This window comes from Papio anubis, chromosome 3 (assembly GCF_008728515.1).
Source record: "Papio anubis isolate 15944 chromosome 3, Panubis1.0, whole genome shotgun sequence".
NCBI lineage: Eukaryota > Metazoa > Chordata > Mammalia > Primates > Cercopithecidae > Papio > Papio anubis.
This window is the reverse complement of record NC_044978.1, coordinates 168,223,192-168,367,370: the sequence shown is the minus strand read 5'-3', so window position 1 is coordinate 168,367,370 and position 144,179 is coordinate 168,223,192.

Sequence of the window (144,179 nt, the reverse complement as noted above, 5' to 3'; positions counted from 1 at the left end):
ATAGCCACCAGTTCAATTTATTTGGAGAGCTATGCAGCAGTGTTTGGTGTATTTGAAATATGCCTTATCTTTGTCCAGGTTCCCTAGAAACTGATTCTGAAATGAGAATCTGTGCTTTATTAAGTGATCTCAGAGGAGGCTAGTAAAAGTGCAAGAAAGCAGGACAGGGAAGGGGACTAAGACAACTAACAGTGAAATCTCAGGCAAAGTCCTGCAGAGTTGTCTTCATGCTGATCCCAGATGGGAGCTCTGCAGTGAAAGTCACTCCTCAAAATTGTTCAGAATAGAAGCAGGGGAGTTGATCTTTCTTTCCTTCCACCTGCCCCCAAAGTTACCGGTCAAGAGCAGATGAAATGGATGAGCAAATGCTTCATATTTCAGGGGCTGCCTACAGGCAGAGAAAAGATTCAGATGCTCTGTATTAGATTTCATTTCTAACATGTGGTATTGAGGGATAACATCATAAATGGTGAAAAAGACTTGGGTAAAACATTAACAGTGTTAACAGTGTGACACATGTCTACACCACAGTCCAGCAATTCAACTTTCAGGTATATACACAATAAATCCTTGCTCATTGTACACCATACTGTTTTCTATAATCGCTGTACCAATTTACATTTTCATCAACAGTGTGCAAAGATTCCCTTTTCTCCTAAACCTTGGAATACTTATTTCTTGTCCTTCCAATAGCAGCTGTTCTAACAGGTGTGAGGTGATATCTTGTAATGGTTTTCATTTGCATTTCTCTGATGATTAGTGTTGTTGAGCACTGTTTCATATACATGTTGACCATTTGCATGTCTTCTTCGGAACAATGTCTATTCAGGTTCTTTGCACACTTTTAATTGTTATTGATTGATTGATTGATTGCTATTTAGTTGTGTGAGTTTCTTATATATTTTGGATATTAACCCCTTATAAAGTATATGACTTGCAAATATTTCCACCTATTCTATGGGTTGCCTTTTCATTTTGTTGATTGTTTCCTTTGCTGTGCAGAAGCTTTTTAGTCTGTTGTAATTGCATTTGTCTATTTTTGCTTTTATTGCCTGTGCTTTTGGGTTCATATCCAAAAAGTCATTGCCAAAATTAAATGTTAAGGTTTTTCCCTATGTTTTCTCCCACGAGTTTTGTTTTCAGATCTTACATTTAAATCTTTAATCCATTTTAATTTTTTTTTTTGTATATGGTATAAGAAAAACATCCACCTTCACTCCTTTGTACGTGGATATTCAATTTTCCCAACTAACTTCCTTATTGTAACACTTATTTCCCCATTGTGTATTCTTGGTGCCGTTGTCAAAGATTAGTTGATCAGATATGCATGGGTTTATTTCTGAGCTCTCTATTCTGTACCATTGGTTTATGTGTCTGTTGTTATGTCAGTACAATACTGCTTAGATTACCGTAATTGTAATATAGTTTGAAATCAGGTTATTTGATGTCTCTAACATTGTTTTAATTCTCAAAATTGCTTAGACTTTCCTGGATCTTTTTTTGTTTCATATGAATTTTAGGATGCTGTTGGAATTTTGACAGTGATGTCATTGAATCTGTAGATGTTTTGAGTAGTATGGATATATTAACAATATTAATTCCAATCCACGAACACAGGCATTTATTCTTCTAATTCATAAACATGGGATAGCTTTCCATTTATTTGCATCATCAATTTCTTTCATGAGTGTTTTGTAATTTTCAATGTACAAATCTTTTACCTCCTTTGTATTTTATTCTTTTTGATGCTATTGTAAATGGGATTATTTTTAACATTTCTTTTATGGATAGTTCACTGTCAGTATATAGAAATGCAACTAACTTTTGTATGTTTATTTTGTGTTCTGTAACTTTTCTGAATTTGTTTTCTCCTCATTTTGTTGATTGGATCCTTTGCTATGCAGTAACTTTTTAACTTGATGTGATTTGTCCATAGTTGGTTTAGTTGCTTGTGCATGTGGGGTATTGCTCAAGAAACTTATGCCCAGGTCGATGTACTGGAGATTTTCCCCAACGTTTTTTTCATAGTAGTTTTTGAGGTCTTAGATTTAAGTCTTTAATCAAATTTGATTTGATTTTTGTATATGGCAAGAGATGGTGGCCTAGTTTCATTTTTCTGCATGTGTATACCTAGTTTTCTGGGCACCATTTATGGAAAAGACTGTCTTTTCCCAGGGTATGTTCTTGGCACCTTCAACAAAAATGATTTTTCTACAGGTGTGTGGATTTGTTTCTGAGTTTTAAAATTCTGTTCTATTGGTCTATGTGTCTGTTTTTATGCCAGCATCATGCTGTTTGGGTTACTATAGCTTTATGCTAGCATCATGCTGTTTGGGTTACTATAGCTCTGTTGTATAATTTGAAGTCAGGTGATGTTATTCTTCCAGTTTTGTACTTTCTGCTTAAAATAGCTCTAGGTATTCTGTGCCTTTTGTGGTTCCATATAAATTTTAGGATTTTTTTTGTACCTTTGTGAATAATGTAATTGGTATTTTGATAGGAATTGCATTGAATCTGTGGATTGCTATGGGGAGTATGGACATTTTAACAATATTGATTCTTCCAATCTGCGAATGTAGAATATTTTTCCATTTTTTTTGTTGTCCTCTTCAATTTCTTTCATCGGTGTTTTATAGTGTCATTATAGAGATCTTTCACTTCCTTGATTAAGTTAATTTCTAGGTATTTAATTTTATATATAGCTATTGTAAATAGGATTCGTTTTGTATTTCTTTTTCATGTTTTTCACTGTTGGCATATAGAAATGAAATTGGTTTTTGTATGTTAACTTTGGTATCCTACAACTTTACATAATTTATTTGTCAATTCTAATAGTTTTCTTGTGGAGTCTTTAGGTTTTTCCAAATATAAGATCATATTGTCTGAACAAAAGGATAATTTGACTTCTTTCTTTCTAATTTGGATGCCCTTTATATCTTTCTCTTATCAGATTGCTCTAACTAGGACTTTCGGTACTATGTTGAATAACAGTGGTGACAGTGGGTATCCCTGTCATGTTCCAGATCTTAGAAAAAAGGCTTTCAGTTTTTTCTCCTTTAGTATGATACTAGCTATGTGTTGGTTGAATATGGCTTGTATTATGTTGAGATACATTCCTTCTATGTCCAGTTTTTTTGAGGGTTTTTAATCATGAAGTGATGTTGAATTTTATTAAATACTTTTCAGCATCAATTGAAATAATCATATAGTTTTTGTTTTTCATTCTCTTGATATGATATATCATATTGATTGATTTCCATACATTGAACCATCCTTGCATCCTAGGGATAAATCCCACTTGATCATGATGAATGATTTTTCTAATGTATTGTTGAATTTGGTTTGCTAGTATTCTGTTGAAGATTTTTGCATCCATATTCATCAAAGATATTGGCCTGTAGTTTTATTTTTTTGATGTGTCTTTGGTTTTGCTATCAGGCTGGTACTGGCCTCAGAGAATGAGTTTGAAAGTATTCCCTCCTCCTCTATTTTTCAGATTAGTTTGATTGAGATTGGTAGTTCTTCTTTAAATGTTTTGGTAGAATTCAGCAGTGAAGCCATCAGGTCCCAGGCTACTCTTTACTGGGAGACTTTTTATTATGGCTTCAATCCTGTTACCTGTTATTAGTCTAATCAGGTTTTGGATTTCGTTCTAGTTCAATCTTGGTAGGTTGTATGTGTCTAGGAATTTTTCCACTTCTAGATTTTCCAATTCATTGGCATGTAATTTTTCACAGTAGCTACTAATGATCTTTTGAATTTCTGTAGTTTCAGTTGTAATGTGTCTTTTTTTATTTCTGATTTTATTTATTTGTGTCTTCTCTCTTCTTTTTTAGCCTGGAATTTTCCAGCTCCAAGATTTTCACTTGATTCTTTTTTAATAATTTTAATCTCTCTGTGAAATTATCTAATATAATTCTGAATTCCTTCTCTGTGTTACTTGAATTTCTCTGAGTTTCTTCAACATGGCTATTTTGAATTCTGTGTCTGAAAGTTTACATATCTCTGTTTCTCCAAGATTGGTCCCTGGTACCTTGTGTATTTCATTTAGTAAGGCCATGTTTTCTTGGATGGTGTTGACACTAGCAGATGTTCTTCAGTGTCTAGGCATTGAAGTGTTCCGTATTTATTGTTCTGATTTAGGGAGCACCCTAAGCCCAGTAACATTGTGGACCTTGCAGACTTGTGGAGGTACCACCTTCATGGTCTTGGACATGATCCAGGAGAATTCTCTGGATTACTGGGCAGAGACTCTTGTTCTCTTCCCTTACTTTCTCTCAAACAAATAGTTCCTCTATGCTCTGAGATACCTAAAACTGGGGATTAAGTGACACAACAACCCCTGTGGCTGCCACCACTATGAGTGTGTTGGATCAGACCTGAAGCTAGTATGGCACTGGGTTTCACTCAAGGCCTACTGTAGCCACTCTCTGGCTACTGGCTATGTATAATCAAGACCCCAGAGCTCCACAATCAGCAGTTGGAAAAGCCACCCATACTTGTGTCCTTTTCTTCAGAGCAGAAAGGTCCCAGGTGCCTCAGGTGGGTCCAGAGGTGCCATCTGGGAGTTAGGAACTAGAATCAAAACCCTTAGAAATCTACCTGGTGTTCTATTGTATTGCAGTTGAGCTGACACTCAAACCACAAGAATCAGTCTCTCCTACTTTTCCCTCTATTTTCCAAAAGCAAAGAAGCTTCACTCTGTAGCCACCACCACCTCAGGCCATGAAGAGTACTACCAGACTAGCTCTGATGTCCTTTTAAGGCTCAAGGGCTCTGAAATCAGCTTGTGGTGAATGTTGCCTGGTCTGGAACTCAATCTTCAGGGAAATGGGCTCCCCTCCAGCCCAGGGCATGTCCAGAAATGCCATCCAAGAGTCAAGTCCTGGTATCAGGGGTCCCAAGAGCCCTCTTGTTACTCTACCCACCTGTTGCTGTGCTGGTACCTAAGGTGCAAGACAAAAGTATGTACCCTTTACTTTTCCTTCTTCTTTTTTCAAGCAGAAGGAGTTTTGCCCCATGGACACCACAGCTGATAAGTGCTGAATCTCACCTGAAGCCAGCAAGTCTCAGAAGCTCACTCAAAGCCCCCTACATAGTACCTGGGTATCACTGAAAGGGCTCTTCAGTTAACAGGTAATGAATACTGCCAGGACTGGGTTCTTTCCTTCAAGGCAACAGGTTCCCTTATGGCCCAGAGTGTGTCTGGAAATATTGTCTGTGAGCTAGAGCCTGGGACTGGGGCCTAATGACTCTGATTGGTGCCCTATTGTGCTGTGGCTGAGCTGGTATCCCAGATGCAAGACAAAGTCCTACCCACTTTTCCCTCTCCTCTCCTTAAGTGGAGGGAAGGGGTCTCTTTTGGAGCCACGAGCTTAACTGTGCATGCTGGGGTTAGGGCAGGTGTGATGCCAGTACTCCCTTAGCTTCCCCAGCTGGTGTCTCAGTATGTCGTGTGCCCCTCCTCCAGTCCACTGTCTCTGGGCCTAGTTCAGCACTAGGACTAGACTAAGACTTGAAGTCCTTATGGTCTAGACTGCCTTTCAAGTTTAGTTAGCAATTGAACACACTTTGGCCCTTGGTGGCAAGGTTTGCAGGAACTCAAATTTGGATCACTGGGATCAGTAAATCACCTCTGGTTAGGACTGGTTTAAGTGCTCCTTCCGTGAGTGAATGTCAGTTGAGTTTGGTCTGGTTTTCCTTTCTGCTCTAATGAACAGCACTGAGTTAAATGCCTCACAATTGCTGTGTCCTCCTTCCCCCAATGCCTAGAGAGGCTCTTTGCACCATGCTGCCACTGCTGGAGTGTGAGAGAAGGGTGGTGTTGGCAATTCAAGACTGTTTTTTCTATCTTTTTATTGCTTCTTTCAGTGATATGCAGTTAAAACCAGGTACTCTAAGTGCTCACTTGATTTTTGGTTTTTATGAAGGTGTTCTTTCTGTGTAGATAGTTGTTAAGTTGGTGTTCTTAAAAGGGGGACAATCAGTGGAGCCTTCTATTCCACCAACTTGCTCCATCTCCTAATTCTATAGTTGTATTTATTTATTTATTTATTTAATTTATTTTTTTTTTGAGACGGAGTCTTGCTCTGTCGCCCAGGCTGGAGTGCAGTGGCGGGATCTCGGCTCACTGCAAGCTCCACCTCCTGGGTTCACACCATTCTCCTGCCTCAGCCTCCTGAGTAGCTGGGACTACAGGCGCCCGCCACCTCGCCCGGCTAGTTTTTTTGTAGTTTTTTAGTAGAGACGGGGTTTCACCGCTTTAGCCAGGATGGTCTCGATCTCCTGACCTCGTGATCCGCCTGTCTCGGCCTCCCAAAGTGCTGGGATTACAGGCTTGAGCCACCATGCCCGGCCTAGTTGCATTTATTAAAGTCCACTCATATTTTCTTGGTTGTCTAGCTGTTTCTCAACTTTGTTTATCTTTTTAAAAGACCAACTCTCATTTTTATTGATATTTTCTATCATATTCCTAGTCTCTATTTCATTTATTTTTGCTCGATTTTTTATTGTTTTCTTGTTTCCACTACCTTTGGACTTAGTTTGCTCTTCTTCTTCTAGTTCCTTAAGATGTGAAGTTATATTGTTTATTTTGGATCTTTCTTTTTCTCTTAATGTAGGCATTTATTTCTATAAACTTCTTTCTTAGTGCTGCTTTTACTGCATCCTATAAGTTTTGGTATGTTGTGTTCCTAATTTCATTTGTCTCAAGATACTTTCTTATTTCTCTTTTGATTTCTTCTTTGCCCCGTTGGTGTTCAGGAGTGGGCTTTTAAATGTTCACATATTTGTGAATTTTCCAAGATTTATCCTGTTATCAATTTCTAGTTTTATATCACTGAGATCAGAAAAATTAACTGAGATGATTTCAGTCTTAAATTCATTAAGACTTGTTTTGTGTCCAAACATATGACCTATCCTGGAGAATGTTACACGTGCCCTTGAGAAGAAGAATATGTATTCCACTGCTGTGGACAAAATGTTCTGTGTATGCCTGTCAGGTATGTTTGGTCTATATTGTTATTTATGTCAGCTCTTTCTTTATTAATTTTCTGTTTAGATGATCTGTTGAAAGTGGGTTATTGAAGTTCTCTATTATTATTGTTTTGCTGTCTATTCCCTTCAGTTCTGTTAATATAGTTGTTCCTTGATATCTATGGGGGATTGGGTTCTAGACCCCCTGCAGACACCAAAATTTATGATACTAAAAATTTATGATATATAATTACTTTATATAAAACAGTGCAGTATTTGCATACAACCTGTGCACATCCACCTGTATACTTTAAATCATCTCTAGATTACTTATACTACCTAATACAATGCAAGTGCTATGTAAATTATTGCTAGACTGTCTTGTTTAGAAAATCTGTAAAGGAAAAAATATTTTTTTGGACACTACCTTTTATACTTGTGGGTTCCACATCCTTGGATTCAACCCGTCATGGGTTGTTGATCTGCGGTTTGCTGAATTCACAGATGTGGAACCCAGGGGTATAGGTGGTTAATTGTATCTGCTCTACATGTTTAGATTTTCTGATGTTGGGTGCATATGTAATTGTTATATCTTCTTGATGAACTGACCCCCTTATCATCATATAAATATAAATACTTATTTTTGTTACTATTTGCCTGGAATATCAAAGATAAATACTTTATCTTGTCTCTTATGACTGATTTGTCAATCCTTGTAGATTTATGGTAAGTCTTTAAGTGTCTTTAAAGTCTTTTTTTTTTTTTTGAAACGGAGTCTCGCTCTGTCACCCAGGCTGGAGTGCAGTGGCGCAATCTCGGCTCACTGCAAGCTCCGCCTCCCGGGTTCACGCCATTCTCCTGCCTCAGCCTCCCGAGTAGCTGGGACTACAGGCACCCGCCACCACGCCCGGCTAATTTTTTTTTTTATATATTTTTAGTAGAGACGGGGTTTCACTGTGTTAGCCAGGATGGTCTCGATCTCCTGACCTCGTGATCCGCCCGTCTCGGCCTCCCAAAGTGCTGGGATTACAGGCATGAGCCACTGTGCCCGGCCGAGACAAGTTTCTTTTCTCTTGTTCCTTTCAAAGTCCTCTTTCTTTGGCATTGATAATTTGATCTCAGTGTGTCTGAGTTTTCTTTTTTCATGGGTTCTGCTTTGAATCTTTTGAACTTATAAATCTGGGTGTCCATATTCCTTCAAGTTTGGGGTTTTCAACCAGTTTTCCTTTAAATAAACTTTTTCTTCATTGTCTCTCTTATTCTGGGACTTCTATAATTAATCTATTCATGTGCTTGATGGTTTCCCTTATGCTTTATTCACTTTTTTAAAGTTCCTTTTTAGTTTTGTTCCTACAATTGGCTAACTTCAAATAATCTGCTTTCAAGTTTGCCAATTCTATTTTCTGCATGATTAAGTGTGCTGTTAAATCTATTGAATCTTTCAGTTCTGTCATTGTATTCTTTAGCTCCTGGATTTCTAATTGGGTTTTGTAAAAATGATTTCTAGTTCTTTATTAAGTTTTGATTTTTTTCATGCAGTTTTCCTATTTTTGTTTAGTTGCATTTTTATCACATCTCATTTAACTCTTTTAAAATGATGTTTTGAATTCTTTTTCAGGCATTTTATCAATCTCCCTTTCCTTTGGTGTCCATTATTGGAACTTTATTAGTTTCCTTTGTTGGTGTCATGTTTGTCTGGTTCTTTTTCACTGATGTAGCCTTGAGTTGGTGTCTGTGCATTTGAAGGAGCAAACATCTCTTCCAGTCTTTAAAGACTGCTGTTGACTGGTAAAGGCCTTCCCCTCTTGAATCCCCAGGAGCATGAGATTGCCTCTGGGATTGTAGTCAAGTGGGGTTGGAGCTGGGTCACATGACTGCTGCTGGGTTCACAAGTGGCAGGCTTGTTACCACAAGTGGGCACAGAACCTGCCTGGTCCCTCTATGGACTGGGTTGACTCCAGGACGTTGGTCATTAGGGCTGGTGCTAATGTGATGGTCTACTTCAGGGTTTGCAGATGGTGAATCTACTATCAGGTGTGTGGTCTGTTGTGGTTTCCTCTGGGTTCCTGAGAGCTCTGGTTGTGTCACTGAGTGTGTCCTTGGGCAGGCTGTACTGAACCTAGACTTTGGCTAAGAGGGATTAGAACTGAGTCACAGGGCTGCTTCAGGGTCCACAGCTGAAACTAAGGCCTACAGGTCTGCTTCTAGGGGCATGACCTTTAATATATCCCTCAGGATCCCTCAGTGAGCAGAATTGTTCTCAGACTGCAGTGGAGAGGGTCTGGAGCCAAGTTTCAGGGCCGTTTTGTCCTCCATATCTGAGACTGAGATTGGTAAACCTGTCACTAAAGGCACGAGTGGGCATGACTCCTCCTAGGTCCTTTGGCAGACAGTTCTAAAAGCAGGATCAAGGCCAAATGGGACTCTGACTTAGTCCACAGGAGGTCATTTCTGTGTCTAGAGCTGGGATCACAGTTAATGAGCCTGCCATTTGAGTGCAGTTCTGCCTTCTCAGAATAGCTCTATTAGTTCTTAGGCTCCACTGGGTTTTTGCAGTCTCCAACAAGAATCCCAAAGTTCCCACAAAGGAGGGACAAACTTGTCCCTAGGTAGCTGTCAAACTATTGTTGCTGTGTGGGAATATAAGTGGAGGCCTCCTATTTCACCATTTTTCTCACAGGATATATTTAAATAATGCACTAAATTCTGGTTAGACCTCAACTAGTTAGTGTTTGACCTGGAGACACATAAAGCTATTATTCTCTGAAATGGCCTTTGTTTCCAATGCTTCTCATTTTGCGGTTATCAGTTGTAGTTAGTGCAATTCCAATGTTTAAAGCTAAATAGTTGCTGTTTCAACAGAGCCCTCAAATGCAAGCAAACTACTTCATCTTGTCTTCAAGTGAACAAAAGCCATCTTTTTCAACACTGGAGAAGAATCTGGCTCTGCTGGACTTAATTAAATACATAAACCAAAATCGCAGTTTTTAAGAGAAATTTTTAAAAATCGACATGACTTTTGTCTTATAGTCTGAGTAAAGTCTAACCATTCAGTGTGCCCCACTAATATTATTTTCCCTATTCCTAAAATGCAGAAACCAAAATCCATAAAGGAGAATCCACTTCCTCGAGGTCACACAATAGATAAGGGCTGAGTTGGGTTGAGTTGGAATTTAAATTTGCATCCCTGTCTTCAAAACTTTGCTCTTATATGCTTCCTCTTGGTGATTTTAGAACAAAGGTTGGCAAATGTCCTCTGAGTGCCAGAGAGAAGAGAAACAATGCATAGGTTTTCTTGGAGTCTAATTGCAGCAAGTTGATGAAATGACTTAAAAATATTAGATTCAAAGCCAATGCTGGATTCATTGCATGTAAACTCTAAACTTTAATTTCTGCAAAATGATCGCTTTCCTCAGATATTACTATTTTGTTGATAAAGTAGCTTCCTAAGGCATGTTTTTCTTTCCTTTAGGGAAGATAGTGAATTTCCTACAAACAAAATAGTCCTACCACTTGAAATGGCCCAGTGACTTAGAATAGCAGGCTTATTTCTGCAATTTGTCTTTCTCTTGTGTTCACTATGGTCATCGGAGTTCAATATCCCGCGTGGTGGGAAATGAAAGGCAGCATGTATTTTTCCTTGAGATTTTCAAATTTGAGTTTCCTGCTGTGAGCTCACTTGCTGCTCAGTTGAAATTAGAGCAGGATGAACTTCTTGAACTGTCACCAACTTGGCCACAGGCTGACTCCAAGACGTCCTGCAGGGAAAGTTCCCTGAGGGACATCATGAAATGTCTCTGCAGGAGAGATTAAATGGTTTAATAATGTTCAATTAAACCCACAGCTTTCAAACAAAACCCAGCCTTTCAATAACACTTGTCACCCCAAAGTTCCTATTTAAGTGATTTTAATCTCAGATAAGGATTTTATCATCAGGAAAGAGGGTACATGCTACATTATCACTTTTTAGCCTTTTTGGGGTGAGGTATGTTAAGCTTTTGCTAAATTCTCATAAAACATGTTAGAATGGTAGCTTATGTGGACAAGAGGAGAAACGAGTGTTTTATGAATAAACAGGAGTAAAGATAATGGAATACAATAGAAGGACAAATCGAGCATCAATGATAGCAATATATCATACGCTAAGAAGTTTGCTTCAATTCTCTGCATACAAATTTTTAAAAGGAACAAACAAGCAGAACAAAACAAGGAAACAAACCAGATCCCACCAGAACAGAACACACCCATGTTGTTTTCAATCCCATTAAACAGAGTTTCAAAGATAAGTGTGTAACCCCATCAGGGGAATCAGCAGAGAAACTCCAAGTCCAGTGTGTTTTCTTGTTTCAAAGCCTTTTGGATGATCCTTGCTCCTACTTTCTTAGAACTATTGGATTTCAGTTTTCTTTAAAATATTTTTCACACTCTTATTGTATTTAGATAATTTTTCAAAAATAAATATTTAATTTTAGAATGCTTTAGATTTACAGAACAGTTGTAAACATAGTACAGAGCATTTCCATATACCCTACCCAGGATCCTCTATTATTAGAAGCTTACATTGGTATGGTATATTTGTTATAATTAATAAACCAATATTGATGCACTGTTCTTAACTAAAGACCAGAATTTATTCAGATATCCTTAGGATTTGCCTAATGTCTTTTTCTATTTAGGATTCCATCTAAGATGCCACATTGCATTTAACTGTCATATGTGATTAGGCTCCTCTTGGCTTTGAGAATTTCTCAGCCTTTTCTTGTTTTTCATGACTGTGATAGTTTTGAATGGTGCTGGTTAGGTATTTTGTTGAATGTCCCTCAATTTGAACTTGCCTGATGTTTTTCTCATTGTTAGACTGGGTTTGTGTGTTTTGAGGAAGAATACCAGAGAGGTAAAGACATTTTTATCATATCAAGGGTACTTACTATCAATATGACTATTTTTGATGTTAACTTTTATCACCTGGCTGAGTATTTTTTGTCAGGTTTCTTCATTGTAAAGTGACTTTTCTTCCTTCTCTTTTTCATATTGTATTATTTGAAAATATATCAACATGTGGAGCCTACACTGAAGGAATGGGGAATTGTTGTGTTTCCTGAAGAAGAGTGTCTACATAAATTATTCAAAATTCCACATGGGAGATTTTGTCTTCTCCAAATTTATTCATTCAAATATTTATTTGTATTTGTATTGATTCATCAATATTTAATTAATTTATTTACTATTATTATTTTTTGAGACATAGTCTCACTCTGTCACCCAGGCTGCAGTGCAATGGAGCGATCTTGGCTTGCTGCAACCTCTGCCTCCTGGGTTCAAGTGATTCTCCTACCTCAGCCTCCTGAGTAGCTGGGATTACAGGTGTGCACCACCACACCCAACTACTTTTTGTATTTTTAGTAGAGATGGGGTTTCACCCTGTTGGTCAGGCTGATCTTAAACTCCTGACCTCATGATCCGCCGACTTCGGCCTCCCAAAGTGGTGGGATTACAGGCGTGAGCCACTGCATCTGGCCTATTAATACTTGTTTTATACTTTGGGTTATGTCTTAATTTCCTTTGTACTGCTATTATAGAATGCCCAAGACTGGGTAATTTATGATTAACAGAAATTTATTGACTCACAGTTCTGGAGGCTGGGAAGTCCAATATCAAGGTGCTGGCATCACAGTGAGGGCCTTCTCACTGTGTCATCACATGGTAGAACAGCAAGAAAGGGCAAGAGAGAGGGGGAAAAGGGGTGCAAACATGCTTTCATAACAACATCAATCCTATCCACAAGGGTAGTGCCCTCATTGGTTAATCACCTTTTAAAGATCCTACTTTTTAATACTGTTACAATGGCAATAAAATTTCATCATGACTTTTGGAAATGACAAACATTGAAGTCATGGCAGGTTTCATCTACTATTACTTAATTTACTTTGTTATACAAACTTTTCTAGTTTTGGCCATCGGGAACTCTTTCAAGTGGCTTTTGTGCCCTTTTGACATATCTCATTCTTAACTAATTAAAATTTGAGAATTTCCTTACTTTCTGGCACTATGGGATGCTCCAGTCTCATTTTCTGTATTTCCTTTCCTAGTCCTAGAATCAAGCATTTCTACAAAGGGAAGTGCTGAAGAATAATACTAACCCAAGATCTAGATACTAGGCTTGTTCATTGCTACTGGGGTGTTGTCACTTTAGGCCCTATCAGCTGACAGACTAAGGATATATTCATACGTAAGAACCAGTCTATACACTTATATCTATAAATATTTCTATGTGGAACTATTTGTGTTAAGCTAAACAGAGTTGTTACCAATGTCTCCAGCCCTAAAATATAAGCACACAGATTACTCTAGACTCTTTCTCTTACTAATTTGTAACCTCCAACTCCAACAGTATAAAGTGACTCCCACTATCTTCCATTCATCTACCTAATTGTTTAATTTCTGTTTACATTTGTAATTGTATAAGAATTGTAAGCCAATACCTCTGTGGTAAACAACCTTATTCATCATACTACAATACTTAGATATAATTTCTTTTGCCTTTTCTCTTACAGACTTCACACATTTCTAAAGTTATTTAGATGACCACCTTTATTGTTTCATTTCCTTCAGTGAAGTTGTTTTGTACACTTGTAGTACTGTCATAATGTTTTCCCACATTCCAAATTCCATTCTTGGCTTCCAAAATATTTAGTTAAAAATTAAAATTATTGATGTTCACTGTGTTTTAAAATTCAATGGATTTTTGACACGAGTATAATGTATTCATCAGCATAGTGTCATTCAGCATAGTTCCACTGCCCTAAAAAAGATCCCATCATTCATTCTTCACCTGTACAATGCTTACCTCTCCCATCTTCTCTCTGAAATCTGACTTTTTTCCACCTCTATAGCTTTGCTTTTTCCAGCATGTCATAGAATTGGAATCATACAGTATGTAGTCTTTCTCCATTGGCTTTTTTTACTTAGCGTTATACATGTAAGGTTCATCCTTGTCTTCTTGTGACTTGAAAGTTCATTTCTTTCTATCACTGAATACTATTCCATTGTATGGGTCTACTATAGTTCGTTTATTAATTCACCTTTAAAAGACATCTTGTGCAAATTTTTGTGCAGACATAGTCTTCAACTCATTTGGGTAAATATTTAGAAGCATGATTGCTGGATGGATTGTGATACGGTTTGGCTGTGTCCCCACCCAAATCTCATCTTGAATTGTAGCTCCTACGATTTCCATGTGTCGTGGGAGGGACCCAGTGGGAGGTAATTAAATCATGGAGGCAGGTCTTTCCTGTGCTGTTCTCATGACAGTGAATAAGTCTCATGAGATCTGCTGGTTTTATAAAGGGGAGTTTCCCAGCACAAGTTTTCTTCTCTTGTCTGCCACCATATGAGATGTGCTCTTCACATGATTGTGAGGTCTCCCCAGCCATGTGGAACTGTGAGTACTTTAAACCTCTTGTAAATTGCCCCGTCTCAAGTATGTCGTTACCAGCAGTGTGAAAACAGACTAATACAGATGATAAGACTTTGTAGAAAACTCAGTTTTGCAAGAAACTGCTAAACTGTCTTCCAAAGTGACTGTACTATTTTTCATTCCCACCAAAAATGAATGAAAGTTCCTGTTGTTCTACATCCTAATCAGTAATTAGCATTGTCAGTTCTATGAACTTTTGCCATTCTAATATGCATGCAATAGTATCTCATTATTGTTTAATTAACAATTCTTGGTGACATATAATTTGGAGCATATTTTCATAAGCTTACTTGCCATTTGTATATCTTTCATGAGACGTTTGTTAAGATCTGTGACCCATTATTTAATCAGGTTGCTTACTTAATGTTGAGTTTTAAGTACTTTGTGTATTTTGGATAGATGTCCTTTATCAGATATGTGTTTTCCAAATTTTTTCCCCAATCTGTTGCTTATCTTTTTATTCTCTTACAGTATATTTTGCATATCAGAAATGCTAAATTTTAATTAAGTCGAATTTTTTTTTCTTTCTTGAATTGTGATTTTGATGTTGTGTCTATAACATCATCACTAAACCTAAGGTCACCTAGATTTTCCTCTAGAAATTTTATAATTCTAATTTTACATTTAGGTTTATAATCTATTTTGAGTTAATTTTTCTGAAACATGTAAGGTCTGTGTCTAGTACTTTCTTTTTGCATCTGAATGTCCAACTTTTCAAGCACCATTTTTTGAAAGACTATCCTATACTTTTTATTTTTTTGTTTTTATTTATTTATTTATTTTTACCAAATTGCGTGTGTTCCTTTGTTAAAGATCCGTTGATTGTATTTGTTTATATTCTTTCCCAGGTTCTTTTCTAATGATGTATGTATTATCCTTTTACTCATGTCACATTGTCTTGATTATTGTAGTCTTATATTGAGTCTTGAAGTAGAGCAATGGGAATCCTCCAGATTTGTTCTTCTTTAGTATTGTGTTGCCTTTTTCAGATTTTTTCCCTTTCTCTATAAACTTTAGAATACACTTGTCAATATTTTTAAGAAGAGACTTTTGGATTTTTAATGGGATTATTATGAATCAATAGATCAGATTGGGAAGAATTAACATTTCAAATGCATTTATTCTTCCAATGCATGAGCATGGATTATCTCACCATTTATTTATTCTCAGATTTCTTTCATCATTGTTTTATAGATATCTGCATAAAATTTCTGTCCATATTTGGTTACATTTGCATGTAAATATTTCAGTTTTTGTGCCATTATAAATGGTATTGTTATTTTAATTTCAATTTTTTGGTGTTTATTACTGAAATATAGAAAAGCAAATATTAAAATAATAGCTTTGCATGCTGTGACATTGTTTCACTTGCATAGTTTTAGGTAATTTTTTGTCAATTATTTGGAAATTTCTACATAAACAATTATATTATTTGTGAATAATAAGATTTGTTTTTTTCTTTACAATACACATACCTTTTATTTCTTGTCCTTATTTTAGTGCAGTTGCTAGGATTTTCAGTGTGATGGTAAACAGATGTGGAAAGAGAGAACACATTTTGTCTTATTTCTGACTTTAACAGAAGTATCTAGTTTCTTATCATTAAATATAATATGAACTATTGATTTATTGTAGATAGTTGGAAGTTCCCTATGTTTTATCTTTCTGATAATTTTTATTATTAATGTATGTTGGATTTGTCAAATGCTTTTCTTGCATCAATTGACATGGTCATATGATTCTTCTGCTTTATCTTGTTGACATTGAACCACCCTTGCATACATGGATAAATTCACTTGGTTGTGGTATGTAACTCTTCTTATATTGTTGGATTCTATTTGCTAACATTTTGGTTAGAATTTTGCATAAATGTTTATTGTGACATTTTGAACTATAGTTTTTCTTTCTTGAAATGTCTTTAGTTTTAATGTTAGGGTAAAGTTGGCCTCATAGGATGAGTAAATACATGTTCCTTCTGCTTCTCTTTTCTGGAAGAGATTGTGGAGAACTGGTATCATTTCTTTCTCAAATATTTGTTAGACTTCACCAGTGAAACCATGTGGTGTTTGTATTTTATTTTTTGGAAGGTTACTAATTACTGATTTAATTTCTTTAATAAATACAGGCTTAGTCAGATTACCTGTTTCTATTTGTGTTTTATAGTTTGTATCTTCGAAGAAATTGGTCCATTTCTTTTACATTATCAAATTTGTGGACATAGAATTATTTATAGTATTCCCTTATTATCTATTTAATGTTCATAGGCTCAGCAGTGATGATCTTTCATTTCTGATATTGGTAATTTTCTTCTTCTTTTTTTCTTGTTTACCTTGACCAGATGCTTATCAATTTTATTGAATTTTTCAAAAAACCAGCTTTTAGTTTCATTGATTTTCTCTTCTGTGTTCCTAGTATTAATTTACTTAATTTATGCTTGAATTTTTATTACTTATTTCCTTCTTTTTTCTTTAGGCTTTAATTGCTCTTTTTTATCTAGCTTCCTAAGGTAGAAATTTATGGCATTGATTTTAAATCATTCTTCTTTTCTAATAGACACGTTTAATGTTATAAAGATTCCTTCCAGTATTGTTCTAGTGGTTTCTGATAAATTTTGATTTGTTATATTTTTATTTTTATTCAATTGAAGATGTCTTCTAGTTTCACTGTGATTTCTTCTTTGACCTTTGGGTTATTTAGAAGCATGTTGTTTAATTTCTAAATACTTGGGGATTTTTCAGCTTTCTTTCTATTGTAGGTTTCAAGTTTAATTTTTCTGTTGTCTAAAAACATATTTTTTTGCATAACTTCCATTCTTTTGAAGATGTTAAGGTGTAGTTTTGGACTAGGTTGTGGTCGTCTGGTGAATATTATATATGGGAAAATTATCCATTTTGTTGTTGTTGGATGAAACATTCTATAATTGCAAACGCCAGTTGGATCAAGTTGATTGATAGTGCCATTCTAACAAATTTCTTGCTGACTTACTGCCTGCTTGATCTATCAACTACTACAAGAGAGATGTTGAAATTTCTAACCGTAATATTAGATTTGTCTCTTTCTCTTTTCAGTTCTATCAATTTTTACCTCTTTTGTTTTGACACTTTGCTGCTGGGTGCAAACACCTTTAGAAATGTAATGTTGTTTTCAGATAATTGATTTCTTTATCATTATGTAAGACCTCTCTTTATCTCTGATAATATTCCTTGTTTTGATGTCTACTTTGTCTGAAGTTAATATAGCTACTCTAGCTTTCTTCTGATTTGTGTTAGCATAGTATGACTTTCTCTCTCTCTTTTTAAAATCGGAGTCTTGTTATTTAAAATGGTTTTCTTGTACGTCTCTTAGAGTGGATATTGTTTTTTAAAATCCATTTTGGCAATCTGTCTTTTAATTAATATATTTAAAACCTTTTATTTAAAAGGTTGATGGGTTAGGTGGACTTTTATATTCCATGTTTGGGTGTTCTTGTTTCTAAATGTTCCTTGAACACCATTTCTATTTCACCCACCATTTCTATTTCATCTTGTTTCAACTGAGTATTTTATATATTTCAATTGTATCTTCTTTCTCAGCAATTGATTATGCTTCTTTAAGATATTATTGTAGTGGTTACTCTAGAGTTTCCAATTTACATTTTCAGATGATCTGGAGGGTTCTTTCCCCAAGGTGGTGAATTAGAGGCTTTTCAGCATGCCTCAGCTGCTTGGAAATAGCAAGATAGTGCATAAAGATAAACTCTGTGAGCTTTAATTCAAGAAAGAAAACTTGAATCCACTGGAGTCATGAAGGGCACTCTAGATTCCAGGGAGAAGAATGTGGGCAAACAGGCTCCATGATGGTGTCTCACTGATAAAAGGATCCTGATACAGGGAGGCCCTCTCTCCCTCATGCCCAGTTAGATCTCCAGGCATTCAGATCATGCACACTTCTGTTTCAGCAGCCTGAGCCATCCCACCATTCCTGGACATAGCTCATGGCGCAGCGAGACCCTCTCCACCCCCAGGCAGATTTCCAGGCATTTGGAGCACCAGCTCACCTAGATAGGCAGCCTGAGCTGCCCTATCCTTCCTGTGCAGAGATTCTGATGCAGGAGGGTCCATTCTACTCTATACTCAGGCATCAGGAGGCCCCACTTTCTTGGATTAGGAGTTTAGGCCATCCCCATCCCCATGTACAGAACTTGGGGCCAAAGAGGTTCCCCAGTCTCATGCCAGAAAAAGAAAGAAAAAGAAAAAATTCTACCTGCATGAAACAGTTACAAGACTTAGAAGTGCCAAAATCTTCAGATGAGAATAAAACAGCACAACAATTCTGGCACAGAGTTAGTTTTCCAGCTCCATAGTTAGGCACATCTCTGGGTGCTTGGTGGCCATCCACTGGATTCTCCTTCAGCACTAGTGCTTGTGCCTGCCATCAGGGGACTAGTGGCAGTCCCCTGATCCTGTCTTGCTCATTGTGGCTCCCTCTCCAAGGCAAAGCAGGGAGTTTGGGCCATTGTGCCCTCTATGAATCAGCACATTGTCTGAAGCCACAGAGAGCTTCTTCCAGAAAACAAAGGTTATGTATATATAACCTTTATAGATATGGCTGCAGTCTGCTCTTACCTATAAGTGCCATCTACTGGCTTGTAGGTTAAACTGCACAGCCCAATATATAATAAAACCATCTGACAGAAGTGCTTAGGGCTAGGGAAGCAAAGCCAAAAGAGCATACTTAGCATTCTCTACAGTCGCAATCCCTAGAGAGGGGAGAAAAGGTAAAAAGAAATAAGAACGAAAAATAATATTATGGGGAAAGAAAGAAACAAAAATTCTGCCTGCATGAAAACCATGAAAACAATATAACAATTAGATGTGCCAGTGTCTCCACATGGGAAGGAACCAGCACAAGAATTCTGGCACCATGAAAAATCTGAATGTAGTTACAGCAACAAAGGATCACATTAGCTCTCCAGCAATAGTCCCTAACCATAATGGAAAACTCAGAAGTGACAGATAAATAATGCAAAGAATGGATTTCAAGGAAGCTCAGTGAGATCCAAGACAAGGTTGAAAATCAAGAAAAGGAAAACTTTAAAGCAATCCAGGAAATGCAGGAAGTGATGAACATCTTAGAAAGAAATCAATAATAGTTTCTAAAACTGAAAAACTCACTTGAGGAATTTCAAAATACAATTGAAAGCTTTATCCATAGACTGGACCAAGCAGAAGAAAGAATTTCAGAGCTTGAAGACCAGTGTTTTGCACTTACTGAGTCAGACAAAAATAGAGCAAAGAGAGTTTGAGAAAAAAGAAACAAGATCTTCGAGAAATATGGGGTTATGTAAAGTGACGAAACCTACAGGATATTGGCATTCCTGAGATATAAAAAGTAAACAATATGGAAAACATATTTGAGGAACGAATAAAAAAAACATTAATCTTCTAGAGAGGTAGATATCCAGATATGAGAAATCCAGACAACACCAGTGAGACACCATACAGAACGAATACCACCAGAGCAGACTCTCCAAGGTCATTGCTAAAGAAACATATCTTAAAGGCAGCTAGAGAAAAAGGTCAGATCACGTACAATGGAAAGTACATCAGGCTAACAGAAGAATTCTCAGCAGAAACCTTACAAGCCAGGAGAGGCTAGGGGCCTATTTTCAGCATTCATAAAGAAAAGAAATTCTAAGAATTTCATATCTCACCAAACTAAGCTTCATAAATGGAGGAGAAATAAAATGTTTTCCAGGAAAGCAAGCACTAAGGATATTCTTTACCACTAGACCAGCCTTACGAGAGATCCTTAAAGGTGTTCCAAACATGGAAATGAAAGAACTGTACCTGCTACCACAAAAACATACTTAAGCACTACATAGCCCACAGACCTTATAAAGCAACCACATAATAGAAACTGCAAAGCAAACAGCTATCAACTTCATGATATGATTAAAACCTCACATATCAATATTAATCTTGAATGCAAATGGTCTAAACACCTCACTTAAAAGGTACAGAGTGGCAAGTTGGATAAAAAACAAGTTATCCATCTGCTGTCTTTAAGAGACCCATCTCATATGTATCAGCATGTAACCACATCCATAGGCTCAAAGCAAAGTATCAGAGAAAGATCTAACATGCAAATAGAAAAGAATAAAGAGCAGGGGTCACTATTCTCATGTCAGATAAAACAGACTTTAAACAAACAACAGTAAAAAAAAAAGGACAAAGAAGGGCATTGCATAATGATAAAAGGTTCAATTCAACAAGAAGACTTAACTAATGTGTGTGTGTGTGTGTGTGTGTGTGTGTGTGTATGTATATATATACCCAATATTGGAGCAACCAGATTCATAAAACAAGTAGTTATCAATCTACAAAAGACTCAGACAACTACAGAATAATTGTTGGGGACTACAGCACACCACTGACAAATTAGATCATTCAGGCAGAAAACTAGCAAGTAAATTCTGGACTTAAATTTGACCCTTGACCAATTGGATCTCACAGACATCTACAGTACCCTCCGCCCATCAACCACAGATCATACTTCCTTTGCATCTGCATATGTAACATACTTCAAGATCAATCACATGCTTGGCCATAAAGCAAGTTTCAATAAATTAAAAAAACATTTGAAATCATACCAACCATACTCTTAAACCACAGTGAAATAAAAACAGAAATTAATACCAAGAAGATTTCTCAAAACCACACAATTACATGGAAATTAAGCAACTTGCTTCTCAATGACTTTGGGTAAATAATGAAATTAAAGAAGACATCAACAAATTCTTTGAAATAAAAGGCAACAGCGACAAAATATACCGAAGTCTCTGAGTTGCAGCAAAAGCAGTGTTAAGAGGAAAGTTTATATCACTAAATGCCTACCTAAAAAACTTAGAAAGATCTTGAATTAATGATCTAAAATCATACCTAGAGAAACTAAAAAGTAGTGAGCCAACCCCAAAGCTAGTAGAAGAAAAAATATTGCTAAAATTAGAGCAAAGCTGAACAAAATTGAGACCCCAAGTTGAATACAAAGGATCAAAGAAACCAAAACCTGCTTTTTTGAAAGGATAAACAAGATCAATAGACTGCTAGCTAGATTAACCATGAAAAAAAGAGAGAAGATTCAAATAAGCACAATTAGAAATGACAAAGGTGACATTACAACTGATCCTACAGAAATATAAAAATAATCCTAGAGACTATTACGAACATCTCTGTGCACACAAACTAGAAAATCTGAAAGAAATAGATAAATTTCTAGAAGCACATAATCTCCCAAGATTGAATTAGAAAGAAATCAAAACCCTCAAGAGACCAATATTGAGTTTTGAAATGGAAACAGTAATAAAAACCCTAACAACAAAAACAACAACAACAATGACAACAACAAAAAGCCACAGACCTGACAAATTCACAGCTGGATTCCACCAAATGTACAAAGAAGAGCTGGTACCAATTCTATTGAAACTATTCCAAAAAATTGAGGAGGAGGGCATCCTACCTAACTCATACTACGAAGCTGGTGTCATACTAATACCAAAACTTGGCAAAGGCACAATAAAGATAGAAAACTACAGGCCAATATCCCGGATGAACTAGATGCAAAAAATCTTCAACAAAGTAGTAGCAAACTGCACATGAAAAAGTTAATTCACCCATAGTAAAGTAGGCTTGATTTCTTGGATGCAAGGTTGGTTCAACATATGCAGATCAATAAATGTGACTCACCAAGTAAAGATAATTAAAAACATAAACCACAAGACTATCTCAACAGATGTGGAAAAAGCTTTCAATAAAATCCAACATCCCTTCAAGGTAAAACCCTCAAGAAACTAGCTATTGAAGGAACATACCTCAAAAGGATAAGAGCCATCTATGGCACTCACAGCTAACGTCATGCTGAATGGGCAAAACTGGAAGCCTTCCCCTTGAAAACTGGAATAAAACAGGGATGTCCACTCTCACCAATCCTACTCAACATAGCACTGGAAGGAAAAGCCAGATAAATCAGGCAAGAGGAAGAAATAAAAGGCATCCAAATAGAAAAAGAATTCAAACTACCTCTCTATGTGGACAATAAGATGCTATACCTAGAAAACCTTAAAGATTCTGCCAAAAGGCTCCTTGAACTGATAAATGACTGCAGTAATGTTTTAGGACACAAAATCAATGTACAAAATTCAGCAACATTTTTATACATGAATAATGTTCAAGAGTAGAACCAAATAAAAAATGCAATCCCATTTACAATAGCTATACCCCACTAAAAATACCTAGGAATACGTCTAACAAAGGAGGTAAAAAATTTATACAAGGAGAGCTATAAAACACTGCGAAGGAAATAATAGGTGAGAAAAACAAATGGAAAAAACATTCCATGCCCATGGATTGGAAGAATCAATATCATTAAAATTGCCATACTGCCCAAAGCAATCTACAGATTCAACACTGTTCCTATCAAACTACCGACATCATTTCTCACAGAACTAGAAAAAATATTCTAAAATTCATATGGAACCCCAAAAGAGCCTGAATAGTCAAAGCAATCCTAGGCAGAAAGAGCATAGCTGAAGGCATCACGTTACTCATCTTCAAGCTATATAATCAAGCTACAATAACCAAAACAGCATGATACTGTACAAAAACAGACATATAAACCAATGGAACAGAATAAAGAACCCAGAAATAAAGTTACAAACTTAGAGCCGTCTGATCTTCAACAAAGTCAACAAAAATAAGCAATGGAGAAAGTATTCATTATTCAATAAATAGTGCTGGGATAACTAGCTAGCCATATGCAGAAGAATGAAACAGGACCACTACATTTCACCATATACAAAAATTAACTCAATGTGGATTAAAGGTTTAAATGTAAGACCTCAAACTCTAAGAATTCTAGAAGAAAACCTAGGAAATACTCATATGAATATCAGCCTTGGGTAAGAATTTATGACTAAGTCCTCAAAAGCAATTGCAAAAAAAACCAAAAAAAGTTTGACAAGGGGGACCTAAAGAAACTAGAGTTTCTGCACAGAAAAAGAGACTGTCAACAGAGTAAAAAGACAATCTACAGAATGGGAGAAAATATTTGTAAACTATGCATCCAAGAAAGGTCTAACATTCAGAATTTATAAGGAACTTAAACAATTCAACAAGCAAAAAGCAAATACCCCTATTAAAAATGGGCAAAAGACATGAGCAAACACTCCTTAAAAGTAGACATATGAGCAGTCAATAAACATGTGAATATCTCATCACCAACCGTCAGAGAAATGCAAATCAAAACCACAATAAGATAGCATCTACCACCAGTCAGAATGGCTATTAATAAAAAGTCAGAAAACAATAGACACTTGTGAGGTTGCAGAGAAAAGGAAATGCTTACACACTGTTGATGGGAATGTAAATTAGTTCAGCCACTGTGGGAAGAAGTTTAGAGATTTCTCAATGAATTTAAAACAGAACTACCATTTAACTCAGCAATCCCATTACTGGGTATATATCTAAAAGAAAATAAATTATTCTACCAAAAGAGACATACACTCAGGCTCCTTGTAGCACTATTCACAATAGAAAATGACATGGAACCAACCTAGTTGCTCATCAGTGGTGAACAGGATAAAAAAAATGTGATACATATGTACCATGAAATACTATACAGCTATCTAAAAGAGGAAAATCATTTCCATTGCAGTAACATGGATGGAGCTGGGGCTATTACTCTAAGCAAATTAACACAGGAACAGAAAACAAAATACTGCATGTTCTCATTTGTGAGAGCTAAACTTTGGATACTTGGATACTCATGGATGTAAAGAAGATAGTAATAGACACTGTGGACTACCTGAAGGGCGAGAGTGGAAGTAGCATATATATATACACACTATATATATACACACACACATACACACTATATATATACTATATATACACATATATGGCATTTCAGTTTTGGATATGTTATGTCTTTTGAAACTTCCCCACAGTTCTTGGATACTCTCTTTTTTGTTTTTTTAAAATTTTTTGTTCTCTATGTGTTTTAGCATAAGAAGTTTCTGTTGATGAGTTCACTTATTTGTTTCCTTCGCTGTGTCTAGTCCATTATTGAGCTCATCAAAGACATTCTTCATTTCTGTTACAGTTTTGATGTTTTTACACTCTAATAACTTCAACCGTTCTAATCATTTATGTGTTTTTAGCAACAACTTTTTTGAAATAATCACAATTTTAAACATATGGAATCTGAGAAATCCTCATGTACAAAGGCTTCTCTTCAGTAATGAGGAAAGTGAGTTGCTCAAGGTCACAGAGAAGAGCAAAGACAAGACAAGGACCTGGTCTCCCACTCCTCTCTTCATGAACTTTCTCTCTATGTCACAATCATAGAAATATGGTTCTTTACATTACATAGCTCAATTATTCATTTTTGGTATACATTTCTTTCTGATTTTAGAAAGTGTTTTGGGCTGAATTGTCCATATATTTGGACACATTTATATGTTGAATTTAAATTTATATATTGAAGCCTTACTTCCAAATTTCTGTTGTATAAACCACCCAGTCTGTGGCATTTCTTTGTGTTAACTACTATGCCTTGAATATGTCACCCAAAAGGTCGTGCGTTGGAAACTTGGTCTCCAATGTAGGAGAGGTAGGACCTTTGAGAAGTGATTGGATCATGAAGGTTCTGTCCTCAGGAGGTCAATCCACTGATTGACTAATGGATTAATGGGTTATTGAGGGAGTGTGTTTGTTATCATGAAAGTGGGTCTGTTGTAAAAACCAATTGACTAGCCTTTTGTGAGCCCCCTTGGCATGTGATGCCCTGTGCCATCTCAGGACCCCGCAGAGTCCCTACCAGCAAGAATGCCCTCACCCTCACCATATGAGACTCCCAGACCTTTGACATTCCAGCCTTCAGAACTGTATGAAATAAATTTCTTTTCTTTATAAATTACCCAGTCTCAGATATTCAGTTAGAGCAACGGAAAATGGACTAAGACAACAACTCTAGCAAACTAATACAAAAACCATTTTCTTAATCACATTTTTAAAAATGAAAATTTGATTAAAGAAAAAACATTACCATAAAGTCATCACCATAGAATAATGTTTTTCTTTTTACAATTCCCTTCTAGTACTTCCTATGTATACGCGTTTTACACTGGTCACTCGCTTCTAAAACAACTTATTTGTGTTGGACTCTAATGTTCTTAAGCACCCCCTTAAAATATTTCTGTGCCTCTGGCTATTCTATTTTGTTGGTTTCTGCTTATGCTCTGTGTTCTGTTCATTTCTCTTCTGTAGATTCTAGGAGAGTATCGTTGTTGTCCCCTGACTGCTATTTGAGCTGAAGTCCAGCTCCTGATGTATGCTAAGTATGTATGTTAAGTTTCTGCAGTCTCATAGTCCTAGAAGGCATAGTAGTCTTGGACACTCCTAGTAGTTCCGAGACTCCCTGTCTATGAATCAGAATATGAGAACGTCCATAAAATTCTTGTGCAATTTGAATTTGTAATAAACTTTCTTCCACATATGATATACACAAATTGCAAAATGTGACAGAGAGAGGATTTACTCAGATTTGAAATACTGAAATGTTAACATTCAATAAGTCTACCATAATCTTAGATACCTTTGGATATAGCTGTTATTATGGATAGGGTGTATTCCCTGGAAAGTAGAATAAAGATATTAAAACAAACCATTAATATTAACAGTTTATTTAAATCTTGAATAATTACCTTTTTGTTGTATTTTGCAAATTGCTTTATATGTTACACAGACATGATTTATTTATGATTCAAACTGAACAAAAACTTTCCATATGCCTCATATTTCTAGGACGTGCATGTGCACACACAGACACCTGCAGACAACAGTAATTCTCAAACTTGGGTATGCGTCAAAATTACCTACATAGTTTGTTGAAGCACAGATGGCTGGGTTCCACTCAAGAGTTTCTGATTTAATTGACCTGGGTGAGACCCAAGAATTTGCCTTTCTAACAAGCTCCCAGATAATGCTTACATTGCTAGTAGGGAGAACCACTGATTAATAAAAATCCATTGGAAAAAAATGCACTGGGGTGATGGGAAAAATCAATAATTCTTTCTCCCTCCTTCCCTTCTTCCTTTCCCACACCAGCTCTTCCTTCTTCTCCTGTTTCTATGTTTTTCTTCTCTCCCTCTCTCTCCCCTATGGGTTTTTGTTGTTGTTTTGTTTGTTTGTTTGTTTTTGTACTTTAAGTTCTGGGATACATGTGCAGAACGTGCAGGTTTGTTGCATTGGTTTACACACACCATGATGGTTTGCTGCACCCATCAACCCGTCACCTACATTAGGTATTTCTCCTAATGCTATCCCTCCCCTATCCCACTCCCCAATAGGCCCTGGTATGTAATGTTTCCCTCCCTGTGTCCATGTGTTCTCATTGTTCAACTCCCACTTGTGAGTGAGAACATGCGGTGTTTGGTTTTCTGTTCTTGTGTTAGTTTGCTGAGAATGATGATTTCCAGCTTCATCCATGTCCCTGCAAAGGACATGAACTTATTTTTTTTTATGGCTGCATAGTATTCCATGATGTATATGTGCCATATTTCTTTATCCAGTGTATCATTGATGGGCATTTGGGTTGGTTCCAAATCTTTGCTATTGTGAATAGTGCTGCAATAAACATACATGTTCATGTGTCTTTATAGTATAATGATTTATAACCCTTTGGGTATATACCCAGTAATGGGGTTGCTGGATCAAATGGCATCTCTGGTTTTAGATCCTCGAGGAATCGCCACACTGTCTTCCACAATGGTTGAACTAATTTACAACTGCAACCTTCACCATGTGGAAATAATTTGGCATGGCGATTATTGCCAATTTTTGGTGGCTCTTGCTAACAAGAAAGAACAATATGCTTGATTATCGTACCTCAACCTGCCTTTTGCCAGGGTCTCTGCCTGTTTCTTTGTCTTCAGTCTGTTTCTCTGATCCTTTCCCTACACAGCTTCCAGTTACTGTCTGGAAACAGGTCATTTCTCAAAACTTCTAGCGACTTCCACTGGTACTCACAGTGGAGCAGGAATTCAGACTCAGCTTTGACTAGGTTTGAAGCAAGCTGCCCTTTTAACTACTACATTATCCTGTCTTCCTCACATGTATGAACAGAATGGATAACTAAAACATAAACCCCCTCTTCTTAGGAAATAATTTCAATCTTATTCCTCATTTTGCTCTTAAATTCTGACCAATAAAGATATTGTTTGGTTGAAGTCCATAAATATTTAATACACCTCTGTGATGGACCCAGCACTGTGTGCGTTGAGTTTTCTTTCCTACTCCCTGAACGTGCCTTTGGGTTTGAATAATGGCATGATCAAACAAAATATCAAAAATCCAAAACCAAAAAAACAAAAGCCCCCAAAGCAAAAAGCAAAGCACAAGAGCTGAAGAGCCAAGTTGAAGAAGTGGACAAATATGGGACAATCATTTACAGATGGGACAATCATTCATAGATGGGGGCTTTTTGCCCCCAGAGAAAAAGCAAAGCACAGAGGGCAAAGAGCTAACTAGAAGAAATGGACAAAGATGGAACAATTCTTCATAGATGGGGGCTTTTTGCCCCCAAAGCAAAAAGCAAAGCACGAGAGGGTAAAGAAGCTGAGGCAGGAGAATGGCATCAACCCGGAAGGTGGAGCTTGCAGTGAGCTGAGATCTGGCCACTGCACTCCAGCCTGGGCGACAGAGCAAGACTCCGTCTCAAAAAAAAAAAAAAAAAAAAGGGTTGAGTAGAAGAAATGGACAAAGATGGGACAATTATTCATAGATGGGACAATCATTCCCTGAGATTACAAGGAGTAAAAATGCTTTTTTTTTAAAAAAATAATTTCATTCATCATGTCTCTGAAAACCCAGGTACACCTACCCAAGGAGAAACTTAGGAAAACTAGAAATTGTATCATCATAGAAGTAACCCAAGTTCTAGGACCAGCTCTTCCAAAAATGGTCTGTGTGTCTTTGACCAATTCACTTTATTTCTCTGAGCCTTCATTTCCATAAAATGAAGGACTAGGGCCAAATGATTTCTAGAGTTTCTTCCAGTGCCAGTATCCCAGGGTTGCAAGATTCTGTGGAGAAACATACAAAGCAGTCTTTAATTATAAGTTTGCAAACTCATCTAGGTGGTCAGTTCCATATGCTCCCGGAGTCTTAAACCTTTACTAATTGTTTGTTTCCCAAGGCCAGCTCCATTAGTGGGAGGGGGAAGAGAGGCAGAGAAACCCCTTGGACCACAAGCCTTCCACTTCTGGTTTCTTACCACAAAATGGTCCCCAGGACTTGGGAGCCAGATGGCAACACTTTTGAAGACGCACTAAGGATCTGAATTCTGGTTCATATTAAATATCACATGTAAATTATTAATCTGTAGCAAATGTGAATGTATATTATTACACTCTATTAAATATTAATGTTGCAAAGACCATCCTGTGGAGCACATGGAGGTGTAGGGAAACCACCACTGGTCCTCCATTTTTAAATGCCAGATTTAGAATCCAGGTAGCTTAGTTGAAAGTCTTTAAAAGGAATCTTTCTTACTAGCGTTATATACAAAAATATAAGCCTTGCTCCAAAATAAATGATAATAATAACATTTAATACACTTTATTATGGGCCAAGTACTCTTCTAAGTGGTTTACACATACTGATAAATTTAATCTTCCTAACGACTCTATAAGGAAAGCATTACTACTTATAATTGTTTAGAAACAAACAACCTTCTTTAAGCACCAACTATGTACCAGAGATTGTTCTAGGCAGTGGGGATAAGGAAACAAGATAAAACATTGTCGTGATTTTTATGAAACCTACTTTCTATTGAAATGTGACAGACAATATGTTTAGATAATATGCCCCAAACAAATACATTCACAAAATAATCTGAGAGAGAGGTAAGGGCCATAAAGTAGATTCAACAGTTATGTGAATGAGGGACTGGAAAGGGGTTGTTAGAGAGTGGCCAATCTGGGGAATCTTCTTGGAGGAAGTCACTGGGCTAAGTGTTCTAGGTCAAGTTAAGTCACAGCAATTTCCTAAAAACAACTTGACAGATACCAGTTGTTTAAATGACCAGAGTACTGATACATCAATTTGTCAAAAACTTGTTTTAATCAACTATCTATAGTTTTATAGTATTTCGTGTTTATCCAAGATCACCTAATGTACAATATGTTTTTAGAATGACAATTTTCTGAATATTGTGACTCTTAGATGTTATGCATGCCACCAATGACATGAATATTATAAATAGTTGGGTGAGTTTCTGGTTTCCAAAGCATTTTCTATCCAGTCTACAGCTTCTCCACTCTTCTTTCAGTTTACATCTTTGTTTGCATTATTCAATTTTTCTATTTTGCTTCAGCTTGTCTATGGATGGTTTGAAATAATTTGTGGAGAGGCAAGTGAGAAAGCTCCAGTGTAAAATGAATGTAAATTAAGCAGAATAGACACTGTCTGGAAGTAGCTGCTGTCACTCTACCTTTTCTTCAAGTCCGTTCAACCCCTCTTCTCCCAGGCAGGCTGCAACCAGGAGAATGACCTTGTTAGTTTCTCCTGAATAGCACTATCTTTAATCTCTCTCTCTCTCTCCTCTTTTTGGGGACCCTTTCCTTGCATCCACTTCCACCTATTTTGGAAACCAATCAAGCCCCTATTCCAGGTATCCTAAATTTTTATCTCTCTTTATATGATAACTACTGAAGATCGAGGGCTATATGTTTGTTGCTTCAACACTCATTCCAATCCACATGGAATTTGCTTTCCTTTATTATAGAGACTGGAAAGCTAAAACTGACATTGCTCTAACTACTTTGTAGCTGGGGTACAGATACATGATCTAGGATCTGCCAATCAGAAGACTTTGGAGGTGAAGATAAACAAAGGAGTAGTATGACGTGGAGAGACAGACATTTCTAACAAGAGTAGTGGGGGTGGTGTCTAAGGCAGCCATGGTGGTATTGCTAGCATCTGGTCCAGGGTGTTACGCATGCAGTAGTAGCAATGATGGTTCCTCTAGGATGGTTCCATAGTAGACTTGAATGTATCTTCTGGGTACATTTTTTACCTAGCTCAATCTATCCTGGATTGTGTGCCATAAATCTGGTAATTTGGGCTTTACAGAGATTCTATGGGTCATACATATATTTTACTAAATTAATTTATGCTTAGGCTAACTGGAGGCCCAACTATTTGGGAGGCCGAGGTGGGAGGATTGCTTGAGCCTGGGAGATCAAGGCTGCAGTGAGCCATGTTTGTGCCACTGCACTCCAGCCTGGGATACAGAGTGAGACCCTGTCTCCAAACAAATAAATAAATAAATAAATAAATAAATAAATAAATAAATGTTGTGTAGCATTTGTTAGTGTCATGAGGGAAGAATTTTTGTCTAGGACAGCACTGGAGATGTTGATATCTTCAGTGTAGGAAAAAGGAACAGGGATAAGAAATGACATCTCCCAGAATCAGGTGTCAGGAAGACAAAAAGGGTTCTGTGAGGCTGGATTTCAGTTAGGTAGAGTGGGGACCAATGAAGGGGTACAGCTCGAATAACTGTGGGACTGGAGAGTAAGGTGGGGGCTGGGTCACAAAAAAATTATAAGCCCCCTTTATAATGAGGCAGCCTTGGTCTCACCTCCCTCATCCCAGCTGAGGTAAAAGGACTTGCCTTCCTCCTTCTCCAACTTACTTAGTCACCTTCAATTTTCTGTCACGTGCATAATACCCTGTTAGGTACTTGAGGGTAGGATACTGATCTAGTGATCTAATTCTTTTCTCCAAAACACTGATGAGATTGTGCTAAATGTGTGCTAAGCTTATGACAGAGATAGGAAGAATTATTTTAAAAACTCTTTGGAAAACGAAATTCTGGTTCACTTGACCCAAGAGATTGGGTCACTTGAGTTCCGTATGTATATACACTCAGTAGCTTTGTTCAAAAACAAAACTGAATCTTTCTCATGCTAGAGCCGGAAGAGCCAACATTCTACTCAATAATGCATTGATTTTTCATGTAATCGTTCTAAAATTTCTTCTCTGCTTCCACTTCCTTTTCCTTTGTTTTTTCTGTCTTTCTTCTTCCATTTTTGTCTTTTCATTAAATCCAAGTTGTCTCATGAGGTTTGGAATTCGAAATATCGATGTTTAATCCAGAATTACCCCCATTGGTTTCTGGAAATAGTCTTTATTTCAGCTGATTTACAAGGAACTGTTGACTTCATGGGTTTGTTCGAAACTGACACTTGCCTTGCCTTGTAGAGTCTGCCAACTCCTTGCAACTGCTCAAGCACTGTTAGCATAAAGAATGATTATTTTATGTAAAATAATCAGAATATCTTTAATAGTCATAGGCCAATGACAGGAAAAATGGTAATTTTGGGGAATGGGACTGGGGCAATCCAGCAATGATTTTTATTTTATTTTGTTTTAAAAAAAAGTGTTAAAACTGAAAACATATTTTGCCAACCACCTCCTCCCTTGCCTTTTTGAAAGTCCATATGTTCTTTAGGGGAAAATTGAATTCAGCTTCATTTGAGTCTTTGCAAAATTTCATAAGTGTTATTTGATGTGCAAAATTTCTAGGTCTTCAGAAATCAGACCTAAAGTCAACTGCTTGGATGAAGTTCAAACTGCATTTTCTGAACACTTTGAGAAAAATATTTGAGTAAGATTCAAAAGTTCAGTCCTTTTCTACTGCTAGTTGGCAGCAGATTCACACACTGGGAGAGTGTATTTACACATTGCTTATTTTCTGGTAGGTGTTAGGAGGTCATAAATTTTGTTCATAATCATTTTTATTCAGTATTTAATAAACAAGTTTTGCTTTGAACCAGCAATGGCATGTTGTAGCTTTTGTGATTCCTCTTTCTCACAGGTGGAGTGGGTTCATTTTCTTAGTAGGAGAATACATTGCTCTGTGTTTGTTAAGCAACTTTGAGAGAAAATAGCCAATTGAAGGTTGTCAAGAGGAAAAGAGCCTCGGAAAATTTATTTTTACTTATTTTGAATTCGGCAAGAACCTGATTATCTCAGTGGTTGAGTCCAAATTAGGATCCAGTTCAACAGAATAAGGCAAGTTTGCTGAACAGGGGGATGGGGTACCTTGGAATCTAATCCTTTCCCTTTTCACTATGTTACTGTGTGACCCTCATGAAGGCGTTTCTTTTTTCCTCCTTGGGCCAGAGTTCTCTCATTTGAAACAGAAGAAAATAGACCATAGCAGTGTTTTCAAGCTGCGTTCTTCAGAGCCCTGTGGTTCCAAAAATTGCTGTCTCCAGAGTTCCCCAGCTTTTATATATAAAAGATTTGCAAAAAAAAAAAAAAAGAAAAAAGAAAAAAAGTAAAACAGAGCAAAACGATTCTGTGGCTACAAAGAAAGATAGAACAACTTTTAATCAACTGTACTCGTTTAGATTTTTAAAAGTTTTTTTTTTTTTTTAAACTTAGTATGTAATTACTAATTCTCATCATGGGTTTTAAATGACCTATAGGAACTAATACCTGGACTTGAGCTTTGGAAATAGAAGTTTGATTTTACTTGTTGACACTGATCTGTTACATCCCAGGGATACTAGCCTTAAGTTGTTCCTCTGCTGTTTAAAACGTACTACTGGGTTTTAAAAGTGGCCTATGTAATAAGCATCTTGGTCAAATCAGGTGGCAGTATCTCCTACAGCTGAAAATGAATAACTTAGGACTAGCAATTCCACACTTAGATAAATGCCCGACAGAAATGCACATATATGTACATCAAAAGACATACACAAGAATGTTCATAGCAGCGCTATTTGTAATAACTCTCAACTGAATAATACCTAAGTTGCCACCAAGAGCAGAATGGATAAATAAATTTGTGTTGCATTCTCACAGTGGAAAATTATTCAGCAATGAGGATGTTGAATCTACAACTGCCCACAACAAAGATAAAATAATACATCCTTACGAATAATTTAGAAAATGCAAAATCAGGCAGAATTAATCTATATTATGGGAATTTCCGATTATAGATACTCCTGTGGGAGGAGATGAAAACGTGGGAAAGGTTAATGAGTAGGGGCTTTCGGGATGCACATAATGTACTGTTTCTCAACCTGGTGCTGGCAACATGTGTGGTCAGTTTTTGGAAATATATTAAGCTGTACAAATGTGATGTGCACCTTTCTGTATGCAGATTATATTTATTAAAATTTAAAAAATTCCTCTAGATTGTCTGCTAAAATCTGCATTCCAAAATTAGCTAATTCAAAAGAAAATACTGTTATCAGTGTTGGTACTATTTTATTTTTATATCATGGGAAAAGGGCATGAGTTAAATATTAAGGTATTAAGTTGAAATAATAGTGGGCTAAAGGGGTTTACCTAATCATGTAAATGATTACCTGCCACCTTTGGTCACAGTGTTTCAGCCATTTGTAAGCTTGGAAGGTGCTGGTTGACACTCTTACATCACTTGATACATTTTCCTTTCTTCTTATTGACTGTTTAAAACTCAACTCTTAGAGTTTTCTGTTTCTCCTCATGAAGGATAAATTGCTACAGAAATTTCCTTCATGCCATAAACAGATATAACTGAGAAAAGTATATGAACTAATAATTGCCAGGCATTGGACAACAGGCAATACAAGACTGTGATGCGTGGGAGAAGGGAAATAGACATGGTAAGCCCTATGATTGTCTCAGTTTACTCTTTAAAAGGAAAAATTGAAACAGGATCAGTGGCCTTACTGAGTTGAGGAGACAAAGGTTGTTGTTCAGTGTTAATGAGGTAGCTAGAATTTGAGGGGCAGAGTACTGGAGAGGAGGGAGATGGAGGGAGGGAGGGTAGGGCGTAGAGAGAAAGAGAGAAAGAGAGAGAGAGAGAACCTGAGACCTACAAAGTGGCTCCTCTAGTTTGAATGAGTACTAATATGTGTATGCGTGGGGAGAAAATGCCTGAGACAAAAAAAAAAAAAAAAAAAAATGAACCACTGGAAACTGATTGGCTGAAAAATTTCTGAAGGTCATATGGAGTTGAGAATAATTTGTATTTCCATAAGTCATAACTTGTTATTCTAGGGCTTGTGGTAGAGTCTTCAGAAAGGTCATACCTTAGTAGCCCCAGAATAAAGACTGGTCTGGACCTGACATAACAAAACTTAAAGGCAAGCATTGTATGATTAAATTTCCTCTTCAAGTTACTTAGATTGGGTGCTGTGGTAGGTTGAATAAAGGCTCCCAAATGTATCCATGTCCTAATCCTTGGAAACTGAATGTTACTTTGTGTTACAAAAAGAGACTTTGAAGATGTGATCATGTAAAAGAGTATGACATAGGAAGATTATTCTGGATTATTTGGGTGATGCCTGAGAGGAATATTTTACTACAGAAGAGGAGAAGGCAACATACTGATGAAGTAGAGATTGTAATGATGTGGCCACAAGCCAAGGAATTCTGGCAGCCATCAGAGGCTAGAAGAGGCAAGGAGTGAACTCTCATCTGGTTTCTCCGGAAGGAACCAGGCTTGCTGACATCTTGACTCTAGCCTTGTAAGAGTTATTTTGTACTTTGACCTCCAGGACCATAAAAGAATAACATTGTATTGTTTTAGCCATAAAGCTTGCGGTGATTTGACACAGCACCAATAAAAAACTAATACAGAGACCAAAAGAAAATTCAGCAGTGTTTAAAGAAACGATTAAAAAAAACCCAAAAAAACAAAAAAAACTAAAACAAAAACCAGAACTCAACAATGTAAGTCACAATGTCTAGCATCCAATTAAAAATTACTAGGTATAAAGAAACATAAATATATGACCAATAGCCAGGAAAAAGTAAATCAATCAATAGAACATATCCCCCAAATCAGAGGATGATGAAATTAGTAGACAAGATCCTTAAAACAGCCATAAATCTTCTAAATATGTTAAATAATATAAAATTTTTGAAAACTTGAATATGGTGAGGAGGAAAGAGAGAAAATAGACAGAAATGGAACTTTTAGAGATCAAAAATATATCTATAATGAAATACTCACTAGACGGGCCAAACAGCAGATTAGATATTACAGAAGAAAATATCAGTGAATTTGAAGACATGACAATAGAAACTACCTAAATTGAAGCAGAATGAGAAAAATGGGGAAAAATGCTGTCTCACAGTGAGCTGTGGAAAAATATCAGGTGAATTAACGTACATGTAATTGGAGTCTCAGAAGAAAAAGAGGTCAGAGAAAATGATTTGCAGAAATAGCAAAATGTTTTCCAAATTTGATTAAAACTATAAACTCATAGATCCAAGGAGCTCAAAAAACCCCAAGCAGAAAAAATATACTAAGAACCACACCAAGTTATATCAAAATGAAACTGCAGAAAATCATCAAGAAAGAGAGGAATCTTAAAGGCAGATAAGAGAAGATGACATATTACACCCAGAAGAACAAAGATAGGAATGACAGAACACTTGTCAGAAACCATGCAGTGCTGAAAGAAAAAACTGTCAACTAGAATTCTATGCTAGTGATAGCATCTTGAAAAATGAAGGCAAAATAATTACTATTTTCTGACCCTCAAAATCTGAGAAATAATTTATCACCAGCAAATCTGCACTATAAGAAATGTTAAAGAAATTCCTCAGGCAGAAGAAAAATGAATACAAATTGAAGTTTGGATCTACAGGAAGAAATAAAGAGTGCCAGAAATGGCAAATATGTGGTTAAATAGAAAATATCTTCTTTTGTTCTAGAATCTTTTAAAAAAATAATTAGCTATTTAAGAGAAACAACCAACCAACCAACTTCCAACTTGAGCCACTTGGACATACCTTATGAACACATTTCTGCAAAAGAAGGTGTTCCAGCTACCTTGGTTGAGAAGATGGATCCAGCTTGGTAAGTACTGTATAGAGCTGCTGTGTGAATTGCATGTGAGGAAAATTAGCTCCTGTGCTTCTCAGATCCTCTGGCTATTGGTGCCACACAATGGAGCCATCCGTGCCCAGAATATCTGGGCCAGGCTTCTCATTAAAAAGCTACTATCTATTACTGTTCAGTCGTGTTTCTGGACAAACAGTGTCCAGGGGGCATGGCTGGGACCCTATCTGTAGCAGGAATGGAGATATTCATCAGGTTGAGAGAAAATAATGAGAAGTGATGCCCCAGTGGAGACCAGGCCTTTGTAGCTTGTCTAAAATGAAGTCACCAAAGACCACACATGGCCAAGGCAGAGAGGAGCTGATAAGACAAAAGATTCAAAAAACTTGTTAAATATTGATAGGGCTTGGAATTACTTCTGTTTGGAAGAGTAGGTAGCTATGGTGACTTTTTATTTGGTTTCTGTGACTGCAACTTGCTGTCAGGAGAATTTAAAAGTATACCTTCTATTCTACAAAATGTAAATTAATTTATGGTGATGGAAAAAAATCAGTGGTTGCCTGGGGATGGTGGTAGGTGGGCAGGGAAGGATCAGAGGAAGTCACTTCAATGAGGTATGAGAAAACTAACTTTTGGGGGAATAGACATGTTCATTATTATCCTGATTGTGGTGATCATTTCTCAGATGTATACTGATATCAAAACTTATCAAGTTGTGTACTTTAAACATAGGCAGTTTGTTTTTGTTAATTATAGCCCAATAAAGCTGTTTGCTTTCTTATTCAGTTTACTTAAGTAATTAACATTCTATCCCAGAGTTGGCTGTTTATGCTTTCATTTCATCTTCATGCAGGGTCCACTGTTTTGGAATTACACTTGGTATCACACTGAAAGTTGCAAGCATTCCAGATGGTGTAACTGACATGAGAGACAAATCAGTCATTCGATTTAGGGATGTCAGCGAGTTCCAAAAGGTGAGGGGAAGTTTGTTTTTCAATGCTTACATGCGGAAAGGCAGCATCTCATGTCCAATTTTCTGGTCAGGTCTCTATCCAGAACTCTTCAGGTACTCACATCCTCATGTTCTCAGCATCCAGCTGGCTAGATCTCACCTCCTAGTCTCTACTCTTCATTGAAGTAGAATGAACATATGCAAATCACATGCAAATGAAGAACATTTACGCATTTAATTATTTTCCAGTTGAAGATGGAGCTATTTAATTTTTGTTTGTTTGTTTGGTTGGTTGGTTGGTTGGTTGAGGCCGGATCTGTCTCTGTTGCCCAGGCTGGAGTGTAGTGGTGCAATCTTGGCTGACTGTAACCTCTGCCTCCCAGGCTCAAGCTATCCTCCCACTCCAGCCTCCCTAGGACCTGGGACTACAGACATGCACCACCACACCAGGCTAATATATTTTTTTTTTTTGTATTTTTTTTGTAGAGACAGGGTTTTGCCATGTTTCCCAGGCTGATTTCAAACCCCTGAGCTCAATCAGTCCTCCCGCCTCTGCTTCCCAAAGTGCTGGGATTACAGGCATAAGCCACCATGCCTAGTCCTGTTTAATTTTGACAAGATATTGCAATAATAAAATATTTCATAGTTGAACTTAAAATTCATTTGCCAGAATAATATCTTTTTATTAAAGCATTCATTCTAACAAGGACAGAGTTTTTTTTTTTTTTTCTTTTTAATTCATATTGCTTACTTTCTGCAGAATGTGAAACATTGAAAAAAGGCGGGGACTTTTAAATCAGACAGGCTAAATTCAAATCTTTCACAGGCAAAATCTGTAATGGGGCATAAACTGTTGAAATTTTCTTCCCTGTAGTTTCCTTAAGTGTGAAATGAGATAATGATAGCTTTCTTACAGGTGTTTTTGTCTGTTTCTGGTGAAGATTAGAGATAATGTGTGTCAAGTGTCTCTAGCACAATGCCTGAATGGACACAATAAACAACAGTGGACTGTTTGTAAACACAAGCAGATTTCATGGCTTTTTGAAAATCAGTTTTTAAAGATAAAATTAGACTAGGAAATTTGATTCCTGTTTTTCCTCCTGCCCTCCACTCAGTCCTAAATTCATACCTATTACAATTTCCTTAATTCTTTGTCGCTTGATGAGTGAGACATTAATTTTAACTTTCCTGAAGTTAGATTGTTCAGAGGGCGTCAGAGGGCGAACTCTCCCTCTGTTTTCCTCCTCCACTCTAAAGGTCTCATTTTCCTTTCCTTTGTTTCCAAGCTAAGACAAAAATCTTAGCTATGGGAAGTATTTATTGGGTGCCATTTAGACAAATATAAGAATCCGATTGAATACTCTCCATGACTGTCGGTTGAAACTAAACACGGAGTTGCCATGGATACTGGTTGCTTGGCCTCTGCTCCAACACATGAGAGCCTTTTTAGTTCAACAATGTGCAAACCACAGATGTTGCCATGCATTGTATTCATAATCAGCTTGGCTCTCTTAGCAGAAGAATATCTTGGGTTTGTTTTAGCAGGGAGGATCCACATTCTCAGATGGAAAACAAAGTGCACTGTGCCCTGCATGGTCTCTCCAGGTGTAGGTGATAACTTCTACAGGCACAGTTTTCATCTCTCCCTCTGCTTCATTTAACCTAGATATTCTTGTTTTGATATTTATTTGGAAGGAGAATCTCTACTGCATATTTTCTAAAACACTACAAGGGCATCTGCTAGAAAAATTATACATAGCTTTGGGTACAGAATTTAAAACAAAGCATGATCAAAAAAGAAAGACTGCAAGAAAATCCCGGGTTCTGTGTGAGAGCTGGAGTGGAGTCACAGCAGAGAGATCCCAGGTTGACACAGAAAGTTCTGGCTTTGCCACTCATTAGCTGTGTGTCCTTGGGCAAATTAAACAGCATAAGTCATAGTTTCCTCATTCTACTGGCTCTTCTGCTTGTAAGGACCCTTGCAATTACATCCAGCCCATCTGGATAATACACAGTAATCTCTCTAAGGCCAGTTGATTAGCAACTTTAATTCCATCTACAATGGTAATTCCTCTTTGCCATATAACAAACTCAAATCTTCTGGGGATCTAAAGTTGTATATGGACATCTTTGGGAGGGAAGAATTACTTTACAGTGCAGTGATGCAAAAGTTGTTTTGCTTTTTCTTGCCACCACAAATGCCTATATCTTGTTCATTAATTCCTTTCCCACTGTTAGCAAACGGGCCAATTCTAACGACCTATTTTAGGTTTTCTCAGTCTCTTTTGATAAATGTTCAGTTGAATCACACCCAGGGCTTTTTTTCTTCCTTTGGAGATTTTTTCCTTTCTTTTCTTACTCTTGTTTAGTATCTGAGCATTTATAAGTTTGAGTGACTTCATGATGGTGTGGACAGGAGAATGGGTGTTTGCCTCTCAGGGAGACAGTGCTGAAGGATATCGGCGAGCCCTTTCCTCTACCCTTTCTCTGTACAAACACTCAACACTGCTATATTTATTCTGCCCAGGCTGCCTAGCCTTACTACAACTGTGAAGCGTTCTCCTCTCTTCTAATGCATATGATGTGTTAAAATAAATTTATACTATTGAGCATTAACCTGTAAAAAATGCTTCTAGAAATAATATGGTCTTATCAGGAAGACATTTAAGTGTTTTTTGCATAGAAATATTTTTTGCAAGAAATATTTTCCTTGCTCACTGCCATCCAGTTAGAGCTTGATGCCTAGGGTCCACAATTATAATCTTTTTTCCTTAAGCCTTCTCTAAAACACCGGATATTTCATGGCTAAAACAATGATAAGATTTTTTGCCTTGTTGCTGCAGTAGGAAATTATGCAAAACTGGACAGTATTTACAGGAAAAAATGCTTATTCTCCTAAATAAATATTTTGGTTATTATAAAGAGAAGGGATAGGCCGGGCGCGGTGGCTCAAGCCTGTAATCCCAGCACTTTGGGAGGCCGAGGCGGGTGGATCACGAGGTCAGGAGATCGAGACCATCCTGGCTAACATGGTGAAACCCCGTCTCTACTAAAAATACAAAAAAAAAACTAGCCGGGCGAGGTGGCGGGCGCCTGTAGTCCCAGCTACTCGGAGGCTGAGGCGGGAGAATGACATGAACCCAGGAGGCGGAGCTTGCAGTGAGCCGAGATCGCGCCACCGCACTCCAGCCTGGGCGACACAGCGAGACTCCGTCTCAAAAAAAAAAAAAAAAAAGAGAAGGGATATCTATTTCTTTCATTGAACTTAAGTGATCACAAACCTGCTGGAAACAATATAATCCAAACATCTCTTTCCACCCATTTTTGGTTGTCAAGAACAATTGTAAGTAAGGGAGTTGCCTCAGTAGTATTAATTGATTTTTATTCCCTGTTTAGCTGCTATGCTGTGAACACGGCATCATTTATTGCTATCTATAGGCATACCTCACTGTGGGAGGAGAGGTGAACATGAATATATTTCTAAGCCAGTCCTGGGTGAAATACGTGGTGAGCAAAGTTTTCTGATTAGTGACTCAGGTTCTTCTCCTCTAATCCCCACCTAGTGATGAGACAACGGTCAAATTTGAAGAAGAAAATGTTATTGTTGATTTCAGCACTGGGACAAAGAGGCAGTGATGGTGGTGGAGGTAGTGAGGGGAGGATGAAAACTAACCTTTCCTGAAAAATAATAGTATGATGTGTTAGACTCTCTCACAAGTAGGCTTAGTTTATCCTCCCTATAACTCAGTGATGGTAGTAGTGCTATTATGGACATGGTGATAGTGACTGGCTGTTTCTCTTTTTTATACTCCCAACATTCAATCCCTTGCAAGTTCTTATGATTTCTGTGCATTTCTAAATACACCCCTATAGTCAAAGTCACGATCAACTCTTACCTGGACCGCTGTAACAACTCTTCTGACAGCTCTCTCTGTCCCTCTGCTTCTATTCCTTACCCTTTCAATGTATTTACACATATTTAGAGACATTAGTTATATCATATCATGCCTTTAATTAAATTCCCCCAGTGTCTTTTTACAGAACTAAGTATAAAAATATAACTCATCAGTCAGGAGAAGTTAATTTCTTTAAAAAAGTTTATCTTTCTCTCTTGCTGCACATCAATTGTGGGTCTACTTGGGGGCTCTGGTCATCACTGACTCTCAGGAGCCTCGACTGATGGAGGCTCCATTTTGACCCGGACTGCTGTGATCTCTGAGGCAAAACAAATAGATGAGATGAATCCCATGCTGGCTATTGAAAGGCTTCTGCCTGGAAGTGACTTATTTCTTTAGAGTCTCAGTTTTGATTGGTCAAAGCAAGTAACATGACCTCACTTGCATTCAGTTGGGTACAGATAGCTATCATGTCACATTTCACTGAAAGAGAGAACTAAAAAATTGTGGACAGTCTCAATGACCACCACAGACATCCATTAGCATAATTGACAAGGTTTTGTTTTGCTTTGATGCTCTCCATATTTTGGATTTCAGCTTCTTTCATCATCCTTGCGATTATGGGTTGAGGTATTTTCACTAGCTGTTCCCTCTGCCTGGAATGCTCTTTCCTGCAGTTCTTGGCTTGACTAGCCAGACACAAAAGGCTGTGTATTGTAGGAGTCGATCCATGTGAAATGTCCTGAAAAGGCAAATTTGTAGCAACAGAAAATGTATGAATAGTTGCCAGGAATTGAGGTTAGGAGGAAATATGGAATGACTGCTAATGGGTACAAGGATTCATTTTGGTATAATGACAAGGTTCTGGGATTAGACAGTGGTGATGGTTGCACAATTCATGAAAATACTAAAAACCACGGAATTGTACATTTTTTAAGGGTGGGTTTTTTTAAGGTCCAGTGAATACTTTTATTGTATGCTTGGGATTTACAATGATCAAATCAAACAATGTGAAATTGTGTCCTCCTTTTGGTCTTTTCATTAAAAGGACTTGAAAAAATAATAATGCATCAGCATTTGTGTTATATATAATACAAATATAAAAAGTCCATTCAATGAGTTTGTAAATTAAAGCCAGAAGATGCTTACTTTACATTTTTAATAACCCCCACGCATCTAATACCTCAAACCAAGACTAATTTGAAACAATGAAAATAGAATGTTTTCCTATCTAAACATAAAGAGTAATAATCGTGCTATATTGGCATCCACGCAAGATTTTTCCCTTATAAGGTGTTTGAAATAAGTACTTTTCTTTTTTTCTTTTTTTTTGAGACAGAGTTTTGCTCCTGTTGCCCATGCTGGAGTGCGGTGTTGCGATCTTGGCTCACTGCAAACTCCACACCTCCAGGTTCAAGTGATTCTCCTGCCTCAGCCTTCCGAGTAGCTGGGATTCCAGGCACCCGCCACCGTGCCCAGCTAATTTTTTGTATTTTCAGTAGAGATGGGGTTTTTCCATGTTGGGCAGGCTGGTCTCAAACTCCTGACCTCAGGTGATCCACGTGCCTTGGCCTCCAAAGTGCTGGGATTACAGGCATGAGCCACCATAAGTACGTTTTATTATGAAACTCTTGGCAGTGTTTGAATGAGTCTGGTGGGTTTCTATGTTCATGATTTTTACTTTTCCAAATTGTCATGAGGCCTCCTTCTGCTTGTCTCTAACCTCAGCCCCTACCAAGTATCCCTTCCTGCTCTGTGCTTCTGCGACCCTAGACTGTCAGTCCCTCTGACCTCCCGGCAGGTCCCTTGGGCAAGGCTTTTCAGAAGACTTTGCCTCCAGGTCCCTCATGACATGCAATTTCTTGTCTTTCAAAATCCAGTCCCCGATGTCACCTCCTCACTGAGGTCTTCAAAACTATGCACAGTAATTATAGTCCTCCCCTACCTCTGCCTCCTTGTCTCATTTTTTTTCGTTCTTTGTACCGTGTATCACCATCTACAATGATCTCGCTCATTAGTTCATGGACTGATTTTCCATCTGCTCTCAACAGAATGTTTGAGAAGGCCAGAAGTTTTGCCTTTCTTACTCCTGTATCTCCGGAAGCTTGAACTCCACCCAGCACTTCAGAGGTCTCAATAGATATTTGTGGATAAAGTTATTGAATAAGTACACTTAACAGCATATACTTTGTTAAATAGTTAGATAGACATGGGTTGAATCTCCAACTCTACCACTTACTTGAGATGAGACCCTCACATTCAGCCAATAACTTTACTTCTTTGTGACTCTGTTTCCTATATTTAAAATGGGCACAAGAACAGTGCTATTGTGCAATTTAAAAGCAACAGTGACTATAAAGTAGTTGGTAGTGCACCTATCAAATAGTGAGCCTTCAATAAGTGTTATCTATATGGCAAATCATAGTATTAGTTTTCCATCATTTCCTTATAACTCTTAGCTCTGACTAATGGGACAACTTGCTCAGCTTTGTAAATAGCCCTGGATCATATATAATGTATAATTTTGCCACATGTCTATTTGGGGCTTAGAAATGTAATTAGAAAGTTACCTTTTTAAATATTCCCTGAAGCTAGAAACAGTTTTGCTTTAGTTCAAGTAGAGTTATTCAATTTGATTTCTATTTTGATTAAATCAAAAATGTATTAAGAATGCCAGATATACATGCTTACTAATTGGCTTCATCAAAGTTTTTTTTAACACCTAAAATTTTTCAGCTTGAAATAACTCTAAGTTCAGACCCATGCCAAGATAGTGATAAATACCTTTTAACATAAGGATGTCTAGTTGTACATATCTTTAATACTCAAAACATTCCTTGGAGGGAATTATGAGATGTGAGATATTTTGAAGGAAATAGAAATTAACATTAGCACTTGTATTAATCATTTCCCTCTAAATAAATAATAGAGAAGTGGTAATATATGCCCAAAGAAGAGCCAAGTCATTGTGAATCAATGGAAGAAAATGGAAGAGAGGAAAAGTGACACCTGAGTACTCAGGGGATATGTCTGGATAGAAACATTCAAGTACAGCATTACAAAGACCTAGAAGATGCTCAAAGAAGAATAGACAGGGAATCAGAGGACTTGAACCTAGCTCAACTTGGCCACTAGCTGGCTTGTGACCTTGAGCACCTCTAAATAACCTCGCTGCCATAGTTTTTCTATATATTAAGTAGGTTTAATTCTATCTACTTTGTCTTCTTCATAGGGTTGTGATGATAAAGTAAAATAACAATTGAAGAATTTAGAAAAAGGAAGTTCACTCTATGGACACAAAATGCATCTACTACAAGTTGTAATATGTATTTGGAATAAAAGTAACATTTATTGATTCAGTGTTGATTTATGCTAATTGAATCTCTATACAATCCTGAGAGAGGTATCCCCTTTTATGGATGGCAAAACTGAGGCTGAGGAAGGAAAAGCAATTGTAGCAGCTACTAAAAGGCTGAGTCAGGATTCAAGCCTTTAGGCCTGATATGGTTTGGCTGGGTCCCCACCCAAATCTCATCTTGAATTGTAGCTCTCATAATCCCCACGTGTCATAGGAGGGACTCTGTGGGAGGTCATTGAATTATGGGGATGGGTTTTCCCATGCTGTTCTCATGATACTGAATGAGTATCACAAGATCTGATAGTTTTATAAAGGGCAGTTCCCCAGGACATGCTCTCTTGCCTGCCACCATGTAAAACATGCCTTTGCTCCTCCCTCGCCTTCTGCCATGATTGTGAGGCCTCCCCAGTCCTGTGGAACTGTGAGTCCATTAAACCTCTTTTTCTTTGTAACTTACCCAGTCTCAGGTATTTCATAACAGTATGAAAATGGACTAATACAAGGTCTGTCTGATTTTAAGGTCCATGCAACTTTCCAAGACATCATCAGTCTCATAAAATAAAACAATAATGGAGTGGAGCTGTTACCATCTGTATCAGAGTGCCAGTACTTCCTGGGTGGGCACCCACTGCTGTATTCTGAGAGAGCGTTTTAAAGAAAATGTACATCTCATTATGAATTCATTTTTCATACATATTAAATTAGAACCAATAATTTAATACTTTTTTTAAACAATTTAGCAAAATCACCTTCTAGTTTTCTTAGGGCTCATACTGAGAAAGACTGCATTCTGGTGTGGTGTACAAAGGGTGGATATTATTTCACTCCATTTATTTCTAAACCCTTTCTAATGCTGCCTAGAATTTGCCAATCTTTTGGGGCTTTGTTAGTTATTGGATTTTTTTGGTTTTTACATGAAGACGTATATATCCTCAATTTCTTATGTGTTGTTTTTGTGTCTGTTCCTTGATCTTCCTTCCTTAAGTTACTTCATGAATCTGAGTTTTGGTTCTGCTTTGTACTTGGGTAAAGAATGCAGTAGTGAGTGACGGTACCCCTCAGGCAAGGAAGTCCTACTTCACCTTGCAGTGAGTGAATGTTAAGAATTCATTTACAAGGTCACACAAAAATGTGAATTTGGGAAATTCTAGAAAGCAGACATCGGGAAACATATTCTTAGCAGAACACTAGGGGAAAGGAAAGATGCTGGAGATGTACCCAGCCAAAGGGGGCTCACAATGGGAGATAACACTTAACATTCAGAGATTACAAACCTACTGGACCAAGAATAGAATTTATTTCCTCTTTCCTAATCATAATGAATGCAAAAATAAATATGAATCAGCAAGGTAGTATGTGTAAAGGCCAGTGAAAAGTTGGGCTAGGAAATATAAGGTATAGAGATATACTAGAAAACATCCTGTATTTGGAATGAAAAGGCAGGGTTTAAGTCTTTGTTGCTGCCTGTGATCCTGCCTGTGATTTTGGTGAAACTTAATTTCTCAAAGTTCTCCTCTATAAAATGGGGATAACAATAACTCTCCTTTATTTAATACTTACTAAATGCCAGGTACTGTGCAAAGTTCTCACAATAACCCTATGAATTCAATATTATCATCTCCACTTTACAGATGGAAAAACTGAGGTTCAGAGAAGTGAAGAAACTTACTTTGAAGTAATCAGTTAATAGCTAGCTGAGAAAAGATCCTAGTCCAGCTTTTATTTTGAAACTTTATACTTTACTGTTCTATCCTGCCCAGAAGGTTGAAGGAAAACAATATTTATAATTGTGTATGAAAAGTTTTCAGACATGAAATTCAAACTATTATTATTCACTCCACTGTCCAGTCTCATATGAATAAAAATGGTTAAACTATTAGGAAATAAAACACACAGCCAGTAATTTCCATTGTTGTTTTCAATGTCATCAGTTTACCAGGGAAGAAAAAATCTCTAGGGAGGAGACTGAGCTTTTTCTGATCGACATCATCTTTGGGTTAAGCCATTGGTGCTTGGAAAAATAGAAATCATAAATATTCATGGCTCAGGGAGCATCAGCATTTCCAGGGCAGCCAAGTTCATACAGCACAGCAATAACTACCTGATGAAAGGATGGGATCCAACTTCTGCTGCAGTGAGTGGTGAAGCCACCAGAGTGTGCAGGGCATGGTCAGTAGCATTGTTACCCACATTTTCCTGTGTGAGGTGTAGACCAGCAGACGAGACACCAGGCCTTGTATTCACAGAGGAAAAGGCAGACTGATTCTATTTCTCATCACTCTCCTCTCCTGTCATGTTGGTTCACAAGGTTCTTTTCTGAGTCCGAAGCTTAAAGCCATTTACATGCAAGTAAGCCAGCTGGATAGGACAGACCTGGCATCACATGCTAGATGCACAATTCTTGAAAATGCACGAATGTTACCTGAGCCCTGGTTTTTTCATCTGCACCAAGGGCATGATAGCATCTTCCCAGGTGCTTGGGAGGATTTGGTGAAACAAAATGTGAAAAGGATCCAGCATGTAGGCCACACCCAATAGTCAGTCACCAGTGACAGCTGCCATTTTTGGCTGCTTGGCATCTACCTTTCTATTTTGGGAAACATCCCACCTGCCCCATCTCCATTTTTTAAAAACTAGAGTCAAAACCATACATCCTTCCACTACCCGGTACCAAGAGTTTGCACAGATAACCTAGGCTGAGCCAATCTGATGCTTCCATTCAGGACTTCGAATTGGAAACAAGTTCTGCAAAGACCAGGAGAGTTTGGGAGACATGCAAAGTGGGATGGTGGTGTCTGTAACGGGTGAGTAGACAATTCTTGCTAACAAAATAGTCATCGTCATTTGTGTTCTTGGCCCTGCGCAGGCCCCTCCTTTCCTGCTACTTTTGAAGTCTGTTTTTTTTGTTGTTGTTGTTTGTTTGTTTGTTTTTAAAGTCTGTTAAGGATTCTGTGTTCCCTCGCTAAACTTCGAATAACTATTTTTGTTCTGAAGATAGCCAATTGTTTTCTGTTTCTTGCAGCCGAGAAGACTGATAAACACACTCTACTCTCAGTAGTGTTATGTACATACCAACTGCACCTCAAGTAATGGGGATATTTAATGAATCACAATTGCCTTTTCTCCACCCTGTAGTCTGTTTTATTCTGGAAAAATATTGACCAATGACACAAAGATTTTATTCCATTGTTTTATTTAATTATAACTATTCTTTTTTTTTTTTTTTTGAGACGGAGTCTTGCTCTTTCACCAGGCTGGATTGCAGTGGTACGATCGCTGCTCACTGCAGCCTCCACCTCCCAAGTTCAAGTGATTCTCCTGCCTCAGCCTCCAAAGTAGCTGGGACTACAGGTGAGTGCCACTATGCCCAGATAACTTTAAATGAGCTACCAACAGGAAAATCTTGGTTTGAGGTTCCATTCAGTTGAATTTCTCTTCTCTTGACAGTAATAACTGTGAGCATTTGCATTTTGCTTGGTATTTTCCAGCGCGTTTGGAAACACACTGCTAAGGCTGGTACTTACCTTAATTCTGTGAGATGAGTGTTCTCCTGATTATCCCAAGTTTAGAGATGGGGTTCCTGAGCTCCGGGAACTGGCACAGGGTCATGCAGTTTGTGGTGGAGCCGGGATTCAAGCCCAGGTTTCCTGATGACAAGCCCCAACTCTTCTAGTAATATTATATTTTTAATGACAGCTATGAGACTTTGCAAAACTAAAACCATAGCCTGAAATTTAATTGAATCAGGGGTGCCCATTCTGCTCAGCAAGCTGGTTTATACTCAAGGAAAACCATCTACCCAGGAGTGTGCGTCTAAGCACTGTGGAGATTGTGCCCAGACAACCTAAGATTGGAGTGTGGATGCCGTCCTTGTCCTACACTGCATGCCTCTTGTCAGCTTAGACAAAATGAATTAGACTGGTGAAATGCTCGCTAAAACTAATAGTTGACTGATGGCTGCCTCTCCCCTCCCCCAACCATTAACCCTGCCTAAGGGAATTTGCTCATGGAGCTACAAATGAGTGAGTGGCAGGCTGGGGAATAAAATGGAGACATCCACAGAACCAGGCATCACTAGGTAATTTTTCTCATCATGACATGGCTTGTGACAGGTGGAGGGTGGATGTGTTTTTAATCTCAATAATTTCCTGGTGACATTCTGCTCTGCAGAGAGAAACGCCTGATGTACACACTGCTGTGGCGTGCATACAGGGTTGCTGAACCAGGTTAACTGTTTCCTAAGATTTCCGTATCAGGGTAACAGCAGCTTGAGTTGATCTGGGAAGAAATCCCTAGCGATGCTCTCGTTAATTCCAGCTAATCATTCTTCAGCAGGAGCACCGAAGGCAGGCTTGTTCCCTTGGTGGGACTTAGATCTTTAAATGCTTGTGACTTCAAGTACTAATGAGCTAAAGGAAAGCTGCCCTACACAGTTTAACCTACTGCTTCTTAAATGACAATCCTCGGGGTCTCTCCTTCACATTCAATCTCTGATAAGCTATTTTATAATTTCCCGATGACAGTTAAATTGAGTCTCCTCATTGGCACAGTTATCCAATTTGCTTCTGACAATTCTGCCTTAAGAAACTTTTGATGAGGACATTGCAAGGTGGCACCTCCAGCAATCCCCATGGGGACATCATGAAAATGAAATATCTGGTTTTTAAAACAAAAAGGAAAGAAATAGGGGAAATTTTTTTTTTAAGCTTGTCTCTAAATGCAGGGATGGTTTCCCAGAATTCTATATGATTCATGAAAAGTCAGACAGCAGATGACATTTACCCTGCTAAATGTTGATGATTAAGAAGGAAAAGGTTATATCCTGCTTTTTTTTTTTTAACTTCTGGAGCTTTCTGCACAAGGGGGTCAACTGGAATGTCTGCGTAAAAGGAATTGCCTGTTTGCGAACAACCGGAGACCAACTCCAGTATTGTTACAATTGTTCTTGATGATGGTAATTACTTTGTGTTCCCCCCTGGGTATGCAGCCTCCCAGTCCCCAATAGCCAGCTCCCTTCTGGACACATGCCAGCAGCCCATAATTAAAGTGTTTTCTGAAGGGAGCGTCTCTGTGTACTACCCATTGTGAATGATGTCCTTGGAGTCTGGCTGTAGTAATTGAAAAGAAATGAGACCTTTCCAGTGTGTCCCTCTTTCTGCAGCCTCTGCCCCGCCCCTTTCCCAAGACAAAAACATTGTGAAATGCCACACAAGAAGGAAGGATTCATTTTTGTGAATTTGAAAGCTGAAGCACAATAGACTCCCATCCCCCATCCCCAGGAGCTGATGCTTCAAGTGTAACCTTCCTATTACAATTATTCTTGCATGATTAAATAGAGACTGTCCCCCTATTATGCTCTTTGTTGATGGATTAAATGTTCTAATGAGACATTAGACTGTATTATAATGAAGCATTTCTGGAGAGTCAAATTGTAAATTAGGTACGTCTCTGAGGATTACCTTCAATGAAATTTGATTATGTGACTGTTAATTCTAAATAAACATTATCACCCTTTTCATATATATAATCTCATTCGATGCTGACAATAATTTTGTAGGGTAGTTAGCACTGGAATTGTAAATCCAGTATTTTAATTGTGAGAAAACTTCAACTCAGAGAAGTTAAATAGCTTTGTCTAAATCCTCCAACTTACTAAATCCTAGTAAGTGGAACTGAACCATGAATACAGATTTCTTGATTTCCAAAGTGGGATTCTTTTCATGGCATCATCAGATTATTTATAAAGACAATGTACAGAATGTATATTTTGATTTTCACAAAATTCTGCAAATGTATCTCCAAATGCTAAGGCAATAATATTGAAAAATTATAATGGTTTTCAGAAGCAAGAGGTTTGATTGAGTTGTACTGTCTTCTACCAAGTGGCCCAAATGCACGGAGGGAGAACAATTATATTACCAAACTCCATTCTCAACAATGTAATTCATATACAAAACTTGGAAGGAAATTAAAGAGGCTTGTTGGCTTCTGTTCCACAACAAACATGGGAAAAGAGATCCGTGTTTGCTTAATGGAAACCTTAATTCAAATTTCTAATTGGGTATAATGAACAAAGGAGAATGTCCCAAATGCTTGAAAACTGTAAACACTACAGTGTTCTCTTAATGATCAAATACTGATTATCTTAGTGAATCTAAATGACATGGGTCTGAGTGCTGCTGGGGAATGCATAATTCCTTTTTTTGTGTTTCCAGTAAACTCTGAGTTGTCTTGGTCAACTGGGGTGGGGCATGGCAGGGTGAGTTCTTCCTAGGAGGACAACCACTTTTCAAAGATTTATAATAAAGAAAAACCTGAAATATGACTTTGATTTAAGGATGTTGACTTTTAAAACTTATATAGAGAAAAAATTATAGTTTATGCTTAATGGTCTTCAGAGACTAAGCCACGAATTTTACAGATGCTGAAGATTAGTTTTGGAACCTATATGAGGGGCTGACCTTAGAGTTTGTATTGATTACTTTTAACTTCTTCGGCAGTTGCAAATTTGTCCAGCTTGATTTTGGAAAAAAAATTAATACTGTTTCAAATCATATCAGGTCTGATATGAAATAAGGGAGTGATTGAGCAGGGCAAGCCCACTTGAGGTCAAGATGAAGTATAACAATGTATGAAGAATCATTTTCTTGTGTGCTTTGTTTACTACTCCTGAGGGAAATTCTAGAGGAGACATTGGAAGTACTTTTGGTGGTGGAAGCATCATTGAAATAATGCCACTCAGCAGATTTTTTTAAAAATAATTTTTTTTCGGTCAAGCACAGTGGCTCATGCCTGTAATCCCAGCACTTTGGGAGGCCAAGGCAGGTGGATCACCTGAGGTCAGGAGTTCGAGACCAGCCTGGCCAACATGGTGAAACCCTGTCTCTACTTAAAATACAAAAAATTAGCTGGGTGTGGTGGCATGCACCTGTAATCCCAGCTACTCAGGAGGCTGAGGCAGGAGAATCTCTTGAACCCAGGAGGCAGAGGTTGCAGAGAGCCGAGATGGCGCCATTGCACTCCTGACTGGGGGACAAAAGTGAGACTTCGTCTCAAAAAAAAAATAGTCTTTTTCTCATTATAAAATTTATATATCTACTCATACATATATATATATATGCATACCTATATATGTATATATGCATATGTGCATTTTGGGGTAGAATATTTAGAAAGCGTAGGTATGTAGAAAGAAGAAAACAATCACCAGGATTGTCAAGTAGCCACTACTCGCCTAGTGTGTTCTGATTATTTTCACAGATACACATATACGTGTTAGAGAAGAAGTAGAATATCATGTTTGTGAGTTTAGGTGGGAGAGTCAGGGGACTTAAGTTCAAATCCCAGCTTTACAACTTCCTAGCTTTGTGATTCTAGCCAAATTACTTAAACTCTCTAAACTTCCCTTTTCTCATCTGTAAAATGGAGTTAAGAGTTGTACTAAACTTGCTGGGTTGATCATTAATTATTTATGTATTTATTCATGCATTCAGCAAATGTTTATCAAGCACCCACTCTGTACCTGGCTCTGTTTTAATCCTGGGACCAAAACAGGAATAAAAACAGTAGGAGTCCTGAACTCAGTGGATGTACTAGAAGGGGGATGTGGACAAAAACCTTATAAATCAATTGAAACATGTTATTACAGTGCTTGCACCAATCCTTGATTACCACTGGCAATGCCAGTAAGGACGGAAAGTGCCTGCACATGCAGTGGCTTGCATTACAGGAGAGGAATCATGAGTTTAGGCAATTCTAATCTTTCATAATGAACAGGAAGCCCGCCTGACCTTTGTTCTAGGCAGAGACATTATTATCTTTATTGTATAGAACAGCAAATACACCTACCTTTTACTATCTTCTGAGTAGTAAATATATACTTGTATTGAAGTATAAATACGTCCTTGAAAAGTGGTACACAAAAAAAGGAAGATAGTGCCTCTGCTTGCAAGATATACAGAAGTACAAGAGACTCATAGAAAATTGTCCCAAAACACTTGTTTGAAATGAAAAGTTTTCGGCCCCATCTAGACCTATGGGAACTGAAACTCTGTGGGTGTGAAACTCTGAACAATTTGTGTTTTATCAGGCATTGAAGTGATTTTAATGCAGCTAAAGTTGGAGATCCACTACCTGGGGAATGGACTGAGGTCTCACTAAAGAAGTTGGGTAGAAGTGGATGGCAGCTCAGTAGGGCTGTCTCCTGGGGCAGAGTTAGCAGTAGACAGACCAGCATGTGCCTGGGCTCCTGGTCATGGTAATACCACAAGGCGCAGAGGGTGTGGGTAGGACTTCGAGAGGCAGTATCAATTTATAAACATGAACTAACCTAGAAATCAAGATACCAGGTTTTAGCCATTACCTTGGCCTTGTGAACTTGAACAAATAATCCCATTTTAAAGACTTACAATTTATTTTTTTAAAAGTTTGAACAGTCATCTAGTCCTGGGATTCCAAATAGGGATTTTTCTCTTTGACAACTCCAATCCCCTGATATGCAGGGTTTTGAGGGATTTGCAGGTGTCTGCCATGGAAGAGGGATAGATGTGACGATATTCTTATAGTTGACATATTTAATCCATCCAAATGCCTTATGTTTCTTTAGGACAAGAAAGGACAAGCTATCTATCATTTGCTAGTTGTTAGTTTTCTGTTCTCCATCTTTTTATCAGGGACCACTTCAGCACCAACCTTCTTTCATAAGCCTAATTTCTGTTATAACTTTGAACTGTTTGGTGCGTCATCATTAGACTACAAAAAAAGTATAGGACATTTGGACTTTTAGGCTATGATTTTGTATTATAATTCAGCCCAGATCAACAAATTTTGAGGCAAAAGTCTTTGTCAGGTTACTTTCTCTGAAGTCTTGCTTGTTCCCAAACCAAATGGATTTCTTAGTGCATTTGCAATCAGCAATAACTAGAGAGAGGAAAAAAATGCATTTTGAAATAGTTTCCCTAATATCAGTTCAAAGGTTTTGGCAAGTTGGATATATTATTAATTGCCACGCGAAGCCTTAAAACAGCTTTGGAACTCTTAGGATCTTATCTATTTTTACATTTTTAAATTAAACATTTTTAGTCAGTCAAGCACATCGGACAAAGTACAATTTTGATTCAAATTGCAGAAATTTCTTTAAGGTGAATCTTTAATTTTAAGTGGGGCTAACACTTCAAATGAAATTAAACATTAGTAGATAATGATTTTGATCTGTTTCCAAGAAAAAATAATTTATAGCAACAGATTTGTTAGGGTACTAATTAGTCATTGCACCAGTAATTGCAATATTCAGAAAGATGAGAAAAAAATACCAAATAGTGGTAACAGTAGCACAGAGAACGAGAGAGAGGAGTAGACAGGAGAGAGGAAGAAGTATGGAGAGAAAAAGGAAAGAGAGAGAGAGAATATTTGAAAAGCCGTTGTCAGCCTCTTCTCCCTTCACTCCACCCTTGCTAAAACAGTGTAATTTCCAAGGGGCGAGAAGCTGCTTTTCAGTTTTAAGCTAATGCTTTCCCAGAAAATGTTTTCTTTGTTCCCTAAATTATTGATTGGGCTATTAAGGGTCTAAAATGAAACTTTAACTCATTGTTTTAGTCTTCCCAGAGTAGCCTCCTGGAACGTACTGACTGAGCTGCTACACTGCCACCTGCCTAGTTGAGAAGTGCCTGAGAGCAGAAAGTAAACGCCCATAAACAGCAGTGGCCTGACCTCTGGGCACCTCCTCTTGCACGCCTCGCTTCATGGGGGTAGGGAGGTTGCGAATTTTTCTACAGTATCTTTTCTGGTAAGGGGTACAGAGTCCTTGCCATTACAACTTTAGCAGGGTTGGAAATTGTTGCTGGCCTCTGCTTAGGGGTCGAGAGCACCTAGTTCAATTCATCGTCAGGTCTAGTCACTAAGAAACTGGTGTCCTAGAGGCAGAGGGTACTGAGTTATGAACCTATCAGCCATGGAAAAGTTCTGAAAGTATGGGAGGTGGGCGACTTCTGTAGCTGTAAAAGAGATAGTCTTTGATACCAGACTCTAAAATTCCAGATTTAAATCCTTTATCTCACTCTTAATGGCAGTAGTCTTGGAAAAGGTAATTAATGTCTCTGCTTCTCAGTGTTATTGTTTGTAAAATGGAGACGATGATAAAACAGCGGAGCTACCATGTAGAGAAGATATAATGTAAATAAAGTGCTTAGTCACTTGCCGGGTAAGCACTTCAACCGATTTGTCATTATTTTAAAACATGATTTACATTGTCATCATTGTCAGAGACAAGATTGTAAGATCCAGCTATTAGTTCACCATATCAGGAACAAGTCAAAGGATCTGGGAAGAAGGATATGTAGAAGGGGATCAATGAACCAAGTCTTGGGGAAAAGATAGGCAGAGTATAGAGACCAGAACATTAAGCTGACATTTAATTATCACCAATACCAGTATGGGTCATTTTTTGCTAATTTTTCAGGTGCTACTCTCTTCTATTTTGCTATTGTTTCCAATCCTCATGTCCACTGTATAAAAAAGAAATATCATTTTCCTGTTTTAACTGGTAAGATAAAAGTGCTCAGAACATTTATGTATCAATTGAGGACCCAAATTCTCATTCTAAGGACTGTGACTTTCCAGTGCACCCCCACTTCAGGTGAATGCTCTCTGGGTCACTAGAAATATCTGTGGGTCTGGGTGTCTTTTCTACTTTTTTCCTTCTGTATTTGTCATTATTAGGATTTTTAGCCTCAGAGAGAAAAATTCAGAGGCGTGTTCCTCACCCATAATCTTCTTATCTTTTTCTTCTCATTTCCCTTTCATTTCCTGGCTCTGGTTTTATTTCGCGGTGTTGGTGGATCTTATGGTACCTCTGATTTTATTGTGTAGAAAAAATATTGAAGTGTGTTAGTTAGATATTGAGTGTAGCAAGTCAACCTCAAACAACCATTTCCTGTTGTTCATAATCTGTGGGTTGGCTGGGGATTGGTTTGTCTAGGCTGGGTAGTGGCTGCTGGTGGCTCTGCTCCTTGTCTCTTACGCTAGAACGATCAGGCCAGCCTAGACATGGTGCAAAAGAGCAAGGGAAGGCACACAGGACTTCTTTAGGCCTAAATTCAGCACAGGCACACCTCACTTTCATCTCATTCTGTTGGTTAAAGCAAATCACATGGCTGGGTCAAAAGTAAATGAGCAGAGAGTGCCCTCACTTATACCGAATGGCACTACAAAAGTACAGTATGTGGCAAAGGACATGGAAATAGGGAGGGGTGGGGAATTAGAGCCACTGATGCAATTTATCACAAAGATGTGTCAACCAAGACATCATTTTGAGAATTACTGTTGCCTAGTGGTTTCTCTTCCTCTATGTGACACTGACTTGTGGGTTAGCTCTCTTTTGAGTCCTGACAATCATGGGAAGCAGATGTCTCCCTCAGGCATAGTTGACACTGAGTGTTGCTTTTTCCAGTATCTCACTCTGCACTGTCTCCTGGTGAAACTATAAGCCTTAGGGAAGAACAGTATCTTCAAACTGTTACATCATAAAGTAGGACATATTTGTGAAGTAACTGTGATTTTTTTCTTTGATTCTCCAAACAATTCCCTTAAAGCACTCTATTTCCTGAAGTAAGTTTAGGGAGAATAAGTTTATCAGTGGGTACATTCATAACATAACCTGGTGTTCTTATATTTTAACTGGTATTATAACTCTGTAATCCTTTCCTTGGTGTTATTGTTCTTACTGAAACTTGGCAAGACACAATGTCTTTTGTTAATGGAAGAATCTTAGGCAAAGAATATTCTGATTGGGTAATAGCAGGGCTCTGAAACTGAAATTGGGTAATAACGGGGCTCTGAAATTGAAATTACCTCCTGTCCTTGAGCATGAGTCTTGATCATTACACAGAGCGGGTGCTCATATATGATGACACTGATTGACTTAATGAATAAAAGTCACTCTTATTTGTGCTCTGCAAGATTCTATCTTTCCAAGGCAGGAATCTGAAACAACTTTGTCTTGAGTGTAAATCATAGGGAATTTCTCTCAAGTTGCTTGCAATCAAATATTGACAGGTTTATGTGAACTGAGATTCTAAGATCAAGGTTCTAAGGCCAACAAATCACAGACACTGAAGGTAGAAGGAGGAGAACAGACTTTTACAGAATACCCACTATGTGCTGCGTACAATGTGCTGGGCTCTCTAGGAATACTTTCTTATAAATTTACATCAAAAGAGATGGATAGCATCACTTTAATTTGAAGAGAAAGAAATTGAGGCTAAGTAACTGTCCATAGGCACATAGCTCATGAGTTTAAGATTTAGGCTCAGGTCTTTCAGATTCCAAAGTCTGTATTTTTTTCCTAGGCCAAACTGCCTACAAAAATGAGATTGTGATATTGTCCAAAGTCGGCTAAATTGAGTAGATCTTTGACTCTTTTCATTCTCTTTATGAGTTATAGCACTACCTTCGTAATCTCTCTTATAAATCACCTTATGTGAAACCTGCTTTTCACAGTCAATAAATAACTGGGTAGTTTTAGACTTAGGTTCTTTGTTAGTTATTATAGTTATGTTTAAATCCAAATAAAGCTTCATGATAAGATAAAGAGGCCAACTGAATGTGGGTTGACCATTAAAGCTGGAAGCATTGATTTCTGACATAATTATGGGGGAAATAAATTCTTATCAGAAACTGAGTTAGCAGTTGACAGGGCTGTCCCGGTACTAAACTTGTAGCCTTTCTTCTCGAGGAAGCTGACCCTCTGGGAGCATGTTAGACCCATTCACAGAGATTTCATTTCAGAGTCGATCATTGTCTTTTCCATTTCAGAGGCTCATCCAGCAGTTTACTAAATGGTATCCCCACCGTGGCCTCAAAGAGCTCTGTCTCCTTCTGTGCGCCTTCTTCTCCTTCCCAGGAAATTGCTTCAGTCCTGGTGGAATACTGCAGACTGTAAAAGCTCCTCAACTTCCTGTGTTCTAAAAGGTATTCAGTAACAATTCAAAATTAAGGGGCAGCACAGTGGAATGGTAGAAAAACACGGAGCGAGGCAGACCTAGGTTTGAATTTTGGGTCCTCTTCTTAGTAGCTATGTGGACATGGGTTAGTTAGTTAACCTCTCTGGTAGTCAGTTTCCAGATTTGGATAGATCTCTAGAAAAGAGGGTGACAAATTCTACCTCAGAGGTTTGCTGCGGATATTGAATGAGGTAAAGTATGTAGAAAATCTTCAGTGCAATAATGCAATTATAATCTATTGATGTAGGCCTGCCATGAATGACTACAGGCTGCACACTGCTTGACTCTAGGGGGTGACATTCACACTGTGCTCAGTGCCATGCAGTGAATAATCTTTATAACCATAGTCATCCTACTGAAGAATTTACCATACTGCCCAGTGCAAAGAAAGCATATATATAAAAAAGCAGTCATTATCATTATTATTAGCCCTCCAGTGAGATTTTCATACTGGTTACTCACTCTTGTTTTTTCTTTTTAGATTATTTACTATATTAGGTAATCTACCTAACTAGAGTTCATTTTCATCCAAACTGAACAGTTTCTGCAATAGCCTACCACCATTTTGGACACAGCAACCTATAGGAAAGTTCTGATCTGGACTCCTGGATATTGTCCCCAATCCTGGAACTAGAGATTAGCCTTTTCATTTGCCTAGGAAATGGAATCAAAGGTCATGGAGGAAATGCATGAACAGAGTTTAGGAGATGGAGAACCTGCTTTTTGGGGTGAGGATGAAAGTTGCAGACTATCAAACTTGAAGTTGAAAATTGTGGTGATCTTCAAACAGATAAACAGATGTTCATCTGTTTCCTAATCACAGAAGAAGAAAAAAGTATTTAAAAGTGATGGCAAAAAGACTTCAAGGATCAATAGAACTTCTCGCTAGAGAATTTGGCACTTCTTTGGAGATCTCTGATAGCTCCAATCTATAATTTGATTGTCAAGCATTAATATGAATTTATGAATGCTGAACTTTAGGTGCAACCAAATCCCATTTTTAACTGCAAGACAATCATTTTGTGGACCTTAAACTGCATTGATTTTAAATAACTTGAAACCACACCTACATTTTTAATGTACTGCTTTGCTCTCACTTTATAAGGCGATTCTTACCCAAACTAGTAGATGCGCTATTTGCTCCATCCCTTTAGAAGTACATCGGGGGAAGAAAAGGGAAGAGAAAACTGGGAAATTACACCCATTCAGAAATCATGAAGAGGCTGGGCTTTTGCCCTTCATATGTGATTTTTTTTTTGAAACATGATTTTTGAAATGATTTAAAACATAAGTTGTTGTAGGTTTGAATTATACAGCTCAAGTGAAGGGGTGTAGGATGTATGTGGAGGGTAAGGGATGAAGGTTGGAACAATTACTGTTTGTGAGGTCCAAGCTGTTCATGTATTTGTTTTTTTTTTTTTTTTGGTTTTTTGTTTTTTGTTTTTTGTTTTTGAGGCGGAGTCTGGCTCTGTCGCCCAGACTGGAGCGCAGTGGCCGGATCTCGGCTCACTGCAAGCTCCGCCTCCCGGGTTTACGCCATTCTCCTGCCTCAGCCTCCCGAGTAGCTGGGACTACAGGCGCCCGCCACCGCGCCCGGCTAGTTTTTTGTATTTTTAGTAGACACAGGGTTTCACCGTGTTAGCCAGGATGGTCTCGATCTCCTGACCTCGTGATCTGCCCGCCTCGGCCTCCCAAAGTGCAGGGATTACAGGCGTGAGCCACCACTCCCGGCCCATGTATTTGTTTAATTCTCATAACACTTCTGTAAAACTAGGGTTATTGTTTCCATTTAACAAGGAGAAAAGCCAGGCTCTAAGAAGAAAATTAATCTGCCCAAAGTCATAGCTTTGTTCTCTTCAGAATAAAACCTTTACTTAAAAGGTAAAACTATAATGTTATTTTCTTTACTGAAGATATGACAAATGGTATATTTCTAAAAGGACAATTTCTTTGCCATTTGTTTATTTACTTATTTTTACCTGCTATACAGAGGCAGAGAGACTGGGAAACCTCAAATAGCATGCTAATTAAAAAGGTGGAGGTTAGGTCCAACAGCTTAATATTCTGGTTCAGAAATCTTACTGCAGTGGTTCAGGCTAGAGATAATGAAAGTCCAAATTGAAGCAGTAACTGTTAACAGTGGCAGGAAAGGGATGAATATGAGAGATTTTTGGATATAGAATTGGCAAAAAGTGGTATACTAGTTAAAGGTCGTTGTAGATGATGATAATAATGACTTTTTGTGTGTGTGGAAGATAACAGAAACTGACTGGTGGAATTAAGAAGGCAAGATTTATCAGAAGGATTCTAGGGTAGCTCATCCAATTAAAGAAAGAACTGAATATTCAAATTTTGGAAATGCAGAAATCAAGGGCTCTCTAGGGAACTCAGCAGTGAGCCTCCACATATCTTTTTTCTAGAGTATTGCCATTAGGGTTATTGACTTCGAATCTATGGTTAGTTACTTTTATTAATGGTCTCACTTAAAGACTTCATTGTATCTATGCCCTTTGCTCTGTAACTCTGTAGCCCCCTCTCATGGTGACTCTGAAATTGGTCATGGAACAGTAGTGAATATGGTGTCAGCAAAAACTTGAATAACGCTTGCAGAAATAGTTTGGCTCTGTGTCCCCACTCAAATCTCATCTCGAATTGTAATCACATGTTGAGAGAGGGATCTGGTGGGAGGTGACTGGATCATGGGGGCGGTTTTCCCCCATGCTGTTCTCATGGTAGTGAGTGAGTGCTCATGAGATCTGATGGTTTAAAAGTGTTTGGCAATTCGCCTCGTTCTCTCTGTCTCTCCTGCCGCCATGTAAGATGTACCTTGCTTCCTGTTCACCTTCTGCCATGATTGTGAGGTTCTTGAAACCTCCCCAGCCATACAGAACTGTAGGTCAACCAAACCTCTTTTCTTTTTAAGTTACCCAGTCTCAGGTAGTTCTTTATAACACTGTGAGAGTAGACTAATACACTTTCAGATTTCCACTTTCTTGGTTGCTCCCTGTCTTTGCCATGATAATATGCCTGGGCTAGCCTAATGGATGATGTGGCACAAGAAATGGAGCTATGACATCCCAGATTTCTGAGCTGAACCCCCAGCTATGAGAGAAAACCCATATGAAAACTGCATATCCAACCCGCAGCTGGCTGCCGACACATGGGTGAGCCCCACCAGACCTAGTTCAGATCAGCAGAACTGTCCAGCTACCCACAGGCTCATGAGAAAAAACAAATTGTTGCTCTAAGTAAATTTTGTGGGTGTTTGTTACACAGCAACGGCCGACTGATATATCACCTCTGTGTCTCTGAATTCAAATTTCAATTTCTTGAATAAAAGAATTTGTTTGATTCAGCTTGGTTCTTATGTCATAGGTCTGGATAATTTAGCTGTGACCAGAGGGCAGTTGGCATGGCTAAAAGGAGAAAAATTTGTGAGTTGGAAAAACACCCCACCTGGTAATTTATTACATACGAGAAGGGTTGAGATAAAATGGAGACTCCAAACTCCTGGAATATTTGTAATTACTCCCAAAGATTCACCAAACTCATGAGAAGAAAGGGAAATTGAGAATCAGCATTGGGGAAATTGCTTGTTCATAAGGAGCCAAAAGTGACTGGTCCAGAACTATGAAGGATTTGATTGAATGGAGATCATAGAAAGGACACTGTTTTTTCACTTCTGCATCTTCAGTGCCTAGCAAAGTATAGTACACACTCTCCTTCCTCTACAGGAGGAGAAGGGCATCAAAAGACGTGCTCAAAATAAAGTATCAGCTGTTGCTATTGAAAAGAGAGGGGCCAAATGTTGCTGGTTACAAATATATCGATGCATGGTAATGGGAGGTCTACATTGTATTAAACATTATTAACAGTAGGAATCTGTGCCAGAAACAAAAACATTTGTATTATCACATAATACACTAACATTTTTTTAGGCAACCAACTGATGAACCACCTCCATGTGGTGTGTATCTCACTGTGCTTACATCTTGCTTGCCATAATCATAGAATTTTAGACCTGGAGGGCACTTAAACCCTCTGGCTAGAGATGTTATGGCACAATCCCAGATATACTCAATCAGCACCTAATTACTGAGCTCAAGCCATGTACCTTGCACACACAGAAGGTGCGAGCAGTATCCAGTTGAGTCCAGGTAACTTACTATGCCTGGTTAAGTTAGTGATTAATGTGATCTTAATCACGTTAGTCAATTTCTTCATTTTCATTTCTCATATTTCACCAGGCTCTGCTTGCAAATCTGGGCTCAGTCTCTATACTCTCACTGCAAGCCTGAGAGGAATGCATTGAGAGGATGGCATGGGGAAGCACTTTATCCTATTTGAGGTCTTGAGGTTAGTTGCATTTAAACTCTCATTTAATCCATACAGCAACTTTACAAAATAGATATTATTATCCTGATTAGTAGATAATAGAAATAAGGCTCAGAAGAGTAGGTAATTTCCTCAAGGTCACATAACCGAGATGTGACACAACTGGGATTTGAGTGCTTGTTCTGAGAGTTATGACTACAAAACTTGTGCTCATTTTTCTGCACATGGCAACAGATCCATCACCCCTTAGTCAAATTCCCACTCATAAAATGAGACATAGTTTCTGTGTTATTTAGCTATTGCTATAATAGAGCTGCATGACAAGCAACCCCAAAACTCATTGGCTCGTAGCAGTAAACATTTATTTTTCTCGCACATGAATCTGTAAGTTGATTGGTATTTGACTTATTTCAGCTGGACCTGGATGGATTCAAGTAGGTTTGGCTCTGCCATGCAGGTTGGATGCAGGTCTATTCCAAACGTCTTCTCAATTTCCTTCTACCAGAATCCTAGACATCTTCTCATAGTGAATGATAGGAGTGCAAGAGAGCCATCCAAGTCATGGGAACCCTCTAAAGCCACTGCCCACAGTAAAATGTTGATTAACATTTTATTGGTCAAAGCAAGTCACATGGCCAGCTGAGCTCAGAGAGTCAGGGAAGTGTAGTCCACCCATGTGGTGAAGAACTATAAACTATAAAGTTATATGGTAACATGTGTAATTCTATAACCGAGAGGGAGTGAAAAGCTGGGAGCAGTAATTCCATCTACCATAGTCCCAGACCCTCAAGACGGCCAAGTAAGTGTGTGAGTTGGGGATCTATTAGCTTTGCCACTTCCTGTCCATGAAGCATTTTACCTAACATGCATCTTTTCTGAGCCTTCATCTGTGATGGAATGGTCACAGTAATCCCTGTTCAGTATTCCTCACAAACTTACTGTATGGGGCCAGGTGTAGTGGCTCACGCTTGTAATCCCAGCACTTTGGGAGGCCGAGGTGGGCAGATCACGAGGTCAGGAGATCGAGACCATCCTGGCCAATATGATGAAACCTCATTTCTACTGAAAAAAAAAAAAAAAAAAATGAGCCAGGCATGGTGGTGTGCGCCTATAGTCTCAGCTACTCAGGAGGCTGAGGCAGGAGAATCACTTGAACCTGGGAGGCGGAGGCTGCAGTGAGCCAAGAAGGCACCACTGCACTCCAGCCTGGGAGACAGAGTCTTACTCTGTCTCAAGAAAACAAACAAACAACAAACAAACAAACAAAAACCAAACTTATGTGTAGCTCTGAGAGATCAAATTGAACTTCTTTATGAACTTTATTTCAGACTCAAAGTTATATTGCCATGTATGTATGTATTATTATTGTTATTATTACCATTATTATTATTAAGGGTAAAAATACCCTTAATTAGGATATTTTTGAAGTTTTGTTGGGTGCCACCTGGTAGTCTACAGTTGGAGAACCCAGTGGTCTGTAGGCTGTGGCATTAACGCTCATAGATTGTGTGATAGCATTGATGGTTTGGTTTCAGGTATTATTAAGTTATTTGTTTATGATATTTAATAAAAGCAGGCACTGTTTGCAGCCCATCAGAGGCAGTACCAGCATTCCATTTCTTTGGGTGTGGTTTTCATTTGGGGCAGCCCCGAGTGGGAATGAGGGCCTTTGTTGGTTCCTGGTCTTCGTCTGTTTCACTTAAGTGGTCTGCAGTCTGCCAGAGCTTGAGAGCCCTACTTCCCGTGAGTGCACGACTCCCAGGCTGAAAGCATTCACACAATTTCTATTGCTTCATAATGAGCTGAATTCTCTCTCCATCAGACAAACACAAATAGTGCTTGAGGTGAGGCAGAAAGTGCAATAGGTATCCTCTGCCAGAGCCAACTAGCTGCAAGTGTGGATGAAAAATAATATCTCCGCAAAGAAAGAAACCACAACAATGACAGGGGGAAGAGGGAGGCAGAAATTGCTATTATAAACTGAAAAGAAAATCCACAAGATAAACCTAAACATATTTTTACAAGGTTTGCATATTTTTTCAGTTCACCTCAAATCTATGAAATTCAATTCTCTGCAACTCAGTCCAATCAATATTTGTTGAGACTAGTAGAAGAAACACAGGGATGAGCTTTAACTCAAAAATGAATAATACATGAACTCTGTCCTTAAGAAACTCTAGGCTAGGTGCGGTAGCCCATGCTTGTAATCCTAGCACTTTGGGAGGCCGAGGCGGGTGGATCATGAGGTCGGGAGTTCGAGACCAGCCTGGCCAACATAGTGAAACCCTGTCTCTACTAAAAATGCAAAAATTATCTGGGCACAGTGGCAGATGCCTGTAATCCCAGCTACTCAGGAGACTGAGGCAGGAGAATCGCTTGAACCCGGGAGGTGGAAGTTGCAGTGAACTGAGATCTAGCCACTGCACTCCAACCTGGGTGACAGAACTAGACTCTGCCTCAAAAAAAAAAAAAAAAAAAAAAAAAGAAACTTCAGCCAGTGGTGAGCACCACCCACCCCCCACATCCCAGACACACACACATGAGAAGTCAGCAGGTAGGAGTGAGGCAGACTGTTGTTGAGTTCCTAGAACAAAGTCTCGACCTCACTGAGTTTGTTTCCTCATCTGTAAAATGGGGACAATATTGTGCATCTCACAGACTTCATCTGATGCCATTAATTTATTTTAAAAATATTAACTAAGCCCCTGTTTTGAGTCAGGAGATGTGGCAGCCTTTCAGGATCCCACAGACTTACACAGGAGGCATATATTAAACAAATAAGCACAAAGCAATGATTCCTAATTTTAAAAGTTCTGCCCTGACTATATTCAGGATTTGTGGGATAGAAGGGTATGGCGTACAGGGTGTTTAAAGGACTTATTGTAGGCTAGACGGTCATACATTGCTTCCCTTTTAACACACATAGGAAGCATGCTTGTAACTTTGCAAGGTGTACACACAGCGTGGGTGTTGGCTGGGTTGAGGATGTGGGAATGTTTCAGGAAGAGGGAATAACAAGCAAAGAGGCTCTGGTGAGAGGGAGGATTGCACCGCGGGAAGTAAGAGAAGTCAGCATGGCGGGAATGTAGCGAGAGGGCTGAAGGGATAGACATGGGCTACAAATTGTAATGCGGGTTTGGATTTTGTCCTAAGACCACAGTGAAGCTATCATAGGGATTTAAATGGGGTGGTGAGGCTAGGATTTGATGGGCTACAGTATGGGCAGTGACTGGGAAGAAGGCAAAGCAGCTGTGGGGAGGCCAGTAGTTAAATCTACTGCGATCTTCCGGGAGAGAGGTGATACTGGCCCCTCCATAGTAGGAGTAGGGGTCGAGAAAAAGACAGTCTAGAAACAATCTTAGGAGGTCACCAATGTCAAGGACACTACTGATCTACAAGTTGTTGCAAAATTCACTGGTCAATTTTTTGCCCTCCTGTTGCTCTACGTTCGACACAAGCTGATTATATTGATTATGTCCTTCTTGAAGCATTTATTTCCCTGTGTTTCTGGGATACCACCATTTCTTGGAGTTTCCCTAATGCACTGGCCACTTCTTTGTCTGCTTTGCTGCATCTCTTGAATATTCAAGACTTACAAATTATTTTCCTTTCTTTGAGTCACTCCCTACCAAATTATTATTTCCATTCTAACTTCCTCCTGACTTGTATACCCAGTTGCAAACTCCATTCAGATATTTAAATCTAAAATGAAGCGTTAATTCTACTCCTTGTCTTCTAGGTCTTAGCGCTCCATTCCTCCAGTTGCTTAGAGCAAAAGCACTTCGATATCACCCTCGACCCCCTTTTTTTTTTTCTCGTAATTCACATTCAGTCCCTCGACACACTCTGGAAGCTTATTTTAGGCTGAGTGCCTTCATGACTTCAAGTAATGATGTCCCTGTGTCCACATTCTTTGCAATGTGGCTTTTCAGTTCCTCCCATCAGCTGTGGAGTCTATTTCCCCACCTTTGAATAGGGGTTAATTTTGTGACTCACTCTGCCAAGAGAGTGAAAGTCTTCATATATAAACGAACAATATCCAGACTGTATATAAAAATAGACCCATAGCCAGCAGCACCCCGCCCAGGAAAAGAAACAATAACTTTCATAACTATTGGCCACAAATAGTCAGGACTTGATTAATAACTGACGACTTTCCTAATTTTTGCTCCTGCTTCCAAATTAGAACCAACTGGGTGAAGCTAAATATGCACCCCCAACCAATCACATAAGATGCCCCACTCCCAGTTAGCTCACCTATAGTTTCTCCATGCAACAACCTACAATTGCAGCTCACCTGAGGCCTTCTCTTTTTTTCCACTAGAAAGCTTCCCACACCTCTTCCTGTCTTTGAATCTCTATCATATGCAAATGACAGTGGCTGACTTCCCTGCTCTATCAAGCTCTGAATAAAAAGCCTTTGCTTGTTCTCATTTGGGTGGTCTTCCTTTATTCCCAGAAGACTACAGTAGTAACAATGTGCCCATTGTATGTTTGTGTCTCAAGAAGCCTTTCGGGCAGTTAGCAGTTCTGCTCTTCTCTCTTGCTTTTCTACTATTACCATGAGAACAAGCCAGGCCAACATCCTGGGAATTCAAGGGCTTGCTGGAGTTCAAAAGACTATATGGAACAGGGTCAGACGTACTTTTGTAATAGACTACACTTTGCAATAGAGCCGCCTGAAAGTAAGAAGCCAAAATAAGGAAGCAGAGAAATTTAGAAGGTTCATTCTGCAGTTATTTGGGTGATAGGAAGATATGCAAAGTATTTAGCTTCCCAGTTAACAACTGAGCTGGCTGGGGTTAGTGATAACTTGGTTTTCTCTTTTGGTGACTACAGGAAGTGGAGGAGGCAGGCTCACTCCAGGAGTCTAGGCTGTGATGCTGCTTGTAGGAGCTACTGCTAAAGCCCCAAGCCAATCAGCTTCTATTTCATGTTGATCTTTTGAGGGTGGAAACCTATTGGAGAGGAGCATGAGCAAAGCCATTATATTTGCTGGGGCGTTTTAAATATTGCTGAGATAGGAAATACTGTGTTTTACAGAGCCATGAATGAATTCTTTGTGTGTTTATAAATGCTTAAAAAGCACAGTCATGCATGGATTAACAACGGGGATACATTGAGAAATGGATCCTTAGATGATTTGGTTGATGTGTGAATATCATAGACTATACTTACACAAACCTAGGAATTATAGCCTACTACACACCTAGGCTACACGGTGTGGCCTATTGCTTCTAGGCTACAAACATGGACAGCATGTACTGAGTACCGTAGGCAACTATAATGCAATGGCGAATGTTTTGTAGCTAAACCTATCTAAACATAGAAAAGGTACAGTACAAATATGGTATAAAAGATTTAAAAATGGTATACCTGCATAGGGGACATATCATAAATGGACTGAAAGTTGCCCTGGGCGAGTGAGTGCCTGAGGGGTGAGTGAATGTGAAGTCCGAGGACATTACTGTACACTATGGTAGCTTTTATAAATTGTAAACTTAGGCTACACAAAATTGATAAAGAAATTTTCTTTCTTCATTAATAATGAACCTTAGCTTATCATAACTTTCTTACTTTATAAACCTTTGAATTTTTGGAACATTTTGACTCTGGTAATAACAACACAAACGCATTGTATAGTGGTAAAAAATATTTTCTTTCTTTATATTCTTAGTCTATAAACTCTCCTAAAATTTTATTTATTTATTTATTTATTTTACTTTTTAAACTTTTTGTTAAAGGCTAAAGCACAAATACGTTAGTGTAGGCCTACCTGAGGTCTGGATCACCAATATCACTGTCTTCTACCTCCACATCTTGTCCAAATGGAAGGTCTGCAGGGGCAGTAACACACGTGGAGCTGTCATCTCCTATGATCACAATGCCTTCTCCTGGAAGACCTCCTGAAGGACCTACTTGAGGCTGGTTTACAGTTAACATCTTTGTTGTTATAAACAGAGAATTACACTATGAAATAATGAACAAGTCACTGCAGTAGGTTTGTTTACACCAGCCTTCCAACCAACATGTGAATTATATACTGTGCTGTGACTTGTAACAGCTATGCTGTCACTAGGTGATAGAAACTTTTCAGCTTCATTATAATCTTATGGGACCACTGTCAAATATGTAGTTGGCAGAAACATCCTTATGTGGAACATGACTGTTCTGAAAAGGACTGTTCTGAAAAGGAAAAACAAATATACATTTAGCCTGGGAAGCCTTCTAGGTATGATGAGCATAACAACATCCCTGAGTTGAGATTTCTGTTGTAGAAAGCAGCTTCAAATAAGCCTTCATGAGAACTCAAAGGTTTGCAACGATGACTAGCAAAAAGCCACAATTTGCATTGCCCAGACCAAAGCTTACTGAAAACGTAAACGTGAAACTCAATAAGAACCATGTGGCCTAGATTTTTAGCTATCAACATTTTTTTCTTTCTCTTTCCCCCACCTTGTACAAAGAATACTTTGATTTCTTCCATTCCATTTATTTTTCTTTGCAACTTGCATCAAACACAGGCACCATGCACATGTACTTTGTTTGGGATCCAGTGTTCCTGTCTTCACAAGTCAATCCCTGATGATAGATAGGGAGCAGCCAGTTACTGAATGCAAGAGCTTTCTTTTTCCCTGTGAAGTTCACTAAGAAGTACCCAAGCGGCTGTCTGCAGTTCATTATTACCTGATAGGGCCTGGCTGGTGACCTTTCACTTCTGATCTGCAGCTCTAACTCTAGCATTGTTTTTAGTGAGCGTGCAACAACTTGGGGATCATCTGTATTATTGGATATCCTCAGAAGATTTTGTTTGCTCTCTTTCTGTCGAACAAGCAAAGTGATAATGTTGATGTCTCGTGAAAGTCTTTGTACCATTGTTTATCATTAAAATAGCTATGTCTAAAATCCTGTGGGCTTACATAGAAAATAACTAAGTGTAGCCAAACACATATCAGGCATTCCAGGTTCAAAGCCTAGCTAGGTGAGTTGGGGCAAGTTGTTCACTGGGCTACAGTTTCTTTGGCTACAAAGAGATGCGGTTGCCAAAGTCTCTCCATCTCTAATGTTGGATAACATCAACTATGTGCAAATTATAAATTTAGAATTCTGCAGAAATCCTAAATTCCATGTTTTGAGTGCTTATTATATAGTTAAGGGATTTTAAAACAGTCATTTAACAAACACCAACTGCCCTCATCCCGTGCACTGGGCATGCTTCTAGGTGCTGGAATAGGACAGGGAGCGAGACAGACATGATTCTTACAATCCCTGGGCAAATGTGCTGGTGGTAAAACTGGCCTAAGGTCCCACCCTGATTAATTAATAAAGCTAGTTTTGAACCCAGGTCTATATGATTACAACATGCTTGTTCTTATTCCCTAAGCTTTATTGTCTCCTGACATTGAAAGACCTAGACTTTAGGTCCCTGGCTTTGTCTTACAGGGACACAAATGTGGTAGTGATGGTTAGGAGGGCCTTTTCATTCTTGAAGTTTAGCCCAGTAGGAATTCAATATATTCATTGAAAAAGCATCTGTTGACTGTCACCATAATTCTGGGAATATGGGAAATTGTAGCATGACACTGTATTTCTATTTATACCTTCCTCATATCAGTGCAGAGTTAATATTGAGTCCTATTTTCCCAACATTTATGCTACTTCCGCTGTACTTTACCTCCGTAATAGGTCTGCTATTAAGATAAGTGAGGACATTACGAATTCTCCTGAAAGAATAGACTCTATAAAATTAAATATTTCTTCCACTTAGTGTCAGACCAGTGTGGTCTTCAGCAAAGACGTCACGCTCAGAATAAAAACCAGCAACAAAAACAACAAATGAACAGAACTCAGCATTAAAATTTACCAGCCTTTTGACTTTGGCTCACACAACTTATCTGATTCCCTATCACAGAATTTTGTCTGTTTGTACCTAAAATAAGACATAATCTGTTAAGTGCTTAGCATAGTGTCTAAAGCTATTAAAGGTATTCAGTAAATACTCGTTCCCTTCTCTCTCTAGAAGGAAAGGGCACACTGCATTGCCAGCCTGCCCTCAGCCACCTGGAGGCTTACCACAAAAAGAGCCGAGCTGAAGCTTTCAGCATTAGACAACAGCTAGGTAAGTTAAAGATAGTTTCACTTCAGGATGTGATTTCTATACATTTATTCACATTTTTATACCATACCCATTTTATAGATGAAGAAAACTAAGGATCAAAGAAACATTGTTTACCCAGCATCATCCTGGTTAGGGCTAGAACTATTAAGCCCTACAGTAATGAATTGGATGAAAGGTGTTTGAAGCCACCCTTGTTCTCTTCATCATAGGCAGATACCTACCAAAGGGAAAATGTGTTTATTGTGAGCTTTCCGTCCCTTTCTCTGATGTCACTGTAGAATATATCCAGGAGGATGTGGATAGTTCCTCGGAATGTGGTACTAACCGAGCAGGGACAACTATCTCTTTCTTTGATCAGAGGTCAAAGGGCTGATGTGCTATCTATGATCCAGACACCAAAGAAAGGACCAAGGTAAATGTACTATGTAGAGGCTGGGGGACTTTTGATTCCTCTCCACACTATCGGCAGGAATGGCTTACATTGTAAAAACAGGACATTTGTTGAAAAGTGGCTTGATACATCCAAATTAAGACATAGTAGAACTGGAGTAAGAACATTTGTTTCTCCATTAATGATCCTAGATTATCTTAAAACCAAAATATTATAGGTTTAACAAATTTCAGTGTACCAGACACTTGCCTTTAAATTACTTCCTTTATTCATCTGAACAGTCTTGTAAAGTAAGACAGGCATTAGCACATTTTACTGATGAGAAAACAGAGGCTTTGAAGCTCAGTTAATTTGCCCCAAGTTGCTCAGTTGGTTAAGAGGTGAGCTGGATATTATGAACCTTCTCTTAGCCATGAGTTACCTAATTTCAGGTAACTTTAGCAACATGTCCATGAAGCTTGTCCTTAGGATCACAAGTCCAGTGCCTTTGTGGCAGTGGACGAGGGTTAAACTCTCAAGGGTTTCCAGAATTAACCTGTGGCCATGTGTTGAAGTCTGGTGGGATGAGCCGAGTCGGTGCTCTATCGGGTTTACTCTATGCCCTTGTTCCTTAAGGCCAAGAGAGGATGTCCCCTCCAGTCTGTGCCTTTCAGTGTCTCATTCTGGTGGCTTCCCTGCAGTTGCAGTGACAACTGTGGTTGCACGATCACTCCCTTCACCCTCAGGCACCCGTTAACTTCTGACCTTCCCTGAAGATTTGCTCCATGGATAACCTGCTGTCCAGACAGCCTGTTTATAGGAGGACAACCCCACATTGTTTGTATCATGAACTGCCAGCCATTGTCCATCTTCCCCCACATCTCATCTGTCATTTGGGCTTGTGTCAAAAGCAGGGTCAATTAACTTCCTACAGAGATGTTAACATGGCAGACACAAATTGATTTATTTGTTTTAGCCAGGCCAGTTTTTGCCATGAGCATCCCAGGTAGAAGGGATAGTTGCTTCTGGAGACTACATGTCAAGATTGATTGCTCTTTTATTTTGGAAGAAATACAACGTAAATAGTAGATGTGGGCAGATGGAAATTTGTCTGATAGATTGGTGCCGTCCAAAACCTGAATGGATTGCTTCCTCCTTATGGTATTTCTACTTTACAGCATCAACCTCCACTTCTCCATGCCATAATATTTCTTTGTAAGAGAGCACCTGCTCAATCTTGGTTACTGTTATCCTTGCTATTTATCTAATGGCTCTATCCAGAAACAAATTATCATCCTTATCAACCTTCTTTTATAAACTATCCTTTTATCAACCTACTTACTTAATCTAAATGGTCATTACATAATGTTGGTTCTACCTCTGAAATTGTCTCTCCTCTATACCTTCTGCTACCTCCTTTTCCACTTAGCCATACTTCAGGCTGCCATCTCTTCTACAGTGATCATCGCTATCACCTTCTACCAGGCCCTGCAGTTTGAACTTCTCCAATCAATTCTCCAGTCTAGTCTTGATTGGAGGGCAGAGTTAATTATATTACTTCTCTGCTTAAAAGCCTCAATGAATCTGCTGCCTACAGAATGAAATCCCAAGCAGGCCAGATGTGACAGCTCATGACCATAATCCCAGCACTTCGGGAGGCAAAGCTGAGTGAATGACGAGCCCAGGAGTTCAAGACCAGCCTGGACAACAAAGTGATATCCTGTCTGTATAAAAAACAAACAAACAGTATGAAGTCCCAACATTTATGCATTTCTTATAAGGCTCTTTATTGTGGGGAAAGGACTCCCTATTCAACAAATGGTGTTGGGATAACTGGCTAGCCATTTACAGAAGAACAAAGCTGGGCTTCTACTTTCACCATACACAAAAATTAACTCAAGGTAGATTAAAGATTTAAATGCAAGACTTCGAACTGTAAGAATCCTAGAAGGAAATCTACGAAACCCTATTCTGGACCTTGGCCTTGGGAAGGAATTTACGATTTAGTCCTCAAAAGCAATTACAACAAAAACAGAATATGACAAATAGGACCTAATTGAACTAAAGAGCTTTGCACAGAGAGAAAAGACACTATCAACAAAGTAAACAGACAACCTACAGAATGAGCACAAATATTTGTAAACTAGGCATTGGACAAAAATCTATAAGGAACTTAAATATCTGAACCAGCAAAAAATAAATACGCCCATTAAAAATGAACAAAAGATATGAACAGGCAGTTCTCAAAAGAAAACATACATGTGGCCGAGCATATGAAAAATTGCTCCACATCACTAATCATCAGGGAAATGCAAATCAAAACCACAGTGAGATACCATCTCACATCAGAGTGGCTATTACTAAAAAGTTGAAAAACAACAGATGCTGGTGAGGCTGCATAGAAAAAGAATCACTTATGTGCTGTGTGTAGGAATGTAAATTAGTTCAGCCACTGTGGGAAGCAGTTTGGAGATATCTCAAAGAACTTCAAGCAGACTACCATTTGACACAGCAATCCCATTACTGAATATATACCCATAAGAAAATAACTAGTTCTACCAAAAAGACACATACACTAGTATATTCGTTGCAGCACTATTCATAATAGCAAAGACATGGATTTAACCTACACACTCATAAATGGTGGACTGGATAAAGAAACTGTGGTACACATACACCATGGAATACTACTTAATTACCAAAAAAAAAAAAAAAAAAAATGGAATCATGTCCTTTGTAGGAACATGGATGCAGCTGGAGGCCATTATCTGAAGCAATTTAATGCAGGAACAGAAAACCAAATACTGCATGTTCTGTTTTAACTGAAAGCTAACCAATGAGCACTAATGGACATGAAGATGGCAACAATGGACGCTGGGGACTACTTAGGGCTGCAGGGGCAAGGGTTGAAAAAATAACTATTAGATACTATGCTTAGTATTTGGGTGACGAGATCAATTGCACCCTAAACCTTAGCATCATGCAGTATACTCAGGTAACAAACCTGCCCGTATACTCCTCTGAATCTAAAATGAAAGTTGAAATTTTTAAAGAAAAATAAAACTGTCCATTATACAAGCTCTGTGTACCTATGCAATCTTTTTCATAGTCATTCTGTTCTTTGAAGCAATGCCAAACTCTTACTTTTCCAGAAATATGCTATAATATTTTGTGTAATTGTATCTTTGCACATGTTCCCTTTGTCTGAAAGAATATTTTCTTTTTTTGTCACTTGGAAAACTCTTATTCATCCTTCAAGATCCAATTCAAATATCACACCTTTAGACCAGTCTTTTATCCCTAACTTGAATTTACTAACATCATTTTCCTTACACTCTTCCTCTATTATAGCAAGTGTCCCACTGAATTACATTTAGTTACTTAAATGATTGTTCTGCTACTAGCTTTGAATCTTCAAGAAGAGGAATCATGTCTTATATATCATTATATACCTATCACTTTGCAAGGTGGTGATGCATAATAAATTCTCAGTAAATGTTTTAGAATTATATGAAGTGATTACCTCCCAGATCTCATTGCCAACAAAGAGTTAGAGCTGTTTCAAATGCAAAGAAATTACTTACTCCTCCTATGATGCTTTATATCTTTGATTCTTCGCACACATTTCCTCTGCTTGTGACCACGGCACTTGTCCCTTAAAGAAGTCTTATGTACTCTTCTTAGCACAAATGTCATTGCCTCCTTGAAGCCTTTCTTTACTTTCCTAGGTAAAATTAATCATTCTTTCCTTGGGTTTCTCACTGTACAATGTATATGCTTATTTCATTCTTTTATTGTAGTTAGCTCAATGTTTTTCTAAATAATACTTTAAAAAATCATGAAGTGTAAATTAGTTCAATCATTATGGAAGACAATGTGGTGATTCCTCAAGGATCTAGAACCAGAAATACCATTTGACCCAGCAATCCCATTACTGGGTATATACCCAAAGGATTATAAATCATTCTGCTATAAAGACACATGCACATGTATGTCTATTGCAGCACTGTTCACAATAGCAAAGACTTGGAACCAACCCAAATGCCCAACAACGAGAGACTGGATTAAGAAAATGTGGCACATGTACATCATGGGATACTATGCAGCCATGAAAAAGGATGAGTTCATGTTCTTTTCAGGGACATGGATGAAACTGGAAACCATCATTCTCAGCAAACTAACACAGGAACAGAAAACCAAACACTGAATGCTCTCACTCATAAGTGGGAGTTGAACAATGAGAACACAGGGACACAGGGAGGGGGAACATCACACACTGGAGCCTGTTGGTGGGTGGGAGGCTAGGGGATGGATAGCATTAGGGATAGCATCTACCTAATGTAGATGATGGGTTGATGGGCACCGCAAACCACCATGGCACTTGTATACTTATGAAACAAACCTGCACGTTCTGCACATGTATCCCAGAACTTAAAGTATAATAATAATAAAAGTAAGTAAAATAAAATAAAAATCATTATTAAGCAAAAAAATGCACATTTCCTTCATTCTACCAGAATTAGTTGTAGCTTCTTTTGTAGGTTCATAGCATGTATTTCTAAGCCTTCCATATAACTTGTCTTAGAGTATAATAGTTATTTGCTTATGTGTTTGTAAGATGTTAAGCTCCTTGAGGGAAGATTTGTGCTTTATTCATCTTACTTTTCTTATTGCCTACCAGGACACCTGGCACGTAGGTGCTAAGCAATTACATATTAAATTGAATTGAAATGAACAAACGAACAAAATGAAAAAATGAACAAAACTATAAGATGTTTGAGAATAGTGATTTTACCTTACTCCTTGATTTTACCAAAGTAACCATAGGAGGGAGATTAAAAAAAAAAAAAAGAAAGAATAGCCTTTGGTTGTGCCTATTTGACAACTGGAAACATTTCTGAAATAAAACAAGAGCTGTATTATTGTTGACTTGTCACTAGAATGTCCCTAACGTTTAAAAATAAAGCTCCGGCCAGGTATGGTGGTTCACGCCTGTAATCCCAGAACTTTGGGAGGCTGAGGTGGGTGAATCACAAGGTCAGAAGATCAAGACCATCCTGGCTAACATGGCGAAACCCCGTCTCTACTAAAAATACAAAAAATTAGCCGGGCGTGGTGGCAGGCGCCTGTAGTCCCAGCTACTTGGGAGGCTGAGGCAGGAAAATGGTGTGAAGCTGGCAGGCAGAGCTTGCAGTGAGCCGAGATGGCGCCACTGCACTCCAGCCTGGGTGACAGAGTGAGACTCCATCTCAAATAAATAAATAAACAAATAAATACATAAATAAAGTTCCCTCTATTATGGCTCCTGTGCTGGAGCTACATGTACTCTGCAGTGGGAACTTACAGACAGACCTTGTTAATGCGCTTCTAGTAAAGTGAGTTAACGCCTATGAAAAAACAATGTTGAATTCAAATATTCCAAACTTCTGCTCTAGACCAAGCACTCAGGAGATGATCTTAGGATGTAAAATGAGTCTTCTAGTAAAATGTTCATTTGTCTCTTAAGGTGGCTCATTAGAATTAATCTGTTTCTTTTTACTGCAGGTAACCCATCTACCTGCAGTAGTTGGTTCTTTTTTTTTTTTTTTTTTTTTTTTTGAAACAGAGTCTTGCTCTGTCACCCAGGCTGGAGTGCAGTGGTGTGATCTCGCCTCACTGCAACCTCTGTTTCGAGTTCAAGTGATTCTCCTGCCTCAGCCACCCGAGTAGCTGGGACTACAGGCACATACCTCCACACTTGGCTAATTTTTGCATTTTTAGTAAAGTCGGGGTTTTGCCATGTTGGCCAGGCTGGTCTTGAGCCCACCATCAAGAACCAACATAATTTAAGGTTAAGGTGTAATTGTAACATTTAATTGCCACAGAGGCAGCAAAGAATAGTATTTAAGAAGATGGGCCCTGGAAGTAGAGGTTCTATGTTCAACTCTCAGGGATGTTGCTTTCTAACAGAGTATGAATTCCAAGTCTCCTAACTACTTTTCCTCATCTGCAAAAATGGGTCTACCTTAGTGGGCTGTGCATAAAATATACATGAGTTGCTGTTTGAAAAATCCTTAGAACCGTGCCTTGTACACAGTAAGAAATGCTATGTAACTATTTATGAAATCACTTCCTTCCCTTGAGTCTTTTGGGGCGTAGTTTTCCACCTAAAATTTTCTTATTCATGCTCTTTTTCTACTTAAGGGTTTATTTCTAGTTGCATTCTATTTCAACCTTGAAGACTTTGATGATCAATCCTGCCTCAGTCACATTTCCTAAATTTGAATTATACCCCAAACACATGGTAAAATCCTTGACACTCTTTACTCCATTACTGTCTATTGGGTGTCAAACAGTGACTCAAGGGACAACTATTGGGGGCTTAGCTATGTGTCAAGCCAAATCCATGGAATTTTCTAATTAAAAATCTGTGTGCAGAGAAGTTCTGCAGGCAGATGGTCTAAGAACAAGGAAGAACTTAAAAAATTCCTCAAGAGAGGCTCAAATCAATTACTGTGTATGCAGATGTGTGCCTAATCCCCCCAGATAGCGGGAACTCTCTAAGACCACAGGGAATCCTCATTACGTTGGACAAAAAAAATTCAAAACGTTTTAAAATTTAAATCTTTAAAAATTTTACTAGTAAAATTAAAAATTTTAAGATTAAAAAATTAAAGTATTTGTTCAGTAGTCCTATGTGGACTTTGTCTAAGGCAGTGAAGAGCTAAAGTAATCCTGACTCTCAGAGGATTGTGAGAAGGCCCCAATGACCTAGAGTGGAAAGTAGAGGCATTGTTTGAATGTAGGAGAGAGATTTGATTAGATTGAGAGTGTGTGTTGTCTACTTGGATGGTTTGAGTCGACCTGCACAGAGTGGATGAAATTCCCTGTTAGTTTTATGTTTACAGTTTATATTCCTTCAATTTGTAATGTCCAGTAGAGTAGACTAGTCATATGTGGTTTCTTCTGAGCACTTGAAATGTGGTCATTCTGAGTTGAGATGTGTTGTAAGTATAAAAGACATATTGGGTTTCAAAGACTTAGTATGAAAGAAAGAAGATAGAATATCTCATGAATGTTTTTATATTGATTACATGTTAAAATGATAATATTGCAGATGTATTAAGTTAAATAAAACATATTTTAATAATTAATTTTTTTCTAAGGTGGCTACTAAAACATTTAAAATTATACATGTGGCCCACATTATATTTCCCTTGGACAACTTTCCTTTAAAGTATGATTTTGAAAGGCTATAAGAACATATTGAGAACATATAATGTGCTAGGCCTTGTGCAAGTTGTTTGCGATTAAAAGATAAATCAGATGAATCTCACAGTTTGAGATGGAAACAGATGTGTAAGCACCTATCTACGATGCAAGGTAATGAATATGCACTTGGGCAGCAGTATTGTGTGGAAAAAAGGTATGAGGTTGGGTCATATGGGGCTGAATTTGAATTCTAATTCTTCTACCTGCTGGTGGCATAAAGGAGACATTCATTTGTCTCTCTGATTTTCAGTCTTTTTATCTGTATAATGGTAATGATTATATCAGCTTATTTTATTTGTGGTTAGTATTTGCATAGCTCTTAACAGGTGTTCAATAAATGAGTTAGTGTCATTTGGTTATATGATCAAAGTTCTTTGGTGCTATGGGAAAAGAGAAAATGAAGTGCCTAATGACTAATGTTGAGAAAGTGGAATAGGTGAGGCTTACAGAAAAATGTCATTCATCTGGAGTATTAGATGATCATTAGGAATTTAGAGAATGGATGGCAAAATCAGGGACAATAGTAAAAAGGAAATTTACATGCTCATATATTTCTCACTGTTCTAAGTATTGTACCTGTGATAGCTCATTTGAACCTTTCAGAAGTGCTATGTGGTAGGCACTTTAATTATGTTCCTATTTTGCAGGTGAGAAGAATGGGCACAAAGAAGTAACTTCTCCAAGGTCACACAGCTAAGAAGAAGCACAAAGGAGGTTGGATCTAGGCACTTAGGCTCCAGAGTCCATGCTCCTAAGCACTCTACTCTGCTACCTGAAGAGGAACCATCCAGAGCAGGGCAGTGGGAGAACCTAGCAGACTGTCCATCATGGTTGGAATACCTGAGGAGGGTACCATGGTGGCATATATGAGGGAAGAGACCTGATGAGTGAGGATGGAGATTGCCTAGAGGTAAGACTGAAGAGGGTAATAAGGGTTTACTAGTGAGGGACTTTGGTTGCCATACTAAGGAATATGGACTTTATTCTATAAACCGTGAAGAACCATGGAGGATTTCCAAATCGGGTAGTGGTATGAACAGGGTTTTATTTTAGAAAGAGAATTCTAGTAGCAGGATGGAGATTAGGAAGGAGCAGATAGAGGATAGAAGCAAGGAGACTGCTTAGAAGAACACTAGAGTATTGAAGTAGTCCAGGCGAGACATGTTGACGGCTTGAGTTAGGGCAGCAGCCACAGGCATGGATCCAAGAGGTAGAGTCCACAGGACTTGCTTGTAGGAATCACATTTTACAGATGATGATAGCTTGTTATTATTTGCTTTTCCTCCATTGCCTGTGCTTCTTTTTGTTGGCATATGTTCCCTAGTTAGTCCAGATTGAGTTTTTCTTTTTTTTTTTTTTTTCTGTTTTTCTTTCTCAAATTGTCTTTACACTGTTATTTATATTCTGGACATTGTAGCACATGATGATTGTTATGTTTCAGGTTAAAGCTCCATGAAAAATACAGTGTGATTATTATTCATCTGTATTTTTTCTTAATGCTTAATGGTATATTTTTACTGGGCACAAATAATCACCTAATTGTATGTGGTTATTGAAGTCACATACAATGCTCTCTTAAAGATTACCCTAATTATGAGGCAAGGTTATTAGATTCTTTGTTTTCCTAGTTTTAGGCCTGTAGAATTTTCAAAAAGCAAAAGGTTGAATAGGCATTGAAATCTTAATACTATCCCATTCAGCACCCCTCTCATTTGGCTGTTGGGGCAACCTATGTACACAAATGGGTTGACTCCAGTCACACTCCCTGCTTTGATGAGACCAGGCAGCATGAGCCCTGAGCATGCTGGGGAAACCATTGTTGTCTAAAATGAGGACTGTCTGATAGGATATGAAACTCTTGTGCTTTTGTTTCTAGTTAGATTTTCTAACCATGAATATATTTTTCCTCTTGTATTAGCTATTTCTATGTTCTTGTTCAAATGTATACCTTATAGATACCTTATTTTTTAAAAAAATTTTATTTAATTAGATTTTTGATAATGTTTCTGGCATTCAAAATGATAGGAGCAGTTGGACCTTCCATTTATTTAGTGAAAATTTGAATGTAATTGCATTAGTGGAAAATGTAACTGTCCAGAAGAATGAATTTGAAAATAGGCAAATGATTACAACACACTTTTTTTTCTTTTTTGAGATGGAGTTTTGTTCTTGTTGCTGAGGCTGGAGTGCAATGGCATGGTCTTGGCTTACTGCAACCTCTGCCTCCTGGGTTCAAGTGATTCTCCCACCTCAGCTTCCAAAGTAGTTGGGATTACAGGTGCCTGCCACCACACCCAGCAATTTTTTTTTTGTATTTTTAGTAGAGACGGAGTTTTACTATGTTGGCCAAGCTGGTCTTGAACTCCTGACTTCAGGTAATCTGCCAGCCTTGGCCTCCCAAAGTGCTGGGATTACAGGTGTGGGCCACTGGGCCCAGCCACAACACGCTTTCTATGGATGGAATAAGCTATATCCTGAACTAGTGTTAAATTGTGCTTGTTACCCATGCCCATTCACTCACAAGGTCATTATCACATAGAAGGCATCCATTGTAAAGTTGCAGATCACACATTGCTGGAATTAGAAGGAAATAGTTGGGCTATCAGATTAAGAATCCCAAAAGACCTTGACATGCTGAGGCAATGGATTCAAGCTAAAATACCATCTTAAGATGGTTTTATTTGGTTCCAAGAAATCAATCACACAAGTATACATTTGGAGATAAGAGCCTGGGATGCCATGTATAAAGGAAAGATACAAATCCAAACCATAGAGTTTTAGAGAAGGTGGCTACTTTAGTATTTTAGGAAAGTGGTAGGTAAGGGAAGAGAAGAATGGGGATGGTAGTTCAAGAATGCATGTTCTTTCGCCTTCTATGAAAGCACAGAGCTGTAGCTATATGCTGAGAAGAGGGAGAGGTTGGATAGTGTGGGATTGCAGATGCCAGAACAAGGAGATCTGATTATCTTGAGGGTGGGGAGTGAGACTCAGTGAGGAAGAATGAATGCGGTATTAAGGGCATAGTTGGAAAGATTAGCCTGGGAAGAAATGAAGGTTGTATCTCTTCCTAGACAAGAGGGGTGGAGGTAAGCCTATGGAAAAACAAGGCCACTTTAAAGTTACAAGCGTCGTGATGAGATGGAGAGAAGAGATGGAAATAATGAAACTGGGAAGCTTCACCCTTCTCAGAAATGATAGATGAAGTTACCTGCTAGATGTGGAAAGGTGACATTCTCAGAGATGGAGAACTGTGAGACAAGGAACTGCAGATGTGGTCAATGCCAATGCAGAGTGGTTCACTCAAAGCTTAAAGAAGTGAGGACTTGGTGTGATATCATACCCTTGATGTGATATATTGTATCATATCTTGTCGCTCCCTTGATTTAAATGCTATGATGGCCACTCACTGCTTTTGGGGATAAAGATAAAAATTCTTAGCTGTTGTGCAGTCCCCCCATAATCTGGGCTGCCCTCCTTAGTGGCCTCACCTTGTTCCGGTTGTCAGTCACTGTGTTAAACGTCCTTTGTTAGTGCTGCCAGCCCACCCTGTGCTTTAAGCTCGAGGGCTCAGCCTGCAATACAGTCTCCCGACTCTTGGCCTAGTTAGCACCTGCTCCTTCTTCAGAGCGCAGAGGAAATCTGACTTTCTCAGGAATGCTTCCCTAATCTATCTGAGTAGTTTTGTTCCCCTCTCTTCCTTTATATTTTATCCCAAATGTAATAAAATAAATCATTGTAAAGATAAATCAAGAGAAGTTAGGAAGAGAAATAAGAATAAGTCTATGTGAGTTCAGGATTGGCAGTATAATTTGTATGTCCCGGTGCAAAATAAAAATATGTGTCTTGTTAAAAAATTATTAAGAAATTCAAGACAATGACAACAGAGCATGAAACCAATCACAGGGATGTCTGAGCGTGAAGGTTTATGTGACCACCTGGGTCATCTACCCATGAAGCAGCCCTGTGTGAGCTTCTCCTGCCACACACAGGGACTATGAACTCTCTGAATTTAACCCATGAATTGGCTGATTGACTTAATGGGAGTTTAAGAGTTAAGGCACTCTGCGATGCTAGTTATGACAATGTTGAAATGATGAACCACTGTGCTTAGAACAGAATGGGTTACAACAAGAAAGTACAATGAGGCTGACGGACTGGCTGAGTAGGAAACAGCAGAATGTCAATGCAATAGAATTTTGGAGTGAAGGACACAATAGAATAGACTGTCTATGCATTATTTATTAGTGCATCAAATTGGCATTTAATTTGTTAGTTCCTACTTTGTGCTGGGGGGAGAAGTCATTGACTTTTTTAGCATATGACATAAAGGAGGACCTTGAGAAATTTTAGAGAGAGTCAGGCACAGAATTTGAACTTCAGCGATATGGTTTGGCTGTGTCCTCACTCAAATCTCATCTTGAATTGTAACTCCCATATGGGAGGAACCTGGTAGGAGGTGATTGAATTATGGAGGACGGGTCTTTACTGTGCTGTTCTCATGACAGTGAATGAGTGCATGAGATTTGATGGTTTCACAAAGGGGAGTTTCCTTGCACAAGCTCTCTTCTCTTGTCTGCTGCCATCTGAGACGTGCCTTTCACCTTCTGCCACGATTGTGAGGCCTCCCCAGCCACGTGGAACTGTAAGTCCAATAAACCTCTTTTTTTTTTTTTTTTTCCGAATAAATTCCCCAGTTTCAGCTATGTCTTTATCAGCAGTGTGAGAATGGAGTAATACACTCGGGTTTACTATTTATCGGCTCTGTGACTTTGATAAGTTTCTAACTTCTCTGTGTTTTAGATTTTTTTTTTTTTTTTTTTTTGTGGGGATGTAAAATTGGGATGATGTTAACATGTCCTATGGTTGTTTGAAGGACTGAATGAGTGAACGAAAGGTGCTGGGTTTATAGTAAGTTCTTACAATTTTGCATTTGTACACAATTAATTTTCTCTTCAATGCCATTTTCTTTAAGCAAGTTAGTTGAATTCAGTCACAGTATCACCATATATTATAAATAGTTAAAATTCATGATTAGACTTAGGTGGATGCAGAGAATGTATTCGTGTGCTTTGTGAAACTTGTAATGGCAACTTTTGAGCAAAAGGAGTAAAATGTATAAGCGAGCTCATCTGCATTATAGTAAGTGCCAAACATATCTGGAAGTGAACTCCAGCATTTTATATCTGTGTTTCTACAGTCAGAGGGGTTTCTCTTGGGTACCTCGAGGTAATTACCAAGTGCTAGAAATTGTGGGAAACAAAGGTTAATGATCTATGGTTCTGTCTTCAGTTTTAGTAATTCATATAAGTAAGTATCTTTTATTTATGAAGCATAAAGTATGTAGTTTTTTATTTTACAATTAGGGTGCCATTTATTTTAGGTTGCTCTGCTCTGAAGAATATTCTGAAAAATTTTATAATCACTATGCCTAGCATTTTCATAGTACAAAGGGTCATCAACAAAATCATCTATGAGTGAACTATATCATTACTAATGGCTTCCCAATTTATATTACTAGCTTGCCTGAGTTCCAGATGTGTATCTACGATTGCCCACTAAACATTGTTACCTGCATATCCCTCAACACTTCAAACTCTATTGTCCCAAGTAAAATTCTCTGTCTTTTCTACAAACCCAGATGCTTCTCTTAAAACAACTCATTTTTTGGCTCATTCCTATAGAACAATTGCCTGGTGTTGTAGAATCCACCTTCTTTATAATTCTTGAATCCATACCCATCTTTCATTGCTTTTGCTATTGACCCAGTTCAGATTCTCATCATCTTTGACCCTAGCATGTCAATCACCTCTCACTTTCTAGTCTCCCTTTCTTTGAATTCACTCTACTCACAGATTAATCAGAACACTTTTTTTTCTGAACTACAAATCTGATCATACTTTCAGTTATATTCTTGTTCCCTAGATAAATTTCAAATGTTCTAGCATGTAATGTAAAAATTTGCACAATCTATTCCTAACACTTTTCCCCACCCATATCTTCTGACAATTCACTGCTCTTAGAGACACACACTGCATATCCTAGAGCACAGCAAAAGGCACCCTACCCCCGTGGAGAGAGCCAGGAAAGTCTTCTTGAAGGAGATGACATTTGTGTCCAAGAAAGGATTCAAAGAAAAATTCCAGGCAAAATGGGAGGGGAGGACCTCTGTTATGAGATGTATACAACAAATTACAATTCCTCATTTACATAGGCAAATAACATTAATACTAGGAAGCCTCATTTTTCTAATAGGGTCTATCTTTCACAAATATTCATTTTTGTTGCTTTTTCTCTCTGTCTACATTTGATTTCCCTTGGAGATTCTCTCTAGTCTAATGGAATTCTCCTTATGGGACACAGGTCTTTGGTGGAAAAGCCTACACTAAGTTACCTATTCATTCAACACATAGTTGCTGAGTATTTAAAAGTGCCAAACACTCTGCTACTTGTTAAGAATATAATGGAGAATAAAACTGACCACTGTCCCTGCCACCATGGAACTTTACATTCTATTTGAGGAGGCTATCAGTGAAAAGGTAACCTGACAAAAATTAAATTATAACAAAGTACAAAGCAATAATCCAGGGCCCAAGAAGATGGATAGGATATAATCAACTTAACGTGGTAGACACTGGAGGCTTCTCCGAAGGTGACACTGAGCCTGAGATCTGAAGAATGAGAATAGTATGTGGGGAAGAGCATCCTAACTGGAAGGGTTAATGCATATAAAAATCTGGGGAAGGGACGGCATGATGATGAAGGTGGGGTGGAAGAGGGAGATGCAGTGGGGAAGTGCTGGTGGCATAATCTTCCGTTTCAGAAGCTCTGTCTGGCTGCTACATTCAGCATAGCTGAGCAGAGGGCAAGCACAGCCACAGGGAAGTCTGTTATTATTGGTTGTAATTGTCAAGACCAGAATTGATAGCAGACAGGACTAGTCAGTCATTAATAAAACACTCAGCACCCACTGTGCACAGATCTTTTGCTAGGATTGAAATATGATAAGGCATCATCGCAACACATAAAGAACAAATCCTTCAGTGGAAGGGAAATATTCAAAAACATCTCTTAAATGATTGACACATAGTTTATTAGCAGCATGAAAAATGAGCCAAGGCAACTCAGGGAAGGGAGTGATCATTCCTGGTGTAGCTGTAGCCAGGAGGCTTCACAGAGGAGACAATAATTAGCTGGATCATGGTCTCCAAAGTTGAGAAAAGTGGACAGATGGCCAAGAGTATAAGGAGTATAATTCCCTGCTGTTGTTCTTTGTGGTGGGTGGCTGGGATTGAGGGTACGTTCTCAGATCTTGGGTCGGGGCTGAAGAACTAGAAACAGAGCAAAAGTGTGCAAAATGCAGCCAGTTGTGTGTCTTTCACAGTCTAGTTCTTAGCAGCTTCAAAAGTAACCTTTTTTTGGCCTGCTTTCTGATCTTCTTTTCCATTTCCCTTATTCGGGGTAGTCATTGGCAAAGAGACTATTCCTAATGAAGTCGGGCTGACTTCATAACCCCTGATGATCTGCGTGCTGTTCTATGGCTGACGTTTCCACTTTGATTGGATGGATGAGACACAAAACAAAGAGTTGACTACTTCTGGTGATTAAAAGCTCCCTTGATGATTTTTAAAAGGGATTGTTCAAAGCTTTTAGTGTGTCTGAGTAGCGAATTACACTTTACTTCCCTAAAACTACTCGGGCAATTGTGCATGGACATAGCAGACTTTCTTTTCTGCTGCACAACACTACAGAGAATAGTTTTTTAAGAGTAGCAGCCTTTTAGTAGGAGATTAAGTGATTTCTGCATATATAATTTATAAAGCACTTGAAGCTTTTTGTATAAGAGCACGTTGGAAAGGTAAAATTATTATTATTTATGTTATTATTAGCTTATTTTATCCCGTCCTCATGTGAGATGTTAGTTTTTGAACTAATAATTCAAAGCAGAACTGTTGATCACAAAGAGAAAAAGAAATAGATTGGACAACCGTAAAAATTAGGGCAGATCAGTCAAAATAGATAAGGTTGAGTAGTGTATGATGTTTGTTTTTCTTTATAATATTATATTCCTTATACATTGTAAGGAAAATAATACATGATTATATTCCTTATATTATGTGTATATATAAATATACACACACATATATATGTATAAATTTGTTTTTCCTTGAATTTACACACACACACACACACACACACACACACACACACACACACACACAGAAAGAGAGAGAGAGAGAGAAGCTCTCACTCTGTCATCCAGGCTGGAGTTCAGTGATGTGATCATAGCTCACTGCAACTTTGAACTCCTGGGCTCAAGGGATCCTCCTGCCTCAGCCCCCCAAGTAGCTGGGACTATAGGCATGTGTCACCATGCCTGGGTATTTTTAAAAAATTGTTTTTTTTTTTTTTTTTTTTTTTTTTAAGAGATGAGGCTTCACTATGTTGCTCAGGCTGGTCTCAAACTCCTAGCTTTCAGTGATCCTCCTGCCTTGGTCTCCCAAAGTGCTGGGGTTACAAATGTGAGCCACCATATCTGGGCAGAAATTATTTCTTGATTATTGTTGTGCAGACTTTTTTTTTCTTAGGTTCCTTTACAAATCAGATCCTGAAAGCAGTGATTTACTGGTGTGTGAGTGTGCACAAACACACACACACACACAAATTACTTAAAACTACAGATTATTTGAAACATCTGTTTTACTTTGGCCTCCATGCATCTGATAAAGAACCAAATGACATAATTATGATTGTAATGCTTTTAATTGAAGATGCAGAAAAAAATGAGCTTTTACCTGTCTGCCTTCCATCAAAGAGCTTGCCCTGGATACTGATAACTTGTGGGCTTTCGACATTTGTTATGCCCAAGGGTTAGGAATGGGAATGGAGGCATGATATAAAGTTTGATTAATGCTTTGATCCCTTTAGGCTAAAAAAAAAATCACAGGTTAAATTAATCTTTTTTCTATTATTCAGGTACATTAATTAAATTATTCTAAAATCTTTTAGATGATATACTTTGAGTAGATTTATACTACTTAGTTAGGATTAAACTTGACTGCATACAACAGGAAAACACCAAAAACCAGGAGCTTAAATAAAAATTATTTCTCAATTTAAAAGAATTGGATGTAGGTAGGGCTAGGGTGGGGCCTCTCCGGTTATTAGGGACCCAGGCTCCTTCTTTTTTTTTTCTTTTTTTTTTTTTTTTTTGAGATGGACTTTTGCTCTTTTTGCCCAGGTTGGAGTGCAATGGCACGGTCTCGGCTCACTGCAACCTCCACCTCCCAGGTTCAAGCAATTCTCCTGCATCAGCCTTCTAAGTAGCTGGGATTACAGGTGCCTGTAACCACTCCTGGCTAATTTTTTGTGTTTTTAATAGAGACGGGGTTTCACCATGTTGGCCAGGCTTGTCTCGAACTCCTGGCCTCAGGCGATCTGCCTGCCTGGGCCTCCCAAAGTGCTAGGATTACAGGCGTGAGCCACCATGCCTAGCCCCAGGCTCCTTCCGTCTTGTTGCTCTGCTATCTGGAGCAGGTTGCCTCTTGATCCAAAATGGCTCATAGGATTCCAACCAACATATTAACACTCCTGTGTAGGAAGGAGCAAGGGAAGAAGATAGGTATATATTCCACTTTTGAGGAGACTTCTTAGAAATCTCACTAGCCCTTTCTGTTTATGTTGCATTGACAGAGATTAGTCATACAACATGTAGCCAGCTGAAGGGAGACTGGGAAAAATAATTTTTGTGACAATGCATCTAACTAAAAAAATTACCTTTCTGTGACTGAGGAAGACAGGGAGAATGAGTACCAGAAGTCATTTGCAACTTCTGCCATAGTATTTACTTCAGGTTGACTTGAAATAATTCTTTCAGAAGATGGAGAAGTTGATTTGTTTTAAATTCAGTTGGTTTTACCAAGTGTAATGGTGTGGCGTGGTGTGGTCGAATGAGTTCTAGGGTACTGGATTCTAATTCCAACTTAACGTGATGTTTGGCTTTGGTGTCCTCATCTCTAAATAAGGAGTTTGTATTATAGGTCCTCTAGGGTTCCTTTCAATTCTTATTTCCTAATCTGGTTTCTGAGGTTTTATAGCAAAGCTGTCTATATACACTCATATGTAATTACATGGTATATCATTAAAACACTTGTTTCCATAGAAATAAAAGATAAACATTACAGCCGTAGTATACGGCTTGTTTCATATTTTTCCATTTTCACCCTCCTTGCTGTTAATGAAAAGGATGGTATCTTGCACACGAATTAAATGCTGAGAGACTGAGTGTGGGGTATAATTGTCCTCGTTCAAATTAGAAGCAAACTTTTCATCCTAAAGAACAGGCCCTTCTCCCATTTTTCTTGGTTGCATTACTGTTGTGTTTTGCCCATCAGCTTCTGTAGGAACCCGTGACTTGGAGGAACTGGAATTTGTATTCTTATGTGATGCAACAGAGTCCATTGCATTTTGGAATACCTGGACATACTAATGCTGGTGTTCCTGGGAAATGTGATATGGGTATTGCATTTTCTCTGTCTCTTATTTCCCACGGTTTCAACTGGTTGTTGTTCTTTGTCCTGGGACAGCTGTTATACAGCACTTGGTAAACTCTTCCTAGGACTTGCTTTGTGCTGCTTGGTGACTGCTCCACAGGCCACACAAGATGCCGTCATTCAGGGCACTGGGTAGTGAACACTTTATAAACCATCCTAGTATGTTTTATCAGATGGAATGATTCTGAAGACACTTGCATGAAAACTACTAGAAAAAGGCAAAGCACAGCAATCACAACAAAAGAATATTGGTTGCTGGCCGGGCGCGGTGGCTCAAGCCTGTAATCCCAGCACTTTGGGAGGCCGAGGCGGGTGGATCACAAGGTCAGGAGATCGAGACTATCCTGGCTAACATGGTGAAACCCCGTCTCTACTAAAAATACAAAAAACTAGCCGGGCGCGGTAGCGGGCGCCTGTAGTCCCAGCTACTTGGGAGGCTGAGGCGGGAGAATGGCGTGAACCCGGGGGGCGGAGCTTGCAGTGAGCTGAGATCGCGCCACTGCACTCCAGCCTGGGCGACAGAGCCAAACAAAGTCAAAAAAAAAAAAAAAAAAAAAAAAAAAAAAAGAATATTGGTTGCTTTTCCTTCCTACTGTTGCAATTTTTAATCCTAAGGGGAAGAAAAGCAATTATAAAATGGCATTATCCCTCTTTAGTCCTACATGGAATACAGCAAAGTTACAAACAAACAAATAAACTAAATACTGCCTTTCTATGTTGTTGAAGCTAAGAGGTTATTGACAGGTTAGGTGCTTTAGGTTGAACCATATGAAATTGCTGCTTTTCAGGTCAAAAAAGGTCAAATATAGATATTTTTTAATGGTACAACCTAATACCAGAAGTTTTTAGTCTGGTTACAAAATAGGAATCTTTGGTTTTAAAGCTTATGTCATTTGGAGTTTCTCCTCAGCCACATGTTTTCCCTGGAAAAACATTCGGCTATTAGATGATATTTTAAAATTCAAGCAAATACATATATATATATATGTATTAAAGCAATGTAATTTTAAATAAATCAATTTCTTCCAAGGTGAAAAATTAAAAAGTTTAAGTTACATATACATATATATATATATATTTTTTTTTTTTTTTAAAGAAAAGACTACATAGATTTAAAATAAATATCCCAATAAGGCTTTCTTGGTCCTTGACTTTTGAATCCATAAATAACAATGAAATGGAGTGGAAACAAAGCCTTTGCAAAATGAAATCTATGAGGAACTTTACTGTGAAAAATGACACCCTCTAATAGCCCCCAGAGCTCTCCAAAGGCAAAAATATACTCCACAAATTATTTTAATGAGCTGAGGGACATACGTTTCCATCAGGAATGATTTAGCATCCACATAGGCAATTTAGGAGGAAACCAGATTCCTTCCCCTGTCCTAGCTTGGAGCTGGCTCCCTCCAGCACCCTGATCCATGGTCTAAAAGTCCCCAGGCAATTCTTCAGGGTGGGTCTGTTCTCTCCAGGGTCAAGGAAGATGAGTCTCCGTACAAAAAAAAAAAGACAGGCAGGGTGGGGATAGAGTTAATTGTGGAGTTCACTGTGACTTGTTATTTTTGGACACTCCAGGGAATATGGCTGTGTCTGTTTTGGATGGCCCTGATTTCTTTTGGCTGTGGAAATACTGAAAGCACCAGCTAGCTACCTGCTGTCTCCAGAAGGCTGAAACCTTGTAAGGTAAATGCTAAGTGCCCCAAGTAGCCAAAGCATGACCTGTCTGGTTACTAAGGAACAATTTGCTCAGCTGGTTACTAAGTAAGACAGGGAGGAGGAAAGACAGGAAGAAAAACCAGCACAAGCTATAGAATCCCCATCCCACCTTCAACCTGGATTCACGGTGCTTTCAAATTTTAGAATCCGATTATTAACCTGAGAAGGGAAGCAATCCTCTAAAATCTAGGAATCCTGTGGATATAAATAAAAGGTCCTGAATGGCATTTTAGTTTCTTTCTCTGAATTGATATGCAAATTCCTAATTTACTTAAAGCACACTGTCGTGCATTATAATAAAGCCTAATACATGCTTCCATGTAATTATGTGTAATAACCAGTGATCAGAGGGAGGAGGGAAGGCGAGAAGGGAATTGTGTTTCCAGCTGGCCCTCCACACCTGCAAATAACAGACAGCTCCTTTCAGTGTAGAGGAAACAAGATAATGACAGTATGATATTAAATATAAACATTAATTCTTGGGAACAAAACATAAGGAAGAGGCCTATCAATTAAAATGTGTGATAGTGAGCAACTTAAATTATATTCCACATCATCTTAAGGAGAAATAAGGCCAAGCAGAATGAAAACCTTAATTTGCTATTTACTGCTATACTCTGATGATATTCATCTTATTATTGTTTTAAAGAAATATTTGTCTGGACCACGTAAACTCTGTGGCAAGATCCCACTTTTCATACTCATTTGGTTTGGTTTAAGAACTAAATTGCAATAACGTGGTCTCTCACTCTGAAAGGACAAATCAGACCCTAGAGGGAAAAATCTCAGGATCCCAGGGGGTCCTCAAGTTTTGAGGAAACAAAAACAATATAAGGAAATGCTTTGTGAGCTGGAAAGTGTAATCCTAATATAGGAACTGTTATTGTCCCGGCTACTGTCACTGCAACTTTTGTTATGAGAGGTATCTTCTTGAAAAATCATCTACAGAAAGAATTTCTTGACATTTAAACATACATCTCTGTGTGCAAGGTAGTTTAATGCAGTCGTTAGGACTTTTGAAGTTTTTCTGACCTGATTTTGCTTCCTAGTTTCATTCATTAATTATTAGCTGTGTGATCTTGGACAAGTTACTTAAGCTTCTTGAAGCCTCAGTTTCTTCATCTGAAAAATGGGAATAAAAATGGCTGCAATAACTGCAGCCACGCGAAAGCATATTTGTGAGAATGAAATAAAATAACATGCCTATTGTATACCAGGCCTAGGGTATCTTAGGGTCTGTAGATGGTGCTTGTACACAAAAAATGATCTTACAGTGGTAGGTAATCAATTATATCAGGATACAACTTCTCTGCAATAGTTTATATGCATTAAAAGAAACTATAGACTACAAATGAATCCATGGATGCAAAAAGTTCTAATGAATGTTTTACATTTATCATAGTGTAGAGTAGTCCAGATTGGGTGCCCATGGAGGGCAGGAGGAGAGTCAGACAATCAAGGGTTGAATTCCGGCTTTTCCACTTTTAATTCTATGGCCTTGGCCAACTTGATTAACTTCTCTGGGTTACTCAAAGAAGAATGTCCCTTTGGAATATGTATCTGATATATATACCAGATAAATAATATCTACAAAAGACCTTTTACTTATATCAAATTATGTGAAAATGAAAACATAGCCACCTTCCAGTTACTGACATCATAGGCAGATTTTTTTTTTCCAGATTCCAGTCCCTTTTCCGTTTTATAGAGAACATGAGCATATTTTCTATAAAAGCTCCTTTAGGGGAGAAAAGTGAGCCTTTTGGTATTAAAGGGTCCGTAAGACAGAGGGCAGTCATGAAAGGATAGGAATGTAAAGAGAGGTGTGGAGATTTAGAAGCTTGAACTCCATAAAGCCAAGTCCGCTAAACTGCTGATGCCAGTGACCAAGAATAGTGATGTTGTGAGAATTTCCAGGAGAAGCGGCTGGATTTCTGAATGCATCCCAGCACCGTAGCCCAGAGAATAAGTTAGGGCAAGCTACTTCACTTCAGGGGCAGAATAATTGCTTTCTTTGCGTTAAGGAGTTTATTATTCATGCCTAAAGCTCTGTATAAATTTAAGTTGTTCTGTGGTTGGGCTTCAAGACCTATTCCAAGCCTTTGATGATGAAATGAAGAAATATCCCAGGACATTGGACAGCTCCTAGATATTTGAATATCAAAAGAGATGGGGAAGATTAACTACAGTTTATAAGTGCACTCCACCAAGGGAGTGGGCACCCTGTTGTAATAATAAAGTGATGGACTCTTGGTGTGGGTTCAAGTACATTTCTTAAAGCTTATTTTCAAGAAGACTTTTCAGTACAGGCCACAAAATTTCTGTTGGGTGCCCATTTATGTTCCTAATATGATTATGTCACTATCCCTACGAAAAGGATCTCAACATTTCAAGAAGATTGGGATGTAAATAGACGGTTTTAATTTAATGTGGTGAGTGTTAGGACAGCAGCAGGTATTGATGGGAGCCCTCAGTTCATCTTGGAAGACCAGAGAAGGCTGGTAGAGGGAGATGCATAGAGAGGCATGAAAAAGGAGCAAAGTCAGCTAGGTAAATAATTGGAAAGAGTTTTCCATACTTGGAGAAATACATAAACCAAAGTATGGATTTCAAACATTGACGTAATCACAGTGAGGAGGCTGTTCATAGAGGTGGTTGGAAAATTAGGTGGAGCTGTTGCCTTAGTCCACACTAGGGATGGCCAACTTTGGTTTTTTTTTTTTTGCAAATGGTCAAGTAGTGAGTATCTTTAGTACTGGAAGGCATATGCTTTCTATCTCACCTACTCAGCTCTGATGTTGTAGTGTGAAACCTGCCATATGTAAATATGTCATATGGCAGATGATATATAAACAAATGACAAGTGCTCACTTTCTGGTTGCATTAATTATTAGCTGTGTGGTCTTAAACAAGTTACCTAAGCTGCTGAGAGCCTCAGTTTCTTCATACATAAAGTGGGAATAAAAGTAACTACAACTATAGCCAACTGAGAGCATATTCACGAAAATGAAAGAAAATAACATGCCTACTGTATACCAGGCCTACTTCTTTTGGTCTGTAGAAGGTTTTGGCCTGGATTTGGTCTATGGGCTGTAGTTTGTCAATTGTTGCCTACCTTATAGCCTCATCATGATAAATCCACCAAATTCATTAAATTACTATACATAAACTATAAAATGTCCTTTGATCTCATCTTAAAATTTTATCTTATTGCTTTTATTTTCCTTCTATTTTAGTAATTTCCTGCATCAAAATGTAACATAGAATGAAGAATAAGATAGATGGACTCCCCTTGGGCTTTCATTGCATTTATACTTATAGCTATGAATGGGATTGTCTACTTTACTTGAGAAAAAGCAGATGACTATTAGATCACTAAATCTGTAGTCAGTACTTGGACCTTAGAATCAAATGGTATTAAACTAACATTTGTTGAATGAAGACTTTATGGTAGGCATATGCTAGATACTTTTATACGCATTATCTTATTTCTTAAGGTCTCTGACGTAAATTACTACCACTGTGTTTTATTCCTACATTTTTTCTTTTTAAATTTTGTAGACTACATTTATTTCTTTATCTTCTATTCAAAACCCATTTAGTGACTTCTGCTTTCAAGCAAGATGAAGTAAAGAGAAAAAATTTACTCTCTCAACTTAACCAATTAAAACACTGTCAAAAATGCACAAATCAACTATTTTTAGACATTGGAGAGAGGGCAGTTCATGACAACGATACTTGAGAGAGAAGAAATAAACAATGTGAGTTCTAAAATAGCCCAAGCTTACTGGGGAGAAATTAATGACTAGAGCATAGAAAGAGGAAACCAAGGAGAAGTTGAATTGAGGAGACAAAGTGCAGAGTTCAAAGATAAAATGGTGGCTAATAACAAGGAAGATTTATGGGTAGGAAAGGACTGAAGAGAGAAAGAGAGAGCTGAAGAGATCTGCAGAAGGTCCCCTGCCCAAGTGTTCATGCTAGTACTAATCCATACATACATGTATGCCTGTGAGAAAACTACCCAAAACTAGAACTACTGGAAAGGAGTAGAAGGACCAATCCTGGAGGTCACACAAGGCCAGGAATAGTTTGACCATCAGCGAGAGTGGAAACAGCTCAGCACTGTGCTCAGTTGTAAGAAAGATTTCACAACTGTAGTGGGGCAAAGTTTGCCCTTGATTAAAGGCTGGACTGGTGCTGCTAAGATTTCAAGCAAGGCTTGAAAGGAACAAATAAATTCAGTATAAGTTAGCTGTGTCTCAGAACAAACCTCAAGAATTTTAAAAGAAGAGAAAAGAATGCCTATTATTTAATTCAAAATGCACGTATTCTGACATCCAATGAAAAATTACAAGGCATCTAAAGGAGTAGGAAATACCATAATAAGGAAAAAGATCAGTAAATCAAAACTTAACCAAAAATTATATGAATGATAAGATTAGTAAACAAGAACATTAAGACAGCTTATAAGTATATTAAGGAGAGGCATGGAATACATTAAAAAGACCCAAATCAAACATCTAGAGATGATAACGTAATCTCTGAGATGAAAAATACACTGGATAGAATTAGTAGAACACTGGAAACAACAAAGTAAATGTTTAGTGAACTTAAATTCACAGTAATAGAAACTATCCAAAATAAAATACAAAGAGGAAAAACCTGAATAAAAATTAACAGAGTATCAGTGACCTGAGAGAAAATTTCAAGCAGACTAATATGCATAAATGTAAGTCCCCAAAGGAGAAAGAAGGATAAAGGAAAAAGAAGAAAACATCTATTTTTGGAAGCTTGAAATGTTTATAAATATGATGAAAAATATAAATCCACAGATCTAAGAATCTTAATGAACCTCAAGCAAAGCCACACTAAGACAGGCTACAATCAAATTAAAACTGATGACAAAAAGAAAAGTCTTAAAGCAGCTCTAGAAAAAAAGACAGTACATACAGAAGAACAGCAATAAGAGTGACAGCAGACTTCACAATGGAAACAACAGATATGAAGGCAGTGGGATAACATCTTTAAGTACTGAGAGAAAACAATTGTCTTAGAATTCTTGCCGAGTGAAAGTATTTTTCAAAAGAGAGGAAAATAAAAGACTTTTTCAGGCATACAATAAATGAAAGAATTAATCATTAGTGGTTGTGTATTGCAATAGTATTACAATAAATATTAAGAAAAATCTTTCATACAGAAGAGAACAATATCAATGGTGTTCTGGATTTACACAATATAATGAAGAGCAGCAGAAATGATAAATACGTGGGTAAATAGAAAATATTTTCTTCTTACATTTAAAATTACTCTAAAATATAATTGATCACTTGAGGAGAAATCATTACAATATATTGTATGTGTTATACCAACTGAGAAAGTAAAATGTATAACATGTTCACAAAACCAAAAAAAGCTGAAGGAAAATAGAAGTATAGTATCATAATGTTATAATACCATATGTAAAATGATATAATGTTATTTGAAGGTACATTGTGATAAGGTAAATTTGTATAATGGAAATACTAAACTAACCACTATAATGTGTAACTCATATACCAAAGAGAAAAAAAATGGAATTATAAAAAAACACAATCAACAGATTGAAGAAAAACAGAAAAAAGGAAACAGAGAATAGATGAGATAAATAGAAAACAAATACAACCATTGTATATTTAAATACAACAAAACCAATAATCACATTAAATTTAAATAAACATGACAAATCAAAGACAAATATTTCAGATTACTTAAAAAATAAGACCCAACTATATACTGCCTATAAGATATGCACTTTAAATATAAAGACAAAAATAGTCTAAAATGGGAAATGGTGGAAGCAAGTATATTATGTTGGTGCAAAAGTGATTGCGGCTTTTCCCATTACTTTCAAAGCAAAAACTGCAATTGTGTTTGCACCAACCTAATATCATGCAAACTAATTTAAAAAAAGCTGGAGTGCTGATATTTTAAGAGGATTTCAAAGCAAATAAAATGACCAGGGATAAAGAGCATAGTTTTATTTATACACATAAGGTGATCAATTCATCAAGAGAACATATGTATGTTAAACATATTGTACCAATCAACAGAGCTTCAAAATACATGAAGTGAAAACTGATAGAATAAGAAATCATGAGATTTACAAATATACTGGGAAATTTCAGTATCTGTCTCTCAATAATTGATAGATGTCTGAAAATCAGTAAGCATATAGAAAAGTTTATCAATACTATCAACAAAATAACTATTTTATTTATAAAATATTACACCCAACAAGAGCAGAATATATATTAATTTCAAATCTAGGTGGAACAGTTATCAAGATATAAACATATTATGGGCTATAAACCAAATCTCAAAATTTGAAACTATTCAAGACATAAAAAGCATGACCACATGGAATTTAGAAATCAATAATATAAACATATTCAGAAAATTCTCATGTATTTTAAAACTAAACAACATTCTTTAAGTAACCCAAAAACAAACTTTAAAGTATTTTAAACTGAATGGAAATAAGCCTCTCCAAATTTCAAAATTTGTGAAATACAGATAAAGAATTTAAATCAATGATCTAAGCTTCCTCATTAAGACACCACAAAATTAAGAGCAAATGAAACACCATATAAGTAGAAGAAAAGAAATGACAAGTCTAAGAGCTGAAATTAACAAAATAGAATTAAAAATAGAGAAAAATCAATGAAGCCAACAAGTGATTCTTTGAGATGAACAACATGGATAAACTGTAGCTAAACTGATCAGGAGAAAAATATAGAAGACACAAATCATCAATATCAAAAATGAGAGAGGGATATCACTCTAGATATTATGAACATTAAATAAATATTTAGGGATTATATAAACTTCATTTCAACCAATTCAACAACTTACGTAAAATGACAAAATTCCTTGAAAGACACAAACTTCCAAAGGTCATTCAAGAAGAATTAAAAACCTGAAATCTCTATATCTAGTAAACAATTAGTATTTGCTGTTTAAACCTTTCCAGAAACAGAACTCAGGCTCACATGGCTTCACAGGTAGATTTGACTAAATATTTAAGTAAGACATAATAAAAAGTCTATATAAAGTCCAGAAGTCTATACAATAAAAGAGAATGTTATAAAAAATAAGTCTATTTAAAGTCCAGAAAAATTTAGAGGAAGGAACACTTCCCACCACATTCTATGAGGCCATCATTACCATGATACAAAATCCAGGCAAACATATTTTAAGAAAAGAAAACCAATCTCTTTCATAAACACAGGAACATGCAAAAATTCTTAACAAAACAAACCTGGCAATATACAGAAAGACTAACGTATCATGACTAAGTGAAGTTCATCCCAGAGATGTAATAATACTGATTCAATATTCCAAAATCAATCAATATAATTTATATTAATAGATAAAGAACAAAAACATCCATAGGATAGTCTAAGAGAAACTCAGGAAACTACTAATAGAAGGGAAATAACTTCCTTAACCTGACTTAGAACAATTACAAAAAGCCTACAGGTAATAATATATTTAATGTAGAAAGACTGAATGCTTTTTCCCTATCGTATTAGTCTGTTCTCATGCTGCTAATAAAGACATACCTGAGACTACATAATTTATAAAGGAAAGAGGTTTAACTGACTCACAATTCCACATGGCTGGGGAAGCCTCACAATTATGGTGGAAGTCAAAGGATGGGCAAAGTCACGTCTTACATGGCAGCAGGAAAGAGGGCATGTGCAGAGGAACTCCCTTTTATCAAACCATCAGATCTCATGAGATGTATTCACTATCACAAGAACAACACGGGAAAAACCCATCCCTGTGATTCAATTACCTCCCACCAGGTCCCTTCCAGGACAAATGGAGATTATTATAATTCATGGTGAGATTTGGGTACAGACAGAAAGCCAAACCATATCACCTATGATCAAGAATAATCAAAGATTTATGTTCTCACTACTTCTATTCCATGTAGTACTGGAGGTCTTAGTGTAATAAACTAAGAGAAAGAAATATAATGCATAGAACTTGCACAAGATTAAGACAGTCCCTACTTGAAGATGATGTGATTTGAACACACACTGTTTTACAAACCAAATGTTTGCGTTCCCACAAAATTCATATGATAAATCCTAATGTTGAATGGGATAGTATTTGGAGGTGGAGGCTTTGTGAGGTGATTAGGTTCTGAGGTAGAGCCCTCATGAATGGGATTAGTGCCCTTCTAACAGACCACATAGGCTTCTATGCCCCTTCTGCCATGTGAAGTGACAGTGAGAAGATGGTCATCTATGAACCAGGAAGCAGGCCCTTACCAAACATTGCATCCGTCAATTCCTTAATCTTGGGCTTGCCAGCCTCCAGAAGTGTGAGAAATAATTTTCTGTTTATAACCCACTCAGTCTATGGTATTTCGTTATAGCAACCTGAACAGACTAAGGACTACTACAAAAGACATATATAAAATAATTGCATAAAAAACTTCTCAACATCAGTCATTAGGAAAATGCAAATTAAAACTATGAGATACCACTATACAGCTATTAGAATGGATATAATTTCAAAAAGAAAAGTAAAAATGCAAAGTGCTGGTGAGAATTCATTGTTGGTAGGATTGCAAAGAGGTACAGCTACTTTAGAAAACAGTTTTGAAAATTTCTTATAAAGTTAAACTTTATACATATTATACAATCCAGTGATCGCATTCTTAGTTATTTACCCAAGTGGAATGAAAACCTATGTTCATACAAAAATCTCTTTATTTGGAATTAATCCAAATGTTTCTCAGCAGGATAATGGATAAACGCAGGTACATGCAAAAATTTCCATCAAATGAAATACTACCCAGCAATAAGATGAGTGAACTACACACAACGACATGGATAAATCTCAAATGTATTATGCTCAGTGAAAGAAGTCAAGCTCAACAGGCTACATGTTGTACGATTCCATTGATGTTTTTTAAAAAGCAAAAACATAGTGACAGAAAACATCAGTCTTTGCCAGAAAAGGTGGTTGCAGGGATTGATTGCAAAGGGACATGGGGAAATTTTTTGGCGTGATGAACCTGTTCTGTATCTTGCTTGCACTGGTGGCTACATGGTTGTATAGGTTGGTCAAAGCTTGCAGAAGTATAGTACTGAAAGCATGAGTTTTGCTGTGTATAAAATTGCACCTTAATTTTTTTTTAAGTTGAAAAGTTACTCAGCCTCAAAATGGAGGTTGTACAAATTATTAGGACAATTATCTCTTTATTAAGAGGGGGAAACAAAGACTGTAATTAAAATAAATGTATTTAACAAGTAGGGGTATGATGATGACACAGAAAATGGGCATCCAACCCTCCTGACAAAAGTACAAGTGGGTATCCTGAAGGGCTTCCTGGAGAAAAAGAAAGTGACTAACAAGACTTGCATTATTAGAAATCTGTCCATATCTTCCAGTTCTTCAAAATGCTATGACTTATTTTTTACCATTAGCCTAAGGGGACATACACTTTACCCTACTATTTCATATGTAAAGGAAATGGACTTCCTCTGTGTCCTTTTCTAAAGGTTTCTTTTTATCTTCCATCCAGTCTATTTCAGTATTTTCAAAAAGGAAGCTGCCAGAAACATCTGAAGGGTCTGAAGGATCATGAAACAGTATGTTGAAACTGGTAAAGACTGATCTTGACATATTCCTGTGACAACCTTTTGATTAATTTTCTGCTTCATTAAAACCCTTAATTAAATTAACACAGGGTGTAGCCATATCCTTGACATATTTTGTGCATTAGCAAACAAATCCTCAGATTTCAAAGACTGTGGCAGTGAAAAGAAGGAAAGGGCTCCTGAAGCCAGGTCAGTAGTGCGTGGGAGATGGTGGTAATGAAGAGGATGAGGTTGGAGCTTGTTCAAAAGCCCTGTGGGATTTGACCATTGGTGCTCAATGAGAACACACAGGAGGAGGCCTTGTGTGGATTTACTTCACCTTGGTCAGACTCTGGCCTCCCACTATTGCCTGTCCTCCTCTCCCTATCCCTTCCCCTAATCTGTTCCACCTCAGACAAGACATCACAACTCAAATGGTTAAACTCCTGAACAGATCATTCACCCTACCATGTTCAATACTTGATTTGTCCCTTTAACACTTACAGATATAGCTTTGTAGGCGTGCTTTTCATGAGTGATGAAAAATGAGGTGTCAGTACTCATATCTTGAAAAATTCTAAAAACGATAAATTGATCATTTTTAAAGTTCCTCTTTCACCTCTCCCCATATGTTGGATTTAGCAGCACATATGCTACTGTTGGCATGATGTCTATGCCTGCATTGTGCAGAACTTAAAACATGGGGAAGGGGAGGTAATAAAAATCAAAGGTCTATAATAATATAAAAATTATTAATACATATAATTCATAAATGTATTCCTTCAAGTCAAATTATTTTAAGTGGAATTACTGCCATTCCTATTTCATAGAAAAAATTAATTTCCACCAGGTTCTTTTCTAATATAACATTGACAAAGACAGTTTGCAGGTTGCTCACACATCTCATATATTAATGCATGAATGGGACTTACACCTTTTCTACAGTTACAATCACTGACTTGTGCCAGATGCAGGCTTATAGATGTTTTAGTAAACAACACAAGTTTACCACTTTTCTTCATTTGTTAGCATAAAAATACAGACTTATGCTTATTTCTTGGTGGAGGGTCATATGGGTTAGTTTACAAATTTCTGTGTAAACTTATCTGTTACAAATGAGTTTAGTTGATATTCGTTCATTCAGCACAGATTAATTTAATCCCTACTAATGTGTCAAGCCATGCCTGGAAATATAGACACGAAAACCACAGTTTCTGTTCTCAAAGATGCCATAGGTCAATATATCAGGAGTAGTGACCCAGATTAGCACTTGCGGATATAGGCTTATATAGAAAAGCAAATTCAATAAGATTAGGGAGGTGGTCAACAAAGTCTTCTAGGAGTCACCATTGCTGATGTTAAGGTTTGGTAGATGAAAAAAATGTTGTTTAATGGCCCTGGTGAAGGGTTGGGAAAGCATCAGGGAAGAAAAGCCTCACTAAAAGACATAGCTGTATGTGCCAATCACAAACATGCAAAGCAGTAAGTGTGGTGGGGATGGGGAGGCAGTACACCTAACAAAACAGTGTGGTCAAAGGCCTGGAGATTAGGAGAATGGTTCAAGATGAGACTTGAGAGGAAAGCGTGAAACCGTTCATAAAAGGAAACAAAGAAATATAAGCATATCCTGGGAACTGTGAGGAGCTACTGGAATATTTTAAGGATGGATAGGATCCAGTTGGATTTCTCCTGCCATAGAGGTATCACTGGCAGCAATGTAGAAGGGTGAGATGGATTTTGGAATGAAGATTTAGTGGCAGGAGGTAGTGGAACAAGGTAGGAGGAGGTGAAAAAATCCAAGTTGGAAACAATTAGAACTTGAACTTGGAGGAAAAGAGGAGAAGGCAGTGCATGATAAACGCTGTTGCATTTCATTGAATGAACAAAGGGAGAGCTACCGTTGGCACTAGTCAAGGATACAGACCTCATGGGAAGGCTTTTAAAAAACTGTGTCTCTTAAAGATAAAATATGAAACTATCTCCATGGTTACAGCATATAGCCTTGTATTGGGTGATCCATATCGCTGCACACATTGTTTTACCTGGAATACTTTATTTTTACACACACTAGAGTTGTTTAGTAGGAGAGATAGCAGCAGCAGCTCCAAAAGGATGTAAAGAAAGAAAGTTTGGCTCCTGTGGGCGGTGCGGGGGATGTTAGGTGTCACGCTAAGTGCAGGGCACTCTGCATTAACTCTTTTCATCCTGACAACAATCCATTGAAATAGTGCTCTGGTAAATACCACATAATATTGAGAAGACTTGGAGACGAAGAGATTAAGTGACTGGACTGAGATCACACAGCTGGTGAGGGGAAGGATCAGAATTCCATCACGAATCCTCATCTCCTCTTCTTTACATCTTTATATCACAAAACTTCACTGTCTTTTTCTAACGTTCTTCTATTGGTCTCCTGATTTCACCATTCTGTATTTACAGCCTGAATAATAAGAGGTATACAATCTACAAGAAGGTCTTTTGAGAATCAGCATGGCAGGGTGGTAGTGAGCAAGGGCCTTGGAGTGCAAATGCTTGAGTTCCTATTCTGCCTCCATCATTTACTAGCTGTGTAACTTCGGCCTCTCTGCTTCGGTTGACCTATCTGTAAAACAGAAATAAGATCATCTTCAATTTAGGGTTTTAGGAGGATTAAATGATTTGATAGATGTGAAGCACATATAAAAATGCCTGATGCATAGTAGGCACTTACTAAATATTAGTTATTGTTTATTGCACCTGATGAAATAAATGATTTCTGTGTTGATATCAAGAAAGACAACTACATCCTTACATAGGTGCCTCAAAGGCGATGAAGCCCAGAATCATGCTGTAAGGCGACCGGAACCTTGGAGTCAGTGCTGTACGGCTATTCCATCCAGGGACTGCGCTGCTTTGTATACCAAAAACTGTCTCTTTAAACCTAGATTGCCTTACCCTTAAAATGATATCTCAGTATATCTTCAGCAGAAAACGTAAACTTTAAAAAATAAATAATATTGTCATAGACATTCCAGAGCCACAGGAGATTCCAGATATGTCCAGATGCTATGATGTTTTTTCTCTTTTCTTTTTTCTTTCTTTTTTTCTTTTCTTTTCTTTTTTTTCTCTCCTTCTCCTTCTTCTTCTTCTTTTTTTGAGACAGAGTTTTGCTCTTGTTGCCCAGGCTGGAGTGCAATGGCACTATCTTGGCTCACTGCAGCCTCTGCCTCCCAGGTTCAAGTGATTCTTCTGCCTCAGCCTCCTGAGTAGCTGGGATTACCGGCACCCACCACCACGCCCAGATAATTTTTGTATTTTTAGTAGAGATGGGGTTTCGCCATGTTGACCAGGCTGGTCTCGAACTCCTGACCTCAGGTGATCCACCGTCCTCGGCCTCCCAAAGTGTTGGGATTACAGGCATTAGCCACTGTGCCCGGCTTTGCAATGATATTTTCATCAGGGTTCAGGGAAGAAAATTTTAAAATGATTTGAGAGGTTTTACAAAGCTCTGAATTTTTTTTTCCTCCTTCTCTTTGGGTTTCCTTTACCCTCCCAAAAGGATTGCTCTCATAATGTGGTAGGATTGCTCTTCGTTTCTGATAAGGTATGTTGTAGATCACAGGTATGCAAGACTGGAATAAAGGTTTTAAAAAAACCCACCGTTTTAGCCCCGTATCTTCATTTTGCAGATGAGAAAAAAGACCCAGTGAGTTTAAATACACTGCACAAGGTCACACAGCAGGTAAGCGACAGAACTGGGGCTGATTCTTTTAAACCTGCCTTATGGCTTATTGCATCATTTTGCTTCTCTTTTAAGGATCAATCCTTCTAAAATTTTAAAGTGCTTTAAAGAGATAAGGTCTTTACCTGATGCTGGGCTTCATTGCCTTTGCAGCACCTTCGCTAGGATACAGTGGTCTTTCTTGATATCAACACAGAAACCATTTGTTTCATTAGGTGCAATAAACAATAGCTAACATTTAGTAAGTGCCTACTATGCATCAGGCATTGTTATATGTGCTTCACATCTATAAACTTTAAAGAGGTGTAGATACATCATTCTTTGACTGAGACATTTAATTGGGGACAAAAGATTAGAGCCAAATTAAAACTCTTAGACGATCCAAACTCTACACAGATTGTACTGCCACCTCTTCCTCATAGATAATTCACAAAAAATATCAACATCAAACCATAAGATAAACGTAAAGAAGTCCAACAAAGTTATGATTTCCAGTAATGATGTCCTCACTGCCTTATTTGAAATATCCATTTCTAATCTTCACAGAATTCTTTAAAAATATCAGGATGCCCCACATAGGCTGTTCCTCCAAGTATGTTCATGTCTTGAGATCAGGTTTGTCATAAAAATGAGGTAAAGATGGCCAATGTGTATTGGCCCCCAGGTTGTCCATTTCTTCACTGCAGGCTGAAACCTGTTAGCTCAAAAGCCACTGGCTCCAAACTCAAACTTTTGTGCATCCAATTGTTTAGAAAATAGCCCAAACAAGCACATTTCTAACCACGTAGAACCTGCCTGTTTTATATACCCTATAAAACCTCACCTGATGGATGTTCCTACTGATAAGATAAAGTCTAGAGGTTATATGGTCCCAAGCCACTGCTGCCCTTCAAAGCACTCTGACCTGGGAATTCCCTGCTGTGCTGCTGAACCGTGCTTGTTAAGGCCCCCAGTATGATTGATCCTCTTCTCCCTTGGGAGTTCCCTTGCCTGCATTCTGAATGATGGCCACTTGCCCTTAAGCCTCTGAGCAGTCTCGTGTTGTGAGAGGCCTCCCCTGTCATGCAACCCTGTGTAATTACTGTCTTGAGGGAGAAAGACACACTCTTACCTGAACCCGGGCCGTACCCGGATGTTGTATATGAATTAATCCTGCCTATATTAACTTGTTTCAATATCTTTCCCTAAGATATTGAATATGGAACACCAAAAAGTGTTCAGCTCAAAGAAATTCTGACCTATAAATTAGAGTTCACTACATATTGCTTCAAGAGGCTTCTTTAGCCAAATTTCTCGGTAACTCATAAAGACCCCCATTTGTAGGTCCATTCTCAGAGTGGCAATGTCATCAAAAAACTATGATTCGGCAACAAAGGAAGATATTTCAAAGAAACCAATTCCCAATTGCACATTGCAATCCCTATAAAGAGGCTAGGAGTATCTCCATATTGTTTTATTTTTCTTTCTTCTATTTCTCCTCACAGATACCCCACTGCCCTTGCCCCTCCTGATCTCCTAGGCTTCCCTGAGGACTCCTGTCCAGCCTTAGCTTATAAGCTCAACCCTTGCCCTGCACATGTTCATTCCCCCCTGCTCATTGCAGTATATAGTTATTCTCTGCAAGAATGATTTTCCTCAGAAAGTGGAGATAGGAAGAACTATAGCAGAGAGAGACAGAAGCCCCTTGAGTTGTCTTGGGAGGGAAACTTTGCCACGCTCACCTGTTAACGATGTTCGTTCCATTCCAAAGTAGCCTCTTTCTCCTTAGATTCACAGCAAGATGTGTCCAATGATAGGTGTTGTTTCTAATCTCAATCTTCTTTGTGCTGCTCCTTCAGAGCCTGACAGCAGGTTCAGTTTCTGGGGGAGCTTTCAATCGTTGTTCTTAACCACTTGAGGAAAAAATGTTCTTGAAGAGATCCGTAGATTCTATAACTGTTTGCTCGTGGTTTTGAAAATGATATTTTCCAATTAGTCTTTGCCAAGCTTGTTCCCCTTCTCCTGAGGGGAAAGTCAGCAGGGAGCAAAATGTAGACCATGAGAAGTGACACACTTGACCTTGCAGTGTGAAGGTCTAGCTTTATTAGTGTATGTTCTGCAGCATTGCAAGAAATTTTGGCTGCAGTCTTTGGTAAAGCTTTTCATAGGAAGAAACTTCTTATAATTGAAAATCTGTTTCCTTGACTAAAAATAGTCTGATAGAAATTATTCTCATTGGCAATCAGGTTACATTGCTCAAGGTCAGCCATCCAGAGAACTGAACAAAGAAGCCAAAGGTTCAAGGAAGCTTCTGCTTCAAGTCCTGCATTTGAGAAAAGCCATTTATTACTCTGAAAAAGCTATACCCACATGTTTCCAACTATGGGATACATTTAAATGTAGTTTCATGCTGAATTTATGACCTGATCTCTCCAAGTTGACCTGTCTTTGTCAAGTAGATTTGTTTTTGAAAGTTTGCATGTAATACAAATTTGTATAAAACAGACTCATTATTAAGTGAGTGTTATTACATTCTTTAAAATGGAAACACGCAGGTTGTTACATAATGCAGAGATTATGTGTAGGGGTTGGAATAATTTATGATTTAAAGCAACATTGTGATTAAGTCATTGATAATGTGACATAGCCTTCTCTATTATAAATATTTACTCTCTGCTTAGGAAAGCACAACTCAACCAAATGCTGAGTCTGAAGAATCCCGCCCCCAGGCAGCCAGGTCATCTTGGTGAGGTTGTAACTATTTAGTCTAATAATATTTGAGGGCTGGATCCTATAATAAACCATTCCCTTGCATCTCTCTGAAACTTTGATCAGAATAAAGTACAGCAGGTTCTCGAATAACAATTTCATTCAACATCTTTCCAATAATGCTGATGAGAAAAAAAATAATGATTCCCAGCTAGGACCATTCTGTGTGTGGAGTCTGTATATCTTCCCCAAGTCTGTGTGGATTTTCTCTGGATACCCTTGTTTCTTCCCACATCCCAAAGCTGTGCACGTTAGGTTCACTGGTATGTCTAAATATGGTCCTGGTCTGAGTGAGTGTGGGTGTGTGTGAGTGCGCCCTGAGATGGAATGGTGTTCTACTCAGGACTGCTTCCTGCCTTGCACCTTGAGTTGTTGGACCAGACTCTGGCCCCCTGTGACCCTGAACTGGAAGAACTGGGTAAATAATTACCTAACTCATTTTTATTAATCTTTCTTATATGCATATGCACCTCACATTTATTTAAATATTTAATATTAGAAGTGTTTGGGTTTCTCTTTAGAAGTTTGGTGACCTGTTTGTGACAAGAAATATGAGGTAGGAAATTAACGCTTGTTTATACCAATTAGCCTATGGTAAAATTAGTTTTGAGATAACATTATTTCATTTAGTCACAGTTTCCAAGAACCTATCTACAAAGTGAAGACTTACTATACAAGGAGTATTCTTCAATAAAATCTTTGAAAAGGGCCATTGGGATAGGAGAATGATAGAAAAATGGAAAGAATCAGGCAGATGTATTTTTAAAGTCCATGCCGTATGTTAGCTATATGTATTCAGACTTGGTTAATTTATTTAATATCCAAACCTCAGTTTCATTATCTCCAAAGTGGAGTTAAAGATGCTTTTCCTGACAGCATTATCGTGAGTTTTAAATGAGATAAGATACGCAAAATGTCTGGCACGGGGCTGGATATTGCTTCTCCTTTCCTTGCCACTATATGAAATCTCACTTACACCAAAGTTACCTCCTTTCCTTTTTTTCAACAAGACATAATTCTACCTTCTTCATCTCTGCCTTTCTTTCATCATTCTTCCCAGCTAGAGTACTCTTTCACTTACACACTCTTTCAAATATTTGAGGTTCAGCTTGTACCCTATCTTCTCACTAAATGCAACTCTTTCCTGTTTATCACAAGAGGGTTCTCTCTCTTAAAACAGTAACAATAAACAAACCCAACTGCTGTTCTTTGAGTGCCTACCATGTTGAAGATGCCCAACATATATTATCTCCAAAAAATTCTATCGAATCTGTATTATTTGCACATAGACATATTTTAAAACATGGAGCTCAGGGATGTGACTCATTTACCCCAGGTCACACCGTTACTAAGCAACACACTAGGGATTCAAATCCAAGCCTGCTTGACTTCAAAGGTCGAGATCTCTCTTGACCACAAAATTGGCAAATTGAATAAAAGCAACTTGCATTTTCACACATTTTCAAGATGGAAGAGAAGCCTAACACTTGTGGGGGTCATTGTATAAAAGATATGGGAATAGTAATGCAAGCCACTGTATCACCTGGTTGGAGCTCAGTTCAGTTATAAACCAACGCCTAGGGGACCCACTCAATATTTTGTAAATGCAGAGATTCTTTGTCTTGGAGAAGGATGTTTTGTTCGTTTGTTTTAAGGAGGTGGTAACCTTTTAAGAACAGGTTAAAGAGACAAACCACCAAACAGACTCCAATATCCTTAGCAAATTTTTTTCTAATTTGTTCAATGAATAAGTTTTTTTGGTCCTGCTGTACCTAAACAGGATTCTGAGACTGTAAATCATGATTTTATCAGACACAGTATCCTAGAACTTTGGACTGAGAAAGGATCTGATAAATCATCTGATTCAATATTTTCCATTTGTCCTTTAAGATATTGAGATTCAGAGAGATTAAGGGACTTATACATGCAGTTAATGATATGTATTTTGGCTCAAGTGACCAATTATTTACCTTCTCTAGTACTTCTTCCACTTGATGGGCTGATAAAATACTTGAGGATGGAGATGGCACTATAGGCTTTGTTTTATCTCACATTCTGGACTCACTATAGTTATGTAATATGCAGTAGTAGAACAGAATTCAAGAAAGGTGATAGTGAGTGCTTCAGGTCTTCTTTTCTGATAAAAAGCAAGACAAGAAAAATAAATTCCTGAACACAGAAGTTTGCTGACTCTGCAAAAGCATGTCAGATGTGATTACACTCTGGCCTAGTGATTAACTAAATGAAGCATGTGCCATGGTGTTATTTTAAGAGACCAACAGCTGTTATTAAAGGAAACTACCTTGAATAGTTCATGTTCTCACCTTAGTAAATGTCTTGTATTTTTCTGTTTGTTTTTTGACATCAGAATGATTCCAGAGCTTCCACCACCTCTGTTGTTCATACAGTGAGAATTTTGTGGTCTCTCATCTGATGTCTGAAAATCCTTCACTCTTTGTTCCTAGCCCATGTTCTCCCCAACTGCTGATGCCTAACTCTGCCCTGTGGCATCTCCTGGTGCTTTATTTCTGACTTGACTTTGATAACTGGCTACAGCCCTGCTTCCAAGGCCAGCCAACAGGAGATTTCCAGGGTCTCAGGCTGAGCATATGAGAGGGTGGAAATTAGAAGGGAAGTATCTCTTCTATTAAATCATAGATGTAAATCACAAATAAATTCCCATATATTTTAGCTAGGAACAACCCAGAAAGTAGACTTAACAGAAAGAAATGATTGATACCCACGAGTATTGTTGGTGATGTGTTTGGAGGATTGATAAGACAGTCCCGGCCCACAAGGAACTGAGCATAGAGTGAGTGAAACCCTTAGTGTGTGGAGGCTGGCTAGAGGCTCAGCAATCTCACTTCTGTTCCATGGACACTCAGCAAAATTACACTTTTCAGCTCTCTTTACATTGTTAGGTTGGGGCCATGTGGCTCAATATGGCCCATGGAATGTTGGCAGAAAGGATTTCTAGAACTGACCCTAAAACATAGCTCTCTCTTTCCAGTTCATGTGGCTGATCATGTAGTGATGTGACCATATAATCATGTAATGATAAACTCATGTGATAAGAGGTATCTGGACTCTTGAGCCGTTGCCTGGAAGTGAGCTGCTGACGATAGCCTCCCAATGTTTATTGGATTGTGATTTGAGTGAAAAACAAAGCTTTGTTGTGTTGAGCCATTTAAATTTGGGTATATTTGTACTGTAGCGTAAGCTACCTTATACTACACATGACTACAAGACAATGGAATTGCTTCCCAGGGAAATTTTTTCAAATATTATGCTGTCACCAAGGACAGCAACTCTGTTATCCTGGGGAATTTTGGAATGCTTCCTACAAAAAGAGATGTGTAAGGTAAGTTTTAAGATATTTCATCCTTTTCTATTTTCACCTTTCTCTTTTTGGATGTTTTCTTTATATATCAAAGCTCCTTTAATTGAAATAGAAAGTGGAATGTTAAAATTAGGAAACAATTCCAGCTGAATTTATGTCTTTGGCTGTCTTTCAGCAATGAGTTAGGGAAGTTTAAAAGTTCACTTTCGGCCGGACGTGGTGGCTCATGCCTGTAATCCCAGCACTTTGGGAGGTTGAGGCGGGCGGATTGCCTGAGGTCAGGAGTTTGAGACCAGCCTGACCGACATGATGAAACCTCATCTCTACTAAAAATACAAAAATTAGCAGGGCGTGGTGGCGGGCACCTAGAATTCTAGCTACATGATGAAACCTCATCTCTACTAAAAATACAAAAATGAGCTGGGCGTGGTGGCGGGCACCTGGAATTCTAGCTACTCGGGAGGCTGAGGCGGGAGAATCACTTGAACCCAGGAGACAGAGGTTGCAGTGAGCTGAGACTGGGTCATTGCACTCCAGCCTGGGCAACAAGAACGAAATTCTGTCTCAAAAAAAAAAAAAAAAAAGAAAGAAAGAAAAGAAAAAAAGTTCACTTTCATGTAGAAGAAAATTAGATGATAATTATTTATGGAAACAAGCTGTAAAGAGAGGGCATCAGATAAAGCATTTCTAAAATTATACCTACTCTTTGGAGTTGGAGTAAAGTTAGGGTGGGTTCAGAAACCTGCACTTTGGAGACTTTTAAATGTACCGAGTTTTATGTATTTTCCTTAAGGATGTTTACTCACAGGAGAAGTCTTAAATGCACTAGCAGTTGGTGCCACTTGGTAGGAATAGACCTCTTGTTATGGCTGTTGGATGGTGTAAGATGAGTCTAATTTGAATTATTTATTTATTTATTTATTTATTTATTTAGTCTATATTGCCAGATTAAATTTTCTTCCAGAAATATTTTAATAAAAATTGGCCATTTCCAAGTAACACCCACTGCATGCCCATCAGTAAAAGAGAACCATAACAAAATAGAAAATTTACCATACGGCTATGATTTTAAGAAAAAAAATGCGGACACGAGCACATGAGCAAAGTCCAATATTAAAGTAACATTCCTTCTTACAGGCTATGATTAGGAATCTGATTAGATACCAGAATAAAAATACAAATGCTGAACTATTTAGGTCAAAGAACCTCTACAGAAGCATCTGTCTTCGAAGGCATTCCAGTTTGAGACTCAATTTTAGAATAATGCATAACAAACACGTTAACAAAAGACATGCACAAAGTGATGAAAGAGGGATTCTGTAATTCCTCACATACTCTAGACCTAATAAAACAAATCTAGATTTTTAAAAAATATTTTTGTTTAATATTTATTTATTTTTTAAATATAATAAACACTAATAGTCCAAGAACTGTCCAAAGCACTTCATAAATATAAACCTCTTTAATATTTATCAATACCATATGAGATACTTACTAACATAATCTTCATTTTAAAGATGAGAAAACTGAATCATAGTTTAAGATTACACATGTCCCAAGATTACACATCTAGCAAGTGTTGGAACCAGGATTTGAACCCAGGACGTCTGGCTCCAGATCTCAAGCGTGTCACAGATTGCCATGCTGTGATGCTTTCACTAATTAATAAAGACAACATCCAACAGCCATGATTTATTGAGTGTTTACTATGTGTCAGGCATTGTTCTAAATTTACATGTACTGTCTTTTCAATGCTCAAAACCACCTTATGAGTAGGTACTATTATTACTCTTATTGTAAAGATGAGACAGGGAATAAGAGGGAAATAACCAGGAGGCATTCAGCAACAAGAAGAGACAGAAGTTGTGCCAAAACTCAGGCAGACTTGGGTGCAGAGCCTTGTAGTTTACTATTGAAGCAGATATCCTCTTAGCGTTGAAATGCAGGATTTTTCCAGTCATAGATAGAAGAAAATTCCCTTGAAACCAAGAACCACGAGTCCTGTGCCCTTGCCTGTTTCTCCTTTCAGGTCAGTTAGGAAAGAGGACAATCTTGGCTATTTTCTTGGCCTGGAATATTTTTCTCTCCTTCGTTTGTTGACACTCTTGATAATTCCTAAACTATAATTAAAAGTCCAGCTCTAAAGCTGCCTTTTTTTCAGAAAAAAAATCATTCTTCTAAATTATAAAAGAATGAATTTCCTTTTTGTAACATGTTTCATTGGAAATGTAACAATGAAAAATTACCAGCAATTTGTTCCTATGGATGCTTCATTAAAACAAACTTTTACGTATTAACATATCTACCACATCTTTGACTTTTTTTGTCTTATTTTCTGAGTTTTAGCTTTAGCTGGAAGAGATACTTTTACATAGCTTGCATTGGTGGTAAAAATTGAATAATATGTATAAAAAAGAGAACTCTGGGTCTATCATGATGATTTTTAACCTAGAGAAAGAAGGAAAATATTAGAAGTATTATGCATTTAAAGTTGTGGCCGGGCGCGGTGGCTCAAGCCTGTAATCCCAGCACTTTGGGAGGCCGAGACGGGCGGATCACGAGGTCAGGAAATCGAGACCATCCTGGCTAATACGGTGAAACACCGTCTCTACTAAAAAAAATACAAAAAACTAGCTGAGCGAGGTGGCGGGCGCCTGTAGTCCCAGCTACTTGGGAGGCTGAGGCAGGAGAATGGCGTGAACCCAGGAGGCGGAGCTTGCAGTGAGCTGAGATCCGGCCACTGCACTCCAGCCTGGGTGACAGAGCGAGACTCCGTCTCAAAAAAATAAAAAAAAAAAAAAAAAATAAATAAATAAATAAAGTTGTTTAATATTAGGTTATATCAGATGCCACATTCATTGTGTTGCGGTACTGTAAGTAGTTTTTCTTTAAAAATTAGCTAATTGTGTATATCAATATTTATAATTTTAATACATTTTCTTTCTTAGAATTTAATAAGGATTTTTAAAAAATGCATATCTTTATCATATATGATAATTGCCTAAAATAAACTAAAAGACAACAACAGAACAACACACGCAATAAAAGCAATTTAGAGCACTTCTTACTTTTGGAGAAAACTTATAAAAACATTGATGGACCCATTTTTTCTCATTATGACACTGGATAATTCATTCAACCTTTTGTCTTCTGTAAAATAGAGGAAATAATATTTATTCAGCAAAGATGAGATGAAATTATTTATATGAAAATATTAAGGACAGAGGATGACAAAGAGTAGAAGCTTTATTCAACTTCCTTCCCTCCTTCTTCCCTTGCTTCCATTCTCCATTTTTCTTCTTTTACTCCTCTCTGTGCCCACTTCTTTAGGTCACACTGCAGCACAGAGAGAAGAAAAATGGAGGAGGAGAAAGTGAAATGAGTCTTGTTTTGATAAGACTGGAATTACTTTGGGAAATCGACTTCTTAGATAGTGTTACCCCTTAGCTACTTCAGAACTGAGAGAAGGGATGTCTAGTCTTATAGAGAATGTATTACAGTGCTCAGGTGGATTTAGTCTCAGCTTGAACTCCCAATAAGAATAACTCTCCCTAGCAAAGAAGGTTTAAAGCCTCTTTAATCATGGCAGGCATACTATTACTGATAATGCCACAAAGGACACAGATCAAAACACTATGGGTAGTTAAGGTAGAGTACTATTTCCTAAAGCCATTTTTGATAATACATAATACAGATAATCATATGAAGGAGTACATATTAGAAAGAGGAAAATCCTTCTATGGAAATAATGAAATACAGACTCAGAACCCAAAGATTACTTTGAGCAACAGCATGACCAAAATCACAGACTTCCTGCAACCAGTAATAAGTAAAGGAAAGTGCGGGCATTCTAGCAAATGACAGTGTGGAGAAGATCTAGCCTGGACTAGAATTACTCCTGTAGTCACTATATTTTAATGTTTTCTATTGCTGTGTAACAAGTTACCACAAACTCAGTGACTTAAAACAACACACATTTATTGTCTTGAAGTTTCCATGGGGTGAGAAGTCTTGGCATAGCTTAGCTGAGTCTTCCGCTCAGGGTCTTACGAGACTGCAGTCAAGTTGTCACTCAGGCTGCATTCTCATCTGAAGGCTCATATGGGGAAACATCTACTTCCTATCTCATTCAGGTTGCTGACAAAATTCATTTTTCTTGTCAGTTATGAGTGAAGGTCCAATTTTTGCTGGTTGTAGGTTGGAGACCTCCCTCAGGTCCTGGAAGACACCCACAGGTCCTAGCCTAGTTGGACTTCCTCAGCATAGCTGCTTACTTTATTAAGCTAGCAAGGAGAATCTGTCACCTGAAGGAAGACCCAGTCCCTTTTCTAAGGGTTCCCACCTGTTTAAGTCAGGCCTACTCAGGATAATTACCCTTTTGATTAATTCAAAATAAACTTGTATTACATCTGCTAATTTCCCCACCTTTGACATATAATGTAACCTAATCAAAGGAGTGACATCCTTTGCCATATTCCCTTGGTTAGATGCAAATCACAGCTGCCACTCATACTCAAGGGGAAGGGATGTTACAGGGTATAAATATTAGCAGAGCAGGAAACATGGAGGCTACCATAGGATCTTTTCATAACTGCCAAATTGGTTAAGGTTTATTGCTGGTTAAGAGTAATCAGAGATAGGTGTAAGAATTCCTGTATACTTTTCACATTTGAATAATTTTATTCAATTAACTGTATAACATATGCAATTTCACTCAAGAAACTGTGTCTGGTAAACATGTAGCGTATTAATTGGTAATTGTTCACTACCAATTAACCAATTGCTCACTACCAATCAATTTTTTCTCACCATTCTGTAAAGATAAGTTAATGAAGTTCATGAAGGACCTGTATATATTCATGTATTCATTCAACAAATATTTATTGACCACCAACTATAAGCCAGACACTGTTTAGGTGCTAGGGGTATGGTAGCAAACAAAAAGGATTGAAAATAATCCCTGCCCTCATCACTGTTACATTTTAGAGGAGCAGAGAGACAATAAATAAAATGAATTAGTAAGTGTGTTTGGTAGTGGTATGTGCTGAAGAAAGGAAAGGAAGGCATGGGTTGTGATTATAGAAAGTTTGGGCAGGGAAGGTGTTTTTAAGAAGATCACATGCAAGTAAAGACCTGAAGAAGTGAGAGAATAAATCTCATGGGCATTTGGGGAATGAGCACTCCAGGCACAGAAAAGAGTAAGTGCAAGGCCCTGACATTGAAATGCACCTGATGGGTCCAAGGGATTACAAGGAAGTTGGAGTGGCTGCAGCTGAGTGAGCCAGGAGACCGTATAGCAGATGGGGTGAGAGAGGAAATGGGAGCTGGGTGCAGCAGGTCTCTGTAGGTCTTTGAAAGGAATTTGGTGTTTACTCTGAGATGGGAGCCATTGGAGCATTTTGGGCAGGGGAGTGACATGATCTGATGTGTTCTAACAGGGTCACTCTGGCTGCTGAGTTGAGAATAGGCATTCAAGGGTGAGACAGGGAGACAGGTAAGTGAACAATTATGATAATTTAGGTGAGAGATGGTGGTGGCTTCGACCAGCAAGGGAGGTGGTAAAAATAGATTTATTCGTAGGTAGAACTCAAAGAATTTGCTGACACTTCAGATATAGGCTGTGAGCAAAGGGAAGGGGTCAAGGATGACTGTGTCTATAACCACATCTCTATGTGTATTTGTAGCTCACCCCTTAACCATCTAAATACTACATGTCCTACATAAATACATATGTACGCCTCTGAGTATGCCATGGGGTTACCTTGAACTTACTCCAATTATGTTTGGTCAAGTGAACAAATCCTGTAAAATAATATATTTAGTACATATCATATTCCTTATATATATTCTTTAAAATATTCTTATATATATTCCTTCTAATGTATATCCATTATTAAATACATACAATTTGGTATATGCACATTATTTTATTGTGTTAAATACACAAAACAATGTATACTGTGCTTTACAGTCAATTAAAGAAATTATTTAGGCATAATTTTTAATTAAATTGACTTTAGAACTCTATTTCTGAGAAGGAAATGACTTTGCTTTAATCTGAACTGAGTGGCCCTTCCCTGATTTTAGCATCCACAATTCTGTTGCTCAGGATATGCCAAGCAAGTGAGCAACATTTTTGTGAGAATTCAGTTTTCTTGGGGTCCACTTAGGCCCTTTGTGTATGCCACAGACCAGAATCTGGTTGGAAGGAAGGCTGATTCCCAGGTCTGTCCTTTCTGAGCACCAAGTTCTGTGCTGCTCATGTTGGTAGGATATGCTCCATTCTGGTGACTAGTAGAAATTTTAAACTCAGGATTTTACAAAGACAATTAAATGCACTAGTTCAACCTAACTGGTCATATTTCAGATTGGGCTATATATAAATTTATATTGGGCTATTTCCAATTTTGTAAATTATTGTGTTAATATTCAACTACATACATAAATATACATAAATACATACAAAATGTTGATGTGTATTCACCCTTAAGTAACATACACTGTATTAGCAGCGTGGTCTTTTTTTTTTTTATTATTATACTTTAAGTTCTAGGGTACATGTGCACAACGTGCAGGTTTGTTACATATGTATACACGTGCCATATTGGTGTGCTGTGCCCATTAACTCATTATTTACATTAGGTATATCTCCTAATGCTATCTCTCCCTGCTCCCCCCTCCCCACAATAGGCCCCAATGTGTGATATTCCCCTTCCTGTGTCCAAGTGATCTCATTGTTCAATTCCCACCTATAAGTGAGAAAATGTGGTGTTTGGTTTTCTGTTCTTGTGATAGTTTGCTGAGAATGATGATTTCCAGCTGCATCCATGTCCCTACAAAGGACACGAACTCATCCTTTTTTATGACTGCATAGTATTCCATGGTGTATATGTGCCACATTTTCTTAATCCAGTCTATAATTGATGGACATTTGGGTTGATTCCAAGTCTTTGCTATTGTGAATAGTGCCGCAATAAACATATGTGTGCATGTGTCTTCATAGCAGCATGATTTATAATCCTTTGGGTATATACCCAGTAATAGGATGGCTGGGTCAAATGGTATTTCTAGTTCTAGATCCTTGAGGAATCGTCACACTGTCTTCCACAATGATTGAACTAGCATTATGGTCTTGCTGCGAATGTCCATCTCTCCTTGCCAGGGAATCATTCAATCTTCTTTCATGTCTCCAGGAAGTTGTGGCCTTTTGGGTGCACTAGAGTAGTCTACCAGGTGGCAATATTTCAGTTGCAAATAAGAGAACATTTCACCCAAATGCTTCAAATAAGAAAGGAAACTTTATTGGCTGATATAGTTTGAATTTCAACCTATATCATTATATATATATAAATATATATATATATAACCCTCCAAATCGCATGCTCTCTCTCTCTCTCTCTCTCTCTCCATATATATATATATATATATATATGTAATTGGTACAGAAAAGAGGTTTATTTGGCTCATGGTTCTGCCAAAATGTCTAAATTCCAGTACAGATGCATCTTGACTTATGACAAACCCATAGTAAAGTAAAAAATACTGTAAGTTGAAAATGTACTTAATACATCTAACCTATGAAACCTTGTAGCTTAGCCTAGTTTAACTTAAATGTGCACAGACCACTTATATTAGTTTACAGTTGGGCAAATCATCTAACACAAAGCCTACTTTATGATAAAGTTTTTATAAATAATTTTAAATCAAAGTTCAAAATTCAAAGTAAGATTTCTCCTGAATGTGCATTGTCTTCACATCATGGTAAATTTGAAAAGTTAAATTGAACCACTGTTGTTTGAGGTTCATCTGCACTTCCAGAATAAACCTTGGGGCTTCATGACCTGGTCTAGGTTTATTGTCAGGTGAATGTAATGCACTGATTAGCTTAGGCCTGGGGTTCTTGCCCATCCATGAAACAGTAACTAGGGCCAAGGGGTCAGGATAGATCATTGAACTTTAGCCAATTCAGGCCCAGCCTGGAGCTGTGGGAGATGGGGATAGTTTCCTATACAACACATAGTAGGGTTAGAATGAGTAGTCTGGTACTTGGCTGTAAATCAAGTGGAAATTGCTCTTCACTGTATGTCTACATCATGCAGCAATTCAAATATTGTATATCTGGCTGGGCTTGGTCAAGAAAGAGGCTATGTAATGAGTGGTACATGGGCATGAATATCTAACAGTGTTCCTTTTTTCCAAGATGTCATTCTCCCCCAGTTCTATCCCTGTGTCTATGACGTCATCTACATCCTAAAACATACATTCACAGTAAATTCCTTTTCTGCATATCAAAATGCCTGATAATATTCCTGGAGGGGTAAGGCCTGCCCTTGAGAACAGGAATCTGGGCATGTGTTCCTAGGTTATTGCTAGGATCTTAGCCCAGAGCTCTGGGTCATTTCTACCAATTAGGTGTTAGTAATAAAATTTGAGAGTTTCATTGTTTTGGCACTTAGTTGTCTTTTTAAATCTTCTGTATCTTTTTCTAGTTCTCTATGGCTGCCATAACAACTTACCACAACTTAGTGGTTAAAAAACACAAATTAATTACTTCATTGTTTTGTAAGTCAGAAGTTCAACATGGGTCTCACTGGGCTGCCAATCTATAATAGAAACAGAGAGGATGGCTCTCAAAATAAATGAGTTTACTGGGGAATGAGCAGAATGTTGCAATCTGGAATATGTCTGTTATGACCAATGCTGGGCATATTCAAGGAGATTGAGGTAAGAGGAAGCTTTTAAAAGCAAAAGAAGAAGTGTGCATAAGTTGTTTTGAATGAAAGAGAACATTGGTTACAGGGGCTTTATTGCAGGAGTTGACGTCAGTTCATTAGTGGAGACAGTGTGTCAGGCAAGTGTTCTTGTACAAACGGCTAGTTGTCCTTGTGTGACTCATGGAGCAAGCTGTGGTTTGGAAAAAAAAAATCTTGTAATAGTTTCTCTTATCAGGTAAATTGTAAATGAGAGCCCTGCCTTCATAACCTCCCAGCCCTATTTAGTTTGGTTTTAACATACATGACTCCATTTTGGTACTGACAGTTTTCACAAGGCTAAGATGCACTTCTTTCTGGATCATCTAGCTGAGAATTGGTATTTTGTCTTACTCAGGTTCTTAACAGAATCTCATTCTTTGCAGTAGTGACAGTAAGGTCCTTTTTTCTGGCTGGCTCTGAGTTCAGGGTAGTTCCCTGCTTTCAGAGGCCATTCTATTCCTTGGGTTGTGACCCCTTCTTCCATTTTCAAACCAGAAATGGCAGGTTGAGTTCTTCTCATATCACATGTATCTGACTCCCTGTGCACTGTTCCACTTTTAAGGACTCGTTATTAGATTGGATCCACCCAAATAATTCAGGATAATCTTGCCTTTTAATTTTTAGTTGGTTAGCAACATTCATTCTCTCTGAAACTGATCAGAAAGAATTATGTGAAAAAATTGCTATGTAACATACAAATTCACAAATTTGAGGAGTGAAACATGAATATGTTAAGGGACCATTTTTCTTCCTAACACCACATGCGCACACATGTACACCCACACACACACAACTGGCTCACATTCATTTTTTGCCTCTTTCCACTTAATTGTTCAAATTATCAAAAAGGCAAATAAAACCCTGTTGGTCTCTACTACTCTCACACACAACAATTCTGACACTAAATGTTTGGGATATATATATTTTTTTCCACAGCAAGCAATTTTTCAATTCTTTGCAGATTCCAACTAGGTGTCCTACAATTCAATTCAGTTCTGAAACTGTCTTCCTGGAGCTAGCCTCAGATCCCCCCAAGTTAAGGGCTTGGTCTAACAAGACTGCCCCAGTTTTAGATGCCAGTTGCCAGTCTGAGCTCCACTTCTGACCGACCAGCTATAAATTGGGGATTCACAAGACCCCCCTCCTTGAGTTTGATCATTTTCTAGAGTGGATCACAAACGTCAGGGAAACATTTACTTATGTTTAGCAGTTTATTATAAAGGATACAACTCAGGAACAGTCAGATGGAAGAGACATAAAGGACGATGTGTGGGGGCAGTGGTGCAGAGCTGCCATGCTCTCTCTGGGCACACCACTCTTCCAACACCTTGATGTGCTCAACCCAGAAGCTCTCTGAACTTCTGGGTTTTTATAGAGGCCTCATCATGTTGGCATGAATGATTAAATCATTGGCCTTATGGTGATTCAGCCAAACTATAGTCCCTCTCCCCTCCCAGAAGGTCTCTATCCCCGAAGGGTGGTGCTGAAAGTCCTATCCCATTCTAGTTTTTTAAGGTTATTTTGAACTGACCACTAATTATATAAGGAATTACATCCACTTGTTAAAAAAAAAAAAAAAAAAAGTCTGGTCTATCTTTTCTCTACAGTAGCGTAGTTTTGAGGGTGTAAGAATAAATTACACGCTAATGCTACTTCAAAAGGGATTTAAAAAATAAACATTCCAAAGGTGTTTCTAGGCTCATGCTATCAACCATTTTTCAAGATTATAGTGATTGAGATTTTGCTTTTCAAACTATTTTATACCTATCGGTGTGTGTTTACTTTGACCATATCGTTTATCTGCTCAGAACTCTAAATCAACTTTGAATTTTATGCTATCTACTGGCTCTGAGTTGAAGTGCTTATTCAGTTGCTTAAAGGAACAAAAACGTTTCTTTGAGCTGCTTCAATTGTAATAGTCTTTAGCCAATAGTCTTTGTATAAAGAAAAATCTGTACCTCCCACTTGATATTCATGATCACTCAATATAATAATCAGCAATGTTTTGGGGATGGTAACAATGTGCTATGTGTTTTATACAAACTTTTTCCTTGAATTCTTACAACATATTTATGGGGGTATGTGCTGCTGAGAATTCTGTTATATAGATCAGAAAATAAAAATACAGGGGGCTAAAGTCATTTGCTCAGTCATACAGCTGTGAAGTATCAGCAAAGAAACTTTAGCTCACTGACAAGAATGCCTCTGCCCTGAGCCTCATGAAATTTATTCCTCTTTAAAGTGGCTATTTTACCATTAATATGGGGGCATATGTGGATCAAATATTACTATTGCTTTATTGGCAGGAAATTGAATACCATAGATGCCCTAGTCAGATATCTAATATTCATAATTATATAACTATCCTTTCATTTCCTTGTTCTATGAAAGCTGTATTATGGCAGGTAACCAATTTCCATGAATTGTTATAGTCTATACATTTTGTTTCAGCTAGTAGAGGGATTTTTTTTTAACCCATTAGACAAATCTTTAGATTGTCTCCTATTGTGGATTAGATAAAAAGGGTTTTCTGTTTTTTTCCTCAAAATTAGGGATAACTCTGGGGAATATTTAGGAAAATATGTAAATAAATTTCATATCTAAGACCTTTGTATAAGTAAATCGATCATTTTTGCCACATTCCAGTGTGTTCTGTTAGCATTCATAGAACACATTCATGTGAAGCCAATCGCAAAGCTGAAGGTATCAAAGAAAGTGATAAGAATAAGAAACGAGTTCATTTGATTTACCAAGATGCTTCAGGTAGACCCTTCTAATTTTCATTTATTTTGCAGGTCTTTTCAGCTCCACGAAAAGCTACATTAATCACCTAGGATATTTATATGCCAACCCCCAATTTCCAGAAATAGGTGCCAGGATTGCATCATACATGCAAAAGAAGAGTATTTGGGAGGCTATTAGGTAATTGATCTATTCGAGAGTCTCCACCCTGAGTTTCAGTCTAGTGTCTAGGATCTCACCTCCACTCCCAGGGAGACACTACTTACTTACTGGCAAAGACATGCCTTAGTTCAGAGGAATAAGAAAAAAAGGTATCACAGAAAAATCATGAGACATCTAAAGAGAACAAGCTGTAGTAATAAAAGGCACACGTAGAACACATATAAGAGGATGTAAAATTGATGGAACACATACAGCAAGGCTTTAAAGTAAACATATTCTATGTTATCACAGAGATAAGAGAGACAATTGGAAACAGTAGATCAGATAGTTATAAACAACTGGAGGTATTAGGATTAAATAATAATGTTGAACTAAATTACTGCATGGATATGCTGACTCACAGGATTGATATAGCTGAAGAACAAACAAATGAGTTGGAAGATCACATTGAGGAACTCTCCTGAAAGACATCAGAAAATGACAAACAACTGGAAAGAATGAAAGATGGAGAGAGAGGATAGAAGTAGAAGTGCCAACAGCTAAAAAAAGGAATTCAGAAGAGAACAAAGAGAAAATAGAGGAGAGAAAGTAGTAGAAGTAATGAACAAGACATGCATCCTTAGGCAGGAAGGAATCATAGAGTGCTGGTAGAACTGATAAGAAGAAAACTACATCTAGACCCATGACAGTGATATTTGAGGACATGAAAAACAACAAATATTTCTAAATGCTCCAGAGAGGAAAAACCAGGCCCCTACTAAGTAAGTGATGATAATCTTTTCAATAGTAACACTTGCTGCAAGAAGACAATAAAAATGTATTTTTAAATTGTTGATGGAAATTGACTTTGAACTATATTCATTAAAACTATCACTTAAAATTACCAACTGGGCATGCCTTTAATCACAGCACGTTGGAAGCCAAGGCAGGATTGTCCGAGACCAGGAGTTTAAGACCCACCTGGGCAATACAGTAAGACCCTATCACTACAAAAAAAATTAAAAAATTAGCCAGGTAGAGTGGCATGTGCTACTTGGGAGGCTGAGATGGGAAGACTGCTTGAGCTCAAGAGGCTGAGGCTACAGTGAACTATGATTGTATCACTCCACCTAGCCTGGGCAACACAGTGAGACTCTGTCTCTAAGAAATAAAATAAAAAAATAAAATTGTTATTGAGTATAGGTCTTATAAAGTAGACTAAATAAAAGTCTTAATAAATTCCCCAAGTTAATATCATTCATGACATAAGATATGTTTATAATTTAAGAAAAATTGAAATTAATAATAAAAACTTAAACACTAACATAGCTAAATAACTAAAAATGTACTAAATAAACAATAACAAGAGAAAATAATAAGGGAAACTAAAATAGGCTAAATAGCAATGAAAACACTACATGTCAATACCTGGGGAGGCAGATTAGGAAGAAATTAATGGACTTAGAACATTTAGCAAATAATAAGAACTGTTGAACTAAATTAGCTAAATGTTCAAATTAAGAAATAAAGAACAACAGAATAAATCCTAAGAAACAAGAGGAAATTAATAAAAGTAAAGGCAGAACTGAATAAAATGAGATTATATAAAGAAAATTAGAGAGGGCAACAATTAAAAAAAATCCCTGTTCTTTCAAAAGACAAATAAACAAACCACTGGTGGGATTTAATAAGAAAAAATTGACAAGATATTTAAATAAAATAGGGAGTGAAAATTTGAAAATAAATACACATAGAACACAGATTTAAGAATCATTAAAATATGATGAAAATCATTCTTAACTAATTTTGAAAACATTGGTGTAGAAGACTAATTTCCCCTCAAATAACAAAAAGAACAAAAGCAGATGGAAATTAAAATAGATTAATAACCACTAAAGTGATTAAAATGGATTCTCAAAATGTCCCTTGGCCTCCAATTCTGGATAGTCTTACAGATGGATTCAGTCAAATTGTCAAGGATCAGATAATTTTTCTTATGTACATTATTATATTAAAATATAAAAAATAAAAGGGAAATGTGAGAAATTAGGTTTATGGGTCAATTCCATTAAGAACATAGATGTAAATATACAAAAATTAACTAAGCAAATACAGCAATGCATTAGAATTGCATTATGATATAATAGTATTGATTATAACAATGCCAGGATGATTCAACACTGAACAAAATCTATTATCTTGTTAGGTGCAGGAAAAAATTTGAATAAATGTCAACAAAGTTGTAGACAACCTCACACCTGTAATCTCAGCAGTTTGGGAGGCCGAGGCAGGCGGGTCACCTGAGGTCAGGAGTTTGAGACCAGCCTGGCCAACATGGTGAAACCTCTTCTCTACAAAAATACAAAAATTAGCCAGGCATGATGACGGGTGCCTGTAATCGCAGCTACCTCGGAGGTTAAGGTGGGAGAATTGCCTGAATCCGGGAGGCGGAGGTTGCAGTGGGCCAAGATAGCGGCATTGCACTCCAACCTCTGTCACAAAAAACAAACAAACAAACAAAAGCCAAAAAAGAACTTCATATGAAAAAACATTTTTAGTGAAAATGTTTTAGCCACATTACATTTAATGTAAGAAAAAAGACAATAATTTTCAGTCTTCCTGTTACTAGTCAACTGATTTTTAGAGGTCGGGTAATCAACTCAGGTTTGCTAGAGACTTTTCTGAGTTTAGCCATGAAAATCCTGTTTCTGGGGAAACTCCTCAGTCCCAGGCAAACTGGGTGATTAGAATGGCACAGTTAGAGTTTTAAAACTAAGTCCCATGTCCCAGAACCCCTTTCAGCCTCAGGCAAACTAGACAGCAACTACAGATCCTGACTAGAGCAATATAGAAGATAAAGACACATGAAGTATAAAAATGGGAAAAAGAGGTAAATGTTTTAAATTATTTATTAAGAGATAACAAACTTACAAAATGTAAGAAAGTCATTAAACTGCTAAGATCAGTAATATAATGCAGTAAAAATACTGGATCCAAAATTAGCAAAACAGATTAATAGGATTTCTTAATAACCAACTAGAAAATGTAGACTGAATATCATTTATAAAAGCAATAAAAATTGTGGGGTATCTAGGGATTGTCTAACAAAATCTACTAAAAACTTTGTGGAGACAATGTTAAAGTTACTTTAAAGGATCTAAAAGAAAAATTTAAACGTGAAATGTACCATGTTCATGAGAAAATAATTTTGCATTATAAACATAAATTTTCTCTATATTAATAAATCCAAAACAATTCTAACCAAAATTCCAGCATAATTTGGGGTGAGGAGTGACTTGGAAAATTACTTTAAAACTGTATATGGAAGAATCAATTTCCTCAAATGGATAAAAGAATTTTAAAAAATTAGAATAAAATAGAGGGAGCCAGTCTCACATATTAATAAATAATCCAAAATATATAGTAACAAAACAAGGAAGTATTGCTGCAGAAACAGGCAAATAGACAAAAGAAACAGAATAGCCAGCTCAGAAACAAACTCACAGTTAAGCAAATTGGTAATTAATAAAAATGCAAGTATGAGAAGATAGTTGGCTACTCTACTTTAAAAACATTAAGTTGGATACTTATACTCTATTATATTAAAATTATTTCCAATTACTAAATATGAAAAACAAAAGAAATACATAAAATAAAAGAAAATACCTCAGAATTTAAGAAAATTTAGGACAATATGACCTAAGGTAGGGAAGGATATTTAAAACAAGATCCTCAAGTTCAAACATAAAAACAAAAAAATGATAAATGTGATTACATCTACTTTTCAATTTGTTCCTCCAGTAAATTATACATAGACAAAATTTACTGGAGATAGGTGACTAGCAGAAGATACTTGCGATGTCTATAAAAATTTAAAGGCATCAATATTTAGTGAATACATGAATTGCCTGGAAATCAGCAAGATAAATGCAAGACATTCAACAGAAGAGCAAACAATAGGATTAAATGGTGGATGCTGATTTAATAAGTATGTGAAGAGATCTTGACAGGTATTTAGAGAATGCAAGTTAAAATCAAGAAACACTCTCCTGCACCCAAAGGTTTATTAAACTTTAGAAAGTCAGATAATATCAGCTCTAGCAAAATGTGGGAGAAATCAGTATCCTCAGGTTGGTGGGAGTGCAAATTGATGTAGTCATTCGAAAGGACCAGCCAGTAGTGCTCAGTGGAACCAAGTGTATGGATAACATGCAATCGAGAAATCCGTTTATTTGTATATACAAAACCTCTCACACAGGTCTGTAAGGATAAATGTACAGAAATGATTATTGTAGTAGTCACTTTTGGTAGCAGAGTTGGAGGCAATCATTCACTTGGTCATCCTAACAAAATGGATATATAAAATGTGGCATAGGCATACAATAGAAAACTAGGCAGCTTCAAAAATAATTATATATGTACTTGCACAGTTGTTCTTCACTATTTATGGATTCCGTATTTGTAAATTTGTCTACTTGCTAAAGTGTATTTGTATTCCCCAAATCAATACTCTTGGCACTTTCATAGTCATTGTGGACATGACATTTGCTGAGAAGGGAAAGCTTTGGGTTGTTCAATGTGGATATTCCCAGCTGAGGTCGAACACGGCCACATGCTTTGTATTTTGTCTCTCATACGATAAACAAGTGTCCTTTTCATGGCCTATTTAGTACCACATTTATTGCATTTCCATTCTTTATGTTGATTAAAGCAGCCCTGAAGCATAGTGCTGTCTGGCATTCCTAAGTACAAGGCTGTGATGTGCCTTATAGAAAAAAATGTGTGTGTTAGATATGTGTGGTTCAGACTTGCCGTTGACTGTGAGTTCAATGTTGATGAATCAACAATATATATTAAAATGTCTTTAAACAGAAACACACATAATACAAGGTTCTGTATTGATCAATTGATAAAAATTTTGTGACCAGAAACTCACAGGAACCTAACCCTGTACTTCCTCTAAGAGTAATGACTAAGTATTCACTAATTCAGTATCCACAGTGACTTTTTAGAACATGACGACTGCAAATAAGGATTGGCTATGTATGTACATGTATGTGCTTATGCATGTGTATGTGTATATATACATGCCTCTAAATATGTTTTTAAAAAGTACATATGTATATGTGTATACATTATGCTGAAATTTCTTCTTTATAGATTTATGTAGAGAATGATCTAAAATAACATAGTGTTGAGAAAGACTGTTGAAATAATATAATTTATAGTCAGTATGATGTACCATTTGAGTAAAATTATAATGACCCACAACAAAAATAATGTGTTACCAGCATACACATATATCTAAATAAATTTATAAAATTGGATTGGAATATATTTTAATGAGAGCTGGAATATGGAAGAAATGGGAATGGGGATGAATAATGAAAAAGATTATAATTTTTCTCGTTTCTTTGCAAAGCAAAATAAATGACAATGTGCTATAAACTGAGGTGTGTTATTAGCTTAATTGTAAATTTAAAATAAAAGTCTGTTGGCTTATAAGCACAGTCCATAATGTTTTATTTTACTTTTTTTTTTGAAACAGAGTTTCACTCCATCATCCAGGCTGGTGTGCCGTGACTCAGTCTCGATTCACTGCAACTTCTGCCTCCCAGCTTCAAGCGATTCTCATGCCTCAGCCTCCCAAGTAACTGGAATTACAGATACACGCCACTATGCCTGGCTAAATTTTGTATTTTTAGTAGAGACAGGGTTTCGCCATATTGGCCAGGCTGGTCTCCAACTCCTGACCTCAAGTGATCCTCCCACCTCGGCTTCCCAAAGTGCTGGGATTACAGGTGTGAGCCACCGTGCCCAATCTATTTTTATTTTTTAAATAAGAATTAAAAAGCTGATTTTTTTGCCTTTCTCTCCACTCCTGTGAATTTAGGAGTCAATGCAGGTTGCCATAAAAAATTAGGAAAAAATCCTGCCCTTTCCCAATACTTGATGGCATGTAAACCAAAGTTAATAATAATGTATTAATATTGGTTCATTAATTATGACAAATGTAACGTATTAATATAAAATATTTATAATGTGAGATCTGGTTGTGTGGGTAAATGGGAACTCTGTAGTCTTTTCACAAATTGGTACATCTAAAACAAAACATTTATTAAAAGGTAAAGTTAAGTACTGGTTTCTCACCACCATCCTGAGATTTTTTATTTGCCAGTTTGTGTTCACTGAGTATGAATCCTGATGTCTTTACCAAGAAGCTACTTTTTTTAAAAAAGTCTTTCCCTTTTTAGCAGGCTGTTGGGTGTTTAAATTAACCTTAGAATAACAGGGGCTTAATAGCTTCCTTGAAACTTTTGATAAGCTATTTGTGGAAGAAAGGTAAGAATTAGGGTCTACGGGTAAGAATTAAGGGAAGGCCAACTTCGAGTTCTGGAGAAAAAGATATATACTAGTGATTTAAATGGGATGCAGATGAAATGGCTTGCCTGAAGCTGGCTCCTCATATCTAGAACATTTTTAAACAGAGACCTCTTTTTAGGTCTATTGTACGTGGGAAAATAGGTAAAATGCTAAATAAGAAGGTTAGAATAGTCTTTATTGATAGCGCCTTCTTACTGTCACCTTCTGGGTCTTTACTGAGTTGACAATCTGATTCTGCAACCCAGGTTCTCTTGATTTGCTTATTTATGCATCCAATAAATATTTGTGAATCACCTACCATATGGCTAGCATTTTACCAAGCCCTGGATATATGACATTGAACACAAAGAAATGATGTTTTTTCCAAGTCCACTGAGTAAGGTTTCCTTCTGTGGAACAGGTCAGAAATGGTTCATTAAATCCTTTGTCAGTCAGTTCAAAGGCCACTATTATTCTCTTTAGAGAGGAATCACCCAGAAGGAATGAAATCCTTGTGAGGATTTACTGACAATGAAGGCTATCAAGACACTTCAAAGATATACTTTTTTTTTCTTTTTTCAGGGAGCAGGTGGAATGTGGTTGTTCGGCAGTATCTTCCTTCCCCTGACCTGTGTCATCATTCTTCCCAAGATAGACATAAGACACCAAAAACTGCTGTGCTGAAGACAAAAACGTGTGTAATTTAAAGAGAAGTGGGCCATTTAAAATTACTGTCTTCCTTATGCCTATCAAGTCTCATGTAATTTAGGAAAAATCATTTCTTTTAGTCCTGTTTTGGGGCTAATAATTCTCCTTTGCAAATAACCACAGATGTTCTCAAATGAAACAGTTATGTGCATTCCAAATGAATTTACGAATTTAAAGAGTTTTGCTCAGCTATTCATTCTGTTGTATTTAGGGGTCAAACAGAAGCCAACCTGTCTCAGGAAGGAAGCCAACATTTTATCTAATGCATACCACGTCAACTTTATATTTATTATTTCATTCATTACCTGTGAATCCTTGGAGGCTCAGAGAGTTTAAATAATTTACTCATTTACTTTAACTGAATTATTAAATGAGCGAGCCAGGTAACCAAACTCAGTTGAAAATCTCGGAGTTCTTTCCTCACAATTGGACTTCTGACTCTGTTTCACAAGGTCCTCCTTGGCCATCTGAGATAGATTCATTTATTTTGTCTAAAGATATTTCTTGGCACATACACTATGTTCCTAGCATAACGGCAGATGATGGGAACACATTCCTGAAAAAAATAGACACGGTTCTTGTTGATGTGAGACTTAGAGTCTGGTGAGAAAGTCAAACAGTAATCAAGTAAATACACATTTAATAAAACTAAATAATAATGAATCAAGAGATAAATCCTGTAATCTTAGCACTTTAGGAGGCTGAGGTGGGAGAATTGCTTAAGGCCAGAAGTTCAAGACCAGCTTGGGCAGCATAGTGACACCCCATATCTACAAAAAATTAAAAAATTAGCCAGCCATGGTGGTGCATGCATGTAATCCTAGCTACTCAAGAAGCTGAGGTGAGAGGATCACTTAAGACTGGGAGTTCGAGTCTGCAATGAGCCATGATTGTACCATTACACTCCAACCTGAGTGACAGGGTAAGACTGTGTCAGAGAGAGAGAGAGATTGAGAGAGAGAGAGAGAGAGAGAGAGAGAGAGAGAGAGAAGAGTTACAGGAAAAATCAACAGATGTCATGACAGAAATCAATGAGGGTAGAGAGGTTTCATTTAAACAAATTAATTAACGAAAGCCCCTTTGCAGCAATGGTATTTGGAGATAAGCAAATGTCAGCTGGCAAAGGTTGGGGAGTAGAATATTATAAAAATGTTTGAAGGTACAAATGTGTTTCCATTTAGTTCTGTAATTCATTTTGAGTTAAATTTTGTGTAAGATGTAAGGCTTAGGTTGGAGTTCATTGTTTTGACCTATGAACGTCCAGTTGCTTTAGCATCATTTGTTGAAAAGGCTGTGTTTCCTCCCCCGAATTGCTTTTGTAACATTATAAAGTCAACTGCACTGATTTCTGGATTCTGCATTCTGTTGCATTGATCTGTGTGTCTATTCCTCCATCAATATCACACAGCCTGAATTACTGTGGCTAACTAATGTCTTGGTACTGAGCAGACTATTTTTTCCTACTTTATTCTTTTTCAAAATTATTTTAGATCTTCTAGTTCTAGTTCTGGTAATGACAGGTGCTTATAAAACCATCAAATCTCATCAGACTCAGTCATTATCATGAGAACAGCATGGGGAAAACCACCCCATGTTCCAATTACCTCTACCTTGTCCTGCCCTTGACTCGTGGGGATTATGGGCACTACAAGTCAAGCTGTGATTTGGGTGGGGACACAGCCAAACCATATCATTCTGCCCCTCCCAAATCTCATGTTTTCACATTTCAAAACACAATAATGCCCTTCCAACAGTCCCCCAAAGTCTTAACTTGTTCTAGCATTAACCCAAAAGTCCAAGTCCAAAGTCTCATCTGAGACAAGGCAAGTCCCTTCCACCTGTGAGCCTGCAAAGTCAAAAGCAAGTTAGTTACTTCCTAGATACAATGGGAGTACAGGCATTGGGTAAATATAACCATTCCAAATGGGAGAAATTGGCCAAAACAAGGGGTTACAGGCTCCGTGCAAGTCTGAAATCCAGAAGCAGTCATTATACCTTAAAGTACCAAAATGATCTCCTTTGACTCCATGTCTCACATCCAGGTCATACTGATGCAAGAGGCAGGCTCCCACAGCCTTGGGCAGCTCCACCCCTGTGGCTTTGCAGGGTACAGCCCCCATCCCAGCTGCTTTCATGGGCTGGTATTGAGTGTCTGTGATGTTTCTAGCTGCATGATGCAAGCTGTTGGTGGATCTACCATTCTGGGGTCTGGAGGATGGTGGCCTTCTTCTCACAGCTCCACTAGGCAGTGCCCCAGTGGGGACTCCGTGTAGGGGATCCAACCCCATATTTCTCTTCTGAACTGCCCTAACAGATGTTCTCCATGAGGGCTCCACCCCTGCAACAAAGTCCTGAACATCCAGGTGTTTCCATACATACTCTGAAATCTAGGCAGAGGTTCCCAAACCTCAATTCTTGACTCCTGTGCACCCATGGGCTTAACACCATATGGAAGCCACCTAGGCTTGGGGCTTGCACCCTCTGAAGCAATGGCCCGAACTGTACCTTGGCCCCTTTTGGCCCCTTTTAGCCACAGTGGGAGCTGAAGCAGCTGAGGCAAAGGACATCATGTCCCGAGGCTTCACAGAGCAGAGATGCCCTGGGACCAGCCCACAAAGCCATTTTTTCCCTCCTAGGCCTCAAAGCCTGTGATGGGAGGGGCTGCCGTGAAGGTCTCTGACATGCCCTGGGGATATTTTCCCCATTGTCTTGGTGATTAATATTCGGCTCCTAGTTGCTTATGCAAATTTCTGCAACAGGCTTGAATTTTTTCCTAGAAAATGGGCTTTTATTTTCTATCGCATCATCAGGCTGCCAATTTTCCACACTTTTATGCTTTTGAACGCTTTACCACTTAGAAATTTTTTCTGCCAGATACCCTAAATCATTTTTCTCAGGTTCAAAGTTCCACAGATCTTTATGGCAGGGGCAGACATCAATTCTCCCCAAAGTGATCTATAAATATAATGCAATCCCAACAGGATTGATTTTTTGTAGAAATCAACAAGCTGATTCTAATATTCATGTGTAAATGCAACAAATCTAGAATAGCCACAACAGCTTTGAAAAGGGAAAACGAAGTTGGAAGTTTAACAGCACCCAATTTTAAGACTTATTATGAAGTTACAATAAAAACTTATTGGCATCAAAATAGATGATCAGATAATTGAATAGAGGACAGAATCTAAAATCTACCCATAGACATATATAGACAACAAGTTTTTTGACATATTTTCAAAGGCAGTTCAGTGCTGGAAGAATAGTCTTTTCAACAAATGATGCTGGAAAAAATGGATATTCATATGCAAACAAACAAAACCCAAAATTTTGATTCATACATCACAACATATCCTAAAATTAACTCAAAATGCATCAAATACCTAAATGTGAAAACTAGGACTAAAAGTTTCTAGAGGAAAACTGATAGTTTCCCTCTAGTACTTATCACTATCAAAAATTGCCTTGTGATTTGTATACTGAGTTTTATTTTAGATTTTTACTTCTTATTGGCTGACTCCTCCCTAGTACAATGCATGCTCCATGTACACAGATACAACAAAACATAGAAAATAGAAAATATTTCATAAATATTTTTGACTCATGACTAGAACCAGGACGAAAAGGAGTTGTTTCCTCAGAAGCAGTGGAGTGGTCAGATGTAGCAAAATGAAAAACTACTGATGAGTGCTAAAAAAAATAAAAAAAATAATAAGAAGAAGTCATTTTTAGGCAACGTATGCATTTAAAATTACTTGATTAAAACTTAATGGTTTAAAAAAATAACTTTACTTTTACACGATATCTCCAGTCTCTATACCTTGACTTAAATATACAGGGCAACTAAGGTATAGGGGTAAAGAATGAGTTATTCAAGGTCACAGAAATATGCCATTTATTTATTTATTTAACAAACATTTAATACAAACACTATTTACAAAGGATAGCACTAATAACTGAAATGTATGTAGGCAAAGAGAAGTAAAATATAGTGTTGTTCTTCTGTCTAAATACTAATTTATAATTTTATTGGAGGAGGTGAATGCATACAAAATTGGGGGGGGCGGAATGAATGAAGTGGGAGGAGTGGAGGAATTCGTGTGTGGGTTAAATATGGCAATAACCCAACTTTCAGATTGAGAAAAGCAGGTCATTGTATAGTCCATGATTTAATTCCAATCACAATGGTGTCACTGTGGCAGTCACCCCAGGTTGAGGTCAGCTAAGCCTGCAGTCTGCTCTTCTAACTGTTCTCAGTAGTCCAGTTGGCTGTAAAAGCAAAATACTATGGGGCAATTAATTTCAAGACTAGCACACAATCCCAGGCTTCTGACAATCCTACACCTTTAAAAGTATGCATTCTTGTTGCAGTGAACAATACCCAAGTCTTTAGTTCGCAGGCAACTCTTAATTTTGATAAGAACATGAGAAATCCTTGAAAATACCCTCCAGAGCATTTCAAACAAAATCTTCAAAATGCTGATCAGTTAAAGTCATGGGAAAACACCCTTGTGGGAAGCAAAATAATACAGAGAAACTTCCTCTGGAGGGATATTAGTAACCATCGAACTGTATCGATGATATATTTATAGATTCATCTCTGCTAAAGAGTTACTGAGTCAAACTCCTTTATTGTTCAGATTAAAAGCTGTTCCGTTTTGGATTGGAACGATAAAAGTTTTAAACACCACTGCAAAAGAGAGTCAAGATATAGTTTTAGAGAGAGTTTGTTCAACAGGAGTTTAATTCTGTCGACCAAACCCATTTTCTCAACCTTCAAATGTTTTACTGTCTGTGTATTTCTTTGTATAGTTATACTTGATTCTGTATGAGTACTAAAACAGTTCAATTTTTAATTATTGTAAGAGCCAGGTTTTCTGAGTCCAAATCCCATGCTCTGCCTACTTTGCAACATTGTTTCATGCCATTAGTGAGTAGGAGTTCTGCTCACTTTTCACATTCCATCTTTTTGGAGCTACAGAAGGCAAAAAGAATTTTGTCAGAGTCCAACTCCTCCCCAGACCAGCTTATTTGTGGTGTTACGTGCTGTGGCCAAAAGGCTGCTTTCCTACAACAATCAATGAGAAGGTGTTAAAAAGTCAACCTTATGAATAATTCCATTTTGTGTGTGTGCCAATGGGGCTTGTGGCATTTCTGTGCAGTGTCTGTTAGTGACCTTACTTCTATTTCCTGAAAATTTATCTTGTCTGTAGTATTTTAATCTTTTTAGAGTGAATAGAAAAAAAAATCTCTATAGCAAAACATACTTTTACACTAGGGACTGATTTGATTTCATATTTCTGTGGAGGTTTTTTTTTTTTTTTTTAACCTCAATTAAAGGGAGACTGTGAACTTCCTCTTCCTAGTTGGCATTTTCAGGCTATTTTACAATCCATGGTTAGAATATATTTTAAACAATATTTTTTGAAGTTAATGCTTCTGTAAGTTTATACGATTTATAACAAAAAACATATTTACAGAGGCTTAATTAAGAGGTAACACTGAAAGCTTTAAGGCAAATGAAAAAAAGATATGTGTACTGATCTCTACACAATGAGCGATTTGAAATCTGCCTGGTTAACATCTGTGGAATTTGGGTCCCAGCTCTAACATTTACCAGTCGTGTGACCTTGGACTTCTCCCCTCTGAGCCTAGAGAAGAAATGAGAGAAGTACTTGCGTTACCAAACTCAGAAGGTAGCTAAGACATTCAGATGAGATAATAAATGTGAAAATGCTAAGTTAACAATGCATTACTTTGAAAATACCAAAGGGTAAGATTAATACAACATTTAAATATAAATATATCAGATGTATCAAGATGCAATCTAAATAGAATAATTAAGCATACTAATAATAATGATAACTCCATCAACATGATAATATTGGGACTGGATGTTATGGAAGTGATAATAAAATTTCTCCCTTTTCTCTTGCTATTGTTTCTTGTCAAATGAATACTTTAAAAAGTGGTATTTTCTTTTGTATATAGATACCTTTGTTCATCTCCGGACTCAAAACTTTGTTCCTAAAGATGTGGCAGGGTGAGGACAAGCACAATTCTGAAACTCTAGCAGAGGTAGGAAGAGCCAGGAGCAGGTGACAGGAGAAGGGATAATGGACCTGGGCTCCGGTGTTTTCATTATAACCAAACAAACGTAAATGATGTATTCCAAATGATTTTAAACATTAACAGAACAGACAGGTGTTTCAATTAAATAAGCAACAGAACAAGTAAGTTAATTATTAGCTTGGGAAAGGCTTTTAATATTTTGAGCCATACCAGTCTCCAACAGTTGATTTATAAGCAACTTGACTGCCCCTGAAAAAATTACCAGAATAATTTTAATAAAATGACCATTATGGTTTTCAAAGCGGTTTCACATGTTTATTTACTTACTTTTCACAACAACCCTGTAAGGTGGGCAGGAGGAAGAGCAACTGGACATAGACTTGCCTGACCTCAGATAGAAGATAGATATGCTATGGTCTTTCTATGGAAATAACACATATGGGATTCTTGATACAAGAAAGACATAAGGACAGCATGTAGCTGAACATATTTTCTTGCTCTGTCTTTATTTTCAAAGAAATGGAAGTTCTAAGTTATAAAAATAACAACAGGAACAATAATGAGATTCCATAAATACCATAAATTAACAACTTGGGAAAGATTTATTACCAAATCTGTTGACAGAGTCTCAATTATAAATAGATTTGCTAAAGTTTCAGTGGCAGATATTTACTTCCTACAAGCAAATCCCCCAACTATCTTTCCTACTTATTCTGGATCAAGCTTAATCAAATGATTTAAAAATACTTATTGAGCATCTACTCTATGTGAGGGATTATGCTAACTTTTATGAATTCTATATCAGTGCTATCCAACAGAACTTTGCTTTTTTAACTTTTATTTTAGGTTTGGAGTTACATATCAAGGTTTGTTATATAGGTAAACACGAGTCACAGGGGTTTGTTGTACATTTTATTTCATCACACAGGTATTAAGCCCAGTACCCAATAGTTGTCTTTTCTGCTTCTTCTCCTTCCACCCTCCCCCACCAAGTAGACCCCAGTGTCTATTATTTCCTTCTTTGTGTTCACAAGTTCTTATCATTTAGCTCCCACTTATAAGTGAGAACATGCAGTGTTTGCTTTTCTGTTCTGGCATTAATTTGCTAAGAATAATAGCCTCCAGCTCCATCCATGTTCCTGCAACAGACATGATCTCATTATTTTTATGGCTGCATAGTATTTCATGGTGGATTTGTACCACATTTTCTTTATCCAGTTGGTCACTGATGCGCATTTAGGTTGATTCCATGTCTTAGCTATTGTGAGCAGTGCTGCAGTGTATTAGTCTGTTCTCATGCTGCTAAAAAAGACATTCCCAAGACTGGGTAATTTATAAGGAAAAAGAGGTTTAATTAACTCACATTTCCATATGGCTGGGGAGGCCTCACAATCATGGCAGAAGGCAAAGGAGGGGCAAAATCATGTCTTACATGGGGAACTCCCTTTTATAAAACCATCAGTTCTTGTGAGACCTAGTCACTCTCACCAGAACAGCACAGGAAAAACTCGCCCGAATAATACAATTACTTTTCACTGGGTCCCTCCCATGACATGTGGAGATTATGGGAGCTGGAATTCAAGATGAAATTTGGGTGGGGACACAGCCAAACCATACCATGCAATGAACATATGTGTGTATATGTCTTTATGGTAGAATTTTATATATTCCTCTGGGCATATATCCAGTAATGGAATTGCTGGGTCAAGTGGTTGTTCTGCTTTTAGCTCTTTGAAGAATCACCACACTGCTTTCCACAATAGTTCAACAAATTTACACTCCCATCAACAGTGTATAAGCATTCCCTTTTCTCTGCAACCTCGCTAGCATCTGTTATTTTTTGACGTTTTAATAAAAGCCATTCTGACTGATATGAGATGATATCTCATTGTGGTTTTGATTTGCATTTCTCTAATGATTAGTGATATTGAGCTTTTTTTCATATGTTTGTTGGCTGCATGTATGTCTTCTTTTGAGAAGCATCCATTCATGTCCTTTGCCCACTGTTTAATGGGGTTGTTTTTCTCTTGTAAATTTGCTTAAGTTCCTTGTAGACTCTGGATATCAGACCTTTTTTGGATGCATATTTTGCAAAAATTTTCTCCCATTCTGTAGGTTGTCTGCTCACTCTGTTGATAGATTTTTTTTTTGAGGTCCCACTTGTCGAGTTTTGCTTTTGTTGTGATTGCTTTTGGTGTCTTTGTCATGAAATCTTTGCCCATTCCTATGTCCGGAATGGTATTGCTTAGGTTGTCTTCTAGGGTTTTTATAGTTGTGGATTTACATTTAAGTCCTTAATTCATCTTGAGTTGACTTTTGTGTATGGTGTAAGGAAGAGGTTGAGCTTCCATCTTCTGCATATGGCTAGCCAGTTATCCCAGCACCATTTGTTCAATAGGGAATCTTTTCCTCATTGCTTGTTTTTGTCAACTTTGTCAAAGATCAGATGGTCATAGGTATGCAGTCTTATTTCTGGGATCCTTCTTCTGTTTCATTGGTCTATGTGCTTGTTTTTGTTCCAGTACCATGCTGTTTTGGTTACTGTAGCCTTGTAGTGTAGTTTGAAGTCAGTTATCATGATGTCTCAGCTTTGTTCTTTTTGCTTAGGGATGCCTATTTGGGCCCTTTTGTGATTCCACATAAATTTTAAAATAGATTTGTCTAGTTCTGTGAAGAATGTCCTTGATAGTTTGATAGAAATAGCATCGAAACTGTAAATTGCTTTGGGCAGTATGGCATTTTAATGATATTGATTCTTTCTATCCAAGAGCATGCTTTCCATGCTTTCCATTTGTTTGTGTCTTCTCTGATTTCTTTAAGCAGTGTAATTCTCATTGTAGAGATCTTTCATCCTCCCTGGTTAGTTGTATACCTAGCGAGTTTATTCTTTTTGTGGTAATTGTGAATGGGATTGCTTTTCTAATTTAGCTCTCAGTTTGGTTGTTGTTTGTGTATAGAAATGCTATTGATTTTTGTACATTTATTTTGTATCCCGAAACTTTGCTGAAGTTGTTTATCAGCTGGAGGAGCTTGTGAACCAAGACCATGGGATTTTCTAGATATAAAATTATGTCATCTGTAAACAGAGATAGTTTGACTTCCTCTCTTCCTATTTGGATGCCCTTTATTTCTTGACCCAAGGAGAGGAGACCAGTTCATCTCCCATAGATCCTATACTTGCTGCACCCCCATCCACACACACACACACACAAAGTGCTCATCACTAGACAGGAAACCCTTTGCTTGAGTCCACAGCACAGACCCTCCATCCTGGGCTGAATTCACTGAGCAATTCTGGGGTGGAGCCCCCAGGGGACAAGCAAAAGACCCTCAGCAACAACCATTACTAAGATCTCTTCTTCTCCTGCCTCTAAGTTGGGGAAGGAGCGTAAACACTGAGATCACTCCAGAGATGCAGGGGGCAGCCCAAGAGTGCCATCTCACCATTTACAGCCAGCACTTAAGGGGAAGAGGAACCCACAATTTCAGAGCATTTAGAGGGAAAGTGACTGCAACTGTGAGGAAACATAGGGGAGCCACACAACCAAGCAAGAGTCTACCAACCGACCAGTAACCTAAGTGCCACCTGCTGGATCACACCCCAAAGCTTCAACACCAAAAATAACTCACTAACATATCCCCCTCTGAAACCAGAGACAAGAAGTCAGCTTCAAATAAAGACCCTACACAAAGCCTCCACCCAGTGAAAACATCCAGAAAAGAAGTCTATTGACTTTATTAAATCTATACTGCAGTTAAGGAACACCCACACAGAGAGATGAGAGGGAACCAATGGAATAACTCCAGTAACTCAAATGGTCAGGGTCGTACATCCTCCAAATGGCTGCATCAGCTCTCCAATAAGAGTTCTTAACCAGACCAAACTGGCTGGAATGACAGAAATAGAATTCAGAATATGGATAGGAACAAACATCATTGAGATTCAAGAAGATGGCAAAATCCAATCCAAGGAAAATAAGAATTAACAATAAAGTGATACAGGAGCTGAAGGATGAAATAGCCCATATAAAAAAAGAAACATAATGGGTCTGACAGAGCTGAATAATCCAATACAAGAATTTCACAATGCAATCAGGAGTATTAACAGCAGAATAAATCAAGCTAAGGAAAGAATCTCAGAACATGAAGACTGGTTCTCTGAAATAAAAGAGACAAAAATAAAGAAAAATAAGAATAAGGATTGAACAAAACCTCTGAGAAGTATGGAACTCTGTAAAGAGGACAAATCTGTAAGTCACTGGTATCCATTAAAGGGAGGGAGAGAAAGCAAATGACTTGGAAAATATATTTCAGAATATCATCCGTGAAAACCTTGCCAACCTTGCTAGAGAGGCCAACGGTCACATTTATGAAATGCAAAGAACTCCTGAAAGATTCTCTACAAGAAGATCATCCCCCAAACACATAATCATCAGCTTTTCCAAGGTCAAAATGAAAGAAAGAATGTTAAAGGCAGGTAGAGAAAAAGCACAGGTTACCTTCAAAGTGAACACCTTCAGGCTAACAGCAGACATCTCAATTGAAACCCTAGAAGCCAGAAGATACTGGGGGCCTAAATTCAACATTCTTAAAGAAAAAAGTCTTCAACCAAGAATTTTTCATCTGACCAAACTAAGCTTCCTAAGTGAAGGAGAGATAAGACGCTTTTCAGATAAGCAAATGTTGAGGGAATTCATTACCACAAATGAATTCATTACCAGCCTACCTTACAAGAGATCTTGAAAGGAGCATTAAAGGAACAACCACTACCAGCCAATACAAAAACACACGTAAACACACAGTCCAGTGTCACTGTAAAGCAACTACACGAAGAAGCCAACCTAATAACCAGCTAACAGCACAATGACAGGATCAACTCCACAAATACCATTACTAACCAAGAGAACTTTCTACAGTGCTGGAAATATGTCTGTCTATATATTTGTGCTGTCTAATAGTAGTCACTAAAGATGAATGGCTATTGAGCACTTGAAAACTGTAATAGTTTGGATGAGGAAGTGAATTTTACATTTTATCTAATTTTAGATAAAGTAGCCACATGTGACTAGTGGTACTATATTTGACACTGTGGCTCCAGATAAACTCATAAAGGTCATCCTGATGCTATTTTTGATGGGAAGCCTTGGAGAAGTTACATTTTGACATACATTTTATATAGAAATGAGGGAATTAAGAAAACACTTTTTTTCCCAACCACTTTCTTTAACACACATCTCCCTATTTTTACTGTGTTACTACAGTGCCTTTTTAATATTTCTTTAACCTGCTTTGAATGTCTGCTGACCTGATTTGGCACTGCAATCACAGTTGTCTATTCTGATGTAATGCTCTGCCCTCTCCTGTTAATTACCTGTGTTCAGATATTCCTATGGGTGAATTTCTTTCACTTCATAGGACCTCAAAGAAGAAAGGTTTCGTGGAAGAATATATTGAAATCTATCTATCTATCTATCTTTTAACACAATTTTATTACTTTATGATATTTTTTCTTTTTTTATGGACATGTTTAAAAATTTGATTTTATCAACGTTTTTCTGATGTTATTTGAGCATGCTATACCTTACCATGTGGACACATGGTTGTTATGGTAATAAGATCCATAACCTTATAATGGCCCCCCACGGACATGCATAGTCTGGGGTGTGACTACTTCTCTAACCTCATTTCATGAGTGCTTCATCTTTATTGTTTTATCACAATTCCTACAGGATGCGAATATCCTGCCAGTCTTTGCACTTGCCTTGCCTTATACTGAAGTATAATTATCATCTCACTAGAACGGCCATTTTTGCTCACTTTATCTAAATCAGCTGCTGTCTTCCTCCTATTTTATTTTTTTGTCACAAGCTGCACTTATTTTTATTTGTTTATTTATTATTGCTTAATGCTCTCTCTAGAATGAAAGCTCAATGAGGGCAGGAATGTTGCCTTTCTCTGAATTTCCAAGTGTATACCCATTGTCTCATACAGGGATTGAAAAAATGGTAGTTGCTCAATAAATTTTTGTTGAATCGATGGATAAATCACAATTTGTCTAAGGATTCATAAACTGAATTCATAACAGGCTATAAGTGTGGTTGCATTAATAGCTATTCCTAAATCCTGTGGATTTATATTCTTACCTTCTCCATAGATACACTGTTGGATAGATTGATAATTCAAATATTTTTGGGTGTACTATGTGCTAGGGTATTTGTAAATATGAGTAATACAATATTGTTCTTACCTATAAGAAGTACAGAGTTTATTGGGAGTGCCAGATATGTAAACAATTAATTACAATGTTGTGTGATAAGTTCAGTAACAGAGGAACATGCTGCCTGAGTCTTCCTGAGGACAGAAGGCTGCAAAATGAGAGCACGACGTCTCTGACGTCAAATGCACTGTGATTTGGCAGTTAAACAAAATGTAACCTGGGCTAGTAGAAAAATCATGAATTCTGAAGTCTAAGGAATTTGTCTTTTAGACTTTGTTCTGCTATTTCTTTCTTGTCGTTGGCTCAGTGCATACATTTGTTGGGCCTTAATTTTCTTTCTCTGAAATGGGACAGGCAAACAATACCTCCTTTGTAGAATTATTATGAGCATTAAGGGCCACACCCAACTTGCAGAACCTTCAATAAATGTTTCCTCCTAGCTGTCTTTTCTCTGTTTAATATACCCCCTAAACTAGAAAGTAGAATTTTTTGAGATGATTTAGTGGGGCTCCAAATACTCACAATTTTACAGAATTTTTTTCCCCCAGAGTAAATTGAGGACTTTCACTGTTCCACGCAGAGGCATTTATCTTTGAAATGGAAGGTTATATTTTGGCTGGCCTCTGTTGATTCCTAGAAAATGAAAGTAGTTACTCACCAAGGATATGAGCCTTCCCAGAGCTTACTGATGCTTCAATCCTAGAAGCTGTCAATGTTAAGTGAGGTTAGAGCAGCAAGAATGTGGATGTCTCTGTCTTATACCTTAGCTTCCAGGGAATTGAACTAAACATTGTAGCTGTCTTTCTTTTTTTTTTTTTTTTTTTTTTGTATTTTTTAGTAGAGACGGGGTTTCACCGTGTTCGCCAGGATGGTCTCGATCTCCTGACCTCGTGATCCGCCCGTCTCGGCCTCCCAAAGTGCTGGGATTACAGGCTTGAGCCACCGCGCCCGGCCTGTAGCTGTCTTTCTAATTCTTACACAGATTTTTCATGCCAAATGATGTGGGATCTGGAAAGATGGGCAAATAGGAAGAGCTCTGGTCTGCAGCTACCAGTGAAACCAACGCAGAAGGTGGGTGATTTCTGCATTTCCAACTAAGAGAGGCAGTTCATCTCATTGGGACTGGTTAGGCAGTGGGTGCAGCCCATGGAGGGCGAGCAGAAGCAGGGTGGGGCATTGCCTCACCTGGGAAGTCAAGGAGCCAAGGCACCTCCCTCTCCCAGCCAAGGGAAGCCATGACAGACTGTGCTATCTAGCCCAGATACTATGCTTTTTCCACGGTTTTTGCAATTGGCCGATCAGGAGATTCCCTCGTGTGAGGGCCCTGGGTTTCAAGCACAAAACTGTGCAGCTGTTTAGGCAGACACAAAGCTAGCTGCAGGAGATTTTTTCATACCCCAGTGGCACCTGGAACCCTAGTGAGATGGAACCATCCACTCTCCTGGAAAGGGGTCTGAAGCCAGGGAGTCAAGTGGTCTTGCTCCCTGGGTCCCACTGCCACAGAGCCCAGAAACCTAAGAACCACTGGCTTGAAATTCTCACTGCCAGCACAACCATCTTAAGTTGACCTGAAATGATAGAACTTGGTGGGTAGAGGGTCACCCGCCATTACTGAGGCTTGGGTAGGCGGTTTTCCCCTGATAGTGCTAAGGAAGCTGGGAGGTTTGGACTGGGTGGAATTCACCTCACTGCAGCAAAGCAGCAGTGGCCAAACTGCCTCTCTAGAGTATGCCTCACTGGGTAGGGCATCTCTGAAAGAAAGGAAGCAGCCCCAGTCAGGGGCTTACAGATAAAACTCCCGTTTCCCTAGGACAGAGCACTGGGGGAAGGGGCGGCTGTGGATGCAGCTTCAACAGACTTAAATTTTCCTTCCTGCTGGTTCTGAAGAGAGCAGCTGATCCTTACAAGGAGGATTCTCTCAGCAAAGCACTGGAGCTCTGCTAAGGGATACACTGCCTCCTCAATTAGGTCCCTAATCCCTGTGCCTCCTGACTGGGAGAGACCTCCCAACATGGGCTGACAGACACCGCTGTGCTGTGGTGTGGTGAAATCTACTCAGTCCAAACCTCCCAGCCTCCTTAGCACTATCAGGGGAAAACTGCCTACTCAAGCCTCGGTAATGGCGGGTGACCTTTCCCCCACCAAGCTCTATCATTTCATGTCAACTTCAGACTGCTGTGCGGAAAGGAGAGCTCTGGCTGGCATCAGGCCGGTGCCCCTCTGAGACGAAGTTTCCAGAGGAACGAGCAGGCAGCAATCTTTGCTGTTCTGCAGCCTCCACTGGTGATACCCAGGCAAACAAGATCGGGGGAGTGGAACTCCAGCAAACTGCAGCAGATAGAAGGGCCTGACTGTTAGAAGAAAATCTAACAAACAGAAAGCAACAACATCAACATCAACAAAAATGACTCCCACACAAACCTCCATCCAATCATCATCAGCCTCAAGATTAAAGGTAGATAAATCCATGAAGATGAGGAAAAACCAGAGCAAAAAAGCTGAAAATTTTAAAAACCGGAATGCTGCTTCTCCTCCAAATGATAACAACTCTTCTCCAGCAAGGTCACAAAACTGGGCAGAGAATGAGATTAATGAATTGATAGATATAGGCTTCAAACAAACCCCTCTCAGCTAAAGGAGCATTTTCTAACCCAATGCAAGGAAGCTAAGAACCTTGATAAAAGGTTACAAGAACTGCTAACTAAAATAACCAGTTTAGAGAGAACATAAATAACCTGATGAAGCTGAAAAATACAGCATGAGAACTTCATGAAACCTACATAAGTATCGATAGCTGAATCAATCAAGCAAAAGAAAGGATATCAGAGATTGAAGATCAACTTACGTAAATACAGTGTGAAGACAAAATTAGAGAAAAAAGGATGCAAAGGAATAAACAAAGCCTCCAAGAAATATGGGATTATGTGAAGAGATCAAACTTATTATTGATTGGTTTACCCGAAAGTGACAGGGAGAATGAAATCAAGTTGGAAAACATACTTCAGGATATTATCCAGGAGGACTTCCCCAACATAACAAGACAGGCCAACATTGAAATTCAGGAAATACAGATAATACCACTAAGCTACTCCTTGAGAAGAGCAACTCCAAGACACATAATCATCAGATTCTCCAAGTCTGAAAAGAAGGAAAAAATGTTAAGGGCAGACAGAAAGAAAGATCAGGTTACCTACAAAGGAAAGGCCATCAGACTAACAGCAGATCTCTCTGCAGAAACCCTACAAGCCAGAAGAGAGTGGGAGCCAATAGTCAACATTCTTAAAGAAAATAATTTTCAATGTAGAATTTCATACCCAGCCAAACGAAACTTCAGAAGTGAAAGAGAAATAAAATCCTTTACAGACAAGCAAATGCTGACGGATTTTGTCACCACCAGGTCTGCCTTACAAGAGCTCCTGAAGGAAGCACTAAATATGAAAGGAAAAACTAGTACCACCCAGTGAAAAAACACACCAGAATATAAAGACCAATGACACGATGAAGAAACTGCTTCAACTAATGTGCAAAATAACCAGGTAGCATCATGATGACAGGATCAAATTCACACATAACAATATTAGCCTTAAATATAAGTGGGCTAAATACCTCAATTAAAAGACACAAACTGGCACATTAAATAAAGAGTCAAGACCCACTGGTGTGCTGTATTCAGAAGACCCATCTCACGTGCAAAGATACACATAGGCTCCAAATAAAGAGATGGAAGAATGGAAATGGAAAAACAAAACAAAACAACAACAACAACAACAACAAAAGCAGGGGTTGCAATCCTACTCTCTGATAAAACAGACTTTAAACCAACAAAGATTGAAAAAGACAAACAAGAACATTAC